Source organism: Gossypium hirsutum, chromosome A07, assembly GCF_007990345.1.
Source record: "Gossypium hirsutum isolate 1008001.06 chromosome A07, Gossypium_hirsutum_v2.1, whole genome shotgun sequence".
Classification (NCBI taxonomy): Eukaryota; Viridiplantae; Streptophyta; class Magnoliopsida; order Malvales; family Malvaceae; genus Gossypium; species Gossypium hirsutum.
The window spans coordinates 98,508,211-98,651,833 of NC_053430.1; the positions used below are offsets into that span (position 1 = coordinate 98,508,211).

General features: G+C 32.9%; 13 protein-coding genes, 2 long non-coding RNA genes, 1 other non-coding gene and 2 pseudogenes across 29 annotated transcripts in view; 8 read left to right on the forward strand and 10 right to left on the reverse strand.

The window, feature by feature from the left end:
• Positions 1–6,597: 6,597 nt before the first annotated feature.
• Positions 6,598–7,441, reverse strand: LOC107937104 (tubby-like F-box protein 8; annotated as a pseudogene).
• Positions 7,442–13,184: 5,743 nt separating this feature from the next.
• Positions 13,185–13,709, forward strand: LOC121203783 (secreted RxLR effector protein 161-like). The gene has a single exon (XM_041074236.1). It carries the CDS (start codon positions 13,185–13,187, stop codon positions 13,707–13,709), a length of 525 nt encoding a protein of 174 aa, XP_040930170.1.
• Positions 13,710–28,149: 14,440 nt separating this feature from the next.
• On the forward strand, positions 28,150–30,237 carry LOC107937115 (GEM-like protein 5). The gene is made up of 2 exons (XM_016869935.2): positions 28,150–28,796; positions 28,886–30,237. Exons 1-2 carry the CDS (start codon positions 28,397–28,399, stop codon positions 29,374–29,376), a joined length of 891 nt encoding a protein of 296 aa, XP_016725424.1. The 5' UTR covers positions 28,150–28,396; the 3' UTR covers positions 29,377–30,237.
• On the reverse strand, positions 29,546–29,617 carry TRNAD-GUC (transfer RNA aspartic acid (anticodon GUC)). Its single transcript has one exon. It is a non-coding gene; the product is annotated as a tRNA-Asp (tRNA).
• Positions 30,238–31,291: 1,054 nt separating the features above from the next.
• Positions 31,292–33,565, reverse strand: LOC107937118 (translocon-associated protein subunit beta). Its single transcript, XM_016869938.2, has 6 exons — positions 33,223–33,565; positions 32,515–32,613; positions 32,322–32,430; positions 32,141–32,212; positions 32,000–32,005; positions 31,292–31,726 (listed from the first exon to the last, which is right to left on the reverse strand). Exons 1-6 carry the CDS (start codon positions 33,402–33,404, stop codon positions 31,607–31,609), a joined length of 588 nt encoding a protein of 195 aa, XP_016725427.1. The 5' UTR covers positions 33,405–33,565; the 3' UTR covers positions 31,292–31,606.
• A 3,600-nt stretch (positions 33,566–37,165) lies between these two features.
• Positions 37,166–40,446, forward strand: LOC107937114 (BRO1 domain-containing protein BROX homolog). 3 transcript variants are annotated; one of them, XM_016869932.2, is made up of 12 exons: positions 37,166–37,780; positions 38,061–38,267; positions 38,360–38,434; positions 38,515–38,573; positions 38,671–38,806; positions 38,902–38,998; positions 39,084–39,150; positions 39,235–39,333; positions 39,419–39,508; positions 39,590–39,744; positions 39,882–39,983; positions 40,072–40,446. In XM_016869932.2, the coding sequence occupies exons 1-12, from the start codon at positions 37,645–37,647 to the stop codon at positions 40,241–40,243; spliced, it is 1,395 nt and encodes a 464-aa protein (XP_016725421.1). In that variant the 5' UTR covers positions 37,166–37,644; the 3' UTR covers positions 40,244–40,446. The 3 variants fall into 3 exon arrangements, with proteins under 3 accessions (XP_016725421.1, XP_016725422.1, XP_016725423.1); XM_016869933.2 differs by having other exon boundaries at positions 37,640–37,780; positions 38,033–38,267; XM_016869934.2 differs by having other exon boundaries at positions 37,675–37,886; positions 38,033–38,267.
• Positions 40,447–40,448: 2 nt separating this feature from the next.
• On the reverse strand, positions 40,449–41,991 carry LOC107937117 (CASP-like protein 1F3). The gene is made up of 3 exons (XM_016869937.2): positions 41,227–41,991; positions 41,035–41,158; positions 40,449–40,941 (listed from the first exon to the last, which is right to left on the reverse strand). Exons 1-3 carry the CDS (start codon positions 41,457–41,459, stop codon positions 40,684–40,686), a joined length of 615 nt encoding a protein of 204 aa, XP_016725426.1. The 5' UTR covers positions 41,460–41,991; the 3' UTR covers positions 40,449–40,683.
• Positions 41,992–43,340: 1,349 nt separating this feature from the next.
• Positions 43,341–43,930, reverse strand: LOC107937095 (zinc finger protein 1-like). Its single transcript, XM_016869913.2, has one exon. The coding sequence runs from the start codon at positions 43,842–43,844 to the stop codon at positions 43,407–43,409; it is 438 nt and encodes a 145-aa protein (XP_016725402.1). The 5' UTR covers positions 43,845–43,930; the 3' UTR covers positions 43,341–43,406.
• A 600-nt stretch (positions 43,931–44,530) lies between these two features.
• LOC107937094 (uncharacterized) lies at positions 44,531–49,736 on the reverse strand. 4 transcript variants are annotated; one of them, XM_041116890.1, is made up of 6 exons: positions 49,644–49,736; positions 46,542–48,209; positions 46,184–46,435; positions 45,682–45,762; positions 44,924–45,337; positions 44,531–44,811 (listed from the first exon to the last, which is right to left on the reverse strand). In XM_041116890.1, the coding sequence occupies exons 2-6, from the start codon at positions 47,823–47,825 to the stop codon at positions 44,755–44,757; spliced, it is 2,088 nt and encodes a 695-aa protein (XP_040972824.1). In that variant the 5' UTR covers positions 47,826–48,209; positions 49,644–49,736; the 3' UTR covers positions 44,531–44,754. The 4 variants fall into 4 exon arrangements, with proteins under 4 accessions (XP_040972824.1, XP_040972823.1, XP_016725401.1 ...); XM_041116889.1 differs by having other exon boundaries at positions 46,542–48,212; XM_016869912.2 differs by lacking the exon at positions 49,644–49,736 and adding an exon at positions 48,843–49,179.
• A 3,099-nt stretch (positions 49,737–52,835) lies between these two features.
• Positions 52,836–60,879, forward strand: LOC107935823 (uncharacterized). 2 transcript variants are annotated; one of them, XR_005929983.1, is made up of 4 exons: positions 52,837–53,074; positions 53,204–53,308; positions 55,907–56,109; positions 60,619–60,879. It is a non-coding gene; the product is annotated as an uncharacterized lncRNA (long non-coding RNA). The 2 variants fall into 2 exon arrangements; XR_005929982.1 differs by lacking the exon at positions 60,619–60,879 and having other exon boundaries at positions 52,836–53,074; positions 55,907–57,455.
• Positions 60,880–61,219: 340 nt separating this feature from the next.
• LOC107935822 (NAC domain-containing protein 83) lies at positions 61,220–62,631 on the reverse strand. The gene is made up of 3 exons (XM_016868441.2): positions 62,148–62,631; positions 61,795–62,054; positions 61,220–61,715 (listed from the first exon to the last, which is right to left on the reverse strand). Exons 1-3 carry the CDS (start codon positions 62,326–62,328, stop codon positions 61,419–61,421), a joined length of 738 nt encoding a protein of 245 aa, XP_016723930.2. The 5' UTR covers positions 62,329–62,631; the 3' UTR covers positions 61,220–61,418.
• A 6,260-nt stretch (positions 62,632–68,891) lies between these two features.
• LOC107935840 (glycerophosphodiester phosphodiesterase GDPD2) lies at positions 68,892–71,123 on the reverse strand. Its single transcript, XM_041116891.1, has 6 exons — positions 70,687–71,123; positions 70,396–70,580; positions 70,086–70,145; positions 69,616–69,993; positions 69,335–69,531; positions 68,892–69,248 (listed from the first exon to the last, which is right to left on the reverse strand). Exons 1-6 carry the CDS (start codon positions 70,769–70,771, stop codon positions 69,026–69,028), a joined length of 1,128 nt encoding a protein of 375 aa, XP_040972825.1. The 5' UTR covers positions 70,772–71,123; the 3' UTR covers positions 68,892–69,025.
• A 4,291-nt stretch (positions 71,124–75,414) lies between these two features.
• Positions 75,415–78,497, reverse strand: LOC107893245 (uncharacterized). Its single transcript, XM_041116892.1, has 7 exons — positions 77,897–78,497; positions 77,292–77,454; positions 76,884–77,084; positions 76,555–76,800; positions 76,301–76,448; positions 75,954–76,185; positions 75,415–75,841 (listed from the first exon to the last, which is right to left on the reverse strand). The coding sequence occupies exons 1-7, from the start codon at positions 78,234–78,236 to the stop codon at positions 75,507–75,509; spliced, it is 1,665 nt and encodes a 554-aa protein (XP_040972826.1). The 5' UTR covers positions 78,237–78,497; the 3' UTR covers positions 75,415–75,506.
• Positions 78,498–105,922: 27,425 nt separating this feature from the next.
• Positions 105,923–107,839, reverse strand: LOC121231873 (uncharacterized). 4 transcript variants are annotated; one of them, XM_041116894.1, is made up of 2 exons: positions 106,459–107,839; positions 105,923–106,270 (listed from the first exon to the last, which is right to left on the reverse strand). In XM_041116894.1, exons 1-2 carry the CDS (start codon positions 107,669–107,671, stop codon positions 106,236–106,238), a joined length of 1,248 nt encoding a protein of 415 aa, XP_040972828.1. In that variant the 5' UTR covers positions 107,672–107,839; the 3' UTR covers positions 105,923–106,235. The 4 variants fall into 4 exon arrangements, with proteins under 4 accessions (XP_040972828.1, XP_040972827.1, XP_040972830.1 ...); XM_041116893.1 differs by having other exon boundaries at positions 105,923–106,279; positions 106,459–107,838; XM_041116896.1 differs by having other exon boundaries at positions 106,486–107,837.
• Positions 107,840–117,435: 9,596 nt separating this feature from the next.
• On the forward strand, positions 117,436–118,213 carry LOC107934893 (glutaredoxin-C1). The gene has a single exon (XM_016867410.2). It carries the CDS (start codon positions 117,512–117,514, stop codon positions 117,890–117,892), a length of 381 nt encoding a protein of 126 aa, XP_016722899.1. The 5' UTR covers positions 117,436–117,511; the 3' UTR covers positions 117,893–118,213.
• An 11,121-nt stretch (positions 118,214–129,334) lies between these two features.
• On the forward strand, positions 129,335–132,458 carry LOC107934899 (uncharacterized). 4 transcript variants are annotated; one of them, XR_001694097.2, is made up of 5 exons: positions 129,335–129,575; positions 129,749–129,808; positions 131,632–131,774; positions 131,894–131,985; positions 132,111–132,458. It is a non-coding gene; the product is annotated as an uncharacterized lncRNA (long non-coding RNA). The 4 variants fall into 4 exon arrangements; XR_005929986.1 differs by lacking the exon at positions 129,335–129,575 and adding an exon at positions 129,611–129,660; XR_005929984.1 differs by having other exon boundaries at positions 129,749–131,774.
• A 7,957-nt stretch (positions 132,459–140,415) lies between these two features.
• Positions 140,416–140,854, forward strand: LOC107934874 (40S ribosomal protein S15a-1-like; annotated as a pseudogene).
• Positions 140,855–141,796: 942 nt separating this feature from the next.
• LOC121202883 (membrane-anchored ubiquitin-fold protein 4) overlaps positions 141,797–143,623 on the forward strand; it is a 3,023-nt gene continuing 1,196 nt past the window's right edge. The window contains exon 1 of one of the 2 annotated variants that reach the window (XM_041116898.1): positions 141,797–142,410. In XM_041116898.1, the coding sequence (XP_040972832.1) occupies positions 142,281–142,410 (130 nt within the window). In that variant the 5' untranslated portion in view covers positions 141,797–142,280. The remainder of the gene's footprint in view (positions 142,411–143,623) is intronic. The other variant, XM_041116899.1, reaches the window with a different exon arrangement.

Below are 143,623 nucleotides of genomic sequence, written 5' to 3' on the forward strand. Positions count from 1 at the left end.
GTCCAAGCCATTCCATACAAAGGACAAAAAGGTCGGGTGACAAAAGGCATCCTTGTCTAATTCCCCTGGTCAAATTAAACTTTTGAGACGTAATTCTATTCCATAAAACCTACATAGACATACTCGTAATAGCCGATATAATAACATTTCTAAAGGTTTCAGGAATACCAAATGCCTGGAGCGAAGTTTCGATAAAGTCCCAGTGCACCCTATCACATGCCTTCTCCAAATCGATCTTCATAGCCATCCACCTCTTGTTCTTGTGCTTGCTTCTCATGGAGTGTATCACTTACTGATCTAGAATAATGTTATTTGTGATATTCCTTCCAACTATGAACTTACCTGTTCATGTCTAATAATTTTAGGAAATACCACTTTAAAACAATTAGCAATTATTTTCATAACCAATTTATATAAAATCAAACACAACCTAATAGAAAGAAATTTCGTAAAACTTTGTGTGTTGGTATCTTATGGATAAGAAAAATCAAAGTATTATTGAGCTCCTGGTCTATAGGTTGACCAACAAAGACTCCCTGAACCCATTCACATATAGTTCCACTAATCTGGTCTTATTGGCTCTAAAAAAAGAAGGCATGGAAACTGTCACTCCCTAGTGCTTTCAAAGGGACCATGTCGAAAAGAGTGGCCTTTATTTCTTCCTCTGATACCTCTCTATCCAACAACATGATATCACTTTGATCAAGACTAGGAAAGGACCCAGGAGGTAAATCCATCAAATTGGTTGGATGTTTACCATACAAATTCTGGAAAAAGTTAGTTGCCTCATTTTTAAATTCCTCTTCATCATAAATTCATTCACTTTTCTCATGCTTCAAAGAAGAAATCCGGTTATGTTTCCTTTTTTGAATTGTACAAGAATGGAAGAATTTAGTATTGCGGTCTCCAAAATTTAACCAATCACAACGAGTTTTTTATTTCCATAGTAGCTCTTCATGATGAAGTACCCTTGCCAAATCTTCTCTAACTTCTAATTTTAATTGGCTTAAAGTGTTAGATACTAATCTATCCATATCCTTTTAGACCTCAGCTAGTTTCCGCATCAGATACCTTTTACAGGTACCAATATGCCCATAAACAGATTTATTCGACACTTTAATACTCGAGGTAAACTTGTGAATAGATTTAGCCATATTTCTATTGAAGGCCCAATTAACTTTGACAAGTTTCGAGAAGTTCGGATGTTTCACCCAACTGACCAAAAATCTAAAAGGGTGTCACTGAAGCAAGTTAACCACTGGTTTGAGAGAGAAAGATAGTGGCCTATAATTAGATTTGAGCCTAGGAAGATAGGTGATTGAGCAACTGAGGAAAATTCTAAACCAATAATTATTACCAATTTCTTTATTAAGTTTCTAAAAAATTATTCCCCGATGCCACGTGAAAGTCAGTCCCTTGAACCTTAAAACTTGCAAATTGTTCAAATCAAGAAACTCTTCAAATAAAGAACATCCTATTCTAGCTCGTTTCCTCTCTTTTGACTAGAAAAAAGTATCGCATTAAAATCATCGATAGTTGCCTAGGGAAGATCTTGAGATAGGATAATCGAGCTTAAACCCTCCCAAAGTTTCCTCTTTTTTTGTTTATCCAGGCTTTCGTAAACAAAGACAATGATAGTTTCCTTTGATTGAACCACCATAAGAATTCTAACGACAATGAATTGAGGGTGATCACGAATAACCTTAATAGAAATAGAATCATTCCAGCCAACCCAGATACCACCTGAATAACCAACCACATCTATTCTATGTGAATTATGGAATCCCAAATTGGTAATGACCTTTTACCTTTAAAACCACTTACTCTCGTTTCTATCAAACTAACGATGTCGGGTTTATATTCCTTATTGTACTTGTGAATAATATAGGGGAAACTTATTGTTTTCACACCCCTGACAATTCCAAAAAAAATAGACAAATCCATAAAAAATAAAAAGGAAAAATTAGACCGTTGTTACTGCTTGGGAAACCCTACTTCCTCCAATTGCTTTCCATTAGAGGTTGAGGAATCTTTGTCAACTTCATTGCTAAATTGGGTAGAATTAATTCGATCATGAAATTCATAGAGTTTGACAAGGAGACTCAAGTGGATCCGACTTGTTTAAATTGATCTCCACGACCTCTGATGGTTCGATTAAGCTTGCAATTGATATGAACTAGAGCATCTTTATCTCCACGGCCTTTAATGCCTGTTTACATTTTGCTCCTATTTGTAATAACATTTTCGTCCAATGATGTGTTTTTATTGGGGTCAAAATTTTCCTTAAAAGTGATCGCCGAATGTTTTTCGGGATTCAGAACCGTACTATTCAAAGTGACATCTGTAACACCCAAGTCCTAAAAAGTGAGGGTAAAATGATTGACGGTTACAGAGGATGTGTTTGGAAATATTGTAAAATTAAAATAAATAGTCAAAATTTGGGGGATGGTGGAGGTGATGGAAATGTAAAAGAAGTTTTTTGCCTAAAGCGCGAGGTTCAGGTGATAAAGGCGGGTCAAGCCGAAGCGTAAGAAAACTCAATAGGACCATTAGGAACCATAGAGTCGTGGGGAGAACTTTAAATTAGTTGGCACTGCTCTTATTCCTTTGTCTGAGTCCATGAATTCTTTGGTTGAGTTAATTAGTGTTCAACTTGTCACCGAGAAAAGTAAAGGAGAATGGACTTTGAAAGGTTTGCAGGATCCAAAGTAGGGGCTCTAAACAGTGAGAATGATTTCTATCTGTGTTTTATTGTTCTTATGAATTTAACAGTTTTCTCTTAGAATTGTCAGGGATGTGCGAGTCCGAAATTTCCTCGTACCTTTCGAGAGGACAATAGATATCACAAACCTAATATTGTTGGCTTGCTGGAATCAGTAGTAAGTGGTTTTAAAGTTGATAAGATTATGGCTAACTTGGGTTTTAAGTTTTCTTATAAGGTGGAGGCTATTGAGTTTTTTGGAGGCATTTGGGTGGATTGGAAGGAACATAAATATATAAATATTTTCTATTTATTTGAACGATAAATAAATAAATAAAGTTAATTTATGTCTTTTATATTTTTCAATTATAGCAAAATTGTGACAAGCAAATATTAGCTCATTAATTGTCTAAAGTTCAAACTGAAGATCAGTGGCATTGTAAAGAATGTTTACATTGCAAGAAAGATAACTTACTTCAATAGATAATCTAAATGAGTTCGTAATCCCGTAAAAGAATTAAAGTAAGCATTTGATTCAAATACTGAGAATGATTATTATGTCGTCTACAGTTCCAATTGGGGAGATGGTTAGTCTTGGCTATCAAAGCTCTTGACTCAACGAGTCGAGATATAAGTGTATTCATTGGTAGAATGTTACAATGGAATAGACCTAAAAGGAATTAATTCTGAATCCGTTTGTGAATTAATTCACTTGTGACGTTCATGGTGTGATTTACCTAAATTCGGAGTTAGTCACTGACCATGCATATGCAACTCATGTGTTTTTATATAAGTGGAGGCTTATGCTTTAAAAATGATCGAGCCCATAGCAGATATGCTGGGTACATGACTTGTGTATGGCATGGCTTTACAAGCAATAGTGGAATTCATAACTCAATTAAAGAGTTAATGATATCCTATCATTGGCATTGTGTGGATTGATAAATATGGAACGTGGTCATGGCTTTCTTGTTCTCAAACAAGCAATTTATCACAGTCATTTGTTGATAGTGATCATGTTAATCATTAAGAAGACACAATGCTGACAATGAGATAAAATAGGATTGTATTGACTGAAAGTATTTAATTCAAAGGAATCAAGGATATTATATGAGCGTAACACACACACGACGAGGTCATTAGGCGAAATAGTTGGATGAATTGATTTCGTAAAGAGTATACAATAAGGAGTTTTCAATCATGGTACTTCTTGTGGATTGACTCAATGATTAAGAAATTTCGAATTATCAGAAGGATGCTTCTGGATATAATTGCAATCATTAGAGCCTAATTGTAAGCTCGATCGGACTGCATTTGAATTAGAAGAAAATTTTATGACTTTAGGCATAGCTCATAAAAGGGGAGATATCAGGCACCAAATAACCTATCTTAATTGGCTCTCTTCATATTATCATAACATCCATAATAATGAGATATGATATATCTTATTCATAGGAGACAATAAAGGAATATAGAAAGAATAAACCGAAATTATCCATTATAGAAAATCCCAGAAAAACCCAAAACATAAAAAATTCAGCTTTCTGTCAACTGCATACAAAGATGCGCAGATATACCTCAGACATAAATATAATGTATTAGAGAAACTCAAGACCAAATGGGTAGAAAGATATGAGAATCCTCAACTAGGAATGTAAACTTTGACTGAAAAGGCAACACTCTAAGATCAAATTATAAAACACAAAGAACAACAACTCTTCTTGTAAAAACAACTCCAGACCGAGCGAATAAGGAATATAGAACTAATAAAACGAATGGAAGATCTCTAAAAGAAGGCCAAGCATAAAGAAGACATGATCTCATACGCCGGGGCCACCATCAGACAACCTTTAGTGAAGGAAGACAAAATAATAAAAAGACTTTTAGAAATCCAATAAGACTTATCCACCGTCATAAGTGGACTAAACCAATTTTATGAAAGGTCTTTTGAAGGGTGGGATCAATGGTGGCTTGATATGGCATGTCGGGCTAACATAATAGAAAAGATTCCAAAAAGCCCAAAAAATTTAGAAGCCCAAGACGAAGAATATCTAGACGGAGCACTAGAACAATACGTGGCATAAAAATGTAAAGAAACTCACGAGATAAAAGTTATAGATACTCAGCTAAATACATCTTATCTGTATTTATTTTAATTTATTTTCGGGAAAAGAACCTTTAGGAAGCATGCACCTACCTATCTTTATCTGTTGTTGTGAAAGAAGACTCAGGTGACTTATATCCAGGCTGTCGGTGGGGACCAATGAAGCACTCAAGCCTCTATATAAGAAACTCAAATGTATCCTATTAGGTAGCAGTTAGGAAGAGAGAGAGAAACTTATTTCTTTGTAACTTCATCCAAAGTTATAAAAACTCAACCTCTTTTCCTCAAATCTATTCCTTTGTTCTTCAAATACTTTCTAGGTTTGAGATATAGAGAAAGAAGCATAAGGCCTCTATCTAGTAACTATAGCCAAGAGAGGCGTACCGGTGAAGCAGACTCTCATATCTAGATGACTCGGAGAACTAAGTCATAAACTTATCAGGTATAACTCTCTGTCCCTATCCGCTAGGTAAAACTAGCTATCTTGAGGCATAATTTACAGTGTGTATGCTCTTTTCTTGTGGTAAAAATCCGATATGAAAAATCAAAAATACTGTAAGCACCGGCCATTCTCTGGACCCCATATATTCTGGTATTAGAGCCTATGGTTACTTTATTACGGGAAATTATTGGAAACTTTGAATACTTAAGTTATACACTCTTCTTAAAGAGGAAACACTTTCTACCACGATGTGTAACCCTAAGTTAAGATAAAACTTATCGATAGTTACTGGTTTACCAATGTTAAGTTAAAACATAACTAGCAACCATAGGGGAGATAAATCCTAATGAAGCTAATAGATCTCTCTATTATTTAGATATTTCTATACCTAATGTTCATAAGTACCGTACTTGTAATAGTAATAATTGAATAAATTGTAATGTTAGACAAAAAGTAGAAATACATTGTACTCACATTTGGCATAACATTAACGATACTCCAGAAAATAAACAATTAAACACCATTGTAGACTTGATAATTAATCTTTTAGAGAATTTATATAATAGTGACCGAAAAAATAATTCAAGATTTAAAGCACATAATACGACAAAAAAACATCTTCTAATAATTCATGAGAAATGAACTTATTACAAAAGATAATAAACAACCAAGGGTTATAAAGGCACAAATAGAAAAGTAAAAGGACTGAAAAAAGATTAAATAAAGTCGATAAATTCCCATCTAAGAAAAGCATACAAGAACTAGTTGAACTTCCTAAAGCAATAGAAAAACAAACCATAAAATTTTCAAGAAGAAAATAGTAAACAAATAAAAAACCTAGAGGAAAGAATAAACACTTTAACCGACATGTTTGTTAGTCATTAAATAAGTCTTAACAATAATAAGAAAAAAGTTTTATATAATAACACAAAAGACCTACTAGAAAGACAGGTAATTGAAAATGGACTTTCTGGTGTCCAAGCTAATTACTTAATTTCAAAGCACGATAAAGTTCAAGTATCTTAGGACTGTTTGATAATCTTAGGAGTAACTCAATTTACAGATTTACAAGATTAAGACTAGAAGATTTCTCCTTAACTACGAACGCCCAAATGTACATGTACATCAAGATGGTTTTTTTTTTAACCGCGCCTTCATCTAAACTAAAAGAAATGGCTTTGGGAGTCCGATACAAAAATGGGTATTTTCTGAAAGTGATAAAATGAAATGAAATGCCCTCAGATCTCTTAGCTTTATGGTATTGTCATGCTCGGGGTTGTTCTTCAAGTACCTGGCAATGTACATAACACAACTAATATAAATGTATATATGAGTCCTATATATATTGGCTTATTTTGATATTTTTTCAACTTTTACGCAGATGGAAAATGCCTGAAATGCTGACAGTGGATATCTATAATCCATGGTAAACGTGTCCTTCCTAACTTTACCAAACTAGAGAATTATCTTGTTGTGGTCTGATTGCGCTGGCTACGATGGTGTTGGCACTCCGACTGCTGGTTGGTTTGCAGCAATCAGTTGTAAATTCTTCATAGATGCAACGGTTACACGTCCCCAGAAACATTGTAACTGTTCAATGCCATCTTGGCGCTCTGTTCCTGAGTATCAATGGCTTGTACTTCCCTTCATCCTCTTCATCACGGGTTTCAACAATGTCTGAGAATTTGGAACTACTAAACTCAGATGAGTTGCCAATTGAATTTGAGAAAGAGATGCTCCTAAATGAGTCTTTAAGGGATAGAGGGATAAGTACCGGTTGTCCAGGGACAATGCCACTTGGCTCAACAGTTCAGGTAGGAATTGAGTACATACTACAATGCATCCTACATTGTCCCCCTAGCACCTAGGACGTTTAGCTCGTATGAAACCTAAGCAATGTTGTAGCTACCGGTAGGAACCCTTGGGGAGTCTTTTTCCGAATAGAACCTTTAGCTTCTACCAGGTGGTGAAAGCTGAGCATTATTGTATGGAGGTTGGGTGTCATAAATTATGAATTTTGTACGAAGAAAGTTGGACCTAAATTTTCAAAAATTAACATATAAAAATTGGGATAAGAATCTCTTTGACGGTGCATACGCTTCAAGTAGATAGCAAGATTATTTAGGAATTAGATATCCTACCTTAGTTTTCCAACGTATGTGCTGCTAGATCTGGCTATGTTATCTACATCCATAGAGATTACATACTCATTACAAGTAGTTCTATGGGTCCGTTTTGCTTACATAAGAAACTTCCCATTTCCAACAAGCAAAGCTGCAATGAGAAATATAGCAAAGATTAAGGTCCAATATATTGCCCATGGAGATAACATGTGTGGTGAAGAGAAAGAGTGCAAAAGCCAAAGATGAGTCGAAAGTGAGGATGATCCAATCAAAATTGAGTTTTCCATCATAGGGCAAAATAATGGTAGCAAGTCTAGATGAAACCAAGACAAGCTTCTAAAATCATACATAATATCATGACAGAAAGCACTATGATCTACTAAAAGAGAATATACTAAGACAACAAAATGCACAATGGTCAGAAAAAGCTATAATCGAGGTTCGAAAACCCTAAACAACCTATAAAAATAATTTAACAGGATGATATAGTTCAAATAAAGCAAAATGCCCCTATATCATAATTGGCCACATGTCAAAGCATTTGAAATTGATTAAGGAATAAAAATAAGTGAAAGATCGGATAGAACCCTCTCAAGCATAGAAAATAATAGTTGAGGTGGAACAAGAAAGAGGTTGATCTCATGACAAAAAATCCAACCAAAAGTATTTTAAGAAAACAGATTTAATAAAAAATTTTACAATAATCTTAGATGCAACAAAAACAGATATGCCAACATTGCTACAAAGGTGAGCATATGTAGGGTGATCATGCATTAATTTCAACAGATAACATTCACCTCTAGTCTAGTATTGGAGATTAGAAAGCAAGTACATGTTCTTGTTACTTTTCCTGTCTATACCCCAAAACAAACTCTTCAGCAATGAAAATAAAAATATTTCATTTCATCTTCAGATATTATATGGTGACAGAACCTGCAATACCTTAAGAGGTCAGAACTCAATAGATTTAAGAAATTCATCAATGGTGAGACTATTTAGTTTCATTGACAACCTTTCCAGATCCTCTACTGCCGTTGACATCAATAGTCAAAAGAACTAACAAATCATAATAAAAATAGTAGTAATAATAATAACAAATGCGACAAAGAAGAGAGAAAAAGAAGCCAAAACTAGAGATAACAAATAGTAGAGAGGACAGAGACCAATAACAATGACGTTGGCAACTCTAAGCCTATACAAGTATTCATCATTGGGGAGGGCAAGTTGATGAGAAAACTAACATCCAAGAGTGTTTAGGGAATGTGATCTTGAGGCCAAATATGCTCATAGAAGCAAAAAGGGATGATAATATACACATATGTACTATCAAATAAAACCATAGAAAACCCACCTCACGACTGCAAAGATTAAATATAAATATAAATACAGAACTAATCAACTAGAAATACTGTCTGCATTTCTCTGACGCATTGGGCTTAAATAGATTCATGATATAAAGTCTAAGGTATCTCTAAGATTGCTCACTAAAAATACACTCGGAGAAGGAAAAGTGAAAAACATGCCCATACATATTTATAGTTCAGCATTGTATATGGCATTTGTTAATGCCAGAAGTCAAAAAAATACAAACTCCATTCACAGTTCTATTCGAACTAAATTAGCATCTTTTAGCTGAACATATCTGACTCAAAAATGCACTAGAAGTGCAAATAAAAAGAGCTCTCAGACTTCATGGCTATGCAAACATCATGTACAGTTCCACTGTAAACATATCCTTCAATGGCTTTTCATACACCGCCTTACCACCAAAGAAATGCCTATATAAATATAGTGTTAGAAAACAAACCGACTTTCAAAGTCAGCATAAAAAAAATTACAGGCAAAAGATTGCTATCCAAATTGACTTTCAACCTCATGGAAACATGGCTTGAAATTAAATTGAAAAGTGGCCTGCACAAAGGATAAAGCATTATCACACTGGAAGTTTCATGGAAAATCAAAAACAAATTATAATGATGGTAACAGCTTGAATAGTCTTAGACAACAAGGCTTGATAAAGTTTAAGTCGGTTTACTATGCTTATACATATGAAAAAAATTAATGAGAATGTGCTGAAAATGTTAGTGAGCCATGAGAGAAAAAAAAAGAAAAGTATTGAGTGTAAAAAAAAGGAAGGACTAGCAGTAACTAGTATAGAGAGAAAAATTTTTTTGTATTTGTATTGTGTTTATTTGTGTGTAATAGAAAAGTAGTATTTGAGTTATTTTATTAGGCTTCCATCAAGTGATATTAGAGCTAGGTTCGTGTCGATGTCACAATGGAAAACATGATTCAACCGCAAATCTCAAAATTAACAAAGATAAATTATGACAACTGAAGCATCCAGATGAAGGCTTTGTTGGGACGTTGTCGAAGAAGGATATGTCAAGCCCGAAAATGCAGCTGGTAAAGTGGCTTTGAAAAACAAAGAAAAAAAAGTATTGAAAGATGCTCGTAAAAAGGATAAGAGGGCATTGTTCTTTTATTTTCAAGGTGTTGATGAATCAACCTTTGAAAAAATTTCAGATGTGAAGACATCGAAGGAAGCGTAGGGAATTTTTCAAAAATACTTTCAAGGAGCTGAAAAGGCCAAAAAGGCACGTTTACAAACCTTTAAAGTCGAATTTGAGACGTTGAAAATGAAACCTTTAGAAAGCATTGATGATTATGTCATCCAATTGAAAGCCGTGGTGAATGAAATAAAAATGAATGCAGAAACACTTGATGATGTCAGAGTAATGGAAAAAATTTTGCGGTTATTGACACGCAAATTTGATTATATGGTGGTTTCCATTGAAGAGTCAAAAGATTTGTCACAAATATCAATCGACAAACTTGTGGGTTCTCTCCAAGCCCATGAGCAAAAAATGAAGCAAAATGATGATACTGGAAATTTGCACCAAGTCTTGCAAAGCAAGTTGTCCTTTAACAAAAGTAGAGCTAGAGATAGTTTTGGACAAGGTACAAGCAATCGTAGAGGATATCGTGGAGGATATAGAGGCAGAAATAGAGGTGGACGGGGAACATGTGGACTAAGAAATCAATCATATGTTAGAGCTCAAACAAGTAGAAGAATATCGAACATTAAATTGTAGACGAGGAGTTTGAAACCAAGGCCGAGGTCGAGGCAGAGGTAGGTTTCAACAAGGAATAAATCTTAGATACAATGTTATAATTGCAATAAATATGGCCATTTTAGTTAAAAGTGTAGATAAACTCCCAAGGTGGAGGAGAAAAATCATGTAGGAGCAGCTAAAGAAGAAGAAAATGTGGAGTCTAGTGTATTCTTCACTTATAAAGAAAGTGTAAAATCAAGTAAAAATATTTGGTATCTCAATAATTGTGCCATCAATCAAATGTTTGGCTGAAAAGACTTATTTTTAGAGTTGGACGAGAATATTCATGGATAAGTAATGTTTGGAGATGAATCACACGCTACGGTCAAAGGTAAAGGCAAAGTTACCATTATACAAAATAAAGGAGAAAAGAAGTTCATATCAGATGTTTATTACGTAACCGATTTGAAAAGCAACATCATCATCCTTGGATAGCTTCTAGAAAAAGAATATGAAGTATATATGAAAGTTTGCATGGTTGCCCTAAAAAATAAGAGTGGTGAATTAATTGCCGAAGTTGATATGACGCATAACCGTCTGTTCACTATTGACAATGAATCTGGAGAGGTGAAATGTATGAATAGCACAATCAAAGATGATTCAAGGTTGTGGCATTTAAGGTTTGGGCACCTTGGATTTCCTGGTCTGAAGCTATTGTCAAAAGAAAATATGGTGAATAGATTGCCAGAAATTAATCCTCTTGATCAATTGTGTGAAGCCTGCATTAAAGGAAAACAATACAGACAGAGTTTTGAAGTTGGAAAATCTTGACGAGCCTAGAGACCATTGGAGATCGTGCACTCCGACATAGCAGGTCCTTTTGATATACCATCACTTGGTTGAAACAGGTACTATGTTACTTTTATTGATGATTCTACTAGAAAAAGTTGGACATATCTTCTTAAAACAAAATCAAAAGCATTTGGCAAGTTTATCGAGATCAAAGCCATGGTAGAAAAATAGAGTGGACATTTTATTAAGATACTCAGAACTGATAGAGATGGTGAGTATACTTCAAAGCTATTTGAAAGCTTCTGCAAGGAGCATGGAATTATTCACCAGTTGACAACTGTGTACACGCCATAACAAAATGGAGTCGTTGAAAGAAAGAACCGTACTATTCTTGATATGGCAAGAAGCATGGTTAAAGGTAAGCATTTACCAAGAACTTACTAGGCTAAAGCTGTTCAATGTGTTGCTTATTTGTTGAATCGGTGTCCAATAAAAAGTGTGAAATAAAAGACGCCAAACAAAGCTTGGAGCAATCAAAAGCCAGGAGTTGGACATATCAAGATTTTTGGATGCATTGCATATACTCATATTCTTGACCAGACGAGAAAGAAGCTCGACAATTTAGTAAAATGTATTTTCATTGGTTATGAAAAAAGAAGCAAAGCGTGTAGGCTATACAACCCTCTCACCAAGAAATTTATTATTTCAAGAGATGTTGAATTCAATGAAGCTGATTACTGGAGATGGAGCGAAGATGAGAAGAAAATTGAAGGATTATCTTTTAGTTATGACAAAGACGATGACTTCATTAATCAAGAACAAGGCCACGATCAAAACCCTCCTCCAAGTTTTGTTGCAACAAATCCTACAACATTATCACCACCAACCAGCAGCAGTACCAATAACTCAGAGGAAGCACCTGTAAGAATGTGTAGTTTACACGATATTTAAGATGTCACAAAACCCATTAAAACAACACTTGATTATTCATTATTCTATTTAATAACAGAATGTGATCCAATAACATATGAAGATGTAATTGAAGATATCAGATGGAAGAAGGCAATGGACGAAGAAATTGCAGCAATAAGAAGAAATAACACGTCGGAGTTAACAAGTCTACCAAAAGGACATAGTCCAATTGGAGTCAAATGGGTATACAAGACGAAGACTAACAAAGAAGGAAAAGTGGAGATATACAAAGCAAGATTAGTTACAAAAGATTACAAGCAAATATATGGTGTGGACTATGATGAAGTATTTGCTCCTGTCGTCAGAATTGATACTATAAGCATTCTCACGACAATTGTAACACAAAATAAATGGAAGATTTATAATATGGACGTGAAGTCATCATTCCTTAATGGCTACTTAGAGGAAGAAGTTTACACAAACAACCACCAGGATATAGCAAACAAGGACAATAAGACAAATTTTATCGCTTGAAGAAAGCTTTATATGGACTGAAGCAAGCCCTGAGAGCATAGAACACAAGAATAGATGAATACTTTCAGAAGAATAGGTTCACGAAAAGCCCATATGAGCATGCCCTATATATGAAGAAAAATAGAGTTGTGACATCATGGTTGTGTGCTTATATGTGGATGATATGATTTTCACGGGAAACAATCCAGGTATGTTCAATGACTTTAAGAGCGCTATGACTAAAGAATTTGAAATGACAGATATTGGTGAAATGTCATACTTTTTAGGAGTCGAAGTGAAACAAATGAAAGATGGAATATTTATGTCTCAAAAGAAGTATACAGAACAAATTTTAAGAAAATTCAGAATGAAATATTGCAAGCCAGTAGCCACGACAATCGAACTAGGCATGAAATTAAGTGTTGATTCATCCAGAGAGCTGATAAATCCAACATTGTTTAAAAGTATCGTTGGAAGTTTAAGGTATTTGACTATCACACGGCCAACTATCATGTACGCAGTAGGAATAGTTAGCATATACATGGAGAAGCCAAAACAGGATCACCTGATTGCAACAAAGAGAATTATGAGATACATCAAAGGTACAATGGATCATGGTTTATTTTATACACACTCACAGAGTTTAAAATTGGTTGGTTATTCAGATAGTGATTATGGTGGTGACTTGGATGATTGCAAAAGCACATCCGGATATTTATTCTATATTGGCTCCATGATATTTTCATGGTCATCGAAAAAGAAACAAACAGTAGCCCTCTCAGCATTTGAAGCAGAATACATGGCTGTTGCAACATGCACGTGTCAAGAAATTTGGTTGAATAATATTTTTGGTGAATTATCTATTATACAAGAAGATCCAATTACAATTTATGTTGACAACAAGTCCACAATAACTCTTGCAAAGATTCCGGTGTCTCATAGTCGAAGCAAGCATATCAATACAAAGTATCATTTTATTCGAGAGCAAGTGAAGAATAAAAATGTGGACTTAGTTTCTTCTGGCGGAAATTTTTATGAAGCCATTGAAAGCGGACATATTCCATAAACTCAAAGAAAACCTTGGAATGAAAAGTTCAGTTTAAGAAAACAAACCGACTTTCAAAGTCGGAATATAAAAATTATAGCCAAAGAATTTCTATCCAATTTGACTTTCAACCTCATGGAAACGTGGCTTGAAATTGAATTGCAAAGTAGCCTGCACAAAAGATAAAGCATTATCATGTTAGAAGTTTCATGAAAAATCAAGGACAAAGGATAATGATGGTAGCAACTTGAATAGCCTTAGGCGGCAAGGCTTTATAAAGTTTAAGTCGGTTTACTATGTTTATAAATATGTAAGTAGAGTCTTATGAAAAAAATTAATGAGTGTGTGCTAAAAATGTTAGTGAGGCTTGAGAAAAAAGAAAGAAAGAAAAGTGTTGTGAGTAAAAAAAAAAGGACTAGCAGCAGCTATTATAGAGAGAAAAAGAGTTTGTATTTGTATTGTGTTTATTTGTGTGTAATAAAAAAAATAGTATTTGAGTTATTTTATTATGCTTCCATCATATAGATTGATAGGTATAGTGTGTGTGTGTTGGAAAATCATTCAATACACAACCAATAGAAAGGTCATCCAAGAGAGAGAAAGTGAACGGAGGTGGAGTGCAAAAGCCAGAGTCAACTACAAAACCAAAACCATTCAATCAAAAGAGTATTCCATCATCGGGCTCTCAATGATTTACTAAAAGAGCATATACTAAGAATGCAAAACGTACAATGGTCATCAATGCTCTAATCAAGCTTCAAATGCCCTAAAAGTCTTATAACAACAATAAAGGAAGATATATTTCAAATAAAGAAATATAAATTTAGTAACATAATTCAACAATAGTGATGCTCATGACTTTCATTCTGATCAATATCTTTAGAGATCGGTGAAAAAGGTAAACAACAATAAGATTAAGTAGCAAAAGAACTAACCTATGTATCAGCTTCTTCTTACCATTGGGCACATGCCAAAACCTTTAAAATTCATTAAGAATATGTTACATAAATGGTATCAAAAGCGGTGAAATATTGACTAGAACCATACTAAATCACTAGGAAGGTAACGTACTTTCAAATACCGGTTGATATTAAACCAGAAAGGGGTTGACAATATTTTCTTAGACAATTAAATGTTTAATGGTTTGAAATTAGCAACTAAGGAAAAAATGGATACAATAATTGATGAAATACAAGCAATAAGAGTATCAAGAAGGAAATGAAGCTTCATTTAGCAACAAAAGACTAATTTCAGCCTCGTAAAATCTTCAAAAAATATTTAACAAAGAAAAAAAAACTTCAATTTAACTTACAAGGCAACCTATTTGTCAAATTGTCTATCACAACATATTTGTTAGTGTCGCTACACATTTACAATGTATTAATGTGGATGCCAATTAAAACATGCAAATATAAATGCGAATGTTCGGATTAGATTTGAAAAAAAAAACTTCAATTTAACTTACAGGGCATCTTTCTCGTCTAAGCGTTTGTAAGTTTCCCTTCCGTCATAGTGAAATAAGGAAATAATGGAAGAATTGTATACTTGAAAAAACAAAAGAACTCTTCCGCCCAAGTAGATCTTCTAGCGATACAAGGAATCCTTCAGTTCAAAAGTTAGCACTATTCTTACAAGTGATGTTAGGTGAAGCTAGCATAGCTAATGTGGGTCTCTTCGAGACAAAAGTTAAAAAAAAGGAATATGAAAATATTTATGAATCCACTATGGGGGCATTGACACAAGCTCGCGAACTATATGTGAACCTAGCTAAAGAGAATAAGAAATTGTTGGAGCAACAGAAGAGATTACAAGAGTATCTTACTCTAACTGAAAAAGATGTTAAAAAGCTGCATGGGGTGATAAAAAACGAACTGAGCTGATAAAAATGTCTTGGAGGTTACTTTAAAAATTATGGATAAACAACACAAAGCTGCCATGACTAACTTCTAAAAGAGCCACGAGGAAGCTTTGGAGAAGTATAAAGGAGAAACTATGCAAAGTCTCCAAGAGTACTTACGTGATTTAAAGGCTAATTTCCTATTACATACTCAAGTGTTTGGTGGTCCTTTTGACGTGCAGTAAGTAAATTTTGATGCTCTTAATGAGTTTACTGATGCTCTGATGGACTTCAACGTCTATTTCCCTTTTGGAGTAGCTTGGGAAGAGTTTGTGGAGAAATGGAAAAACTCTAATAGTTTTTACCTCACTGAAAATCCTGCAAAGGCAATGAGTGCTAACTCATGATTTGCTTATCTTTATTTTACTTGTAGCATCTGAATTTGAAATGAAAATTTGAGTTTGCTTCTCACCGAAAAAGTGTTGTATTTGGTTGCTAACTTATTTTAGTTCATTATATTGTCATACTGCTAATATTAATGGGTCGTGGAGATAATTAACTCTAATGAATTCATTCATAACTTTAAATGAAATAAACTTAGGTTGTTATGTTGAATCAATGAACTCAAATAGAATTGTTCATTATCGTAAAATCAAATGAACTTAGGTTGTGATATTGAATCCGGGAACCTTAACAAGCATCTATCAAGCGCAATTCCAATAATTTTATGTGAACAACAATTTTTTAAATTAAAAATTACATGTGAGATTTGATGGCTTCTCAAAAGAGCACTCCACCATAAAGTCATCTAGCATCTGACTCTTGATCATGTCTTTGGAACATACTCTATGCCAAACTTGGCTAACTCGATTCCCCATTTTTTTCAGTCTTTCTAAAGTTTCCACTTTAGATAGTATATCTTTAATAGGTTGATTCGTCATTACAATGATAGGATGAGCCTGAAAATAAGGACGCAACTTGCGAACTGCTACAATGAGGGTAAAAATGAGTTTTTCTATTTTTGAATATCTTTGCTCCCCATTCTGCAACACCTTGCTGATGAACTTATAATATCCTACACACACCAAAAGTCCCAGCAAGTTAATGAACTCAAAAAGATACACACATAATCTTATCATAAACACATAATAATAACATACCAAATATATCTTTCATTCATCACAAATGCCATTTTGCATAACATATTCCATTCAAAAAATTAAGCCATCATCTTCCATTTCAACATTCATGATCACATTACACTTCATATAATTTAACTCACATTGTAATTCATTAATACTCGTTGAACCAAATGAAACAAATGACTTTATTATGGCATAAAATATTACAAGTACAAGTATTTAAAACTCAATTCAACCTTTTATTCGCATAATACAATTCAATCCTTTAATATAATACTCGTAAGTTCTTATTCATATACCGTTTAACAACTTATACTCAGCCTGGTCGCCAAGCCCGAGAGCAAGATGCTACACCACCGTCTCACATCACATAAAACATAAGTTGACACATTATTAAGCATACATCTTTTTTGTTTCCTTTATTATTATGTTACTTACACGAAATGCAGTCATACTTACTCTAGGGTGTACAAAACGTGCTAACATACATTGTACAATAAAAAAATAAGCACTAAACAAGCATTAGTACCATTTAACAAAATTTCTCAAAATTGTTACGTAGGTATCGAAACTGGTAGAGTGGTATCTATAATTCTTTCAAGTGGTATCGATACCGCTTGTAAAATCGATACCAAATTACCTTACTATTTCTCATCTTAAAAACCCAACTTTTGGAATATATTGGAACCACTGAAAAAGTATTGATAATTTTACCCAGGGTATCGATACTCGTGGTAAAATATTGATACCAACTAGCAAAACTAACTTCCTGCACTTAAAAAATAACAAAGGTATCGTTTTTAAAACCCGAATATTGATACCTCTGTTCTAGAACTTAAAAACACAGTATATATAATCACATTGATCATTCCAAACTAGTTCAAAACATCATGCATCAAATACCACATAAGTTTAGCACCAAAATGTCTCAAATATCAGTCCCAACATCATCTTTTAAGTCCACAATTTCCAAGTATAATAAGCATGCAAACAACTAAAAATCATAGCAAAGCCAACATAGTCTCTACCACATAACACCTACTAATAGCATCTAAAGTATTTGGCTTAGATTACCCCTCGAGACCACACCGCTCATACCAGCAGTACTTATCTGCAATGGTTAAAAAGGTGTGGGTGAGCTTAATAAGCTCAGAGAATGCTCAGAATAACCACCACGTAAATAAGCCATTATGCAACAGCGAAATAAACATATATCATATCCATAACATCTCTAACTCTAATATTATATTTCACATATTTAAACATCTTTCAGGAATCCTTTCACATTAATCACACGAATTTTAAAGCGTATATCACAGCACATGTAAATCACATTTAATCACATTCAGTAACATTGTATGATAGTTTGGCTCTTGAGGTTATGAAACATAATGTGGACTCTATCACCACACATCAGATACACAGATCTTCAACACACCAAATTAACACATAAAGTCAAAAATGTCCCATAAGTGAAGCATATAGCTAACACTTTCTAACACACCACACACACATTCCCTTATCTCTTCGAAAATTGTCCCTGAGCCTCAACGCCCCAAAAATAGCATCATAAAGGTGAGTACTCACAATCCTATGGCATGCCAATTATATCCGACGATCTCATAAGATCACAAGGCCAAAATATCCACATTATTATCACATCTTTACTTACCAATTTTTCGCACATATTCACTATATATTTACATTGTTAGCACATTATAATCACTGTCACATGGTATGAAAACATACCTACATATTTACTATCACAAATCATGAATAATATACCCATATATTCTTTTTCACAATAGTCATCACAAGCTTATGGCACATGTCATAGTGTCTCATATATGTTCATATCTTCACAATTGCACAAGCACAAGTATATCACATTCAATCATAGGTGTGAGAACACTTACACTCGAAATTTAGAGTAGGGTTTTAGGTTACCTTTAAATTCTCAATTACACAATGAATTATCTACGAATAGTGATTCCAAAACACTCACCAAAAATATGATTTCGCCAAAAAGCCAAAAGCTCAGATAAGCTTTTCTTTGCCCTTGTCTCTACTCATTGAAGGTCCTATTAACTTTAACACTTTAACAAAACAAACCACACAAACACACAATCAACAATCAGTCATTAACTCACCTTAAACAATTAAACAATAGTATAATCTACGTTCTCTTTTAACCAAAACCTTCGACATAGAAAAATTTAAATTCGTATATCTCAACTTACACTTCATCTTTTCGCACGAAAAAAATTCCGCTCATCTACATATTCATCTATGACTAACTCGCAACCTTTAAACTACACAAAACTACTCAGCTCATGGTATCCACATTTTTCGATAAGTTTTGGCAATTATGATGAAAATTTATTAAAACTCGAGAAATTCTTAATAAAACATTAAAATAACTTTAGAAACCTTCTAATAATGTTAACATAAGTTGAAAAACACTTTGAAACCACGTTTTAATCCACAACCCCAAAATCTACCATTAATGACCCAATTTTCGGCTTTAATTTAAAACATGTGTTTTAATGGCTAATAATTCGATTTAAAGAACTAAATAACATTTAAAACTATTTAGAAGTTGAACCGTTACCTTCGGTGGGAGAATAAATGAGTTTTCAACGCAAATCTGAGAAACCCACAACTGAAGAAGATGATGAAATTAATGAGGTTTTGGGTGTTTTTCTTGATTTCAATGGAGGTTTATTGGTTGGGAGATTGTAGGAATCAAAGGAATATGGTTTAGGATTCAAAATTGAGTAGAAAGACATTTGGAAAAATAAGTAAAGGCAACAAAAAAAAACAAAAGAAAGACTTTTGTGAGATTGGCTGTAGGTGGAGGTTTTAAGGTTCAATTTCAAAAATTGGCTAAATTGCAACATAAATGCTTACAGTTTAGACCCTATTACAATTCAGTAATTTTTTTAAAATTATGGGTTTCCAAAAACCCTTTTCAAAAATTGATTTGATTTTCCAAAAACTATTGTTGAAACCATTATCGAGATACCATAACACAAATTTTTGAACACTTTAAGGCTAAAATTCCTAAAATACCCCTAAAACTCCTAGGCCTTATTTTGGGGTGTTACATATTAAACCTTAGAACATTGATATAATAGTCATTTCATTAATATCATTTTCAATTATTTCCTTACTCCGAAGATGTCGTGGTATCTTTCAACCAATGTCTTACACAATCCCAAAGTGATACCATAGTATCTTTCAACTATAGTCTTGATTGTTTTCCAGTATAGTGTCGTAGTATCTTTCAACTAGGGTTTTAACTATTCCGGTTTAATGCCATTGTATCTTTCTACTATGGTATTTTCCTTTTCGATTATAATGCCAAGATATCTCTCAATCATGGTCTTTCTGTAATGACCCGAACTTTAAGGTTATAGGAAAAATATATTTTCGGGTCTCTGTTTCTGAAAAATGGATTAGAAAATATTTATAAAAAATAATTACGAATTTAATTGAGTGGTTAATTAGAGTTTAATTAAGAGAATTTAGCTTAAAAAGGATAATTAGATAAAAGGATTAAATTGAATAAAGTGTGAAAGTTTAATTGTAGATTAAAAGAAAATGAAAAGGACCAAAATGGCAATTATGCCATTTGTCCTAAGTGATGCGGCAAATGCATAAAAATCTTTGATTTTTATGCATAAATATGTATAATAAATTTTTTATTATGGTTTTATAATTTATATTTATTAATATTATATTATGAAATAAATTAAATAAAGACATGTGTATGGTAATGATTTGATACAAGTGTATAAATAAAAATACATATATTTGTAATACATGTATTTAATTATTAAAAGATATTTATTATTTATAAAAGATATTTATTAATTAAATAATTATATTATGAGATTTTTATGTAATAAATATATTAAATTATGACAAATGTATGGTAAAATTTGTGACATGTGTAATAATAATATACACATGTATAAATAATAAATAAGTAATAATACAATGTTATTATATTATATATATATAAAAAACAAGTAAAGAAAAGAAACATAATAGGTAAACGTGAAACAGGGGAGAAAGAAGGAGAAAAAGAAAGGAAAGAAAGAAAAGGGAAATTTGAAGGTTTGAAGCTTTAAAGTTTAATTGCTAACAAGAAAAACGAGGCATCGGCATCTAAAAGAAAAGAAAAGATAGTTGAGGAGTTAGCTCGAGAAAATATGGTTTGTATTTTTATAATCCGAACTTAGTTATTATTTGTTATATTTATATACATATGGCAATTGTTAGTGTTAGAATTATGATGTTTTACAATTGGAATGGATTGATTTTGGTATACGATGAATTTATTGAATTTATATTGATTGAAACTATTTTGATTGAATTTATATTGATTGAATTATATAATATATATGATTTATATAAAAATTTGGATATTGAATGAATGTTATATTGAAATATGAGGAAATTGATATGAATATATGAGATTTGTGATACTTGAATATTTGATATTGAAAAGTGAACTAAATTTTATTAAATTATGAATTAATGTGAATAATTGAAATATATTTGTTGAATTGAATGAAAATGTATGAAATTGTGAAAATGTGTGAATATATATGATTATCAGAATGGTATATTGATGAAAGAATTATTAAATTGAGAAAGTGAATGAAATACCCTATTAACTAGTCGGGCTGAGTCGGATATAATTGGCATGCCATAGGATATGGAAGTGTACGGGATTTGCCGGCTTTACCGATCAGACACTTTGTGTGTCGTATTTCAGGCACCTTCTGTGTCGTATTTCAGGCACCTTCTGTGTCGTATTTCAGGCACCCGTGTGTCGTTTTAGGCACTTTATGTGCCGTATACTGATCAAGTACTATGTACCGTTTTAGGCACAATGTGCCATACTGGTGTGTTTGGGTTGGAATCCGTGTATCCGTCAAAGTCCAGGTTTGTTAATAGGGGTAAATAAGTGAAAGATAAATCGAATAAATTTGATTGATCAAGCTATTGAAATGGAACGAAAAAAATTGAATTGAGAATTAAAAATTTAGATATGAGATTGAAAATATGAACCAAAGGTTCATGAAATGATTAGAGTTCGAATTGATGATATATGATGCCACTTGATGAATTGATGATATATGATGCCACTTGATGAATTGAAATGTGATTTGAGATATATGAATCATATGTATATAGTGAAAGCTATCAGAGATAGTAAGTTGATATGATATAAATGAAATTGACTGTTATTGAAATGAATGAAAATGGAATAAAATTGATAAATGCATAGTTGAATATAGTTTATTGATATTGAATTGTGAATAATTTAAGGAAAGATATATCGAATAGTAAGAGAAGAATGGAGTAAATAATAATGGATTTATTTAAGAAATGAACAATTACGTTATTATGTTTATTATATGATTTGTATAAAATTTATATGGTAAGTAGTTGAAATTTATCTATGAAATAAATGATCGAATAATTGTAATCGTTATTATGATCTTAAGTATTTTTATTATTATTATTAAATGTTTGGATTATAAAAATACCATTGAGTATACCCATACTCAGCATACGGTTTGTTTCCGTGCGCAGGTTAAGTAAAGATAGAACGTTGAATCAGCATCTCAGGCCGATCCCGAATTCATTAAGGTAAAGTGTGTTAATTATTGGTAATGGCATGTACCTAGGGTGTCTTATGTGTGTGTCATTTTAAAATTGTAAATGTAAGAATGAAATAATTAGATTTAGGTTTGGTTATGATATATAATAGCATTTTGGTTAATTTAGCATGAAATTGATTTATTTGATGATATTTGATATTTAAATACAATTAAATATTGGATAATATGTAAATGTTTAAATTAGGAAAATTATGAGTGTATCTGGTTATGTTGGTATTTATGTGCATATTAATTGTATATGTCTGATAGGTCCGGTAATGCTCTGTAACCCTGTTTCGAGGACGGTTTGGGGTTAGGGGGTGTTACACTTTCCCTTTTCTCAAACCAATGAATCCAATCACCAATTTATAGACATATAAATAAGTATCAATTTACTTCTAGAAATAAAATTAATTACTTTAATTGAATTTCGATCTTACCTCGACTAAAACGGTTGCAAAAACCATTAGTCCGAAAACTTTAGCTTTTTATTGATTTAAATTTGGTTGTACCGTTTCTTGATCTAAATAGTAATTTTATTCAATTAATACTTTTCTAGCACTTAGTAATCAATTTAATACAATTTAGCCCTTCCATCACTATTTTAAAAAATTTAGTCCTTAAACATGAAACTTGCAATTTTACAATTTTTAAAGAAAAATCATGCTAGTCAAATTTGCTAGGGACCCTATACAACTCATATTTATCATGTTTTTACAAAAATTTCATGAAGTTTTACTATTTAAACAATTTAATCCCTAAACATTAAAATTACTAAAAATCACTTAACAAAATACTTCTATTTAACAACCAAGCTTAATAATCTATCAATTAAATTCACAAACACACTTAAATCATTCATGATAAATCTCTAAACTTTTAACAATCTTACGAATTGACCTCCAGGTTAGCTAAATTAAGCTAAAACGATCACAAAAATATAAAAAAAATCATTAAAAGTGGACCTTAAAATCTCCCACATGCATGGGAGAGAACTTAGTCGAACCTCCTTGGTGTCAACAATGGTGTTGTTTCGAAGATGAACATAAAAAAATAAAAATGATATGTTTGTTTATTTTATTTTAACTTAACTTTTCTTTTAATTTTTATTAAAATATAACATATAAATTAACAAATTTTAAACACCAACAGTGAATACCATTTGCTTATGGCATTATTGTCACACAAACCCTTGTGACATTATTAATTTAACCATTTAATATCTTTAATTAATAGAATTTAACTTTTGTAACTTCTACGATTTAGTCTTTTTTAATTAATTAACTATTCAAACATTAATTTCTTAATCAAATTTCAATAAACTTATATAATCATTTCATAAATATTTAATAAAAATATTTACAAACTCGGTTTATAAAAATGAGGTCTCAATACCTCATTTTCCAATACCACTTGACTCGGGGATTAACCACTTGAACTTAACTATACGGCCAATTAACAAAATTTATTAAATCAAAATTTCAATTATATTATACTTGACTCATAAATATTAATTAATAATATTTTCAAACTCACTCGTCGAATTTATGATCTCGAAATCACTATTTGCGACACCATTAAAAAACAGATTGTTACAATTACACAATCGTGTTGTTGGATGATCTGATTTATATTGCTAAACAACATTAGGGGACATATTAATAGGAAATCTTAAATAAATTCGCACCACCTACCTCAACATCATCAAAATGGATATATATATATCTCTACTTGTTGAGTATGACTCCTATTTCAGCCAATTTTGAGAAATAATCTTTCAGTTAAATTCTGTTTATTTGTTTCAATCAAACTCAGATTAGTCTAGATCATTTTATTATTATTTAACTTATGAATTTAGCCTATAAATAGGCTCTTTTACAACCTTAGAAAATACACCCATTAGAAATTAGAACTCATAACACGTTTAGAGAATTTTGTATTTACGCTTTAAGGGTTCTTTATTTTCAGGTTTTCGGGGTTTAGTTTTTATCTCCATCTTTTGTACTCTTCGTTCTTTTGCCATTATAGTAAAATTATTTTTACCTGTGGTTTTTATCCTTTTTGGAGGAGTTTTTCCATGTTAAATTTGTGTGTTCAATTTCTCAATTTATTCCGCTATTTTTTTCTTTTTGCTTAATTGGGTCGATTCCACAAATGTTATCAGAGCTAGTTCAATTTTCATAGATCAACCTATTCAGAGATGTCAGCAACAAGGTTTGAAATTGAAAAGTTCGATAGTGAGACAAATTTCAATCTGTGCTAAGTTCGGATGATGGCAATTTTAGTTCAAACCGGCTTGAAAAAGGTTGTTACTGGGAAAAAGCCTGAGAATCTAAATCAAATAGAATGGGAAGAGCTTGATAAAAAGGCCTTCTCTGCAATCTAGTTGTGCCTCATGAATACGGTATTGCAGGAGGTATTGATGGAGAAAACCTCATCCGCCTTCTAGAAAATGTTAGAAACTCTTTATGTGACTAAGTCTCTGGCTAATCATTTAGTGTTCAAACAATGTTTATTTACGTTTCGCATGAACAAATGTGAGCTTCTTAGAGATTATATCAGTCAATTCATTACTTTTTAAAATGATTTAAAGAACGTTGAGGTTCATATTGACGATGAAGATCAGGCTATGCTATTATTGTACTCTTTACCCCCTTCATATAAATCTTTTATGGAGACCCTAATTTATGGCTGAGACAAACTCTAGTTTAAAGATGTGAAGGGTCATTTGTTGAGTAGAGACAAACTCGACAATGAGTTTGGTTTGGATGGCAAGGTAGATAAGCAAGCTTCCATTTTGGTAGCATCAAAGAAACAAAACAAAAGGTGTCACCATTATAAAAAGTTAGGTCATGTCAAATCAGATTGTTATAAATTGCAAAATAAAAGAGTTGCTCAGAGTAACGAGGAAGATATAACTGGTGCTAATTTGGTCGATGAAAACAGTGATGATTTCTTGTTAGTGTTAACAAGTGTTAACTCCAAGCTCTTGTCCGAGTGGATCCTAGATTCGGGATGTTCTTTCTACATGTGTCCCAATAGAGAATTGTTCTTCACATACAGTTTGGTTGAAGGTGGATTTGTGTGCATGGGAAATGATTCATCTAGTAATGTAATTGGTATTGGTACTGTTAAAATTGGGAAACACGATGGGACGACTAGGACACTCTTATATGTCAGGTATGTACCTATTTTACGAAAGAATCTCATCTCCTTGAGTATTTTAGACTTGAAAAGATGCAGAATCAACATCCACTCGAGCGACATTAAAGTATCTCATAGAGCTCTCGTTTTATTAAAAGGCAAAAGAACCGACAGTCTTTATATTCTGAAAGGTTTTACAGTGACCGGTGAAATCAGACGTCCCTCGTTCGTTATTGAGTCGAAGTAAACTCGTTTGGAGCGGAGGCAACTTGGTCATAGGAAGAAAAAAGGTATGATCGTTTCGCTGAAGAGTTTTCTTTTTTGGATGTAGGTTTTGAAAAGTTAGGGCACCGTGTTTGTGAAAATTAGACCCTGGTTAATTTGATTTGGTAGTGTACAAGTCGAAGGCTAGAAGTCTTCCAGTTTCTAAGCACAGATTCGACTCAGTTAATTCCCTACATAGTTCAAGATAGGCTCATGCGAGCTTTGGCAAAATGGCGTTATGGAAATATGAGTCAAGGTGGAGATTTGTTGAGTATGACTCCTATTTCAGTCAAATTTGAGTAATAATCTTTCAGTTAAACTTTGTTTATTTGTTTCAATCAAACTCTAATTAGTATAGATTATTTTATTATTATTTGACCTATGAATTTAGCCTATAAATAGGCTCTTTTACAACCTTAAAAAATATACCATTAGAGATTAGAACTCATAACACATTTAGAGAATTTTGTGTTTATGTTTTGAGGGTTCTTTATTTTCGGGGTTTAGTTTTTATCTTCATCTTTTGTACTCTTCGTTCTTTTGTCATTATAGTAATATTATCTTTGCCCATGATTTTTTATCCTCTTTGGAGAAATTTTTCCACGTTAAACTTGTGTGTTCAATTTCTCAATTAACTTTGCTATTTTTTTTTACTTGTTGCTTAATCGGGTCGATCCCTACAGTACTACAATATTCCCAATTGAAAAATATGCATCTATCATCATTTCGACATCATCATTACCATTCAACTCAGTTGCAGTAAACTTGTTTGGATAAAATGATGTCAAAAATCTATATTTCAAACTAGATAATCTCTTTTGACTTTCACCTTAGACTTTTCTAGTAAATTTTTACACAAGTTCATCCAATTTGATGCTCTTTATAAATGCAATGCTTACAAGATGAACAAATTCAAATATGATCCCAATTTCAATGTCACAAATTTATTCCTTATGATAAATAATCATAAAAAATATGCTACTCATCTTACATGCTAAAACCTATATAACATTACATAACAACGAAGTAGATACGAGAATATTATCATATACATATATCACTAGTTATATCAAAACTAAATATCATGATATTAATTGCACATTATAGTATTACAACAAAATTTTTAAAACATTATAATATCACATTTTTGGACAAAATATTATGGAGAGAGTAACAATATTATTTTAACAAAAATTTTTACCGGTTAGATTGAGAATCGATAAGAATCAAATGAACTGACTAAAACATTAATTGAACCAACAGTTAAATCTCTTCTTTTTTGAAATTTTAATAATTTGTAATCGAACCGATGGCTTGACTAGTTCAATCATCGCTTTGATTTAAAAAACATTGGGCAAAAGCCTTGACCCCTTAGCCAAGGGATATAGTATTTTGACAATTTTTTAATTTTAACCCTTGAGTTTCTAAAATTTTATTTTAACCCCATAATGAATTAAGGGGTGAAATATTATAATTACAATAGTAATTTTTATAAATAAATAGATTTTAAAAAGTGAAAAAGAAACCGAATTTCTTTTGGTCAACCAATTTAAACAAATGTTTGATTTAATCAATTATTAATTCTGTAGCTGCAAACATGGAAAATCTTTGTTTTGGAACTTCCAAATCTCATTGACTATTAATTAGATTTAATGGACGTTTTGGAGACTGAAACGAGAGGCCAAACCCAAACATCAAGGCCGAAAGGACCAGAAATGCAAAAACCAATGAGCAATTAAGCCGACTCACATGTTAACGTGGATCTCTATAAACTTATTTATTTGTAGGAATTAGACTGAATTTCATAATATTTTAAGCTCTCAATCAATTAGCTTTTCTAATTCCATAGACAACTTAGGTTTTACATATCCCAAAATTTAATATTATTACTTATTTTATTGAGAGTGAAATCACAAAATTTTTTGAGTGGACTAGATATATATCCTAAATTTCTTTATAAGATAAAAAGTATAATATTATTATACTAATTTATACTTTTTATAAAAAATTTACCAACACAAGCCTGCTCTCCATTTATCAAATATGCATGTGTTTTTTTTTATTTTTAAAAAGATACATATGTTTAATATTAAATTCAGATGTGTTAGATATGTTGTACCTGAAGTAACATCTCACATATAAAATATGAACAAATCACGAGGTCTTATTTTTTAATTATTTAATTGAGTATTTGATCTCTTTTAATGAAAATGAGACATATTTTATAATTCAGTGTTCAAAGATTATAAACAATAAAAAAATAGTCATTATTTAATAATGAATATATATAAACCGAAAAAGAGAACCATTGAAGCAATAAATAAAAAAAAAATAGAGAAGTAAAAATAAAACGCGTAGGTAAGGCAGTAGAGACGCGGCTAAGGAAGATCCAAGATAGATTGGGTTGTGAAAGTCAAATGTATTGGGTTTTGAACAGCCCCATTAAATACATCCATTTTCTTCTACTTCTAGAAATCTAGGACGGGATTAAGTAACCTTTACACGCTTCTTTGCCTAATCTTTCTTCATATTTAACCCAATCAACGCTGCAATACTTTTCACACCTCAAATTTTATTTGAAGCAAAAACAAATCCCAAATAACACAAGCTTTGTTTTTGTTTTGATTTCTCTGTTAATTAGCAATGAATACCAGCAGCAAAGAATCGCAGCCTAATTACCCCACTATCTCACCTGATGAATATACCAACCCTTTCCATCAACAGCCGCACATGGAACCTGCAGCGGCCACCGCGGCGGCACCCGCATCAACATCTTCGTCGCCTCCTCCTCCACCTCCTCCGGAACAGTCTGAGAAATGGGGGACTCATATCATGGGAACACCAGCTGTTCCCACATGTCATCCAGACAACAAGAAAGCAGCCTTGTGGGGTGCTGGTGACCAAGCTCAATACTACCATCATCCATACCTCCAATATTCCCCCGTCGAGAGATCAAGCAATAACCCCATGGATTCCATGCTTCAAGTCTTCAACACCTGGAGTCACAAAGCTGAGACCATGGCCAATAATATCTGGCACAATCGTATGACCAATAACCTAGCTAGTCTTATATTAACTTCCCTTCCAAGAATCCCAGCTGATTAACATATTTGTTGTTCAATTGTTAAACAGTTAAAACAGGACCATCTGTATCGGGAGCTGCATGGGGGAAGATGAACGTGACAGCCAAAGCAATATCAGGAGGTGGATTCGAATCGCTTTATAAGCAAACATTCGCAACGTATTCAAACGAGAAGCTGAAGAAATCATTCGCATGCTATTTATCGACTTCGACAGGACCAGTTGCGGGAACACTTTACCTATCCAATATCCATGTAGCTTTCTGTAGTGATCGCCCTTTGTCATTCACAGCACCATCAGGGCAGGAAACATGGAGCTATTACAAGATAATGATACCACTGAGCAAAGTAGGGATAATAAACCCAGTGATAATGAGGGAGAATCCATCAGAGAAATATATACAGATTGTGACAGTGGATGGACATGATTTCTGGTACATGGGATTTGTGAATTATGAGAAAGCGTCAAAGCATCTGTCTGAGAGTGTTTCCAGTTCTGTAGCAACTGGGATTGCTGTTCAACCTTCACCTGTTGCATCGTAAACACAGGATTTTATTATATTTTTCTTTTCATATTTACAGGCCTTTGCTTTTGTTTGGAGATTTGGGTTCGGCTTGTCTTAGATTTATTCCATCGATTGTACCATTTTTGTAAAATAATTTATTATTTCGTACACCTTTTGTTCAATAAAAAACTTCCAAAAAAAATTAACGCCGCTGCCGGGGATCGAACCCGGGTCGCCCGCGTGACAGGCGGGAATACTCACCACTATACTACAACGACACATTAGTATAAGCTTGATTTTTGTATCGAATTTCAGAGATGCAATCTTCTGCATATAAATTTTGAAAAAAGTCGAAAATTTAAGCTTTTCACTTTTGTGAGAGTATTTTAAATGGTTAATTTTTAACCCAAAAAAAAAAACTATTTGAAACCTCATACACTATTTGGATTTGAGTTTTCAGGCAGTAAATGTTAATCCTTTTATTTGATTAGCTTCTTTTCAATATAGTATATCCCTGAGTGTAATGTGGGTACGTTTCTATCATGTGTGTGAGTATTAACTCTCTAATTATATAATAAAAAAATTATTTAAGTAGATTTGTAAAATTTTTGAAGTAAAAAAGCGAATTTTTATTTTGTGATTTCATTGATAAGTAATTTTACAAAGGAAATTAAAATCTTAGGACACTAAAACATGCACATAGAAAACACATAAAGGAAGTGGTATGATTGTTTTAACATATTGGGGAGACATTTGATTCCAAGAAGTAAATTCCGGACAAAAGCGAAAATCACAAGTACGTCACAATATCGACCGTCAACCACCAAACTGAATCCAGAGAATTGGCATGTTGAATCCATTGATGACATACAAGTCCATTCTGGGAAACCTGCGAACACTGAAACAAACATTACATCCATCAAATCAAATCAAATCAAAACAAATTCGTTTGGACATTGGAAAACTGAATCACCATAAACTTACAGAAAATTGGATCACCAAATACTTGAGAAAACCTCCCTCAAGGGAGGACTAAGGCCAAATCATTCGACTTAAAATTATTTTTCTGAAAAGAGTGATCTCCTTCAGTTAGAAAAAGGTAAGTGGCTGGCTAGGAGACTATAAATGGAGGGGGGAGGTAGCTAGGTTGAAAGAGACCAGCGGTGGTGAAGCAAAAGGGTGTTTATGGCAACAAGGGAAGGAGAGAAGGAAGTAGCCGGCATGGTGAGCCAAGGGTAGGCTGGTGGGAGGTCGCCAGAGGTGGACTTCCCGTATGAGCGATTGTGGGGGAGGAAAAATCAAAAAAAGGAGAAAATGAGCAGAGATGAAGTTAGAAGGCCGAAATAGAACTTTAAACTTTTGAAAGGGGGGGGGGCAAAGCTAAATTTTTTTAAAAAAAAAGACAGATTATATAATTAAAATTTAAAAGGGACCAAATTATAAAAATTTCATTTATTCGAATGAGTAAAGAACTTCAAATGAATGTTTTCCCATTTGATCAAGCATCTCGCTTACGTCCTCCTTAGCAGGCGTGTGTGAGAGAGAGAAGACAAGAGAAAAGCCCACAGCCCGCCTAGAGGCCGGTGCTGCTGCGGACAAGATAAAACTTTGGGATGGAAAGGGTGAGCGGCTAGTTTTCAAAGGAGGGCCGTGGTTTTCTTTGAAGAATGACTCCATTCACCCCATCCTTCCCTAATCTTCTCCATCTCCATCATTTCATGACACTTGAGTCTAATGCAATATAAATATCATTAGATTTGAAAACACAAATATTTTTAATAAAGTATAACAATATTTATTAAAATAAAATTACATTTTATAAATTGAGTTTTTTATTTTACAGCATTACATGACAGAAGATTTAAAAAAAAAATCATTCCTGAAGTTGTTTGTATGCGTGTGTACATACATGTATAATTCACAGGCTACAACATTAATTAAAATGGAAAAGATTTGAGAAAAATAGAATACATATATAAGTATTAAATCTCAAAATTGTCAAATCCATCAGATATCACAAACCAGTTCTCCCACTACCAGGATTACCTGCTTGAATCAAGTCTAGGATTTGGGACTTGGATTCACTTGTTTCACCTTCCACAAACCTCATTTAACACCCATCTAATTGCAAAAATCCAAACTTAAAAAAAAAATAAAATAAAATAAAATAAAATCTATTTTAATGGCAATATAAAGTAAGGTTCCTGCATTGCGTTGAGTGGTGACAGGTTATTGATTTTGCTTTTTCTCAGCTCAGCAAACCATACCTAGCGCTTCTTCTTGCTTGCTTTTGCCGCACTGGCTTTCGATGGGGTAGCGACTAGGTAGATAAACAATAACACTATTGAGACCACTGATATTTGAGATCCATATTTAGCCAGCAACCTCTGCAACTCAAGTTATGACATGAGAAAAAAAAAAGTTCAGAGCTAGAAGAGACAGCAAAGGTCCATTTATTTTTAATTGTTATATAAGATTAAAAAAAAAAACTTAACCCCTAAAAACTTATCAAAAGAGCAAGTCATTCCCAAAAATGGGATGCATAAAAATAATGTATTCCTCAACCACAATCTGGCTATCTCTGTATGCATGCCAATTCTTATCCATCAAGATTTTAGAAGCTTGATTATTTAACAAATATAGAAAGAATCATTCATTACCTTAGCCTTCAATATTTAGTCACGACCAGAGCGAGTTCCACGAAAAACAAAAAGAATAAGCCTTTAGTAACATTGAAAACAGGAAAATATATATTGAAGAGCATTAATTCATTGTTTATTCTTATTCTAAATAGAACTAACCCAATCAAGCTTGTTTTCGGTAGGTCTTTCAGCTAAGATGTCCAAAGGCAAGATTGGAGTTGAATATGCTTCCTAAAAACACACAACAAAATACGGCATCAAAGCTTGTTTTTCACCTTTGTTTTCACTTCACTTTTCCCTTAAATTTCAAGGAAAACAGACTCTGTTATAGATTTCAAACCTGTAGAGACACCTTTGTGGGAACACGGTAAGTAATAACTGCTGGTGCACCATGGAACATTCCTTGTCTTTTGGCATCTAATTCAAATGAATGAGATAAAATGCCACCGCTGAAGATCATAAAGTTTCACAATTTAATTATTCATTGTAGGAAGAACTGATTAAATAGAATTACAGAAAGGCAATATACTCACGCATCAAGTCTCTCCCATGACTTTGAAGTGTTACCGCTGATGATATCAAATAAATCTTTGGGCCAGCTATCATCGACAAGACTCACATCATACACCGTCCTTTTTTTTTTTTTTTTTCAGAAAGATTGTTCCTCAAGTTAGTTAATATCCCCACACCACGATAATGCATTTGAAATCTAAAAAAACATGAAACTTCACAGGTGCATCAGCAGGAACATGGCCAAAGACAATGTGCCCTGTTTTCATATTAACAAAGCACAAGTTTCTGAAATTGTCATAAATTTTATTCAAGCATCAATTTGATCATTTAGTAACATCACTCTTCTACATGAATTGACAGTAAGAAATTTAAAAACTCAATAAATAGGCAAAATTTTAGAGGGGGAAGAACTTAAAAGAAAAGGCAATGATATTGTTCATAATTATAGTTCGATAAAAATGATCAGATTTGCAATTTCATCTAGCTTCTCTCAGATCCAAATAACTAAAAACTAATTCAAATTCTATTTACGTTCACTTCCTAAAACGAAATGGTAAACTACTCAAAAGAAAAAAAAAAAACATAGCTTCAACTCGTAATCGAAATTTAAGATAGATTCAAAATTTAAAAACTTCCATTTTGACGGAGAAATCAGAGGTAGATCTGCATTAAAGGGATTTTATATAAATATATACAAAATTGACGAAAAAGGGAGAGAGGAAACGCACGAGAAGCCTTGATTGTAGATGTCGATAGAGACGGAGACGCGTTCAGCGCAGGAATTAAGTCTGGTGAGCGAAGCCTTCTTGTGGGAAATAATGAACGGAGCGTCGCCAGCGGCGGTAGTTGCAGATACCAAGAAAAGAATAATCAATGCCTTGATGAATGGATTTCCGATAACTGTCTCCATGGGTCTGCCGGAAATGAAGAAGATTTAATATATTATTATTGTTTGAATTCTGTTTAATAAGAAATTCAAAATGGGTGAAGAGCTGAATAAACGGACAAGAACAGGGTTCATAATATCCAGCTGACCAGACAATAGGCAAGGACTGCAAATCCAGTCAGCGTAGTTTAAAACAACGACGTCGTTTCTGTTTTTTTTATTATATTTTTTATAGTAATTAAATTATAAAATCCTATTTCAATAATTGTTTTTTTATAAAATTTTAATTATGTATAAGTGATATATTTATAAAAAAAGAAAAAGAAAAAAGAAAGAAAGTTTAGGGTTTGCAAGAAATCTGCAGCACGAAGCATTAAAAGTTAAAAGCATGCATGTCTAGAAAATGCAAAAAATGTCATTTTCCAAATTAATTCTCCCATGTGTAAAAATATTATTTCATTTTATCGCTTGCACCGCTTCAATATTTGTTTATATTCAATAAATATATATCGGGCACTGGATACTGACATCAGCCATATCCTCAAGGAGTGGCTCATTATCAGCTCATCACTTCTGAGTTTCTGCAATTTTTTTAAACAAAAAAAAAAGAAAAGAAAAGAAATCATCATCCACGAATGCTTTTTTCTCATTCACATATAAATATGATATAGAATTATACAACATTTGTTGAGAGAAAAAGATAGAAATGAATGAAGGTTTCAGCTGCATGATGCTCCACGAGTAGCTTGTTGAAAGGAAGAAGAGAAAGGGTCTAGCATGATAGAGAAGAGGCTGTCAGCTTAGCCAAGGATGATTGCCTGTCACCCAAACATGGGTTCCCATGAGCTGCAGGCAAGTCATTCTTGGCTACCAAACAAGACTCTTTATCTTCATGGAAGACCTACTCTTCCCCGTAAGTCTTAAGTCTTATGCATGCATGTTTCTCCATCATTACTTGGCTTTAACTTGATGTATATCCAATGGGGCGGAAGATGAGGCCTAGCATGAATGAAAACAGCCTGTCTAGTTAGCCAAGGTGACTGCCTGGGACCCAACCAGGGTTTTTGATGTATTAAAACCTCGTGGACATTAGGTGCAGGCAAGTCATCCTTGGCTACCAAACAAGACTCTTTATCTTCATGTTAGACCTTTTCTTCCTCTCTATACTATGCATTCCATGCCATGCCAACACAACACTTTGAAACACTGTATTTATAGCAAATGAAATCAAGAATAGAGATCAGATTCGGGTTGCCACTTAATAATAATTTTGATCCTATCTCATCTCCCATAGGTGTTCTTTTAATGTGCTACATCCTGCTCTGCACTTCTCGCTGCCCATAAAAGGAATATATTCCCTTCAATATGTAGCGACCTCATGTTTAGGTGAGGTGATCTGATCTCCACAAGGATTAAAGAAAACTCTCGAAGTTTCTGGCGATTCTACTGTTCGCCCAGCCGCACTTGAGCCTGCCAACTTGCAGCAAAGCTTATCCCCTGAAAAGATATATGAGATAGGGCGGTGGTTGTAGCTTAATCTAGATATGTATGCCGATGCCCCCTTCTTATCAATCTAGCTAGGTTTCATTTATATATGTGCACTCTTTGGGCTTTGGTATGGCTTTGGTATGGCTGGCTAAAGCTCAAGCTGTTTATTATTATTATTATTATTATTATTATTATTATTATTATTATTTATGTTGTTATTGTTTGGTACATGTTTATGGTTTATAGTTATTTTTCTCGACAATGTGATCTTTAAAGTTTTAACGTATATTCTCTTCTTGAAGATGTAACCTATCTTACCGTTGCACTCCGTTGGAATATTTTCAAATATTTATAGTGTTTCAATAACTATAAATGAAAATATATAATTAATTAAAAGTTATATCTTTTAGTTATTGACAAAGAATTATAACTATTCAAACAATATTATTTGAATAGTTATGTTTAATTAAAAGATATTAGATGAATAATTGTCTATTTTAGATATGTGATTATTCAGAAAAACACATATTGAAAGATATTTTCATGAAAGGAGGTGAAAATTCTTATAAATATGAGTGAGATTTCATTTAAAAAACATACTAAAAATTCTCAAAAGTTATTGTATACTTGAGATTTATTTTCTTAAAACTCATTTGCACACCAAGTATAGGCGGAGCCAAATAAAACCTTAAAAGATAGTGACTTGATATATGCCTTGGAGTCTTGTCTTATTTCTTCGTTTTCTATTCAAGTCATTGTTGTTCGTATTGTATTTGTATGCTCGAGATTTTCTAGCCGAAGTTTTGTACTCACACACCCAGTATTTGTAAAACTCTCTTTGTGATGCAATGTTTTTGCTACAGTTTAAGCTCAGGGGTTAGCTTCTGTTTGAGTTTAGAAGGTGAAAATTTTATGAACTCAAACCATTTTGACCACTCCATAATATAGGTAGTGCATTTCCCCGTTTATAGATGATTTTGACTTCCGCTCAACAGAAAGAAAGCACAAAATCTAGTAAAGGCCCACTGGTCAACACATTTGCTGATTTTAGAAACCTAAAACACAGATCAATTATTTGGTGCAGGGGACGCATGATTCCCATTGACACCAAATTTAGATGCTCCAGCTGACCTGACTTAACCAAAAACAAGTCAAAGCCGCTGCCACTAAGCAAAGGCTTTTGTTCTATTTGACTACCCATGCATGTAGTATTTATTCTTTCTTCTTTAAGCATCTCTGACTGTCCATATCATTTATGGACATATACTTCGCTCCTTTCAGTCATTTCCCTTGTCTGCCAAAGCCACTCAAATCTTCTATTTGTAAACCATTCAACTGAAGCCTTTTGTATTACCAAATTTGGGCCTCAACAAGACTACAAGGATTTTGGATTTAAGCCTTAACAGCATCCATTTCAGCCATCAAAAAGGCCTATAAAGCGGTTTGTGATAAACATCATTACCCAAGTTGTTTGTATAGACATGTGTTGCTTCTTTTGAATGAATAAATAATAATAAAGAGAATTACTTGCATTGCATGTTTCCACAATCATGTAGATATTTGTGACTTTTACCCATTACTTGAACCGCTGATTTAGGTAGCAATGAATCTGAATCAGCTTGTCCTTGGAAATCGATTTAAGCAAAAACCAAGGTTAGTGGTTGACTAAAATAAAAGGAAGAAAACCTTCACTAGTTCATGCTGTTGGTACAATTGTCTTGTTTTGCCAAGTTGGATAAAACTGGATTTCTCATCTATGAACCAGCCTGTATCCTGTCCAGGGTAACATGGTGCATCGGTGAAGTGAAGGGGGTAATTTTGTTACTTTTAGCAACGCACTGACACTGCAATGCATCCATGATGGTGGCAGAACCATGTTCAACCCTGGTTGTGTTGACACCTGATCTATAGACAACTACTGACCTTCCATTTTCTTTTTGTATACACACACATATATATTGTTGACTTCCATGTACATATCATTTTCTATTGGTTCCGCAAGTAAACGCAAATCATACAAATTTTCTCAGAGATCTATAGTTTATTTTCTCAGGTATTAACTTGTTGAATCAACAAAAGAAAATCCTAGATTAGAGGTTAATCTATCTTAACTAATTCTAAAGTTACTTTCACTTGTATCCAAGTTAATTTTCTGATTTTAATTGCTTGCAGCAGCCCACATCCCTATGTCATATGAATGTAGTCTATTTAAAACACTGTTTGGATTATTATATATAGATATATGAATATCAATGTGAAGAGTAGATTTGAAGAATTAAATCTAAAAAAGTGAATTGGCAAATCCAAGGGTTGAAACTTCGTACAAAAAATGGTGAACCAAACATGTAACACCAGTTGTCATTTGGTCCATACATGAAGGATAACCCCCCACGTGCACACTTTCAGAAAACCATAATAAAAACATATCTACACCAACTACCTAGTTGCTTGAAGATAAGTCCAGATTTCAGCTTTAATGCATCCAATCTAAAATTCTAGCTAAAAACTAGCTCATACATGGTCGCAACATAGCCTATATATAAGTATAATACCATTCCAAAATTAAGTACAGTTGGGATACTATTGCAACATAAAATTGAACGATATATTACAGATGTATGAGTGATATTGTGTATATGATACGTGTTTCTTAGAATTTTCTGTATCGGAATAAGCAGTTGCGTCAAAGAAATGAATAAATAATTTGATATGGGAAGTTTCATTTTGCTCCTTTAACAATGCCAACGAAGACTTCTATGTCTCAGCCATGTGAGATATGCCTCGGTCACTGGGCTTCCTATTCCCAGATTCTTTTCCCTCTTTCTCTCTCTCTCCATCTCTTGATATGAAGATATCAGCATTCCATTTCATCCTGGGAATTTCATTTCTCTCTGTCTCTCTCTTTGTATACAGTGAGTTACTTCATCATCTCTGCTACACATGATACATAACATCAGTATTGGTTTTTTCTTTTAATTGATTTGATTCATTTCTTGCATGACTCTGGATGCTGTTTTTGTAAGTTCAAATACACTTGTTTTAGTTATGTGTGCTCAAGCTTTTCTCCTTTTTTATTAGTTATTCAAGTGGCCATGTATGTTCCTGAATTGCCACAAGTACAATTTGTGGAAATCAAGTATAGATAATTTGAATGATTTTTGTAGGATGTTAATTTGTGAAAAGAATCCCCAGGGAAAAAGATGGGGTGCACTTATTCTGTGTATGGAGTTGGGAGGAAAAAGAAGCTGAGTATCCCAGAAGTGGTTGTATTTGCTCCTTGTATGAGAATTCCAGCACAATGTGATCTTCAAAGAGCCCTCAAGGGTCTAATACCTCGTGATGTTATCGACAAATTATCTTGTCTAAGGAATCGGATTGCACTCGTTGCAGACGACACCGGTACTCTCTTTATATCTATTTTCACTTTTCTTTCGGTAGTTAATGTATTATGATGAGTCTTGGTATCTAAAGTGGAACCGTGGATGTTGCAGGTGGATCCGCGATTACTGAACTGCGGCAGGCACTGGAGGAGTACTTGTCAATTCTAATTGGACTTACTAAGAAAGGTTTCATAATCTGCAACTCTCTGGCTCTCCCTTTGTGTCCCATGTTTGTCCTATGATGTTATAAACTGTGCATATTGCAGAACATGGCCTTGAGAACTTGGTGGAATTCAAGTGGAAAAATTTAGTAGATGGAAGACAAGTATGTTGTTCATCAAAAAATACATACACGGTTTCTTCTATAATTTTGTTCTTGCTTGGCATGTAAATAATTTTGTAACCAAGTCCGAAATGTGCAGGAGACTAGCGTAGCAAATGCCTGGTTTGAATTGCTATCTGTTGTTCACATGATGGCTATGCTCACATTATGTGAGGCTGACACAATTATGATCCCCAAGGATTATTCTGGTTCTGGCTTTAGGGTCGTTTCTACAGGTTTATACCATTCTTCAAGGATCCAATTTGGCAATTTCAAATTTCAACTACGATTACTTTAATCACTAACAATCATCTGTAATAATCACCACCAGATTGTAAGAGAGATGCTGTTGATTTATTGCTCAAGGCAGCAGGGTACCTCGAATTTTGTGTCCGGAATGTACTCTGTTGTATACCACCAGAAATCAAGTGTGTACATAAATTTACAGCCCTTGAAAACATTGTTTTACATACTAGCATATTATTAACATGAACATCTCATCAATATTCCCAGGAAAAGTATGTCAAAAGATTTGCAGGATGGTGTACTAGAAGCTATTTCCATCCAAGCATTAGGCCAGGTATCCATATCGTTGAAAAAAGTCAATGGAAATGGATCTTTGATTTCTTGATATAAATTAAATGGAAATGGACGTTTGATACAGGGAACTGAAATACAGCTTGGATTAGCTATTGAAAGTCAAAAGGCTACTTTATCAGTGAAAAGGAGGTTGGCCTGTGAGCTGCTGATATATTACAGTCAGGTTTGTAGTTATAATTCTAGGTTTTGGTTGTATGAATTCAGGTTTCAGCCATTACAGTCAGTTTTCTTACCTATTGTATAACCAGGCTTATCAATGCATTTCTGGATGTGACTTAAGCCCTGGATATGGAAAGAAACATATGTGGTTCATCAAATGGAAATTCCTTGAAGCAAAGGTTTTAACCACAGTCCTCTAATACCAAAAACTTTTAGTATAGGAATCTAACTTTTTCTTTTTTATTTAATTGTATATTCAGGCTGCTGCTTATTACTACCATGGTCTGGTTCTGGACAAGGGTAGTGAACCTACATGCCATATCAGTGCTGTATGCTGTTTTCTAGCTGCACAAGAACTACTTGTAGAGAGCAAGAAAGCCTGCATAAGCTTTTGCCTTGCAACTCCAGTAACCAGGTTGGTTTCAATCTTAGGATAGGAACATCCATAGTTGTTATGCTATCGTCTATGTTGCTCCTACATGGGGTTAAACTATCGGATACGAATATATATCTTACTTTCTTTTTCTTTTGTTGCTCTTTTTGGTGGAAAAGGGCACCTCCACTTTGGGGAGCTATGAAGCATTTACATCAGAAAATACCAGAGGTGGCATCAAGGAAATCTCAGATGTATGGCTACCTCTTAGAACAAGAAAAGTAAGCAGTTTCTGATTAGTGGAGTTTAATTTATTTTTGTGAATAAATGGTTTAGGGATTTACTTTCAATATATTGGTGGTAAAACAGGGCTCTCCAATCCTTACCTGAACTGCCAGATTTCCAACTATCACTGAGACCTGATGACTATGAATTACCTGCAATTGATCCAGCCTGGGATTCTGGAAACTGGGAAAAACAGGGCCAGCAGCCCCTTAAAGACCATCTCAATGACTCCGAGGATGAGATTGAAACTGAATGAAACCACCTTATTTACACTCATTGTATCTCTATTCTTATACAACTAGTTTACCTTATAATTTATATAGTAAGACAGATAGTCACATGCAATGAATGATTGTTAAATTGTTACTTTCATATTGATCATTAGCATTGATTTGGTGGTGTTCATGACTTTTTATGTTTGACAAGGAGGAAGTGTGGTGGTCCAAGATTTGAACATGAGATTAGGTGTCAACCAACGACTCGATAATTAATGCAACTACCTTTAAGAGGTGGTTCGAAACATAGTGTGTATTTTCTGAACATGATAAATAATACAAAAAGTACTAATTTTCTACTATAAAACATATTGTAGTTCCTACTAGCTAGAAGTGTAATTTCTAAAGCAACAGCATCAGAGATGAAAATTTTCAAGACCTGGGTTGAAAAACCTGCTTCCCTTTGATGGTTACATAATGTTCAAGGGCATGCTTGCCTTTCATTGCGTTGGTACTCACCATTGGCCTCATACATCACTTTGTTGCTGGACATAACAGCAAGAGCCAAGTAGGACAAGAAAGCCACGTAAGACAACACCATGGATATCGTCATGTGATTGCAAAAGCTCTTCACACGGTTACAAATAGCCATCCAACCCATTTTTTCTTCTCCATACCTACTGATATAGCCCACCGCAGTCCCCGCCGCGCATCCGGATATGGCCAACACCGTAATCACCTGCAAATGCAATGCCCCGTTTTCAATATTTCATCAAATTAGGATACTTTATTAACTTCCACCGTTTTAACAATAAACCAGCAATCTGCTTACCATGTCATGCAAAAACAGATAGAAACAGGTCTTGAGATTTGATCCTGAGTGGCTCAAATGGTAAACAAAGATCAATGAGAGTAGAGAAGATGCACATACAATGGCATCTGTCACAAATAAAAACCTGTAAGAAAAAGAGAAAATGGTTAGCCATCGCAATAAACATGTGAAAAATGTTGGACCACTGATTACCTCATAGCAGATGAGTAGCTATAATGAGCTCTAATGGTGAATCCAAATAGAACAGTGGTTTGGGAACTTGTTGCCATAACACAGATTGCAGCCAACGTGAAAACAGCAGCAAAAACCCTGAGCACGGTTTGAGCCATAAAGAGACTTGTTGTAGTGTTAAGTGACACCGCAAGGCTCAGTGATTTGGCTTGGGCCATAAATGAAGCTTTATCGCTGGCAACCTCAGGTACCATTTGGAGACCTCTTGCCAAGAAAGAAGGAAAACCAGGCTAAAGCAATTAACTGAGAGGAAGTGTGGAGGATGGTGATGATGATTTTTGACACTTGCTAAACACCCCCAAAACTAATAAATAAGCTTGAACAAAATCTAACAGAAGATTGTCCCGACTTATAGGAGCAAGAGAATCAACAATTATGCGCTTCAACAACTTTGGATTTCAACTCTCAAGCATATAAAAAGTCAAAAAGAAGGGGGATATCGTGGAGGAATTAAAACTTGGTGAAGCTGGAATGGCATGTTCTCACTTGTAGAAGGAAATTTTGTGTTATTTCTTGCACTCAATAGTTATTATTGAAAAAGGACAAGGACCAACAACCTGCATAAATGTAATAAAATAGGGGGAGATGTTGGCAGGGGAAACAAATTAATTACAGTCTGATAACAAGGAAATCGAGTTGGAAATTTCAGAAGGTGATTTGTCTTGTTTGCCTCAGGAAAGTAGGAAACTATCTTAATTGCTGGGTTTTGCAAGGAAACTAAAATGTGTTTATGTCTTTGTAAATTTTGGGCATTTTTATTTTAATTATTGAAGTAGATGCCATGTCTCACTCTTCTGATTATAAAAGGTTACCTAATATCTAAAAAAACACAAAACACAGATAAGACCTAAGATGTAGCATTGATGGTAATTTGTGTATGAAATTGTGTTTAGTGGGGTTTTTTTCCCTAGTTTTTTGTTATACAGAGAGACAACAAGTGCTTGTCATAACTATTACTTTTCTATTTAGAGAAAATATCACATATTTAGGTTAAAATATGCTATTAGTCCCTGTACTTCTATAGCATTTGAGGTTTAGTCCCTATACTCTTAAAGTTATAAATTCAATCCTCATACTTTTTCAGTTTAAAAATCCTAGCCTAACCATTATCATTGTTTGATGGCAAATTGACAAATGTTGATAGAAAGTACTTACGTTTCTAATCATTGGACTAGATTTTCTAAATCAACACAGTCGGAGGACTTGATTTCTAACTTTTTAAGTGCATAGACTAAATCTCAAATTTTATTAAAACACAAGGTCTAACAGCAAAATTTCACCTTTTTGGTATTAGATGTCAATCACCAGTGGAAAGGAACTTTTTCTTTCACTATAATTTAAAAAGATTCAAAAATTAAAATTATTTTAATTTTGATGGCCCTTTTTATAAAAGTTTTGATCCCACCCTTAAGCACTTAGGACACTCTTACAAATCTTTTGATTCTACTAAATCATATCTAAATAAATTTTCATATATTTATGATAAATCATTATAAATTTTGTTTTGTTTTTAATTAGATTCATATTTTATTTGAAAAAAATAAACTAAACTAATTAAAATTTTAAAAAAAACAAAGGGTAATTTTTTTCCAAAATTTAAGATCACACTCAAAATATAACTTAAGAAATGGATAGTAATATACCTTATATTACAACATTTTAATACTATTTAGGGCAGTAAATGAACTGAGCTTGAACGAAAAAACATCTGTTCATGTTCATTTGCTTATTTTTAAGCTTGTTCGTACTCAGTTTGTGCTCATTAAGAGTTTCAAATTTTTGTCATGTTTGTTTATTTAAAATTATGTGTTTTCATGTTTGTTTGGTTAATATTAGAATTTGTTGATATATTTCCAAATAAAATCCCATTCCTATTTATAGGAATTTTCATGTCTCTTTATAGAGACATCTTTCAATATGTGTCTTTATGAATAAATAAATAATAATAATTATTCATTTAATTTGTAACTATTCAAATAATATTTTTTGAATAGTTATAATTCTTTCTTAAAAAATCAAATGATATAACTTTTGACCAATGACCAAAAGTTTTATCTTTTGATTAATTACACCCATTCATTTATAGTTATTGGGATACTATAAATATTTGAAAATATTCCAACAGAAACACTCGTGAAACCTTAAGGAATGAAGCCGGTAGAAGGAAAGTAGTGGGGCTGGAGGCACTGGTCAAGATATGGTGCACCAGGGTAGTCCATAGGTGGCTCAATTTTAAAGCTGGGGAAAGGGTTAAGCTGTTGCTGCAGGTTGTATTGTTGGGCACCCCGAATCTGATCATGGTCACCACCAGGGAACTTCCTTCGAGAAGCGGCTCGTTCACGCCTGTGAGCATTTTGGTGGCCACCTAGAGCTTGAGAAGTGTAGAACTTCCTTGGACAGTAAAGACATGGGAAAAGCCTGGGAGGAGCAGATGGTGAAGCTGTTTGAGGGTGTTTCTTGATGGGTTTTGAAGCTGAAGAAGGCTCAGGCTGGTTGAAGAAGTTGTACATTGAAGGGTCTGCCATTGAAGTTGCAGAGACTAGAGTAGAGAGTGAAAACAGAATAGGTTGGTTCGTCATGAAAGAGAAAGGGGTTTATATAGGGGGTTTAAGGTTTTTGTTTGTATTCACATCCACAAAAGGCTGACACGAATGCGATGATTGGTAGTGAGTTGAAGCACGAATTTACCCTTCTGATTTCGGAATATATATATATGTGATGCATGCAAATTACACATTCATTAGGTTGAAACATTTTAGTACAAAAGTGTAATGTGGTTGCGAGAGACGTGTTTTTAAGTAATAGTTGGTTTTGAGTCCTATATATAAAAAAGATGGGCAAAATGGAAATGAAGGAAAGTGGGATTATAATAAGAGAATAAAAGGACAGTAGGAGGCATCACGTATGCCTCACCTCTCCTCATCAGTATGTTTGTTATGTCAGTGACAGTGACTGACTGCACTAATCCAAATCTTCCATTACTCCCTCTTGTTAGGTTCTGTAAACAGCTCAGCGTGGCCCTGGCCCTGGACTCCTCCCTTTAGGCAAAGACAGACCTAGGGGACACTTACATGAACTCAAGGTTATAATTGGTGCACACTAATCGGAGAGAGACATTCCCTCCATGTACAATACAACACAAAACAATGCATCAACATGAAATGGGAGATATTATCAAGGGTCATTTACTAATTGGCACCATCAATTTTTCCACTTTGGCTCTTTTGTTTCATGAATAGTAACTTTGCAGATAAAGGAAAATTGTAAAATTGTATATACATTCCACGTTTCCAACAACGCTACAAGGAGGCCAGGCTTGGCCAATTTAATAATGCTTATAACCCATAAAATTATTTGAGACTAAAGATATATACAAGGTTGATCAAAGTTAGTGCCATTTGCAGATGAGATGGCTGAAATGGAACATACGATAACTATGTACAAAGTCGGCAAAAACAAAGCATGCTCTTGTTGTGTAAATTAGATGTTTCAGTTGCTAATATCAAAGTATCTTGGATCCTCTGGATAATGGTATTCCACGTTCAACTGCCATTACACAAGAACCACCTTATTAGAACACACAAGAAAGAAGCTGTAGAATGTAAAGAACCTTGGGAAACAGCTGTGTTTATATGGAAAATGCAATAAATTGTATTACCTTTCCCTCATCTGCATCTGAATGCCGTTGAGGGAAGACAACTCGAAAGTCATTGTACAAGTAGAATCTCCGATCCCCATTCCTGTCAGAGCCAGTCTTTTGTGGAATCGGTTCTAGATCAGATTTACCTCTCTGAAAAGACTTTGGGCTTTTTTTAGGTGGAGTGCATAGAAATCGGAGATGAAGAGCATATCGCAGGGAACCAGTACCATTAGTATTTTCATTGATCTTAATGCCACTATGGGAAAGCTTCTGGTTAGTTCTCTGATATGCATCACTGTGCTCCTTGCAACGAACATTGTTGCAACTAGTTATTTGTATTGAATCGAAGCCTTCATTGCCTTTAACTTCAGAACTGTTCAGCACAAAATTTGGAACAGAAGATGCTAGGGTAATCTTCTGGCGCACGAATGTCTATGAACAAAAGAAGAGCTTAAAATTCGAAACTTCATCATAGTAAAATGTATACGCAAATGTATAATTATAAGAATTGACACTATTATTACAGTGCCTCAAACCATTTTGGTATTTCGATTTGGATTACACCCAATTATGGGAAGCACAAACATTTAGAGAAATAAGTATCCATGAAGGTAACTTAACACCGAAATAAACCAAATTTCAATCCCTATTTATAGAATAGAGGTGATTTTTGAAGTGCAAAGAATTAGTAAGAAAGGTATTCCTTTTGTAACATTCACTTGAAAGTCCCGAATGGCTTAATGAAGAAAGACAAGGCAGATTATAATTCATATTACCTTGGTGCCAGCTGGCATGTCACTCAGATCATAGTTGCAAAAGAACGTGTGAAGAGGTGTTTTCTCTGGATTGCTAAGAACCTGCATAGGAACCCACCAAGAAGAAATGAAACCCATTTCTGACATAATACTCTAGACAAGATAACGAAATCATAAAAATGTTTGTAGTTTGATGCAATTTAAGAAGTCCAAAAGCAAATATGATAAAAAAAAAAAAAAGAACCAACAACTAGGATTAGCCAAATCTTTGTAGGCTGTCAACCAGGGTCCCACATGCAAATCCATCTAGAGTGAAAGAAAAGCATGATGTAGAAGGCTACAAAATGTGCTATGAAAGCTGAAACATGAACTAGCAATTAGTGGTGGCCCTTTTTGTCAATTAGAATGGTCATATTTGAGTTGCAATAGATGATAAAAAGTTATAGAACTAGACTAAAGCTTAATTGATGACATCATGACAATGAGAAGCAGTCAATCAAATTCTGGTGAGGAGTATATATACCAATTGTATGCGCCCTTTCATAGGAATATGCAACCGGCTTCTAACAGCTTGCTGTTCATCATTACCAAGGCCTCTTTTCAGCTTCTGATATCGACATTTACTCGATGATGAATTCCTTGAAAGGTCTATGGATGCGTAATAAAGGAGAGAACAATCTCCATCAACACTGGTTACGGGAAATGTAAGTTTTTGTGATTGTGGTGAGAAGGTCCCTCCAGTTATGCTTAGAACAGCTAAGAAACCATCAATCCTCTAAATGCAAAACATAAGTGGTAAACATATGAGTAATGCAATCATCAGTGAATGAAAACTTTCCCACTAAGACTCAGAATAACAAGAACCTAAATTTACGACTAACCTGACTTAGCTTTCCAGAAAAGAATCTTCCAGACAATAATGACTCCTCAAATGAACCAACCAAAGATCTCCTAACAGGAAGTCCACTCAAGCCTTTTATGGATCTCCTACAAGAAGATGCGGGGGCTGGTTCTTGAGGCAAGGGCCAGCTTAATCCAGCAGCACTTTCCAGAGAAGAAGGCCGAAATTCTTCATGCAAATAACCAATATCGTCAAATGATCTGCTTGAAATCTCAAACTCCTCTTTGTCAGGGACAAATATAACACCAGTGTCGAACCTGTCAACTGACTGTTCTATATTCTTTAAGGATGAATGAGAATCACCGATATCCTTTGCAAGATTCCTGCAGCCTCCAGCAATTGCTATCCTTTCGCTGAACTTCGGACCAAGCGGAGATAAAGAAACAGGTGAAGTTGCAATTTGGGGGGATATAGATATTGCTCCACTTCCAAACCTTAACTTACTTGATTCTTGGAATTGATCAAGCCCAAATGAATATGAAAATTTATGAGAAAGGTGTGAGTCCTTGTCTTCCAGTAAAGGACCATCTGTAAAAAATAAAGATGAAATTCTTCCTTCGTTAAATGGATTGACTCCATGTCCCAAGCAGCTTGACAAGGACCAGGATGATGTTGTGATATTCATTTTTCTGCCAATATTTGCTTTCTTATTGTCTTGTGAGACAGAAACCTTATGCTTATCATTTAAGGAAGAGGAGACTACTTGAGTGCTGCTGTAGATATTGTCCAAAGGGTCACAATTGAATTGATCTGAGAAAAGCACGCTATTTAAAGGAGACAATAGTCGCTTCCTGACTAATGACGGACTAGACTCTGTGTCATTAGCTCTGAAACCAATAGGAGAAGAGTGAACATCACTAGTAACTCCCTCAGGTCCCTTGCTTGTTCCATGTGATTCAAAACCCACAATCCTAGAAACAGGGTTTTGGACTTTTTGTTCACTTTTAGGAGTGGTAAACGATCCAACATCATTGGCACAGCCAATCTTCAGCCCATGAACACCGGATGGAGCATTCATTTTCCCTCCAAGTTTGAAAGAATCCTGTGAAACTTCCGAAAGCTCCAAAGAAGTTTTCCTTTGAAAATCTCCTAGTGAAGAGCACAAAGAACCCCCACTAGTCTGGTTAAAACTTCCTCCTCGCATACAATCCAAGCCACAGGTGCTGACACCTGAAAACTGTGGTAGGCTTTGCAAAAATGCATCTACGGATGCTTCTTGACCTTCCTCAGAACTATCATCTGGGGGAACTTGCGGCAACCCCATTGCTAAAATTGTCGAGAATGGTAAACTAAATTTGCCTCTATTACTTCTCTATAATGCAGTATTTTCTAATCCATTCTAATTAATCAAATTCATCTAGAACATAACATGAAAGGAAATTAAAGTCTCCTAATTCTACCAATGTCATTGAAGAGTAATCAAAAGATTCCTACAAAACTAGTTCAGAAATAGCCCACTATGGTACTAAGTATTAAGCAATGGCATCCACATTTGAGCTGCAGTTCTCTTAGGAGCTTCCATTGAGAAAGCCAAACACAAACTAGCTATCCAACGATAATTGGTAGCACAGATCTTCTGGCCTCCATACCAGGAAGCGACAAAGCACATAGAATTCATGTTGCTAACAATAAGAATCACCGTGAGCGCCTGCTGAAAATTGCGGGTAACAATATTAGCTGAATGCGGAAAAAGATCAAAACAATCAATACTCAACTCAGCTCAAATGTATTCATGCACGGTATTGCCAATTTCTACTCCATAAAATTCACAATATAATCCACCACAACCTTAATTTCTTCTATTGAGCATCAGAATTACATCAAAAAATAAAAAAGCCATTGAATGCAATGAGATAATACAAATTCAATGCTGTGTAAAGAGCTCCTTCAATCAATATAAAGGAACACAAAACTATATTTTAAAACCATAATCGGAACAAGATAAGCTACTCAACTACCTCAAAATCAATACACTCCAATCAACCATGGATACAAAGGAAGGACAAACATGAAAAAAGAGACCCCATAGTTTGTTTCCAACCAAAACAATAACTAGCAAAGGAAAAGCAAAAAGGCGCCTAAATTGATTCTTGAGACAATAAAAAAAAACACCAGTACAAAGGCCAAAACCACTGAAAGGGATTGCTTTACCGCACCCATTTACATTAGCTTATATAAATAAATAAATTCAACCAGCCAAAAAAAAAAACCCAAGCTTGATCAGAAAAAATTAAAATAATAAAAAAAAGATGATCAAATTAAAGTAAATTTATTTACGCACCAATAGAGAAGGTTGTGATCAAGTACTTTTGGCAGATGAATCACTGAATGATGTGCCCATAAATATAAATTTTGATTTCTCTACCGAATTAAAACAGAAGGCTAAATGGGAAGATTGAATTCTATTTTGAAAGGTAGATTTAAATTAAAGATGTTAAGTTTGTTTCGTTTATGGAGAAAGGAAGGTGGAGAAAATGTTGAGAATGTGAAGATTCTCTCTTTATACTCCCAAAGTATGAATTTCTTGATTTGTTTTTGAAAGATTTTCAAGTAAATTCAGATTTACCCTCTTCTTTAATAATCAATCCGCTATTTTTGCTGTTTTTTCTTTTGTTTTTCGTAATGTTTTTTTTTCCTTATAAAAATAGAGCAGTTTCATTTTTATAATTATTTTACTTTGAAAGCTTGCCCTCTAAAGAAAGGTAGAGTCAAAATTTTCGTATAACATTATTATTTTTAAGAAGTATTTTTAAAATAAAAAGACATTTTTTAGAGAAAAATATTTCTAAAGAAGTTAAATTTTTAAAGAAAAAGTGCTTTTTTTCAAATTAAAAATTGATAAAAAATATTTTTTATTCACAAGCTTGAGATCAAAAATATTTTTTTTTCAAAAACACCCCTGATAAACATTCCTAAACCAGGCTAAAATGAGTAGTAAAATTAAGTAAATAACTTTTATGCAATGAAAATTTGACCAAAGGTTATTAACAAATAATTTTTGGAATAAATATCATAAAAAATTGAATTGAAAAACCAAAAATCCGAAATTACAATATATATATATATATATAGAAAATCTCACCGTCTGGAATGTAGTAACTACAATCTACAAATCAGCTGCATTGAAGAATTCATCTAAAGGAGCAAAATTTATTTGTTCTCCCTTCTCTGCGCCACACTCCAAAACTTTTCTTAAGCGTTGGAACCAAACCTCACATTTTTATATATGCTCATGGCGGACGTGGAAAGGGCCAAAAGCCATGGGCCCATCACCAATTTTTTATTCATGGAAAATAATCTTATTTCCATTTATTATATTACTATGTGTGTGAAAATTGAATTTGATATTTACTGAATCAGTAATTTTAAGATTTATTTTAAATAAAATATTTAAACATGAGATTTGATTTGATTTTGATTAACATCAGTCACGGAGTTAAAATATTTTTTTTGGACGGATTTAAATTATATATTTTTATAATAGTAAAAATATAATTTTATTATTTTAATAGTTTATATTTTTTATTTTTAAATAATTAAATTAATTTTTTATTATTTTTAGAGGGTCAAAATATAATTTTACTATTACTATTTTAAAATTTTATAAATTATAAATGACCTAAATAAAAAAAATTATTTTAAAGAGAGTAGGACCTGCCAGCTCTCAATACCATTAAATCCAAATTCGAAGATCTCACAATAATATTTTTCAGATTATTAATTTAGGGAAAGCATAAGTCTTTCGGTTAAAATAAAAATATTCAAATTTGAATTTTGACAATGGAAGGATTTTAAATTTTATAAATGAAATTGATATATTTTTTTAAAAAATGTCAGATATATAATTTTTTTTAATCTTGTTTAACAAGCCTTTCAGTCAAATGGTTTGAAGCAAGTGGATTATTTTTACACCCACAGCTTCTAAATGGAGGTGTTGGTAGGGTGATTGAGTTGGGTTGGATTTCAACTTGTATGTAATATTAATATATTTTATATTTATTTAAGTTTAATTCGATTTCAAACATGAATTTTAGATTTTGTTTAAATTTGTTCATAATCATAAATAGTTAATTTAAACTAATTAAAGCTCTTTTCATATTATTCTTTAATTTTTAAATTTAATAAATTTATATTTTTTATTAAAATTTTAAATATAAACAACTTAACATGCTTTCAATAGTTATATTATAGTATTGTAAAATATTATGGATTTGATTTTTAAGTATTACAAATTATATAATGTATAAAAATAAAATCACATAATATATTTTACAAATTTAAAAAAATAAGTTGGTACAAGTCAGGCTTGAACCTTGAATGTTTAAGTTTAAATTCGATCATATTTTAAATGAATCTATTTTGTTTACTCAAACTTATTTTTTTAATTTAATATTTTTATTTAAATTTTCATAAATTTCAAATAAATATGTGATTTTAAACGAATAACTCAACCATTAAATAGATAAAAGTTAGAGTGAGAAATGAGAGATAGAGGGTGAAGTACAAAGGAATGGTGAGAGTTAAGAGGCGTTGGAACTTATACTTCAGGAGATGCTTAAGTGAGTATTTTGATAGAGAAAGACAAGCTTGAAGATGTTATGTTAATGTACAGAATTAGTATTTTTTCTAACATGGACGTAGGTATAATAAATAGACAAAGTTAACCATTTAATGAAAGCATAGGAAGTTTACATAAAATTGAAGCCCAAAATTTTAGTTTGGGCGATGAACACAATTAAATTAAAACGTATGGCCCACAAAGATTTGGTCTGACACCTATTTGATATTACCCAAAACTGCTTGGTTGGTTGGTTGGTTGGAATGTCAGAATAATAGAATATATACTGTTGCACGGAATCATAAATGGTTAAAATATGTCATAATCCCTGTACCCTTTATAAATTTAAATTTTAGTCCTTGTACTTTTATTTCTAGCAATCTAGTCCCTCTACTTTTTAGATTTCAAAATTGATGTCCAATTCTTATTACTGTTAAAATTATTTTGTTAATTTTTTTGGTGTGATATTTTGTTAATATTTTTTTAAATGAACTTGAATTTAACAAAATAGTTTTAACAATTGTATCTGAATTTTAAAATCTGAAAAGTAAAGGGATTAAATTCTTAAAAATAAAAGTATAGAAATCAAATTTTAAATTTACAAAGAACACGGAAACTTATGTCATATTTTAACCAGAATAGATACACCCTTATCAACTTATCATTTTGTAATTTCTTTTTTAGTGTTGGAAGAGAGATTTTAAGTAAAATTCATATCAACATTTTAACTCGATTAATTAATGACCTTAACTACTTAAACTAACCAATGATATTATAAAAATATAAAAATTGAATTATTCAAAATTAAAGTATAAAGAGAGAGATGTTAGCCATGGATGGAACCCTATTTATGGTCCACACTCTCTTGAGTTTCAAAACTCGTTATATGCTTGTATTAGTTTTTTTTTGCCAATTATATATATTAATTATAAAATATTAAATTTATTTGAAAAAATTATTTAAAAGACTGGTACATTTTCACAAGAAAAAAAATAAAATATTGTATATTGTAAGGTATTTAAATATTATATTTAGTACTGTAAAAATACTTATACTGTCACTATAAAAATTTTAAAATTGTATAAATATTGTTTAATTTTTAATTATTTAAAAAAATATTATAAATAATTTTTATATGAATTATAAGCTTAAAAACATTTCAATGAAAAATAAAGGTTTGTATATTTAAAAAAATATTATAAGTAAATTTTTATACTTATTATAATCTTTGAAATTGGATAAATTTACTATTAGCTTTACAATAGTAAATTTATCCTTGCATTTAATTGAAAATTTTAAAACAAAGTAGAGTTAAATATATGCCTGACAAAATTTGAGGGGCCTGACCTGAAGATACCCCAAAAATAAAAAACTTTCAAAACCCATTCCGCCATCCGTATGTGAGTGGTTGATTTGTAGCACTTTTTAATTTCCAATAAATGTATGGATTAATGTTAAATAAATATTGATTTTAAAGAGGGATTTGATTTAGACATTTAATTATGAAATTTGATATAAATATTTATGTAACATGTAATATGAATTATTACAATAATAGAATATATATATATAATTTTTTTAAATAGTATTACCATATAATGATATTTATTATTATTGAATATTCTTTAAATTTTTGTTTTAGTAATTTTGTATATTACATTTTATGATTTTTAAATTAAAAATAATATGTTTATATTTACTTCCATATAATGAACTAAAGGTGCGTTTGTTTGCAAGGATTTGATTTTCCAGAAAATATTTTCCTGATTTTATGGTGTTTGGTTGCTTGAAAATAAATTACATGGGTAAAAGATTTTCCAAAACAAGGTAAATTATGTGAGTTTTTTTAGGGAAAATGTATTACAGATTTTTAATCGGTAAGACATTTTCTGAAAAATCTTCCTCCACTCTCACCATCCGTTCTTCATCCTTTCTGTAAGATTTTCTAAAAAACGGTAAGACTTTCTCCTTCTTTCGTTCTTCATCCAATTTCCTTCTTCATCCATTTTGTAAAAGTTTTTCTATTTAAGAATCTTCTTCTTCCTTCTTTTTTCTACTTTTTTAAGTTGTAATTATGATTGCAGGTTGGCTCATCCAGGAGGACCTGTTTAAGTACTATTTTATTCTCCCTTCTTCATTTGTTCTGTAAGATTGGCTGTCAATAATGCTTAAAGCTACCTTCTTTCAAAGTACTCTTTTATTCATTTCTTTTTCTTCTCTACTTTTGATCTGTTTAAGTTTTCATTAATATGATTTTTTTTGGAATTTTTGCTTAATTTTGCATCACAGATCTAATCTAGTTCATAGAAAAATTATTTGTGTGCTAAAATTTGACCCTTTTTTTTAGCTAGTTTGTCAAATGAACTCTAATACTCTGTTTGTTTCTGGGTTTTGCATTATTAAGCTTTTTTTATGCTTTATTAAAATGTATGTGCTGTTTAGAATAAAAAAAATGTTAAGTTAATTATTGATAACAGTTGTTAAGAATGCTCAATTTTAAGTATGAAATTGCTGAACTGAATATACTTAAATTTGTCGAGGAGATGGACTGCTACTGGTTGAAATAATGGGGAATTATGGGAGGTTAAATGCCAAACTTTGGTCTCTGTCCAAATGCTGGACTTTCAGCATTTAATTTCCCTATTTAAAGATGTTTTAAACTTGCTAAAAATACAACAATTGCATATGTTATTTACTTAATTAAATAAATGGTAGCGAGTTCTTTACATTTTCTTCCTTGGTTGTTTTGTTGGATCTTTATGCTGGTATTTGTGATGGAATTTTGATGAAATTTCTAGCTATCGAGGGATCTACTGATTTAATATACTGCCTTATGGTTGTTTATTGTTGTTCAAAGCATGATGAAATAAAAGTGTTGGTGTTGCTTAATATCTTAGAAAAGATAAGGGTTTCATTGATATTGTGTTTCAATGGTCTCTTGAAGACATATTCAACGATAATCTTTATATCATCATCATCACCCTTGAATCTTTGGTTTTCTTTTTTTATTAAACCTTATTTACGGGTTTTCTTTGCAGCTTTTGGAATATCCACTTTTATGGAAGTAGAAAATGATTGCTCTTATACTTAAAAATAGCTGTAGCAGTGAACTGGAATAAACTTTCTTTGTGTGTGTGTGTTGCCCTAGCCCATTTCTGCATTCTATATTGTGAACGTCTTGCTTTTAGTCGGTCATTGGCAACTAGATAAAAGTGGCATATAGTTACATAAGTAGTGAATCGTGTATAAGACTTGTGAAATTTTTGCTAACAAGGGAATTAGGAACTAATAGCAGCTAAAACACAATAACTTGTTATTTTCTTGCTATAAAACTCTTTTGAAATATCGTCAATCATTTTACTCTTTCAGCAGCCTATTATTGCCAAAGCCAATATCTGCTCATAAAAATAAAGTAGCACTTGATTAGCTCCCTTTTCTGTTGCCTGCATCGTGTTCCCCATTTATATATACCAAATTTTGACTGCAATTCATGAGGCCTCCATTTCTAGTTCTTCTTCGAGGGGTTTATATTGATACAAGAAAATGACAATAAGAAAAAAAAATGAAGTCCATTGATACAATAGCTTCTCTTGTCGTAGTTAATTTGAACTATATATATATGTATGTAATTTGTGTAATATATTGTTCCATTTTTGACTCATTTTTCATTGTAGGGTGGTAATGGTTGAACCAGTTTTGTTTTTTGATATGTTTTAAACAATTTAACATTTTACTCTCCAATCATTGTGTTACTCTCCAAACTTTGTTTGATTTCATTTTATGACGATTAATATTCTAGCTTAATAATTGAGTATTATTATATATTTAATTTGATTTATTTATTTATAAATAGATCATTGTAATATATGTAAAAACAATTCAAAATATAAATTTATTAATTAATATATGTAAAAACAGTTTTTTCAGAAAATATTTTTAGGAAATTTGCCAAATAACAGAAAATATTTTATACAGATTCATCCAAACACCAGAAAAGTAAACCATTTTCAAAAAAGTAAATCATTTTCCGGAAAATATTTTACTGACAAACAAACGGAGTCTTTGCAATATGTTAATTTTTATTTTATTTAATTTCTTGTCTAAGTTAATGCTAATATTGTTTAAGATAGAAAATAATTTATTTTTATTAAAATATTTATTATTTCAAAATAAATATTAATTTAAATAATTTAAAATTATATTAATTGAGTAATTGTTAATTAACTTTAATGTATTTAGTTAGTTATAACAATGTAAAAAGTTAGAGGACTCGAATAGCAATTTTAAAAAGCAGAAGTACATAAATAATTTGTTAAAAAGATGGGAAGTCGCAATTGTAATTATATCATTTTTAAAATATGTAAATAATAATTGTACAAAAATATAAAGGACTGAATTGGTTATTTAAAATTGTGGGAGCCCATTTAGAAAACGTAAAAAATAGGAGGCCCTTACTTCTTATTAAACCATTTTTATTATACCATTTAAACCTAAATACTTTCATTTCAGCAGTTCTCTCTTTTTTTTTTCTATAAAAAAAAACATTTTTAATCTTTCATTTCAGGATTTTCCTTTTCATGCTATATTTTTTCATATTTTATTTCATACCTTTGTGATATTGATCAATCTCGAAAGTGTCCCCACCATTGTTTTGGTAGTTTTGAATTTGGCAAAGGTGTTTTTTTTTTAAATAAAATTTTTATTTAATTAAGTTCTAAGGCTTTTTTCTTTTAAACATTATGTTGACGGTTGTTGGGTGTGCCTCATATTTATTAGATGTTTTGCAGGCACTTATCGGAGACAAACATGCGACATCACAACGAGGAGATATGTGACATTGCGATAACGTAACGAGCAAGGGACGACGTCACAACAAGGGTCGTCGGGACTAGGTGACAATCTCTTGAGGCAAGACCAGGGGCGACGTGACGAAGAGAGTCGTGACATCACGACGATATCTCCCCTAATGTAGCCGTGTTTTAGACTCCAAGTAAGACTTTTTCCCCCAGTTGGACTCTAATTACTTCAAGGTTATTTTAGTATGATTAGACCTCTAATCTTAGCCTATTTATAGGGCCATTGCAACCCTAATTCAGACATGCCAATCAATAAAGGCTTTTCTTGATGGCAACATGTAACACCTTATACCCGACCCGATCGCTGAGTTCGGGTACCAAATGTCACAATTAACTTGAGTTACTTAACAACATTTTTAATTAAATTTATTTACAAACTTAATCAATGCCAAATTTAATTCGTATTTACCAGATAACATTATTCTAATTTCTTATATATCAACATGTTTCGAAATCTAACTTCAAATAAACTTTCTATAATCACTAATACTCTTACAATCATTTTGCCTTACTACGCATGAACAATTATTTACATGGACTTGAAACATAAGACTTTATTATAAAATATGCTTAATCAACCCCCGATGCGTAGTCTCTAAGAGTACCCCTCTATAGACATGAAGCAACTATTACGCCCTTCTTGTGAACTTGGCAGTGTTTGGCTTGGTCCCGTCCCATAATAACCTTGTCAGCCTTTGATCTTGCATCAAAGGAAACCACTCATAAGTTCAAATGAACTTAGTAAGATGTCTTACATTAATTATTTATGAATAACTCAATGTTATCACGAGTATAAAGATTTGATGCGCGTAAGTAAACTCCCTGAATTTCTTGTAAACCTTTATAGTTCACTAGCACAAACGACGTCCATATGTTAATACTCTTTCTAAAGCCCTTTTTTGGGGACGTGGCGTTGTCAGACTTCATCTCAGATTTTTATGTTACCTAGCTGAATTGGTGCATCGAGAAACAACCACACCAGCAGATATACGAATTGTCGACACCCTTTGGCGGACTTACAAATACCTCACCACCATAGCAGATTCCTACCTTGTTCCCTTCATTCCGTTTTGAACTCATTATCGACTTACTGTATTATCCCAACATTTACTTTCTTATAACTTGTGAATATACTCTTTCAAATGAAAACCCGTTCTCTTACCTTCTCGTATGAGGCCTTCGAATATAAGATGAAGAAGCGAATCAATCAGAATGGAGACAGGGGGGAGAGGCGAAAGAAAGATTGTCGAGCCTGCAAGCAGCAAGCAACAACGGCTGAAAAGCCGTTGCGCGCTAGCTTATAGTTTAGGGGTATAGTAGGGGTGCCCCTTTCTAAAACTTATATTTAATATAAGGTAAGCTTTTTTTGGAACTTTCGTTTTGGAGTTTTCCCCAACCTATACCTTACTAATATTACTAAAAAATAGGGGCTTACGTTTTTCAGCCGCATCGCACTTCCGCATAAACAATGGATCCGCTGGGCTGGATGAGCAACCTTCTCTGGAAAATAATAGTGACTTCTATCTCGTGTATGTACACTTGTAAGATGGTCCTACTAGTCCTTTCCTCATCAAGATAGCCTGAATAAATATTTCCTTAACTAGCTAGTCATGCTGGACTTCCCAACCATTGTTAGTTCCCAATGGACTACCACTTCGCTAGATCAGATTAGGCAAACTTCCCTTTTATAAGTTAGTCTTTAGTGGACTTCTTAACGTTAGATAGTCCCAGTAGACATCCTCTTCCCTTGATATTCCCTAACAGACATTCCACCTAAGATAGTTCTTGGTGAAGTTTCCACCTTTCTAACGACCTATTTGCCAATAAACACTTTGGAAATAAGATTTGAAAGCCATCCTGCTTTCTTATAACTCATGTTGGTGTGTGCATCTCCTCTGGCAGACTCTTAATGGCGAATACATATTTGCATATACTTTGAGAGAAAACCGTATTCATCTACATTTACATGCATACAAGGGGTTTCCACCTTTTCCTCTTACCTCGTATCTTGGTGAGACATCTTATCATCACGCTTATCTGTGTTCCCATACACACTAAAACCGTTATGTAAGACTTTTCGCCACGTGAATCATACAGTGATTTCCACTTATATGACCCAACGGGCTTCCCTGTTTACTACCTTGACAAATTCCATTCTACCATGAGGCGTATTTTTCCTCCACTAGATTGTACCATGGCTCGCCATGGACTTTGTTGGAAACTGGCCAAGTGTGTTGAAACTCCAACAGACTTTCAACTTCGAAGAGTCAGTAAACCACTTTTGAGGTGTCACTTCGAAGAGCCTGTAGATAACCATCTCCAACCAATCCTCCTTAAGTCTTCTTTCAATTCACCCATTCCTCCATTACGCCAAGGTTTTCCTATCTTCAACTACCTGACCAATTACTTCCCTCTGTACCCTACACTTTAAAGACAAACATAACACACATATCATCACATTCACTATCATAGCAGGGAGTATGCCACATAATAGTTTATAGATAGACAACTATGTTATACATTTAAAGAACAAACTTGCAAGCATTCATATATTTACGCAGCTTTATGCAAACATAACTTTCTCGTTCACCAAAATCATATACAACCATAGAATTCAAACTGAACTTAGAGCAGACATACAAGCAAAAACATTCAAGCAGCACAACATCTATTCAACACTCAAAAGTAGAGTACAAAAACTGAATCCAGTCTCATGCAGAAGTTTCCAAAGATTTCATACACGTTTAACTTCTCTTTTTCTCAAATTCACTAATACAGTAAGATTAAAAAGCTTACCAGTTCACCGTATTCACTACATTCCAGACTTAAACCTCATGGTCATTATCCCATACAGAGTTTTCCTCAACTTTCTCTTTTTCGGAGCAACCAAAGAGGACAATGCATAAGAGAAGAAAATAAAACAGAATGGAGAAGAATTCTGCCTGTAGAATGATCCTTCTCGTACATATATATCCTCTTACACATGGTTATCAAAGCCCCCAATAACTAAGGAACTAGCCGATTCCAACTTAGCTAACTAGAATTGAAATCCAACTATTTACCATTCAACCACTAAATTTTCCATATTCTTCAATAGAGCCTACCAAATCTACAAATTCTTTCAATTAACTCTTGATCCTTCTTAATTCCGGACTTTAATAGGAATCGGGTGTGACATGACAAGATGTAGTTGCATATAAATTTTGGTGAGAGTTTTAATGAGAATTTCGTGGTAACTTTAGAGAGAATTTTGTTCCTGAGTTTGATTTTTGTTTTCAAGGTTTGGGTGATGTACGCCTAGTACATTTAAGTTTAGTTTTTCCATATTATACTCTTATCTATTTACTCATTTAGTGAAAAGTCAAAGCCTCCATTGCTCGTGATTTTTCCCTTTTTTGAGGGTTTTTCACGTAAAATATTTATGTTCGTGCTTCTCCACTTTAACTATCTTGTTGTTTATAAGAGTCGATCCCAACAACGGTGATAAATCTTAATAAAACATGTTTTTCTTTTTATAAATTGTTTGTGTAATTAATTCTTATTCTTGAATATTGAAAAATTATTAGATATGATATTTTTTTAAAGATTTTTTTATATTTGTTATTTTTTCTTATAAAAAGAGCAAGATTTCTCGTATATTTTATTCTTTCACTAAACATCAAGTTTTAAAACAACGGTTGATTAACCCAAGTATCAACCACTGTACTGCATGGACAATAGGCAATTTCTTTTATAAGGCCATTTAGTCACAATAGGGAGAAGTTAGAAATTTTTTAGAGGGGTAAAAATTAAATTATAATTTTTATAATAGTAAAAATATATTTTTATCATTTTAATAGTTCATATATTTCTAATTTTTAAAAGATTAAATCAAATTATATCATTTTTAAGGGGATCAAAGTATAATTTTATTTTTACTATTTTAAAATTTTTAAATTTTTAAAAAGTATAAATGAAATTTTTTTTATAGCTAGCACCTATAGCTACACCCCTCTTCTATATCTGCATGTTTCTAATGTATATAAATATATGGCATAAATGCATAATGAAATTGTGGTAATTAAAGTTGAACTTTCCTTGTTTAAAGATTGGAACAAAATTGGTGGGTTTTAATAGATGGGTTAATATGATTGGTTTAGGGCCTACCAATCCAGGCCTAGAGTGAAGAAACGGAAGCCGTAAAGTCAGCAATCTACGCCGCAAACCAACTGTAATGGCGTCTTTTACGGGATAACACCCACACCATGATTCATAAAACCCACTCCCACAAGAAACATTGGTCGGCAGTTCCGTAACACCCCAACCTCTCCCCCATTTCACTAAATAATATACAACCGACATACATCTACAAGTTGAAATTGAGTTGAATCTAGCTACTTGCATTTGTTGGTGGGAGGTTGTCTTTTGTACATTCACATGTTGTTAGTACATAACACATGTGAATTTGGGTCCTACTCCCAAACCAAAGAAAAATATAAATGATGCTCTTTTAGGAATCAAGAAATTGCAGGATGATTCTTAACCTGTTTTGTGATTGCTGCACTCACTTACATGACTTTTTACTTTTTATGGATAGTTGCGATTATAAAAATAAAACGTTAACAAAACCCGTAATCTTCACTGCTAAGTGCTATGCTATGCAGGTGGCTAAACCAGAAGCGGAAGAGTTGAGATTAGGCAAAAATCCAGCTTCCTTTTTCTTCTTCTTTGGGTGACAACAAGAATCCTATTCTGATCATCATGCCATACATATGAGAAGAAGTTGGCCTGGGAATATATAATATATATATTAGGAGTATATACTTATTGTCTGTCTTTTGTTCCCTTTCCCAACACAACCAAAACCATTCTTTTTATCACAACACCACATTAATTATATACATACAATAATCATTTTGAATGGAGAGACATTGAGAAAGAATCTCTTTACTTTTGAATGTGGTTTGGAACTGAAACCCCTTTAAATAATAATCTCAATCACCTCTCATAGATTCCATAAATGGAAGCCTTCATATGTATAATATACAAGGAAAATGAGTCCCCATGTGCCACCATCTTATGATTTACAATTTAGATAATAGTAATGCCATAACCCGCTTTTTCTTTTTTACTTGTTTCCTTTGATGCCTCTATTTTTCTTTCAAGTTTGTTTATCTACTTTTGGTCATCCCTTAAAAATCATTTGCCTTTTTTATAAAACAAAAGCTTAGATACTCAGCAATAATTTGTGCCACCACTTTCCCCTCTCACAATAATTCAACTTTCATATATGGTAAAAGGGTTTGGGATTTGCTTCAACAACACAATTTCTTATAGTCCTTCAAATCCAACTGTTAATTTTTTTTGCCCTCTCTGTTCCCTTTTTGCTCATTTCTTGCACAACACAGTTAAAGAAAACATCTCATACAAAGTCTAGTGAAAAAGTGTGAAACCTTTTTTTTTTTTACTGTTTTCTCATACAATAATGTAAAAAAGTAGTAATGACAGCAGCACTGCTTTCCTCCTGATCTAACAATCCATTGGGAGAAACCTCAGTGAATTCACTTGAACTTGGTGAAGTAGGTTGAGGAGGACCAAACACAGAGCTGTCTTCCCCTGTAAAATCAATACAACTAGGCATGTAGGCTGCTGCTCTAGTAGTCTGACTATTGCTACATATGACTCCATGTTTTTTTGCGTTTCTCTTCCTCTGAATCACTTTGAAAACTACCCAATCCCCATGCCATTCCCTCTTGGTCATCTGCATAGATGGAGAATCCGTAATTAATATGACGAGTGCTGCCAATGAGCTATGCTACAAAGTTATATTATGTTCATACCAGTGTTTCATCTGCAGAGCCAACAAGACGAAACTGATGCAAGAGCCATCGGGGTTTAGTATCAGTCCAAGGCTTCCTTTCACAGAAAATCAAAGCTTGTCTCATCCCAACCACTTGATTAGTACCAGAAGCTAAAATTGTTTTCTCTTTACCAATTGGCTTCCAGTAACCAGAACCAGCTACTACTCTCTTACGTTTCTTGTTGTTACTCTCATTACCATATCTGTTGCTAAAGAAATACCTTTTTTCTTTCACATCACCTGAAAGTGAAACCCACAAATATTAACATCATGATATAGACATAGGTTTCATTAAACTTTAACAAGGCTTTGCATTGAACTTCATTGCCTAACCTGGTAGACTCCAAGGATCAGTCTGAAAAACATCAAACTCAGGAATGACAGAAGCAGGTAAAGGAAGGTTCAAAGCCTTTCTCTTCAAGTAATGAACCACAAGCTCTTCATCTGTAGGACGGAACCTGTAACCAATGGGCATTTTGATCCCTCCATTTACAACAAACCTTTGACCTTCCATGCTTAAAACTTAAAAACTCTCGACAAAGAAAAAAAAAGACCCTCCTCAACCAGCTAGCTCAAGTTTGTATATATGTTTTAACTTATATGAAATCTCTCAAAGTCCCCAAACTCGAAGCTAGCTTAGCTTATTGAAATCAAGCAAAGTAACCCATGTGGGATTGAAATGTCCAAATAAACCCAAAGCAAAGAAAAGGCAAAAGAACAAAAGGAAGACTTGTAGGGAGAAGAAAGACAGATAGGTTCCTTTTATATATAGAGAGAGGAAAACAACTGCTCTTATTCTGACTCGGAGCTTGGAACTCTTTCCTTGACTGTAATTAAAAAAAAAAAAACATTGCTTTATGTTGACGGGTCTTTTCTTACAGAAACGTGTAAGAAAACTTCTACCGTTTTTGGTCAAAGCACCCTCTCTCCCTCTCTGCATTTTCTGCAATGAGCCCACTTTGGTGCTAGTTTTCTTTTTATGTGGAGCCCTTCCCCTCCAAACACATCCAAGGGCACATATCTTTTCTGTAATACTTACTACATCCATTCATTGCATCTCCGTCGTCCATTTCAAATACTATCAACTTTACAACATTATGATTATTAGTTCACCCAATTAACTTTTGAAAATTTCTTCCTTAATTCCCTCAACCTTGATCTAATTTAAAAAAGGAAAGATAAGTGTGGATATCATCAATTAGAAGTGTCAATGAAAATAAGGTTAATTGGAAAACAGATTTTTATAAGTGTATGATGAAAGGGAAAACCTTACAGTTCACCCAAAGTGAAAAAGTGGGATCCTTTTATGTTTCCTAAATTCTAATCCTTCAAGTGGATAATGAGATAAAGATTTTGTTGTTAGATTTTTTGTTTTGGTTACCCTCCAACTTAATCATGCACATGGACATGGTTGTTACCTCTTACTGTGTTCTGTAATTCTATGTTTTTGGCTTAAAATCAAAGTTTTTGCCCACATCAACATTTGCAAAGCTTAAAAGTTTTAGTTTTTATTCCCCCAAGTACTAGATTTGGTTCATAATTTTGTTGGTTATGGAATATTAATTATCATTTATCTTTTGACTTTTCCATCTTTTTACAGCTTCTATTCCCACTATTTCTCACTATCATGAGAGTAAAGGGTGAAAAGTTTTAAGACAAGTATATGGTCTTGTCAACAAGACTTAGACAAAATGGGTGAAACTTGATTTTTTTTTTTTTACAATTTATAAATTATATCTAGATTTATTCTCAATAAAATCTTTTACTTATAAAAAGTTCAAATATTTGGTGTTATTATGAGAGAAAGGAAAAAGTGAAATATTACATCAAGATTACTACCTTACTACTAATTTACCTTTGTTTACTGCTCCAACTTTTAGGGGAAATAACCTCGCTATTTGTCTGGAGTTCGATTTAATATTTGAGAAGATTTAGATAAAATAATTAGACTTAAAAAATGAGATTAGATACAAGAATTAGTTCTGTTTAAAATATGGGTTGGGCTTAGGCTTAAACATTCAATGCTTAAGCCTAGCCTGGCCATCCTATTTTTAAATTTATAATTTTTTATATTATGTTATTTTTATGTGTTATGTAATTTATAGTATATTAAAAAATAAATCTATACTAAATATATAATATTATTCTAATGTAAATATTAAAATAATATAATATAAATACTTTTTAAAATAAAAAATAAAAATATGAGTGAGATTAAAATGAGTTTAGATTAGTTTTTTTGTAAATATGAATGAATTTAGACAAAATTTTAAGCTCATATTTTGAACTGGACTGAACTTGAACTAATTTATATGCTGATATCATACTTAAGCTCGGCCAGATCCGGCCATATGCTTCTTTAGGGCTAAACTACTTTTTCTTTATGCAAAGTAGGTAATAAATGATTGGAAACCAACTTGAAAGTTGAAACTTAATATAATTAACTATCATTTAAATTATAAAAAAAAAAAAACATTTGCACTATAGAATATCAAATCTAAGAAAATGGTTTTTTTACATATAGTGTTTAGAGTGTTATTTTCTTTGTATAACTCAAGTATTCAAAACATGTGATAAATATGAATGGTAAGACAAAAACTTTAATAATATTTTGACCCTGAATAATGAAATATAATCACTCAGTTATTCACCCATACTTGTTTCTTGGAAATGTGCATCTTAAAGAAGAGTTCCAATAAAAAATGACCACCCGTTTCAAAAATAGTCATCCTCATGAAGAAGCAACAATGGCCTCCTCAATACAATATTTAGAAGAAAAGTCTATCCCAATTTCTTCAAAACCCTAAGTCAACAATGATGATGGATACTTACCCATTCTAAGAAATCCCATGGTTTTTTTCTTTATTTAATACAAACCTGTCTTTTTCCTAAATTTTCTTTTTTATAATTACATGTTTGTTTTTATGTATATTGTTATTTTTCCTAATAATGTCATTTCAAGGATTTGAATCTAAGCTGATTCGTATAATATCTTTTAAGAGTATAAAGCCTATTGTGAAATTATTGTGATTTTGTAAAATATTGAAAAAAAAAGTAGAGAAAATAGGCAGAAGAGATAATGGGTGGCATTATTAAGTATGTCTGTATTTTGTTTGCATTATCATTAATACATTTAAATTAATTCTGTAATTAAAAATTGAAAGTTGAAACATTTTGGTTTCTTAGTTTGGTCCTACACAGCTGTTTCACCTTATATTTCTGAACCATGTCTTTGCCCACATTCTTTCATTTCTATATATTAACATATACCAATAATTGAAATTAGGTATATAGTAGAAGCAAGTTATGCTTGTAGCTAACCTCAGTTTCTTGTCTCTAACCTATACTGGATTATTTATTAAGCAGAATCTGTAGAGTCAACATAATGACCTGTTTGCATCTTTAATTACAGACTTAATCAAACCACCGTACAAAATAATCATCTCCAAACAAAACCTTTGTTTTTCCATCAATAGAATCAAAGCCTTCCCCTTCAATCTACCTCGATTGTAGTTTATTATTTATTGTATTTTCCTTTTATTAAAAATTTTAAACAACTACAACTTAAACATAGTTCCGATGAGATTAGAAACAACGATGACAATCCAACTTTTTTTTTTGTGTATAAATAATACTAACCAACAATGCTAAATAATTACAATCGAAAATTCAACTAATTTATCGATCTCAAATTCATAAAAAAAAAAAACTCTTCAAAGACTTAAACAAACTCTTGTACCTCTGTACTAATTTTTAATTTTTATTTAATAGATTCGTACTAATTTACAAATTAATCAACTTTTCCCTTTCTCCAGAAAAATGTATCTACTGGTTCTCTAACGGTCTGTCTGTGTCAACAAACTTGAGATCCAAAAGGAACCTCTATCTTGGAGTTCCCTTTTTCCTTAAAAAGCTCTAGAACTCACCTTTTGCTTGCAAATTAAGGGACCCAATATCTCAGCTTACTTTTAGGAAGGCATAATAATTTTTTTGCCCTCTAATTTTACAAAAAAATTATTTTAGTCATTCATTTAATTTTTTATCTTTTTAATTCTGAAATTTGTATTTTTTTATCAAAGCACTCTCAAAATAGATGAAAAAGTTAATGTTTGTTAACTTTATTGATATGATATACACGTGGATTACCACGTGAATGAAAAATTAACACTTAATTAAAATTTTAAAGTTTTATACTTTTTAAATAATTTTAATGATTTTTAATTTTTAAAAATAAATTTTTTGAATTTTTAAAATTTTTAAAAATTAATTAAATACTAAAATGTAATCTACATGATAACTCACTTAAACAACGTTAAAAAATATTATGCCTTATAAAAATTACTTGTGTATTTGTTTGCACGAGGAATTGAATGGTTTCTCATGCTCAAGTTTGATCAAGTTTCTATCAAGCACATATATCATGAAGGAAATCAATGTGTAGATATGATATAATGGCTCGAATCGGGAGCAATTTTTAACAGTAGCAAAATACTGTGGACTTTTGTTTTAATGATATTTTGTGCATCTATATGGAACCTTCAAGTTGTATGAAGAAAGTGTTGAAAGTAGATGTTTATGGCATCCTTTTGCACCCAACTCTGAACATACATTTAGCATTATTATACAGTTGTCCCGAAACTGGATGGAAAAGAAGGCAAGGCAAAGGCAAATTTTGAGAGTTGAAAAGGGCAGGTGACCAATCACTCCTTTGGTTAAGATGGGATTAAGCCCAAATCCATATATGCATAGTTTGTGCTCATGTCCATGAAATGATAACACAAGCACAAGTCGTCCGCCATATTTGGGCAAATTGGGCTGTTATTTGTCTACTCCTATTCCTATACATTCTCCAATCATTTGAATGCTACTGTTTTAGGAAACTTTCTCTCTCTCATTCATCATTCTAACTATAAAACTTGTCTGTCTTTTAAATTATATGAATAGCCTTTTTCCCCTTTTTCTTTTATATATATCTATTAATTAAATTAATGTTATAAAAGTTGAAATGTTAAAGAGAAATATATTAATCAACAAGGTTTATATACAAAGATTTTTCTATGCTAAAGAATAAAAAATAACATAAAAATAATTTAATGATTTTTGAGCTTCATACCTTAAGGGTATTATTATTGCAAGTAAATATGTTATAAGTTTCAAGTTGATAGTTTAAATCTCCCCATGGTCAAATAGTTTAATAATTATTCGCATGTCATATATTGACATACATCCGTGGTTTTTGTAGGTGCACTGATAGAGGTGCTCCCAAATCTATGAATTATATTCATCAAGCAACCGTCATGGTACATTGGCTCACAGCAGAATACGAGAGACAATACTTCAAAAACTCCTTCCAAAAAAATTAGCTCCCTCAACACTATTATAGATAGTTTGTTTTCGTCACCTTTGTTAGTGCTTGTTTTAATGTCATGTACAACTTGAAAAAAAGCTAACAAAGTTAAAACTTATCATATTTAAATTGACTTATTGTTTATGAAATTTATTTGGAGTTTATGTTGGTGAATTGAACTCGTTATTGAAATCAACTGAGCTAAAATCAAGACAAATAAAAATTGGATTGAAGACTTTTAATATAATCTAAGTTTCCTTAAAAAAGAAGATACCAAGAAGATTTCCGCTATTATGTAAACTATTGAAGATTTGTTTTTGTGGTTATTTTAGTGAAATTTAAGTAATTGTAATTGATTGTAACTTGTTCATATTAGCTCTTATATATATATATATATGCTGTATGCACTAACTACTTAGGTTAAAGAGACAAATGGGAGTACACTCTTGTCTTATAAAAACTGTTTTATTGAGTGCAAATATTTTAAGTAATCTGAATTTAGTTAATCAATTTAGATTTAAGCTCTCGGTGAAATATTTTTAGAAAAAAAAGCTATTTAAATTGAGCATAAGAATGAAGTTACTATTTGTTGAGTGAGTATAGGAGTAAAGTTATAATTTAGTGAATGGGTTGAATTTATATTATAGCTTAAACTTGCTGAGCAGAGCAAATTAATTCTCTGAGAAAGGTCCCATAGATATAAATGGTTTCTAAACTACATGAACAAACCTCTGGTGTCCATCTTTGTTTCCTATTACTAGTGGCTTAGTCAAACTACAACTTAACAAATATTTAGACTAATATTTGATGGGTAAAAATTAACTTACTTTCAACTTTCACTATTTTGTGTTATCAAAATTTTTCCCTCTTCAACTTTAAAAAAATATCCTTTACGATTAATTTATCTATTTTATTATAAAAATTTCAACTGAGCATGAACGAACCAAATATCAACTTAAGGGATGTTTTGATAAATTGAAAAATTAAGTATTAAAAAATTAAGTACTAAATTCAAGTTATACATCTGTTTTCTTAAAATTAAGTACAGAATAATTAAATTGTTTTATAAATATAATTTTAAAAAATTAAAGATAAAATATTTAAAGGATAATGTTAAAAAGAATAGAGTAAAATAAAATAAAAAGAATTGAAAAAGAATTTTACCATTTTCCACACTTGTTCATTGAATTTTTTTTTAGCTGATTTTAGTTTTTTCTTATCAAAAGCTTTAATTAAAAAAAGATTTAAAAATTATTTTTTTAAATGTAAAATAATACTATAAAGGTGATTTTATATTTCAATATATATAAAATATTAAAAGAACCAAATCAAATCACAGTTTAAAATAACCTAATAATGAAAGTTAAGGAACGAGTGATCAACGTTTTAATAACTTAATATAGTTAGTAATTATTTTATAACTTTTAAAAGTTGGTTGATGAAATTATAATTTTAATTAAAAGAGAATTCTAATTAAGCTTAAGAAAGGGGTTATGTAATCTTTCTCTTCACTCTTTTCTTTCCTTCATACCATTAGAAGAAAGTAGGGAGGATAGAAACTTTATTAATCTAAGGGTTCTTAAACTTCATAATTTTACTTGAATTTGGTTTTTATTGTGACATATTATCACATGACTTAAAATTGACAAAAAGTTATCAAAATCAAGGATTAATATGAATAAAAAAAAATTCGAGAATCAAAGGGAGTAAAACATGCTTGCAGCTAAAAAGACTAGAAAGTGAAAATGATATTAGGAATGATTTTCAGAAAACACCAATTTTATCTACAAACATTTGTATGACTGGTTTACAGCCCTTGAAGAGGGAAAAAGAATGGGCAAAATTATGTTGTTAAGGGCAAGACTTAGAATTGTATCAACTCCGGGATTAGCTTTAATAGAAAGGAGAGCTCTTTCTGTGAGAATTGAAGCTTTGAATTTGCCTCACTCTCCCCTTTCCCTTCTGTAGTCATCTCTTTGGCAGGCTTTATCATGTCATCCACTGTCTGTGAGATCTCTTCAACAAAATCAACTATCACCCCATCAATTCCCATTAAGTATTGCATGTGCACTGCCTCAGGCACATTGCTGCAGTAACAATAACAATTTTCATTGTTAGATATAATTAAGAACCTTCCATGCATCAGCATTGTATTGGAAATTTAGTAACTTACTTGAGTTTGCCATATGTGAGGAGAGAGAGGTTGGAGTCTTTGATCTTAGGCACTGCTCCTGGATCTTTAAATACCCCTTTTATCTCTGAAACAATCCCTTGTAAACCACCTTCCAAGCACACCTTCATCGCTTCCCCCAATGAGTTCCTTCTAACATCATAGTAAATTGATGCCCCACCTTCTGTCAAGAAGTAAACCTGTTGATTTTTTTTCCAACATAAAAAACATTAGTAAAACAACATCCTAAAAAACCAACTCAATCAAGCGGCTACGGTCCTTACAGGATAATTGTTCTGCAACTTCCTAACAAGTTGAGCTGCATCAGGCTGAAAGGTGGAGAAGATTATAGGCCTATCTCTGGCAAACTCAAACACCACCTGTAAGATAACTTGGAGAATATGGAGGAGATGGTCTTGCTGATAAACAGCAAAGTCATCAAATTTCAACTCAATATTGAAACCTAAAGAAGGTTCCACTTTCTGGAAAGCATCTTGTAATGTACAAAGTGAATCATCAGTTTCAACCTTCCATTTAACGAATTTCCCATCCTTTGTTTTCCTATATAAACATTTCCCTTCTTTCCCTGTCTCTTTCTGGGGTCCATAACAAAGAAATTCAGCTAAACACAATTCTGTGACTTTTTTCTCGAATATAGTACCCTGCAATACCACACAGTAAATAAAAATTGAACCTTTGAAGAAACATATGGTGCATAAAGTATAGAAACCAAAGATGAGAAAAGTGAACATACATTCTCTTCAGTCAGGATAAAGTCGTCATGAAAAATGACAGGGCAGTCATCCTTTGTTACCTACAAAAAACCACAATGGCTTGCTTTATTTATTTTTTTCCTGTGATAAAATCTTTTTTATTTCATTTGAAGGAAACGCACACACACACACACGCACCATCAGTAATCTTTTACTTGAAAAAGCAAAAATTTATAAGAAAAAAGAAGCGGGCCTTGTACGGTGCCTACCGACACAACAACGTGGGTTCATTCATGTGTAAGATCCAAAGAAGAAGAAACCCAGAAAGAAGAGGAATGAATGAATGGTTACCTGAACATCAAATTCAATGAAGTCAAGGGGAAATTTAGCAGCAGAGTTGAAGGAGAGAATTGAGTTCTCTTTAATGGCTTTCATTCTAGAATCAGAGCTCTGTAAAATGTTCATGCCATGTCCTCTATGCCCTATCACCATAAACTTTGGTATGCTAAACGATGATGCTCTGTTCAAATCCAACCCTATAACACACAAGCAAAAGAAAAGGTCTCAATCATATCATTCAATCAACATAGAGAACAATGAACAATCCAAGATTTCTGGGAAAGAACAAGAAACAAAAATTACCTTTGGAAAAACAGGTGGAGTAGATTTCTGGGACATGGTCGAGGTTTGGCAGGTCGGACAAATGAAGGATTGTTTTAAGAGCCATTGTTGTTGTTATAATAAAAACTAAAAGGCTACTACAAGAAATTAAAGGAACAAGGAGGGTGGGAGGGAGGGAGGGATTGTTTGAATTGTTGCCAAAGAACAAGTGTGGTATTTAAGGAGGGGACAAGATATGTGTATAGGGAATATTCAGTCTTATATATAACATATTCCCTCCAACTTTGTGTGCCTTCGACGTATTCTCCGTTATATCACAGCTCATTGCGTTGTAACACAGTTATTTATCTGCTACTCCCGGGTGCATGACAATTGTCGGTGGAAATTTTTGGACTTCTACTCCTCAACGCTCTCTAATTAGGACAATCATTGGTTAATTTTAGATCATACCTTAAAAGAGTTAACTCCTCAACGTTTAAGTTATATAACAGCTACGAGAGACGTGGAAGGCCATAATTGGATAAATAATGTTGATAAAAGGTACACGATAGCTAAGCTTAACTAGGAATATAATATCATAAAAACTATATATAGTTGGATATATGGATAGGATAAAGGGAATGCATGGGTGGATGATGGGGAGTTTTGCCAATTTGGCATGACGTGTTTCCAGGGTAGACTGAAAAGGCCTGCTAATTAGTTTCATTTGACCCTAAGTAACTATAAATTAATGGTTAGGGACTTATTTAGTTATAAGGTTAAAAGGTTTAGGTTTCATTAAAATACAAACAAAAATATTAAGGGTTAATTTAATTTACTATTTTACTTAAGTATATATGGTAAGGTTGAGCACTTAATAATTTATAAAATTATTAAATTTTGAATTAGTAACGATCAAATTGTTTTTGATTTTTAAAAATAATAAAAATTTAATTTAATTTTTTAAAAATTATAAATATATAAACTATTAAAATAATAAAATTCATAAATATATATAATTTAATTTTATTATTTTTTTTCCATATTAATTAATTATATGGTTTGTGCATTAGGCAAGCATGTGTTTTGCAGTTTTGATTTGTATTGCCTGTCAGTAGGTAGATATATTACATAATATCGTAAATGTTGGATCTGAAGACGTGTCAGGGACGTGGAATTATTTGGTTTAAGTAATTTCTTGGAATGAAGTAGCTAAGATTACGTCACCTGCTTTTGTTTTGAATAATTAATATTCAATAATATTTTATTACGTTAGGATTAAGATTGTTGAGCAATGTTTATGGAGTGAAATGATAAATTATAGATTTGGTCAATCATGTTACCATTTTTTATATGGACTTTTGTTTAAAACTTCATTCTAAATAATATCATTTCGAAGAGATTAGATTTATAAAAGAAGTTGAATTCAACTTGAATTAAAGAGAGAATTTTTAAATATTTTGTTATACGCTACGGTTTAGTGATATAATATTTAATGAAGTTTTAAAAATTGGATTAGTGCTCGAATTAATTAGATTGTTGATTTTTAGTTTAATTGGTCGATTTATTTATCCGGTTTATTAATAAATTATTTAAAATTTATAAAAATAAAAGAGAAAATTGGTCAAAATTTTTGCCTAGTTCAATTAATCCTAATTGGTTCACGTGTCAACCAGTTAGGGTAAAGTCAAAAATAATTTTTCTTTTCGGGGAGTAGAATTGAGTTATGAATTTTATTGAGAGTTAAAATATAATTTTATCATTGTATTAATTTATATGTTTATAATTTTTAAAGGATTAGATTAAAAATTTATCATTTTGGGTGCAAAGTGTAATTTTGATCATTTACTAATTTATAATTTTATAAAATACAAAGGGCCCAAAGTGATAATTTTCAAATTTATTGCATTGCAATACTAGCAAGCCAGCGAAGCGAAACCTACCCATTTGTCTTTAGTTTTGTTTCACATTCAGATATGAATATGGTTTGGTAGGTTTCAACTATCATGTAGTGTTGGATCCCTCTTCTAATTCAGTTGCTACTTTCTTTATTGTTGGAATCCAATCCAGAGCTTTTGCATGCTTCATATCAACTTCATTTCTCCAATTTCAATTAATCTAAAACTGGTTGTGGATGTCAAAACTTACCTAGTTGAAGCAGTGGGCAAAAGGGCAGTATATAGCATTAAATTCTTTTTATGTGGTAGAAAGACTGAAATAGGTTTTATGTGTGGTTGTCATTCAACAGTTGATAAGAGGAGAACACAATCTGATTCAGCAACCAATGTGTTGTCCTGGGATGCATACCATCTGTCCAACCACTGCCTATGGGATGGTGTAGCTAGCTAGCTAATTAAGATCCTCCAAAAAGGAGACCCACACCAACTATTTCAACTTTATAATTTGATTCATCGCCCACAAATACTTCAAAATGATTTGAAACCTAAAATAATCTAATTCAAAATAATAATAATAATAATTTAATAAATTTGAATTAACCAAACTTAAGCATATATGAAAATGTAATTCCACGTCATTTCTATCTCTTTCTAATAAGAAAATGACTTTTTTTTCTCTTGAAAACATTCAAATTTAACTAAAAATCAAAAGAAAAAATATGATTTATTGTTCTCATATTAAAAAAGAATAGGGTTAACGTGGAAATGAGTTAATTGAAATACCAATTTCAATTTGTTGTTCTCATAATCAAGATCCTTATTCGCATTACATATTAAAACTTAGGTTGATAGCGTAATGTAGCAGTGATACAACTACCAATTTCACTGCTAATTGGGGCAATCAAACTGATATTGTGGCCCATCTATAGGGAGTCATTAGGGCTAAAATAGACATTATTTGGAATAAAGTATGTCTTATTTGTATTTAGAACAAAAATAATAAAACTTTTGACTAAAGTTAGTTTTGTTAATTGATTTAAACCGAATAAGGATATCAAATAGCCATCATTTTTTTTAAAGTATAGTGATTAGTTATATTTAAATAATAAAAATATATATTTTTTTTATTTTCAGATTATAAGACCATTTTTCACATCCAAAAAATTAAATAAAAGTCTTAATTATGGTAACTGTTTATATTATTTCTACAATTAAAGATTTTGCATTTGAATTTTTAGGATCTTGATTATTATGGACTGATACTGTAATTATCACTCATTTAAATATTATTAAAACCATGTCATAGTTTTTAACTTTTTATTTTCATGTCTTTTGACATTACATGATGTTAAGCTCTACCATATGTTATGTTTTTTATTATTATTTCATTTTTATACATATTACATTTTTCTATTAAATCTTAAATTTGGTTTTTCTTTTTGATTTCTCAATTTTTTTTAATTTTTAAAAAAATAAAAGACTCGAAAAGGAAAAAGAAATGAGATAGATAAAAAAAAAATACATCTCAAATGTAGGCTATGTATAGATCATTTTGGTTCATGTAAAAGATGAAGGTGTCATCAGGATGGCATTGAGACAGCTGCCTTTGTGGGATTGTTGACCCACTGATAGCCCATCTGCCATTGCCAACCTTGCCAATCAGCAACACCCCGTCAATGTACATAATCTCACAAAGAGAGAGAAAAAGGAGAACTGAACACTATAAGACACTAAAATGAATCCACAAGGTCAAATACACAATTAGGAACAAGTAATTCCACAAATATAAAATCAAACCTCACTCTTATACCACACCACACCAGCTCTGTTCTTCCTCAGAGTACAAGGCTCAAAACATTTCTCCGCATAAAGCACAACATTAAGGGAGCATGTTAAGCCACTTGATATTTCATCATTGGTTATTTCTAAGGCTTCTAAGTTGCCAAGCTCCTGCTGCTACTCCCAACTGCTCGATTTGAGTCCCCCACTCTAGCTGCCAAAGAAACAACTTCCAACGACATTTCCCAGCTACCACTTTTTCTACCTCAGTTAGACCGTCTGGGATGTATACCAGCATGGTCACCCATCTCATCTGCTGTACTAGTTTTTGGAGTCAATTCTCCTAATTCATCCTCCTTAACATTTACACGTTTGCCTGTTAGTTGCAAAATAAAAAAATAGTAAATATGATGTTTTGCAAAATAAAAAAGTTGTGTCTTTTTAGTTAGTAACTATAATTGAATTAGTGTATAAATAGAAAGGAAAGATGGAAATGAACAATTTTGAAGTCCAAAGAAGTAATAAGACTCAAAACCTCTAGAAAAAGGGATTAAATAGTAAAAAAAGGAGAATCTTATATTGTTGCCTTTCCAAGTTTGGTAAACCCATAAATCACCCGACCCACCGCCGGATCCGATCCATGGGGTGGTAGCACCACATACATTTTTCTGTGGTTTACTTTCAGAACAGGAAGGTAAAAATTGTAGGTTTAAGGGGAAAAAAGAGGTTCTTAGTTGAGAAGAGAAAGGCATGATAGGAGTGAGTCAGAGCGGGGAGTGATGAGGTTTTTGGGCACATTATGTGTTTTTTCAGGAATGGGTGGTTGGACCAACACATTTCTGGTTTCTTCCTTGGGTGTTAAGATGAGTTTCCTAAATTATTTGTATTTTTATCAATAAAACTTTTCAAATGTTTAGCCATAAGTAATCATCTGAAACAACAGTCTATACTTTTTCTCCAAATAATAGAATGGGAAATCTTTTTCAGCAAAAAGATAATATTAAACGATTAATAAAATACATTTTAATTTATGTCGCATCCATATTAACACTAAATATATGAAATTAGCAAAATTCTTAGGGTATGTGTGAAATTAGCAAAGATTTCCAGGTGTCTGCCTAGAATATGAGATGAATTAACTCAAAAACAATGTATAGAACGACGCAAAGAATTGCAATTACATCTTTATACGTATGTAACAGTTTTCACAGTATTTTTCCTAGCACTACAATATGAACGAAGTTGATTTTCATCTATTCTTCCATTCTCCGAGAGTTGGACACCGTATTGTTCCAACCTGCTAATATCACGTGGTATGGGCGATTGCCAAACCCCCTCCCACCATGCCGGAGGTAGAAGTGGCGTGAAAGCACACTGATTCGACTGCCCCCGACAACTCAACGGCCCTGCGAATCGGTTCCATGCATGCCCCCATCCCACTTGAAGATTCAATCCTTCTGCCAATAAATTACTCTGGAAGCTGCTTAGGAAAGAAAAACTTGAAGATGTCGAATTTTCCCCTGAACATTACAATCAAGAAGTTATAAGATACCGTTTCATCGATGAGTACGATCCACCTAAATAAGCTGTTAGAAGCATGAGCCATTAATGCAGGGAGCAACATGTCCTTACCTATACTGTTTGCTGCAGCTAGTGCAGCTAATAACTGAGAGTATGTAGTCCCAACACGTTTGTGTGCCCCAGAAATAACCACATGTTTTGCGCGAGATGCAAGAAAAAAGTCCACGAAAGCAACCCATCTGGGTGCCGGACCCCAATCTTTCACTCTAAAGTCCAAATTTTTCGATGCATCAGTATTATATGATATATTGCCTCCGAAAAGTTCATAATCAAAAAAAAGAACCTGAAGAAAAAGTGCAACTAGATCAGTATCTGTTGTTATCCATTTTAAGAAGGTTTCTATTAATTTAGATCTTGTTTCATTTAGGGGCTGGGGGTGGGGATTCCAAGTTTATTACCTCAGCAAATCCACTTATATTTGGTACAATGCTTTTAACAAAAGATGGGGTATCAGATACCACAACCACCCTGGGTCTTGACCCCAGCTGTAAGTTGCTTGTTGCTCGTTTGAGGCAGTATAATGCAGCCTGTGCGGCTCTTATAGACCTGACAAGAACCATTATCATTAAATACCCTCCAGATGCTTAATTATAATCTTCGAGATTGTCAAGTGTGATTTTAAAGAACAAGCAATTTAATATCACCAGCATACCTATTCATAAGCATCCGCATGTGCAATGTAATATCAGGTTCCCTACCACCACCAAGAACCCAGTTGACTGCTTCCTCAACATCTCTTGAAGGAGAAATCAAAATGCTCATCAGTTCACCAAATACATTAGGTCGCCATTGAAGTGATTCTGGTCTTCCAAATAACTCAATTGCAGCATCCCTCATATCAGGATGTATGTTCTTCAAGAAGAATTGAGCTCCTACTGCATCTGTGGTACCTTGATACCTAAAGTATTATTATAGCAGTTAATTATAGACAACACCAAAAAAATTCAAGGGCAATTCATATCAATACAGTTCACACCCTACCATATAATAGGTTGGGGCCATGTCCTCCAATTGCCACACAGAGCATTTGTTTTTGCCGGCTTCTCAAAATCATCAATCCTCATTACCAGATGCCTTCCATAATTTTCTACACAGCCATGTTGTCTCCATAGATGCTTCACTTCTCTCAAGGTAAAGGTGAGATTGGAATACGATATGTAATCCCCAAAAGGATATTTACCCCTAAAGAAAGAAAGGTAAAAATGTAAGTCAACGCAAGAAAAGCATGAAGAAAGCCACAATGGCATATGAGATGCAAACAAATTGGAGTTAGTTTCCAGACAATTAATATAGTAGGAGCATTACAAAATCATATCCCCTAAAACAATAGGTATACAAATAAGAACATTTAAACACAAAACAGAAAGGATTAAGAAAGGACCAATATGCCTGGTTTGCCCAATGATCAGCGACCGATTCAACATTATACTCAATGCTGCAGCAGTTAATATCTTATACATTTCATTCCCAAAACCAGCTTCGGACGCTTTCCCTATCACAAACCCGTGTTTACAGAACTGCTCTGGAGGAAGCTCACGAATTCTTGGAGCGCCTGAAATTGGAAATTTTACATGTAATTTTCCTCCTATGTATTTATGTATGTTGTATATAACTGGTCTTCGCCTTCTTTCAAAAGGAATTGATCTTATATATAATTAAAAAAAGAATTTCCACATCAAAATTTCAAGAAAATGGAACCTAGAGTTCTTCTTGAACAGTTCCTATAGGGCGGGTGAACAATATTAAAAATCAATAGATGTAATTTGATTAATGTTAATTTCAACCTTAAATTATTCTCTCCTAATTTGAAATTCCAAAGGAAATATTAATTCTCCAGAAAGAAAAATAAATGGAAAGGGAACGTGTTTCTTTTTTAAATTAACAGTGGGAATCCAGGTAAAGATCATAAAGAAAAGGAAAAGGGAACATGTTTCTTTTTTAAATTAACAGTGGGAATCCAGGTAAAGATCATAAAGAAAAGGAAAAGTAATTACCATTTATAGAAAAGTGACGTTGAATAATGATTTGAACCCTACCAGTCTCCTTCAAAATCTTGCCTTCAAAAACCTTACCCATTTCCTCCACCGTCGCACAGTTCTTGGCGGGAGATTTCGTGGGCGGCTGGGCAGAAGAAGAAAAAAAGGCGTCCCTAAGCTCCCTGAGCGCTAGTTGGGCAGGCAAATCCAGCATTGCTTCATCGGCGGCCGTCGTCAAATGCGGTGCATCGACGGATCTTAGATTGAGGAGAAGCCAGCTGATGAAAGTAAAGGCTGCGCAGAGAATCAGAAACCACCGCACAGAAGATCGCTTCCTTCTCGAAATGCCATATCTCATCTTCTCCTTTATTCTCCTCGATGATAATTTTTGGAGTTTCAAGTGTATAGTGGAGGTTGGTTTGGATTTATTTTATTTTATTTTTATAATCAGTCAAGATTTATAGTAACATGATTTACAAGATTTGCCAGCGACACCACCGTAGTTTTTCTAAAAATGTTCCTTTTTATCAATGGCAAAATATTGTTATTTTTCTTTTCTTTGATTTTAATCCGGCATAACTAATATTTAGTCCTTCAATTTTATAATTTTTTCACTTTGCTCTGTGAATTTGTTTTGTCCCTATTAGTCTTAAAATTCAGTAGCTTTTACTGATTTATGAGATTGTGTCACGCCATCACTTGAATTTTTTTTAAAATAAAATAATTTAATTATAATTTCTGATATTTGATTTTTTTAAATTTTCAAATGATGATATGACACAATCTAATAATGTCATGTCACAATACTTTAACGAAATCCAAATTTAAGAACTAAACAGGGAATTTTGACACTAATATGAACCAAAAAAAAGATTAATGATCAAAATAAAAAAAATTATCAAGTTCAATGATTAAATGTTGATTTATCCCTTTTAATTATGTATGGTAATAATAATGTATGATGGATATCCAGAAAATGTTGGGTTGCGGTGATAAGGCATGTTACACACCCAAAAGAGATTTTAGATTCAAATCCTAGAGGCAACATTTTTAGAAGGAAATCATTATGAATTAAAGTGAAATATAGACAATATAATAATATGAACAATAAATAAGCATTAAGTTTTGAGTTTTGAGTTAAAAATAGCTCTCACATAAGAGATTAGTTATATATTTTTTATTAACTAGTGGTTACAGTTTCATATTAACATGGGTTAAATCTTGTTGATGTATTTTTTTCCTCAATAAGATATAAATGTTATCAGTGGCGAAACTAGGGTGTTGGTGTTATGGGGCTAGATCTTTCGTCTTGCGATCCATGCTGCCCTAGGCGATCCTTTCGTCCAAACTTGCCTAAGTCAGCCTTAACTCAAGTGAGGATTCCTTAAGAACTCCTCCAAGGTACCAATTTGTATAGTGGAAGCGATTTATGCCAAAAGAAGCAACAAAGGAACAACATAAAGAACACACATAAAGTGTTTGAGTAAATGCTCTCAATATCTCTTATTCACAAAGAATAATGAAATAATGAATGGAGTGAGTACAAATGAAGGGGAGGCTCTCTATTTATAGTTGAGCTCCCTCAAAACCGACGGTTAAGATTACAATACGTCGACGGACAAGATTCATCCTATCCCTTAAATCATGAGATTTACAAGATATGACATATCAAATCTAATCTAATCTTTACAAGATATGATTCTATCAATCTTCTAAGATTAGTTACCAAAATAGCCTAAGTTGCCATATCTTCATTATCGGGCCAACCAGACTTCAATCTGATAGGCTTATCCAACAGGCTACCGAATCGGGCAAGTTCTTGTGGGCCAAATGATCCCCATCTACGCAATAAACCTCTATCAAATACATTTGGTGCAATGGTCACGGGCTTTGAACTACAACCCGTGACACTAACAAGGGCCTTGGCCCCCCCTAAAATGAAAAATTTTTCATAGGGCCTCTTTAAAATTTTTAAAATTTTAAATTAATAAAGGTAAAATTGTACTTTGTAAAATTTTAAATTAATAAAGGTAAAATTGTACTTTGGCCTACCCTAAAAATATAAAAATTTGATTTAATCCTTTAAAAGTTATAAAGATATAGTTTATTAAAATGGTAGAATTGCATTTTTTCTATTGTAAAAATTATAATTTAATTTCGATCTACCAAAAATATTTTCTAGTTTCGCCCCTGAATGTTATATATATTCTTAAAAAATTTAAATATATTATAAGGACGCTTATAGAAAAGAATTTATCTCAAAGAGAGTGAACAAAATAACTGCCCATTTTTATATTATAGTATTTTTAGTTTGACTAATAATGAGAGAATTAAATTAATAGCATGAATTTCATCTTTTCTCTCATCCTTCTTTTTTGTTTCCATAAAGAGAGAGTTTTGTTGCGTGATTGATTGTTTGGTCACCTAGTTGACACCACTCAACCCTCCCCCACTTCAGTTGGCATCTTTTTCTCCTTCGCGTCTATGATGCTTTCTCTCACCATTGTTTGTCGTTTATTTTCTTTTTCAGTGAGCTTCTTAGGGTAGTTGACTCATGTTTCCTTCGTCATGGATGGGTTCTCTATTGGTTAGGAAGGGGGATGATGAGGTACCCTACAACCTTTAATTTGGATGGAGCCCAATTCTTCTATAGATCTCTCATCTGACCATCAATGGTTCATGGGTCCTAATTGTGCTAAAATAACCAAGATGGGGTTGAATTAGAATTTTAGAAATCTGAAAAGAAAGGTAAAGAAATTAAAAATAAATCGACACGATGATTTATAATAGTTTGTTGTTGACTTTTATTACCTTAACCTCACTTGTTAAGGATCTTTCTAAATCTTGTAGTGTTCTTGAGGTATATTATATCACAGGATGAGTTTATAGTTGTTTGGAGCAATTGAGGATGAAATATAACCATTTAAAAATGAAAATTCTAGTTAAATTTCAAGCCCGGACAATTAGGTATTAAAATCATAAAGGTAGGTATAAGTACTTATAGGTTAGACATTAGTACCTCAAGAATAGATATTGATACTTCTGGATCAGGTATCAATGCCTCAAAAATATGTATCAATATCTTGCCCCTCCAGAAGGTATATGTAACACCTTACATCTAATTCGAACAACGATTAGATATAGAGCACCACATTCGTTGTCGAAGCAACTCAAACAATCACTCATAAAATCAATTTACAAATAGAACTAAGTTCTATACACAATATACAATATATCATAAGATTATAGATCAGTATTGGTAAATAGTGAGCTCAAATAGGCCCTAACACAATGGTTCAGGGCAAACTTGGTAAAACAAGGAGTTAGGTCACAATACATAGGCCAAAATATCAAGACAAGGTATGTTTTCCTAAGATAAAATGTCCATGTCTCGAGACTTGAAACCTTTGGAACCAAATTTTAGCTACGGACTTACATGTCTTGAGACTTAGCCTATCATGTCCTAATACATGTATGCTATGTCTTGAGACATGCACCTAAGCATGCATGTTTCACACAATTTTGTTCATTCTGTCTCAAGACATAAGCCTAGAAATACAGAAAAATGAGATGTTAAGTCATGCAATCATGATCCTAAATGTTTCCTAACATGTTAGACACTAAACCAAAGGTACTCCAATAAATTTAGCATACTAAAACAAGTTCAAGACATGTAAATTCATACTAAAAACATAGTAATTTGACTAAATAAGTAATTAAAAAGTTGTAACACCCCTTACTCGTATCCGACGCCGGAATAGGGTACGAGGTATTACCGGATTTAAACAAAAGCAAACACACATTTCTGAGCCACAAATTCTCGTCCAAATTAAAACTTTTTGCAAATACTCATAAAGTCTCTAACACGAGCCTACGAGGCCCAAACATGCTTTTGGAGCGGTTCAGGACTAAACCGAGAACTTTGGAAAATTTCACCACTTAAAAAATTTTTCATGTTTTAAAAGTCATACGCCAGTATGGCTTGGGACACGCTCGTGTGGGCAGGTCGTGTGGTCACACACGCCCGTGTCCCTAACCCTTGTAACTCTCTGTTTGTCATCCAAGAACAAATTGAAGTCACACGGCCAAGTCACACGCCCGTGTCCCAAGGCCGTGTCCTTCACACGACCGTGTCTCATGCCCGTGTGCTCAATACTGAACATTTTGTTTTGCAACAATTTAGATGCAGAGGACACACGGCTGAATCATAAGTCTATGGGGCTGACCGTGTGTCACACACAGCCTAGAGACATGCCCGTGTGTCTACCTGTGTGGAAAAAAACAAGGCTATTTTCCAAGCCATTTTGCCACCCTCACTTACACATATTTACTCAACATCACATGGCACAAACTCAAGCATGAAGAGCAACCAAATAATCACAACCAAGACAATAACATGTCATTCTCATACCATTTTCAAACATGCTTAAAACATCAACCTTTCCCCATCAAATTATGCAAGCTTCCACAATCACAAACGACATTAATACAAATATACTCATAACCAACATTAGCCAACTTCTAAGACCATATACAAAATGAACCATGAACCATTCACATTTATGACCATCACATATCAGTACTATATCAACATCTATCATACACACAACATTTATAATGCCAAATCATTCATGTCAATTTCACCTTCATTAGTTTTCATTTAAATACTTTTAGTTACCTTATTGTACACACAAATTTATCATCTCATCAATAGACTACATTACCAAACATTTCACAATCATGCCATAAATCACATTTCCAAATATTTCACATTCACCAAGCATACCATGATCATATAACCATAGACATTGACACATACATGAATGTTGATGCGAGCGCGCCCAATGGTTCAGCTAGTTCGAGTAAAGATCATCTGACGCTACCACAAGGCCCTATCACCCGAGCTCGAGCTAAGGCTTTCAAAGATTCTATTTCAGCTCTTGTAGCTCGAATTTGGGATGAAACTCAGCCCAGCCGCAGCGAGGAAGCTTATATTAACTCTTCTAGTTCACCTCGCAACTTGCTACTAGTTCAGATTCAGCTCATGTCCAGCTCCCCAGCTCGAGTCCAGCTTACGAGTCCAAACCTAGCTCGGATTTAGCTCATGAGCTTACCCCCAGCTCATCACTAGCTCTTGCACCTATATCTCGTTTCAGCTCAATTGAGCTCCTTTTTATTTTTCCAGCTTTGCATTTTTAATTAATTAAATAAATTACACGTTACTTTTAGCTCAACAAATATTAAAGTATTTAATTTTTCCAAAATCAGAACATGAAATTAATGTGTTATGCTACAGCAATTTAAAATGTCTAAATTAGGACGAATTTATTTCTTGTTATTTAGTGCAGCTGAATTTAATGTGTCTTAGTTCCAGTATGTTTTTAATTTGTCCTAGCTTATTACATGATTTAAATGTGTCTTTGAGCTATTGGAATCAATGTGTCTAAGTTGAATTAATGAGCTGAATTAATTTAGGTGTAGGTACATTTTAGGGATGACATGAAAGCTAGATAGCTGCTGTTTTCTCTTCTCCAAGAGGCATGATGGTTCGGTTATTACAACAGCCACCTCAACCTGCTATTTGTTCTTTTCAAAGTGTTCGGTCCGCTCTCCAAAGAAATTTGAATGTTTTCACATTTGCTGAACATTCCTTTCACACCTATAGGCTGTTCGGTTTAGTGTGTTCATACAAGGGAGGCTGCTTACATTCGGTTTCACACTTAAAGGTCTATTGAGGTGCTCCAAGTTGCCTTTAATTAGCTCAACACTTTTCAGCTAACTAAGGCTGTCCAATTAATGAAGTACACCCCCTTGGCCGAATTCAAGCTTGCCCATTCAGCTCATTTCAGCTCCTCCATAACTGTTCAGCTACTAGAAGCTTCAAGAGGCTATCCATTTGACGTTTTCCATGGCTGAGAAGTTTCAAGGAATTTTCCTAAATATATTCTGGAATTTTCTAACTTAATTAGGCTGAAAACAAAGGCTGTTTAGCTAGCTTAAGTTGGCGATTCGGCTAGCCTTCTAAATGCTATAAATAGCTAGTTCATTTCTTTGTTTAAAAACTTTTGACTCTTTGTTAATGTAATGCTGCCAAAATTGTAAGGCAACTTTTTCTCCATTTCGTTCAAAGATTCAATTGGCTTTCCTAGCGATCTAGCTGCGTCAACCGTTTCCTTTGTCGAACCCGAACTTATCACTACTCGTAGTGTGGCATTCGAACAATATCGAGGTTCCTATCTTGTTAGATAGTGGGTCAAGGTTTCCTTTACCAAACCTAAACCGAACTCAAAGGGCCTATAAACAACGGGTTGATACCATATCAGTATTGGTTCTTGTTTGCACTTTTTGTCCAATCTATATTTCTTTTAAACCCATTTCTTCTTTACCAAATCGAACCTAAACTGACCAATTCGTTCATTTCCCTTCGTTCATACCATTTCATTCCCACCATTTCGTTCGTACGCCTCTTTCTTCTTCGGCTATTCCTTCAACTTAACTAAACCTAACATAACTTTTTATCGACGACCGGGCAATCACTAATACAACTCGACTCACCCGAGGCGGATCGTATCAATTGTACTTAGGCTCACAACCATATTAGCCAAATAAGCTCACAACCATATTAGCCAAATAAGACAATTTACACGGCCAAATATAAAAATAAGCCTTTGACCCTTACAAGCCAACACATTGGCTAAAGTCATAATAACACATATGACCAAAAGACCAAGTCCTTATACATGCCATAAACTCGAAATACTTGAATTCATAAATACCCAAAATTAACAGCTTGATAGCATGATAGGATCTCTGGTGATCTCCAACTCGAGCTAGCTTCACGGCACTATAAAACATGGGAAAGGAAGAGGGTAAGGTATATAGCTTCGTAAGTCCGCATGAAAATAATAAGCAACTCTTATTAAGCATTTATCAAGTTCAATAATTTAAACACAAAATAATACCAATTACTATAAATCTTATAGTTATAATTTTATTCAATCACGATGTTTACTCTATTAACTTTCAAGCATAATTTAAAATGTCTTGACATTGGCCTAACAACCACAATCTCTCTATTACAACAGATTACCACAATCAACCACTCATTTCAAGCCTCATTATAAGCATTTACATTAATTACAAGTATTCACATTAATAAGCATTTCGAGTTGTGGTGTGTTCGCAACATATGCAAGACCACAACCAATTCAGGAACTCAGTATCCATCAAATTTCATTTATTCAATTGGGACTTAATACTTTTTGAGCATTATCAGATATGTGATCGATTTTCATACATGTCAATTATACAACACAACATTCAATTTAAACCATATAAATATACAATTTAATTACATGAACTTACCTTGATAAGTGTTCGTGAATTGTAGTCTACTAATCCAATACTTTTTCTTTTCCTCATCCAATTCCGTATTTGGTCTATCTGGATCTATATGAGTAAATTTAGCTCAATTTAATACGATTCATATTCAATTCAATCCAATTCACATTTTAGGAAAAATTATTATTTTGCCCCTATAATTTTATTTAATTACAATTTCGTCCTTAGGCTCGGAAAATGAAATTCATGCAATTTAGTCCTTATTCCAAGCCTAGCCAAATTTTACATGTCACAATATCAGATCATGTATTTCATAAAATTCAGAATTTTCCCATGAATTTTACAACTTTTCAATTTAGTCCCTAAATCATAATTTCATCAAAATTCCCTTTACAAAAGTTGTTTATCTATCAACAACCTTTCATTTTATACCATAAAAATTCATAATTCAACTATATTCATCCATGGGAAAACCCTATTACTTTCATAACTTTGCAAATTAGTCCCTGAGATAGTGAAAGTAAGCTATTACAATCTCGGAAACATAAAAATTACTAAAAACGGGACTTGAATACTCACCTAATTGAGCCAAATAAGCTTGCTCTCTTCAAGCTCTTCTAACTAGGGTTTCCATGTAAAATTATTTGGGAAAAATGATATTTTCTTTATTTAATCATTTATCATCATTTATTATTTTTACTTTCCAATTTAGTCATTTTCTTTATTTAATTTTCCATGGATGGTTCATCATACTTTTCTACTATATCCTATTAATGGTCTATTTTCCATATAAGGACCTCAAATTTTAAATTCCATAGCTATTTGATACTTATAGCTACTAGAACTCAACTTTTGCATTTCATGCAATTTGGTCCTTTTATCAATTAAATATGTAATTGGTAAAATTTCTTTACGAACTTTTCATACGATATTCCTACCATAATGCAAATCATGAAATAATATTAAATAATTTTCCTTCCAAACTCGAATTTGTGGTCTCGAAACGATTGTTCTAATGTCACTGAAAACGGTCCGTTACAATCATTGAAAACAACATTAGACAGGGTTTTCGTTAATCAAATACATTTTTTAAAGATTAATGATAATTTGAAAAATGAAGATAAAGATGATTTTGCAAACAAAAAAGAAAAATTTTTGGAACATCGTATACGACTCTTTGTCGTTGGAGACCGGAGATGCTTGGTTCTCTGGCGGCAGAGTTGGCTGACATGTTCGTTTCTCCAACAGTGGAGCCAACCAATATAAAAACAGAGAAGCAGAGAGAATATAAAAAAATAAAAATAAAAAGGTTTCTCTGAAAATGTTTTAAGAGGAAATGTGAATAGAATAAAATTTCGGCTTTTATAAAGGTAAGGATAGGAAAATTGCAAAAGAGTCCCTCTGTGTTTTTAGTTTTATTACGCTTTCTGCCTTTTTAAATTACTCAGGAGGTTTCCTCGTGTTTTGTCTTTATTTTTTTGGAACGTCTGCCTTTCATAATTGTAGTTTTTGTCCTTGAAATTTTTAATTTAATTCAAAAATTAAAATTTTGGCTAGAAAATTGCCAATAAAATCCGTCTACTTTTATATTTTATAAAATTTAAAAATAAAACCTTATATTTTTAAAATAAATCAATGAGCAACATTTGCATTTATTTTACTTTGCATGCAAAAATCATATGAGGACAATATACAAAGTATTAATGTAATTCATGAATAATTTTATTAACTAATCTGTTCAAAAAAAATTCAAGTGTACTTAGACAAAAATATTACACTTAGGGCACTAGATCCAATATTTTCAGCATGTTCAACAAGACTCCTTCCTATTCTGTTGATAATCCTGTTGCAATAATTACAGGTAATGTGTTCTGCTCTCCTAGATATTCATATTTCAGATGATCAAGTAGCGGTTTAAATTCCAAAATAGGTGGTTTAATAATAAAAGGAACCATTTTAGTTGTAGTTGGACTTACATGTTCTGGTTGTTCCTTACTTTTACGCCACCGGTCGAGCTAAAAGATCAATTCATCATTTTCTTGTTCCGAATTATCAATCGCCTCTTCCTCTGTCTTGTGCTTATTTCTCTTGGTTGCTTCCAACACTTCCCTTTCTAGATTGTCAGTTACTCCTTGTGAAGTGAACTCTACTTTCCGCAGTTTCTTATACCCCATGTATGCTCATTGCCACTTACCGTTTCTAACAAGTTGACTATTTCGCGACCCGTTTTTGACCAAATACTCCCTCCAACTATGATGTCGAATTGTCGTTTGTTTTGCCCATCCAACCCATCGTAGAAATGTTGCAATTGTAATGCAAGGTTAATGCCTCACCCGAATATCTTCCAAATAATCACTTTAAATCTCTCCTTTACCTGTCCCGATGTTTCAGTAACTCTTTGCTTGAATTCAAATAACTCCTCATATGTGCTAATTACTTTAGTAATTGGTACAACTCAACATGGAAATAATTTTACAAATTTGGTCTAGGTGGTGATAGTGTCTGAAGGTAGCACATCCAACCAAACTTTTGCTTGTCCTTCTAGAGCGAATGGAATAAGTAATAATTTAATAACTGTTGAAAAATCAAGTTTAGAAAATGCAGCAGAAAGGGAAAAACCAAATTTTATTTTTTTCAAAAATAAGAACTCGATTGTGATATCTAAAGTAATAAATACTTAATAAAATTGTACATTTTCAATTCGTCTAGGATGAACACTGTGATCTAGTAGTATTCTCCACTATTTTCAAGCTCACGTTTGTCAAGTGTGAGCTTACTTTGAATAAAAAAATTAATAAAAATTACCAGTAGGGTAATTTCATAATTTCTCTAAACTTTTGGGCTAAATTATAAATAAGAAAATATCTCTAAAAATTTTCGAAATAAATTTTCGAAATAATTTCTTCAGAAAATTTTCTATGTACAACTTTTTTTTAGATTCAAGTATGTAAATAATAACTTAAGGCTCTCTTTATATAGGGAGAGTTAGAGAGTTCAACTATAATTAAACTTAATCATTTTGATATTAAACTAATATAATATTTATTAAGATAAATATTATATTAGTTTAATATTAAATCTTATTAAATTAATAGAATATTTATCTACAAGATAAACATTAAATTAAATTAAATATTAAAACAATCACTTTAATATCAAATTAATAAAATATTATTAAGATAAGTATTAAATTTAAATTAATACTAAATATAATAAAATAATATTATTTTTGGAATAATTAATTTGAAATTAAATTTCTGGTAGAGTCCTAGTAGGAGTGTAATTCTTCCACTGCTCAACCACCAAAGACTCACTGTAACCAACCATTTTTCGACGACCAGAATGCCACCATCAACACCTCGAACTGGTTCAGTTTCTATCGGTTCGATTCAGGTCAATCACAACTTGGCCTGTCTGGTTTAGCCACCAGTTGGACCGCCGGCCCGATTTCACATACCAGGCCCGGTTTGACCAGTTTTTGGATCTTGGTCTTGGTTTTGGGCTCATAACCCAATTTACGATCCCAGGTCCGATTTTCAAGTTCAATTACCCATTGGGCCAATTGTCTGACTTGAAAATTAATTTCCAAACATATCATATTAATTTTAATTAATTTGATTAATTTAATTTTACTTAATCAAAATTAATTTTCCTTGATCAAAATTAATTTTCCTAAAAACCTTCAAGAACATCAATGAAAAATTTTAAAAACTTTGTCAATATCACAAATTAGTCCTTGAGCTAAGTAGATTAAGCTACCACAATCTCAAAAACATGAAATTTACAAGAAACAAGTGGAAAAATAGCTTACATGCAAGGGACTTAGCTTGACTGAAGCTTCCAAGGTATAAAAATGGTGGTTCAGTTGTGAAAAATGAAAGAATGAAGAAGATGAAATATGTTTTTACTTTTGTTTTATTAATATTATTACTTTAATAATTAAATTAAAACATATAATATATTAACTTTATTATGGTCTATTTGCAGCATAAAACCTCCCGCTTTTCCTTTCTAAGCCATTTAATTAATAAAATTCAATAACGATTAATTTTTACATCTTTTATGATTTAATCATTTTTCCTTCATTAACTATTCAATCACTCAAATTTTTGGACCAAATTTCAATTCATTAATATAATATCTCTTTACATATTTAATAAAATATTCACAGGCTCGGTTTTTAAAAATGAGATCCTAATACCTTATTTTCCAAAATTACTTGACTTTCGGTACGCACAATTTGTACCTTGACTAACTAACCGATTAATAAAATCTATTAAATCACGATTCACTATTATACCATATTTAAATTAAATATATTTATAAACTCTTTCGTCGGAATGGTGGTCCTAAAACTACTACTTTTGATACCACTGAAAAATGGGTTATTACATTTTTAGCGTTTTCTAGTGAAGAAATAGTTGCTTCAAATATTTCAAGAACTATTACAAGAAGTTTTTGAATGAATCTAAAATCAGGAAAATTAGAACCAAGTAATCTTACTATGTTGGCAATGCAGAGTAATCTGTTAGAATACTTTTTAGCTGTCTAGAGTCTTTCATCTTCTAAAGTTCAAATTTTCTAATCAAGTTGAGAATGTGCATTCTCTTATGTTTTATCTCTTTCATATTCTTCCTTCTTCAGGAAATTCTAGACTTCAAATGCTGATTTCTTTATCATAATTCTAACAAAGATTTTTGGTGAGACTACAGTAAATAACATAGTTCTAGTCTTTGGACTTTCTTGTTTTCTTCTCCTTGCGATTTTATAGCTACACTATGGTTGGATTCGCAGGCAAGGGAGGAACTTCGTAGTCCTTCTCTGTAACACCTTTTATCCGTTCCGGTCGTCAGAATCGAGCTATAGAATATTACGAATCAATACAAATAATTTTCTATTTAATATTTAATTTTAACTACTATTAAAACACAAATAATAAGTTTATACATAATTCACCAATTTATATATCTTTCAAACATAGTAATTTGAAAACAATAAGAATATACTTGTAATATCCCGAATTAGGGCCTAATCAGAATAGTGGTTTCGTGACCACAAATCCGAGATAAAAATAATTATTTTATAATTATTTTTAGGTTTATGATATGAATGCATAATTGTGTGAAGATTTCGTGAAGAAATTTTGGGCATAACGAGTTTAATTTAAAGTTAGGGACTAAATTGAATAAGTTGCAAAATTTGCATTCTAGAAGTTTTTAGTATAAAATTACTTTGAAATATTAATTAGGAGGTCTTAAATAGCAATTTTACCAATTTTAAGTTCATGGAAAAAATTAGGATGTGGAAGGAATTTTTGGAAAGTTTAGTAGTAAGGGTATTTTGGTCATTTAGTTATTAAAATGAATTAAAAACAAAATTAAAAGCCAATTTTTGTCCATCTTCTTCATTAGGCCGAAATTTCAAGGGTTCTCCATAGCTAGGGTTTGTTTCAAGCTTCCAAGCTCCATAGTAAGTGATTCCAAGCCCCGTTTTTAATGATTTTTATGTTTTTGAGATCCCGGTAACTCGATAAAGCTTATGTTAGCAATAATTTAACCTAGGGTTTATATTTGGAAAAATACCCATAGGTGAAATTTGTGTATTTTGATGTTTTATTATAGAATATGAAGTTTTAAATTATGTTAGACAACTTGTACTACTCGATTTTAAGCAAAAACGAGTAAAATGGCTTAATCGGTAAAAATACCTAATAGTCACAAGTACATGTTAGAGTGAGAATTTGATGTTTCCATAGAAGAGAAAAGTGATCAGCATGTTGTAAAACATAAGAATAAGGAATAAAGTTTAATCCCGAGCCTAGGGGCAAAAATGTAAATATGCAAAAGTTTAGGGGTAAAATTGTAATTTTTCCAAAATTTGAGTTAAGGATCAATTTGATAATGTGAGTATTAAATAAGCTAAATGTGTTATTTTAGATCAAGAAAGACGTGGAATCGACCTCAATCGAGGAAAAGAAAAGATTGTGGACTAGATTGCAAAATCCTTGTATTTTGGTACCAAGGTAAGTTCATGTGTAAATAATGTAGCATAATGGTTATTTTTAAGTTATTGATGTTAATTATATGTTATGCTGAATTTTATTATGAAATGTATGCTTTGTGGTTAATTTCAAATAATATGTAAATTATGTGAACTACTTGTTAAATATAATTGTTACCGAGTATTGATTTCGGCATTCTACGGAAGACGGCAAGGATAAGTGTTCGAGGAAAAAGCCCGTTTGAACCTTAGGAATAGATTAGGATACAAGTGACATGTCACTAGGATGGTTGAGCATCCGAACTCGTTGAGTTGAGTCCGAGTTCACTTATGGATGCGAATGTCCGAACTTGTTGAGTTGAGTCCGAGTTCGTGAGATGTAACTAGGCATCCGAGCTCGTTGAGTTGAGTCCGAGTTCACTTATGGATGCGAACGCCCGAGCTCGTTGAGTTGAGTCTGAGTTCGCTTATGGGCGGGTTACATGATTGCTTGATTGCATATATGGCACTTATGTGCAAGTTATCCATGTATCCGAATTATATTCCGATGTGTTCAACGGGTAAAGCTCTACTCAAATGGAGGAATATTTGAGATGTAAAGAGACGTATTGGTAAGTGATGTGAAATGGATATTTTGAACAGGTATGTATTTAACCCTCGGGTTGAGTATTGATACAACCACGATAAGGTAATAAGATGATGAAAAATGATTAGAAATGTGACATGTGTTTTAGTGATGCATGCTAATGTTGATTGGTATGACTGTTTGTTATGTTACTTATTATTTGCATATGAACTTACTAAGCATTTATGCTTACTCCCTCCTTCTTACTCATTGTAGTTTTGGCCAAGCCAGCTCAGGAGTCGGGATAGGTCGAAGGCTCAGTCACACTATCCGGAAGACTTTTGGTAAAGGCTTATAAATTTAAGTATGGCATGTATAGCAATATATCTATTTTGTGTAAATGATCTTATGGTATGGTAATGGAATGGTTGAGGAAATGTTTGATAATGATAAATTATGAAAATGGTTAGTTTAGATTATGTTTGATGATAAGGAAAATTAATAAGATACTTAGTGTATAAAAACTCATCAAAAGGGATGAAATTTGCCATAAACAGGATACTGCAGCAACACTGACGCAAGTTTGAAACTTTACTAAAAATCATAGAAATTGAATTTGGTGATGGAATACATATCAAATTGAATCTTATTATGTCTAGTTTCACATGAAATAAATGAAACAAGAAAAGGAATTATATGTTATAAGATATTAGAATTTTAGTGAAACAGGGTTATAGCAGTTTCTGAATCCCCTGTTCCAACTTTAGAAATTCACCATAAATTGTAAAGATATAATTAGGTAGTGTATTTTATATTCTCAGAATAATTATTGAGTCTAGTTTCAGGAGAAATAAACCTCATATTCATATGAATTTTTTACAGAGAGAAATGTGGTTCGTAGTAAACAGAGGTCAGACCAATCAAGTCCTGAAACAGGGGTAAATTTAACTAATAAACTGTACTAAATGGCCCAACAAAAAAATTCTAGAAAAAAATTAGTAGATAGGTATATGAGTCTATATTCAGGGAAAATTTACGGATCTTGATTTCGAGTTTTGTAACTCGAGATATGATTTTTCTTGTGACTGTGATGCAAGAAGCTTAAAAGCTGCGAATGTAGAAATAAATAATCCAAAGTTCTAAATATGTTAAATTAAGCTTAGTAACACCTCATACTCGACTCCGACGACGGTCTCGGACGTGGGGGCGTTACAATACTAGTAATAAATTTGGCATGAAAAGGGTTTAAAGAGTAAATTTTCAAAGTTTAAAAGTTGGCATCAATATTTCATAATTGGTATCGATACTATATCGGTACCTTACGAAAAATCGATAGCAATTTATGATTCTGTTTACTATCTCAAAACTTAGGTATCAATGTTATATGAAAAAGTATCAATATTCAAATAAAAATCAGTACCAATTTAGCATTTTCTTTGTTTTAAAATTGTTCATATGGTAAGGTATCGATACCAAATGCCAAAATATCGATACCTTATTTCAAAAGTGGTAAAATCTCATCCTTAACAAGTTCATTTCATGCCAAGTTCATCCATAAAGCAAAAGACTATAAATTCACATATGCACACATCCAAATATCTAACCAATGTGTCTCAAATGGCACCTAAATTCAAACATGTTATAAGGTTTATATCAAGTGATCAACTAGCACAACAAGACTACAACACATCAAGGTCTAAAAAGAGATCACATAGAAACACACAATTAAGACATCAACCATTTCATTCACATTCATACCAAATTTTAGAATATTGAACTAACATCTAGCTACTTAGGATATAAACATACCAAAACATACCAAAACCTTAAAGTAGGCTTACCAAAACATAATCTCAACTTCAACTATATAATGCATATAAACATCAATTATTTGATAACCAAAATATCATCACATTTACAACAACATTAACCAAAAAGACCTCCTATGTACATGCCATTACAAAATAGAACATCACCGCATTTGAGCTTGTGATTGTTGTTGGATGCTAAGTCAACAAGAAATTGAAGGTACCAAACCTGCGCACGGAAAACAAAATCGTACGCTGAATATAATTCAGTGGTATTTCCGTAATCCGAACAATTTAAATTTTTATATAAATATGTAAAATGTAATTACAATAAAGAAATTCCATGAAGTATATTGAATTCATTATGCTAACTTTATTCACCAATGTTCATATTCAAAATATTGCAATTTCCAAAACATGGCAATAGCCTTTAAGAAGGCATTTGATAAAATAACTCGCATAATGACATTTTGCATTCCTTTTTTCACTTCATGAACGCATTGTTTATAATTTATCAATATTCACAACAAAATCTGCTATTTCATATTTCAATTATCATTTCATTTCACTTCACCTTTCACATACTTTGCCATTCAATATCAAATGTCTCAATTTTTATCATTTAATTTTTCCTATTAACATGACTCGGACTCGGACGGATACACGGATCCAACCAACACACTAGTTTGGCACCCAGTGCCTCATCGGATAAATCTGAAGTAATAACTGCGCCTAGCGCTATATAAGTTAGCACCTAGTGTCTCATTGGTTAAACCGAAGTAAATTGGCACCCAGTGTAACGGCTCAAATTTTAGTGATATCGAAATAGTGATTTTAGATCATTACATCCAACATGTGAGTTTAGATATTAGTAAGTAAAAGTTAAGTTTGGTTTTAGAAATAATTTCGAATTAGTGAAATTATGAATTAAAAGAAATTTATAGATTAAATAAGATAAAAAAACAAGGTATCGAGACCACAAATTCATAAATCGAGCCATAAATATTTTTATAAATATTTATGGAGTGTTAGTAAGTTCGTATTAAAGTTTCGTTAAGAAATTTGAAGGTTTCGGTAGTCAATTGGGTAAAAAGGACTAAATTGAATTTAGTGCAAAATTGTGAAATGTGATTAACTAGCTCTAGTAATAATTAAAGGAGGACTAAATAGACAATTAAACACATATTATTGGGCTGGACGGCATGAGTGTGCAGGAAAAATAAAAATCAAGTGTGAACAAGGGGCAAAATTGGAACTAAGGTAAAAATTAAATTGTAAAATATGATATATTACGTAAAATCTAGAGTTTTCTTCATTTTTCTTCACCCTCTCCAGAAAAAACACCATTGAAGGGTTCTTTTAAGCTGGTATCTCATATTTTTACTACATGTAAGCTCAATTCTTGATTATTTCTTGTAAATTTTGTGTTTTTTAGACTTTTACAACTAGGTCAACTTGTTTAATTCATTAGTTTTTGATTTCATGGGTAATTTTGAAAGTTTCCATGAATAAGTGATGAAAGTTTATGATGATTTATCATGGAATTAAGGTTTTAATTTCATTATATGATGATTTTATGAAGAGATTTGCATAGAAAATTATTTTAGGACCTAATTGTGAAAGTTGTTGGAATTAGGGTTTTGTGTTGAAGCTTGGAATGTCAAAGGCTGTGAAGTATTTTTTAGTGTTTAGATAAAATGATATTTGAAAGGAATTAGTTTAATTGATAAATTGTAAAAACTGAAAAGTTTAGGGTAATAGTGTAATTTCAAAAATTTAAGAGCATAAGTTGTGAAATAGAATAGAATCAAAATAGATGCTAATGAAGGAATGATTTTATAATTATAGATCAAGAAAACGAAGTGAATCGTGGAAAGGAGAAAATTCAAGAATAGTCCCTAACTTTCTACGACTTTTGCAAATTAGCCCAGGTAAGTTCATAAGGCAAATTTAATGTTTTGTTATGAAAATATAATGGTTTTTAAGTATATTATTGTAGATGAATATTATTAAATTGTAAAAAGTATGAAATAGTATTTAAGTAAAAATACATATTATTTGGAACAATGGATTTGAGTGCTTCCATTCTGTGACCATAATGAATTGACGGGAAATATGTGATATGTGCTTCCGTATAAGACCATAACTGGGCTATGGCATCGGTACAATGTTATTTGAGTTCCCATATAAGACCATAGCTGGGCTATGACATCGGTGTAATGTGATAATGTGATTTCGTGTAAGACCATATCTGGGATATGACATCGGTATGTTATTTGATCCGTGTAAGACAATGGCAGAGCTATGGCTTCGATGTGTGATGTGTGACAATGTGAAAGTCCATAGTTTACTATGGCAATGTGATAATGAAGCACTCAATTCATTTATTGTTCTTTAATTTGACAATGGAAGTAAATGAGAAATGGGCCCAAGGGAGTGAAATTTGTGAATAGCAACCTGGAAATTATCCAAATGAGTTTATTAATGAAATTTTGATTTGCACGATGAATTAGATAAGCTAATAGATATATGATTGTGTACAATATTTGGTAAGATTTATGTAATTATGCCTATGAGCTTACTAAGCTTTTATAAGCTTACTTGTGTATGCTATTTGTTTTGTAGATTAACTTATATACATACGGAGGATCGGATCTACATCAAGGGTCATACTATCCAGAATTACTCTGGTAGATTTTGTTAAACAACTTTTTGATTTATATGGCATGTATAGGAGTTGATTTGATAATGTAATTGTGTGAATGATTAAATGTGTAAAGTATGTTAAATGTGATGTTTTGTGTTTGAAAATGAAATATACATATTTTGGATTGAAATAATTGATTGGTTGGGTTCTATTAGTGTATAATTGTGTTTTGGTACAAGAAATGGATAAAAGAATGTTATTTGATCAAGATTTATAAGTCAATGTTTTGGTCATAAATTAAGTGTGTTTGATATGTGAAAATAGCTTAAAAATAGTGAAAATAAGGTTTTCACACGGTCAAGTCATATGGGCATGTGCCCAGGCCGTGTAGTAAAGTCAGAATCGCCCACGGGCAAGCCACACGGGCATGTCCCAGGCTACACTGGCGTGTGCCCCTATTTTCAAGGAAAATTTTCCAAAGTTCCCGGTTTAGTCCCAAATCACTTCCTAAGCATATTTTGGGCCTCGTAGGTCCATATTAAGGACTTAAAGATGAAATTTGAGAAATTTTTAAATTGAAATATAGATTTAGGGCTCGGTTTTATACGTTTATTATTGTTTAATTCAGGTAGCACCTCGAACCTTGTTCCGGCGTTGGATATGGGCGATTGGTGTTACACCCAGTGCCTCATCAACTCGAGGTCGAAGAAATCCCTGAACTCTTTCTATTTTATGGCATGCCATCTATATCTGACTTAGCCCGAAATAGTTAATAAGGTTCCATTTCACTTTTCAATACATCCAATGTCCAGATCTCATATATGTACATTATCACACATAGATATATATTCAATTCAATATTCAAATAAGCAACACATTTGATGATATACAAAATTTGTCCACTTAAATCAATTATGGAATCAACTCAGCCCAAAGTACAAAATTTTTCACCTCAATACTTACCATACACAACAATTCAATATGCAACAATTTATAACTTAGTTCGGATTATAGAAACACAAACCGTATATTTTGAGCTACTCGACGTGGACCTTGTATTTCCCCTTCTTACTCGAGGATTCCGGAAGGACATTTGCTACGGTATAAAATAATTAAGATAAATTAATAATACATAACTCAATTTTCATTTAATTTCAAATGTTACACTATATTTTGCTTAATCCTCAATTTAGTCCCTAAACTGAGACTAATTTTAATATCCATATTTAACCTTAAATTTTTATACTTATTTCACTCTAAGCTAAATTTAGCTCCCTATTTTCCAATTCTACCCCTTAATTTTGAATTTTTCACAATTTGGTTCCTATTACTCAAAATCAAAAATTAATTCCATAATTTAGTCCTTTTCCACTTCTAACTTAAAAATCTATCTATTTAACCCTTAATACTTACACTATTCAACAACAGTAACACCTAAAATCTCAAACAATACTAAAATTTATGACATGAGTAAAAATTATAAGAAAGTAGACTAATTTGACTAACCAATTAAAGTTGAAAGGTTAAAAATACCTAAGTTTGCCGTAAGCTTGTTCTTCTTTTCTTTGTTTTTTATCTTTTTTGCATGTATTCATCTTTTTCCACTTTCTTATTATTTCATTTATTATATTTCATTTTATTTCTTCTTTTTCTTATTATTATTATAATATACATACATTAAAGCTAACTTTAATCATAATATATATAATAACATAATATTAATTGTTTTTAACCCATGTCCATTCACTTTCAAAGAACAAAGATATAATTGCTACTTTAATCCTTTTAGTTTATTTTAATCTATAGTTTAACTTTTAACTTTAATACGATTTAGGCCATGTACTTATCCAAAACTTTATTCACTAGCTAAACTAACCTTGTAAATATTTTTATTTGTTTTACGGGATTAGAATTTCTAACTGCACTTTTTGACACCCTTGACTATCGGGTCATTACATTCTCAATAGCTTCCTAAAGATCATATACTTCCAAATAAGTCTCCATGCTTGTTGCCCAGACATGATAGCCTTCTCCATTGAAAATAGGTGGTGCAAGTGCAGTTAGAGGGGTTTCTGTTAAGATATTCAGAATGAAGAAAGCATGACTTCTTTGTATTCAATCAAGAGAATAAGTTGCATATTTAATACAATAGGGTAACCACCTTTATAATTACTAACTGTTAACAACAGACTAACTAAACCTTAACTAACACTACTTGACTTTTTCATTACTAACATATATCATGACATGCCCCTATCGACCTCTTCCTTCTGGTGCACTATCTTCTCCTTTGGGAATACCAAATAAGCTAACTGATAGAGGCTTAGCTAGTATATCTACAATTTGATCTTTGCTAGATATATGACCAACTTGAAAGGAACCATTCGTAACCCTTTCTCTGACAAAAAACAAATTCAACTCAACATGTTTAAACTTGGAATGCATCACAGGGTTGTTGGCTATAGCAACTGCAGCTGAGCTATCACATCAGAGCAGTGCTTTGTGAAGAACCGGAATACCAAGTTCATACAATAATAATTTAACCCACACCATTTCAGCAGTAACCTGAGCCAGGCTCCTGTATTCTGCTTCTACTGTGGAACGGGACACGACTGACTGTTTCCTACTACTCCAAGAAATCAGATTCCCTCCCAGGAAGACACAGAATTCTGAAGTCGATTTGCAATCATCAGTATCTGATGCCCAACTTGCATCAGAATATCCTTTAAGAAGTAATTTTGAGGTTCGGCTGAAATGTAAACCAAAGTCCAGCGTTCCTCGCAGATATCTCAAAATCTTTTTCACAGCTTTGTAATGGGTGTCCAAATGCCTATGCATAAATTGACAAGCCTTGTTAACTGAAAAAGCAATATGAGGTCTTGTTATGACCACATATTGCAAGGCCCCTACAATGCTTCTAAACAGATGCTTGTCTTCAATAGGAGTTCCTGCATGAGTAGACAATTTGCATGAAGTCATCATTGGAGTGGGAGAGGAGTTTGACTTTTCCATGGAGGCACGCTGAAGTATGTCGAGAATATACTTCTTTTGACTTAAGAAGACACCATTCGGAGTGTGAGTAACTTCAATACCAAGGAAATAGCTCAGTTGTCCCAATTCTTTCAACGAAAAATTATCATCGAGAGCTTTGACAAAATCATCAATTCCACACGAGTCAGTACCAGTACTATTATATCATCAACATACACGAGCACATAGAGGAGCTGAGCGTCTGTCCGTCGAATGAAAAGTGAGCTATCAGCTTTAGAAGCTACAAACCGAGTAGCTAATGAAAACACCCTCAACTTGTGAAACCAAGCTCGAGGGGTTTGTTTAAGGCTATAAAGCGCCTTACGTAATTTGCAAACAAGTTGTTGCCTATCACCACTGTGCTGCTCAAACCCAGGTGGCTACGTCATGTGTATTTCCTCATGCAAATCTTTATTCAGAAAGGCATTGTTGATGTTCACTTTTCGAAGGGACCATCCCCGAGAAACAGTAAGAGCCAAAACCACTCTAAACATTGTCGGCTTGACAATAGGACTGAAAATTTTATAAAAATCGACTTCAGCCTCCTGGAGATAACCTTTGTATTGAAGCAATGGTTAGCATGTAGCAATCACATGTTTTATTATTATTATTATTATTATTATTATTATTTGGATGTAATGATGTAACTTAGTTGTATTCCAACTAAGTTTGTTAGTGTAGTAGGTGGTGATTTATTTTAAGTGGATGTAATGATGTAACTTAGTTGTATTCCAACTAAGTTTGTTAGTGTAGTAGGTGGTGATTTATTTTAAGTGGATGTAATGATGAAACTTAGTTGTATTCCAACTAAGTTGTCAAGTTGTAAGCTTGTATAAATAGGCTTTATGCAATTTTTAAAAAATATGAATGAATTCAATCAAGATTTCATCCATATACTCTCTATTTTAGCTTTGCTTAAAATTTATTTCATTTTTCTTCTTTGTTTCTGCCGCAAGTCTCGATTCTTGCTCGGCAAGCTTTTTGTTGAACCTTGCTATTTGTTGCACTTAGCTCCAACAATTGGTATCAAGAGCCTATTTCTTAAGGGATCTGTTATACAAATTCATGGCTTCATCAAGCTTTTCACCAGCTGCACCTCAAGTCTTCAATGGAGAAGGCTACCACATATGGGTGGTTAAAATGAAGACCTACCTACAAGCTTTCGATCTGTGGGAGGTAGTCAACTCAGATGTTGAACCAGAGCCACTTAGAGGCAATCCAACAGTAGCTCAAATCAGGCAGCATGCTGATGAGAGGACCAAGAGGCACAAAGCCATGTCTTGCATCCAGAACTCAGTGTCAGATGTGATTTTCACAAGGATTATGGCCTGTGAATCACCAAAACAAGCCTGGGACAAGTTGCAAGAGGAGTTTCAAGGGACAGAGAGGACAAGGCAGCAACAGTTGCTGAACTTAAGGAGAGATTTCGAGAATTTAAAGATGAAGGAAGAAGAAACTATCAAGCAGTACTCTGACAGGATTATGGCTGTGGTTAACAGCATTAGGCTCCTTGGAGAGCAGCTCAAGGAAGCTAGGATAGTGGAGAAGGTTATTGCAACTCAGCCCGAGAGGTATGAGGCAAAAATCTCATCTCTCGAGGACTCAAGGGACCTGTACACCATCTCCCTGACAGAGTTGATCAATGCTTTATATGCTCAAGAGCAAAGAAGAGCAAGCAGACTGGAGGAGCATCAAGAAGGTGCCTTTCAGGCAAGAACAAACACTGCCTACAAAGGCAAGAAGGCCTGGAGAGACAAGCCAAGGACTGATGTTGCAAGAAAAGAGGGTCAGACTTGCAAGCACTGCAGAAGGGCTGGTCATCCAAAAGAAAAATGCTGGTTCAATCCAGATGCTGTATGTCAGCATTGTAAAAAGAAGGGTCATGTTGAGAGAGTCTGCAAGAGCAAGGCCAAATCAAGGCAGAGTCAGTTTCAACAGATGAAAGCTGAGGCTCGAGTAGCTAAGGAGGACAGTGACCAAGAGGAGCAAGTCTTTGCTGTGTTATGCTCAGCTGCTCAAGAAAAGTTCTCATCTGGTTGGCTTCTAGACAGTGGATGCACCAACCACATGACACCTGATGCTGCAATCTTCAAGTCTTTAGACAGAAGCTGCAGAACTAAAGTCAAGATAGGAAATGGACATTTTATTCAAGCTGAAGGCAAGGGTGATGTGCTGATATGCACCCCCACAGGTGCCAAAGTGATTTCAAATGTGCTTTTGGTGCCTGAAATTGACAGAAACCTGCTCAGCATAGCTCAGTTGCTGGAGAAAGGTTATTCTGTTGTGTTCAAAGACAACCAATGTCAAATTAATGATCCAAGTGGATCCAAGCTGATGGCAGTTCCTATGGCTAATAAGAGCTTTGTAGTTGACTGGACCAGGGAGTCAAACATTGCCTACACAGTCACATCAGATGAATCCAAGCTTTGGCATCAAAGACTGGGACATGCCAACTTCAGATCGATGGCTCGAATGGTCAGAGAGGACTTGGCTGAAAACTTCATCAACTCAGTGGATCATGATGATGTGTGTGAAGTGTGTCAGCTAAGAAAGCAGGCCAGACTCCCATTTCCCTCGAATCAAGCTTGGAGAGCCTCTGAAAAACTCCAACTGGTGCACACTGATGTGTGTGGCCCTATGAGGACTGAGTCATTAAGTGGAAACAGGTACTTCATACTGTTCATTGATGATTTTTCAAGATATTGCTGGCTTTACTTCCTAAAACAGAAATCAGAGGCGGCCTCAGTGTTTTGGAAGTTCAAGACTGCTGCTGAGACTGAAACAGGTTGCAAGCTGAAGTCTATAAGGTCTGATAATGGGACTGAGTACACCTCAGCTCAGTTCCAAGCCTTCTGTGATAAGGCAGGCATCAAACATCAACTTACCAACACATATACACCTCAGCAAAATGGTGTAAGTGAAAGGAAGAATAGGAGTTTGATGGATATGGCCAGGTGCTTGATGATTCAGAAGAATCTGCCTAAAGCACTATGGGCAGAGGCAGTTAACACTGCAAACTACATTCAAAATAGGCTTCCAACTAAGGCCTTGGATCAGAAGACTCCATTCGAAGCCTGGTTTGGATTCAAGCCATCACTGGCTCATCTGAAGGTCTTTGGATGCATCTGTTATGCTCATGTACCTGCTGTCAAAAGGGACAAATTGTCTGAAAGGGCTCGACGTGGTATTTTGGTGGGCTACAGCACTGTTAAGAAGGGCTATAGGATCTTGGATCCTTCAACAAAGAAAGTGTCAGTCAGTAGGGATGTGGTATTTGATGAAAAGTCATGTTGGAACTGGGAAAAACATGAACCTGAGGAAGTTTCAGAAGGACTTGCAGCAGATCAAGCTGAGCCAGATCAAAATGTTCCTGAAATGGACATTGATGATGAACCAGTTAGAGGAACAAGACCATTGACTGAGATTTATGAAAGAGCTCATGTAGCCATAGCTGAACCAAGCAATTTTGAAGAGGCTGAAGCTCAGCAAGAGTGGAAGCAGGCAATGGCTGAGGAGATTAGCATGATTGAGAAGAACCAGACCTGGGAATTAGTTGAAAGGCCAGTCAAAAGGAAGATAATTGGGGTGAAATGGGTGTACAAAGCCAAGCAAAATGCTGATGGTACCTTGAACAAACTGAAAGCAAGGCTAGTTGTCAAGGGGTTCAATCAGAGGTATGGCCTGGACTATCTGGAGACCTTTGCACCAGTGGCCAGGCTAGACACCATCAGATTACTGATTGCCTTAGCAGCACAGCTCGAGTGGAAGATCCATCAACTCGATGTGAAATCAGCCTTTCTGAATGGTTTCTTAGATGAAGAGATCTATGTTGAACAACCACAAGGGTTTGAGATAGCTGGCAGAGAGCATATGGTCTACAAACTGAAGAAGGCCCTATATGGCTTAAAACAGGCTCCAAGGGCCTGGTACAGCAGAATCGATGGCTACTTGACTAATTTGGGATTCGATCGAAGCAAGAGTGAGCCAACACTGTATGTCAAGAAGCAAGGGACACAAACACAGCTCATTGTATCCCTATATGTTGATGACCTGCTGGTGACAGGAGGAGATCGAGCAGTGCTGGTCGATTTCAAGACCAAGATGCAAGAAGTATTTGAAATGTCTGATCTAGGGGAAATGTCTTATTTCCTTAGAATGGAGGTGACTCAAGCACAAAATGGGATATTTCTAAGTCAGAGAAACTTTGCCACAAAGATTCTGACCAAGTTCTCCATGCAAAACAGTAAAGCAACTAAAACACCTGTTGCTGTTGGAGAAAAACTATCGAGCCAAGGTGATTTTGAGAAGGTTTGTGAAACAACCTACAGAAGTCTAGTTGGTTGTCTGTTATATTTAACTGCCACTAGACCAGACATAATGTATGCTGTAGGATTGCTCTCAAGGTTCTTGCATTGTTGCAATAAAAAGCATTTACAAGCTGCTAAGAGAGTGCTTAGATATGTCAAAGGCACTTTGAGCTATGGTTTAAAGTACAGCAAGGAAGGAAATCTGAAGCTGGTTGGCTACACTGATAGTGACTGGGCTGGCTCGATAGATGACATGAAAAGCACCTCAGGGTATGCTTTCAACCTTGGTTCAACCATGTTTTGCTGGAGCTCGAAGAAGCAAAGTCTGGTGGCTCAATCTACTGCTGAAGCAGAATATGTGGCAGCTGCAAGTGCTGTCAACCAAGCCATTTGGCTAAGGAAAATCTTAGCTGATTTGAAAGTGCATCAAAAGGAAGCTACTGAGATCTTCTGTGACAACCAATCTTCAGTTGCAATTGCTAAAAATCCAGTGTTCCATGGAAGAACAAAGCATTTCAACATCAAGTTGCATGTTGTTCGAGAAATGGAGCAAGCTCAGGAAGTGAAGCTGATCCATTGTAATTCTGAGGATCAACTTGCAGACATTTTGACTAAAGCCCTTAATGTCACAAGGTTCGAATGTCTAAGAAGGAAGCTAGGTGTTTGCTCCATGCAAACCAAGGAGGAGTATTGAAGCAATGGTTAGCATGTAGCAATCACATGTTTTATTATTATTATTATTATTATTATTTGGATGTAATGATGTAACTTAGTTGTATTCCAACTAAGTTTGTTAGTGTAGTAGGTGGTGATTTATTTTAAGTGGATGTAATGATGTAACTTAGTTGTATTCCAACTAAGTTTGTTAGTGTAGTAGGTGGTGATTTATTTTAAGTGGATGTAATGATGAAACTTAGTTGTATTCCAACTAAGTTGTCAAGTTGTAAGCTTGTATAAATAGGCTTTATGCAATTTTTAAAAAATATGAATGAATTCAATCAAGATTTCATCCATATACTCTCTATTTTAGCTTTGCTTAAAATTTATTTCATTTTTCTTCTTTGTTTCTGCCGCAAGTCTCGATTCTTGCTCGGCAAGCTTTTTGTTGAACCTTGCTATTTGTTGCACTTAGCTCCAACACTTTGACAACTAACCGACCTTTGTATCTAGTGATCGAGCCATCGCTTGATCTTAAAAATCCACTTACAGCCAACAGCCCAGCACCAGCAGGTAGAGGCACTAGATCCCACGTGTGATTTGCTAATAAAGCACCATATTCGACCTTTGCAGCAGTAGTTCAAGCAGAACTTTGAAAAGTCTCAGCTATAGTGGAAGGCTCCTTCTCGTCTAAGATAGAAGAGAACACTCTTGGTTTGAAAATACCATTCTTCAATCGTGTTTGCATTGGGTGACAGTTTATAGGAGAAGGTGGTCGCATGCTGATAGCATCTGGTATAGCAGAAGAATATGATGGCATGCTAGGTGAATGCACATCAACATCTGCAAGAATATCTTTAGGAGAGGAGATTAAACTGGAAGACCTCAAGACAGGAGAAGTAGGAGATGAAACTGAACTATGAACATTTGTACTGGAACATGATAAACCAGAACCAGAATTAGGCAATGTAACTATAGGCACATGAGAATGTTGATGACTGAACTTGACAGAACCAAAGCCTTGTGGGGAAGAAAAACCAGTTTGAAAAGGAAACTCCAGCTCATCAAATATGACATGGCTAGAAATGAACACACGGCCATCAGCAGCAAGACACTTATACCCCTTCTGATGAGACCCAAAACCAAGAAAGACACACTTGCTGGAGTGAAATGAAGCTTATGCTGTTGAAAAGGTCTGAGATAAGGAAAACAGGCACTGCCAAATACCTTCAACTGAGAATAGTCAAGCTGAGCCTTGTATAGTTTCTTGTAAGGAAAAAAATGTTGCAAAATAGGAGTGGAAAGCCTGTTGATTAGGTGAACCGTATGGGAAAAAGCATTAGACCAGTATTCTAAAGGCATAGAAGCCTTAGCTAACAGGGCAACCCCATTTCAACTATATGACGATGTCATCACTCAACAACCTCATTTTGTCTTGAGGTGTGGAGACACGTTACTCGGTGTTGAATACTAAGCCGAGCAAGCTCAGCCGAGAGAGAACGAAACTCTCCCCCCAATAGTCAGTGGCATTTTGATTGATTGGCCAAATTGAACTTGAACCATCCTATAGAAATGAGAAAAGCACTGAGGAACCTCTGACTTGGTCTTTAGAAAATACAACCATGTAAATCTACTGTATAAATCAACAAAAGAGACATAATATGAGTACCCACTGGACAACACATGAGCTGGACCCCAAAAATCCGATGTTACTAATTGAAAATGAGTCGAGTACACTGTTTTTGAAGCAGTAAAAAGTAACTTATGAGATTTGCCTAGTTCACAAGGTGTACACTTAATAGGCAAACCACTATTCTTGAAGAAAATATTACAAGAACGTAAGACATGAGTAAGAATGTTGGTGCAGGGGTGCCCAAGTCTATTATGCCAAAGATCAAGGGAGGAACGAGCTTGAACATTATATAGTAGTGGAGAACCTAAACTGTGACCAGAACCAAGCTTACACGAACCAGCTCAAGAAAAATCAAACTGATACAAGCCATCATGCATGTGGCCCACCAGAAGAGTCTTCCCTGTCTGAATGTCCTTCACAAAACACAAAACAAGATGAAACTCGAAATAAACATTATTATCCTTTACAAATTGCCCTACAGAGATCAAATTTTTACAAACTGTAGGCACATGCAACACGTCCCTTGGACGTAACAACCGAGAACCAGCCAAAATATTAGAAGAGCCTATATTATCAGTGGAAATAGACTCACCATTACCCATAGATACTTGGCTTGTACCTGTATATGGAGAGACATCGGTAAGAGTGGCCATTGTTGGGGTGACATGATTAGTTGCACTAGAATCGGGATACCAGTGCTGAGTTGACAAGGAAGATTGTGGAACTCGAACAGTTGGTGGAGAAGCCGTAGAAGACTGTGAAAAATTACCACAACACTGAGATGACGAGCAGTGAGATGAAGAATTCTCATTTAGATGATGATAATTGACTGATGGTGAAGGAGTCGAGCCAAGACCAGAGAAATTCTCATCAAACCTATGATAACAAGTTTGCACCATATGTCCTATTTTACCATACAATTGACACTGCGGTTTAGATCGTGACCACCCTCGACCAGAACCACGAGTACAACCACGGGACCATCCACGAATAAAATTCCTGTGGCCTTGATGAGAACCAAGATTAGTGTCAGAACCTGATTTCATTGTGTCCTGATTACCTTGCTGAGAAACGAAGTTAACTTGCAAAGGTACCTCAGTCAACATAGCCATTTGGCGTGCTTCACAATCCAGAAGCATCTCAGTAACTAAGTCAAGATTCATGGGAGTAGCAGAGGCAAGAATGTGAATAGATTCAAACTCAATGGGAAGACCGGCCAAGATTATACTCACCTGTTCTTGTTCAGTGACAAGACTTCCAGCAGCAGTCAGGCTATCACTGAGACTTTTAACCTTAGAGAGATAATCTTTGATAGAAAGACTGGATTTCTTGATCGAGTATAAAGTATGACGCATGCTCGAGATTTTAATACTAGACTTAGCACCAAATCGTCTGTCAATAGTCGTCCAAATATCAAGACTAGTTTTAGTTGCTGTCAAATGGACTAAAATATCATCCATGACTGTGGACAGAAGCCAGGAAGCCAAGAACTTATCTTGCTTCTTATGAACCAAAAACGCTGGATTTTTCACAAGTTGACCATCATCACCGGGTATGAAAGAAGGAGGAGGAAGAACCGTACCTAACACAAACCCTTCAAGACCATAACCTTCAAGGATTAACAACAACTGTTGTTTCCATAAGAGGAAATTATGTTCGTTAAGCTTGATAGTATTATGCTTGGAAAAATAATGAACGCTCGATGAAACAATTTTGCTAGAACCAGGAGAATGAACTGCTTCACCAACAGTAGTAGACTGACGAGGTGTGTCAACAGTAGGAACACCATCTGTTGCCATGAACATGAAAGAAGAGAGAAAAGAAGAAAAAAATTTTATGCAAAGAAAGTCTGTGCTCTTGATACCATGTTAAGATACTCAGAATGAAGAAAGTATGACTTATATGTATTCAATCAAGAGAATAAGTTGCATATTTAATACAGTAGGGTAACCACCTTTATAACTACTAATTGTTAACAACAGACTAACTAAACCTTAACTAACACTGCTTGGCTTCTTCATTACTAACATATATCATAACAGTTTCTAAATCCATAGAAAAAAAAAATTCTCTCAATGATAAGTTCCTTAATAAGATAGCTTTAATACCAACTTGTTAGAGTTTTCGAAAAAACTTACTGTAAAAAACACAAAAAAGACAAAAATAAGATAGAAATAATTTTTGTTGAAAAATATATGTTTTATTTAACTGAAAAACCAATGCTTATGTAAAAAAAAAAATCAACACTTAATGACTAAAAATAAGCAAATAAATCTCTAAAAATTAGCAACAAACTAAAAATAGTTAAATTAATTTGACCGACAAATCTTCAACAAGATTATATGCAGTAAGAGCGGAAGGGTGTTGGGTTGTGACACTAGTAAATTACCTTCCAATCCATGAAGCTTAAAATCTAAACCTGTATCTAAAGTAGGAAAATAAATTTTCAGTCATTTTGATACAAGGATTATTCTTATATACCATGTTTGCTATCTTCATTTTTTCATGCACGTGATCAACAAAATCACTAGTATTAAGAGAGGCTTTCATTGAGGGGACATGAAGAATGAAAGAAATGAACAGCCTTGGCCATATCCTTTATTTCTACTGCAACACAAAATATACGCTGTGACAACGGTGGTTAAAAGGAAAACGTTGGGGATGGCATGACATCACATGTGATGGGACAGGAAGCAAAATGAGAGACAAAAGCCGAGAAAAACCGTCAATGTTGTCAAAGCAAAAAACACTGTCAGTCATATAATAAAGAAAAGGTTTGTTTGCGTCAGGCTTTACTTTGGTTTTGACAAAATAAATAACATCTAAATTCTAAATTATTTAGGGAGAGATAAATTAATGGACAGGCCCCTAACAAAAAACATAAAAAAGGGCTCCACGGTGGGAGACCAAGGGACAGCCTGCTTTCCTAATCTCTTTCTTTCATAATAAATAGTTCGTTTCCTCTTTTGCTTTGTAATGATTTTTCGATTTCAATTATAATTCAGCTCATCAAATGAATTTACTGCATATATATTTATATATAACTGCATGCCCCATGCATATATATTTATTATACACCTTTGCCTACCAATATTTTTCAACAAATTTCTTATGAGCTAAATTTTGAGTATCCGGTTCAAATTTCATTATGCAACAATAATTTAAATGATAATATTATTCTATGTAATAAACTTAGTTTATGAGCCATGCGATGCATTGACAACAATAAGAGGATAAGGTACGTTTGAGCGCACTCAAATTTACATCTTATTGCATCAACAATAATATTAATACCAATTAAACTAAGACTCAATCGATTATTTTTATAACTACTTTAATTTATGAGAAAGATATAAAAAGATTATAATCTTTTTGTATAAACTATCATATTAAATTTTAGGATAAAAAGATTCTACCTTCTTGAAGTTTAGTGTAAAAAATATTTACCCCTATAGCTAGGAAAATGCCCACTTATCCCTTCTCTTTGAAGAAAATTTAAAAAAAAATGCCTTCAGATATATTTTTAACATAAAATTTTAAGTAAAAAAGACAATTTCAACCTTGTTATAATTTATCATGTATTATGTATTTATTTTAAACTTATATTATTTTTGAAAAGTCTTAAAAATTTTAATTGTTTATTAATTTTGAGATGAATTATTAAATTAACTCCATTGAAAATTAATTTATTACCATTTTAAAAGGAAAAATTATTAAAATATGAAATTAAAGAAAAAAGAATTCATATTAAAGGTAATATATATTTGAGTTAAAATTTAGTTTAAAATATTTAATATGTATATCTTTAAGATTTATTAAGAAAAAAATAAAAAAGTAAAAGAGAGAAAAAAATATAGGTATATTCATTGTTATGAATATCTTATTAAGTGGATGTTCATCATGATCAAGATAAAATTTTAATGTACTTTAAATTCTAATAGTTATTAAAATTAGATCTCTACTTCTTTTATACTTCTTATGCCTATAAATAGAGACTCTGATGAAGCATTGTAATCACCCCTTTGATTAATAAAGTACATTATTTGTTGCTTTCATATTTTCTTTATTCTTTATTCTTCCTATCTCTCTTTATTTTATAACGCATTATCAGCACGATCTTGCTCAAAGTGGCAGTTCCTTTTATCGACGATCAAATTTATCCTCCATGATTTTCAATTTATTTGAAGGCAAGATGCAAAGTTTTTACAGGAAGTTTCTTTTATTTAATGTTTCATATCTGATTATTTTTTTTCATTCTTCTTTCATTATATGTTATCATTTTTTTTATTAACTTATTTTACTTCTTGTTCTTAAGGATAGCGAAAGATTTGATATCGTTATCCATATGAAATTAAGAATATTTTCGAACTATCTCATACCTTCTAGTGATGACGGTGATGTTAAAGATCTTTAGGTATATTTTACTATGTTTTATTTATTATTTATTATAATTAGAGACCAATCATGACAACATACATAGATAGATTTTGATTTTAAATCTCACGCATGTTTGCGATGGTAATTATGAAATAAAGAATCTATTGGGATGTTTATAAGTCCGTCCTACTAGATTTGTTGCATTCCCCGAAGTGAATGTAAACATAAAGAAAATAAAAGATATACTCATGGACCATTAAAAGTGGGAACATAGTAATGAATAAGAGAACAATGAGAGTTCTCAAGATAACTCTTCAAATGATACAAAAGATTATTGGCCACATATGTGGCATATGCCTAAATATTTTGTTTCTGTTAATATTCTTTGAGGAAGGATATGAAAATGTAGTAATGAATTCTATCATTACAGATAGAAAATATTTATTTTATTTGGTACTGAAACAAACAAATATTATTCCAATATTTGATAATACAAAATTAGTTGAAAGATCCAAAAGAGCTAATATATCACTATCTAAAAAGCACAAAATTTGTGATGGTTAATGCATTACTTTTAAAAGTTATTTGTAATAGATCTCATATTGAGATTGCGAATGAGGAAAATATTATATTTCATATCAATAAAAAAAGGGGACTGGGTTATTAATTTATAATCTTTATGATATTCTTTTGTCATCATCCCTATTAAAGGGTTGGAAGCAAAATACTTGATTGTGAAAGATATACTCATGAGCAATAAAAATGATAATTCTATCTAAAGCTCATTATGTGAAGTTGCAAAATTTTTTTAGATATTTGAAGATTTTTGCATATTTCCTGAAGCGAATATTGCATATAATTTTTTTAGAAATTATATTTATTTTGTTGACTTAGTGACATTATAATATTCACATTGATTTAGACATTTCCAGTAGTAAATGTCACAATAGCACTTATATGTGGATACAAAGAAAAATGAATGATAATAAAATTATCAACCTGTTACAATTTAGTACAATTGAAATAGATGTTAAAGTAAACCAGATGTTTACTAATACAAATGTGTTTACTACTTGGCGTGACCAGTTAGACCATCCTGGATTGTATATGATGCGAAAATTAATTAAGAATTCATATGGATATCCGTTCAAGAACCAGAAGATTCTTTAATTTAAAGAAATCTCATTTGTTGCTTGTTCTCAATTAAAATTGGTTCTTAGAAACTCACTAGCTAAAGTTAAGATTTAATGTCTTGCATTTATTAAATGAATATGGGCCCATTCATCCACCATGTGGATGGTTTTGATTTTATATGATTTTGGTAAATGCATCTACAAAATAATCACATGCGTCATCAACTCGCAACCTGCCGTTTGCGAGACTGCTTGTTTTAATGATTAGTTTCAGATTATGCAATTAAAACAATTCATCTTGCTAATGTTGGTGAGTTTACATCTCAAGTTTTCAATGATTATTGCATGTCAATTGGAATAAAAATTGAACATCCTGTAGCACATGTTCACACACAAAATGATTTAGCTGAATTGTTTATCAAATGCCTCCAACTAATAGCTAAATCATTACTTATGAGAACTAAACTTTCTATTTCAACATAAGATTATGTTGATTTACATGTTGTATGCATCAAGCCAATAAGTTATAAATACTCCCCATTACAATTGCTTTTTAATCAATACCTAAATATTTCTCATCTTTGAATTTTTGTATGTGTGTTTATGTTCCAATTGCTCTACCACAATGCACAAAGGTAAGTGAATCCTGAAAGAAAGTTGAAAATATATATTAATTACAAGTTTATTTGTGATTACAATTTTGATTCGATAGTTTTCCCGATATTAGGGGGAGAGAAATAATAACTTGCAATGAGTTAGGGGGAGAATAATTTGAACCAGAAGTTCAATAAGAATAACTCATTTGAAGTTAACTGTTAGATGTATTTACAAACTTAATGAGAATAACCAAGTGTTACATACCATCTAATATTTTAATTTGATTTAAAGTCCAGTAGGACAATCAATTAGAATAAATAATAGATTGATCGGTTCCAAATATGAAAATTATTCTAGATGGTCATATAGTGGAGGCGGGTGCTCCAAAAGAGACCCAAGACATAACTAATAAGTAAAACTTCAGAAGAGATTCAGGCACCTGAAACTGAATTTTAAAATAATGAAAATAAGAGATCTCGATAAGTTATGTCAATTCGAGAAAATGTGGAATTGAAAAATAAAAGTGGTCGACAATGATTTTGCATGCAGTATTATTATAATGAAATAAAAGGAAGATCCTGAATAAATCTATTGAGAAATATAGATATAGAATAAACTGATCAAAATAGAAAGACGCAACTCAAGTACAATTAAATTCGAGGAGTTTTTGGACCAGTAGTCCAAATATCTAAAGGTATAAAGCCAATGAGGGTGCAAATGAAGTAGTTTTGCAAAAGCAGAATGAAAATATAAAGTTTTCGCTAAGTACTGGTATTGATTATGAAAAGATATAATATTCTTTTGTGGTGGATACAATAACCTTTAGATATATTATTAAATTGACAATTCATAAAAGATTTAACTTACGGCTAATGGTTATTGTTACAACCTTTATAAATCAATATATAATAATGTTTATATTAAAATCCTTGAAGGATTTAGAATGCTAGAAGCATATTGAAATTCTCGGGAAATTATTCATTTATATGAATTGAAATAATTTGAACATATGTGGTAAATTTGAGTAGTTGAGAAGGATTATAAATTGATCAAAAATACCTATTTGTGTTTTTATATAAGAATCATGATTAAAGTTTGTTATGATTATTGTTGAATCTCCTGAAGAGATCAAAATATATTTCCCAAAATTTTCCCTCACTCATGATTTTTAAAAGAATGGTAATATAAATGCTTATCAAATACATTCAAATAGTCATTTGAAAAACTTGTATTCAAGATTGAATACGTAGAATATGAGAAAATATGTGATGTTTTCATGAGGGGGAGTAAATACGCATTGTACTCTTTTTCCCTTAATCGAGATTTTGTCCCATTGGGTTTTCCTGGTAAGGTTTTTAATGAGGCAACATATTATGCATATTATAGATTGTGTACTCTTTTTTCTTCATTAGGTTTTTATCCCATAGGGTTTTTCCTAACAAGGTTTTAATGAGGCACATTATCTAGTAATGGACATCTAAGGGGGAGTGTTATTAATATCTTATTAAGTGAATGTCCATCATGATCAAGATAAAGTTTTAATATAATTTAAATTCTAATAGTTATTAGAATTAGATCTCTACTTCTTTTATACTTCTTATACCTTTAAATAGAGACTCTGATAAAACATTGTAATAACCCCTTTAATTAATAAAGCACATTCTCTGTTGCTTTCATATTTTCTTTATTCTTTATTCTTCTTATCTCTTTTTATTTTATAACATTCATGGCTTTTTTTTAAAAATAAGCTGAAAATTAGATTATGTTTAAGATATATAATGTGATTTATAATTTAATTTAATATAATTAAAATAATTTTATAAGTAATTATATTTTGATTTTAATTAAAAATTATTGAATAAAAATAATGAAATAAAAAAGAATAAATAAAATAATAAGTAACTAATAAAGGATAAAATTATTTTTAATTTAAATTCAATTAATAAATAAACCTTAGGGCATTAGTGTATTTTTTATCAAACCCTAATTAAACTTGATCAAGAGTCGAACTATCCATCCAAATCTGAAAGCTCATTCAAATGAATTTGAGAATATTTAGATAAAAATATTAAATTTAAAAAATAAATTTAGATAAAATAATTAGAATAAAATGGACTGAAGTTATAAAATTTAAAGTTCATAGTCTGGACTTACCACTTTTTAAGTGGAGAAGCAGAAGGCGATTATTATAATTAGTGGAAATGATACCGAGGTAATGTTTTCCTCCACCAACAATTTGTCTGCCGTTAATAACGAGCAAAAGTAACTAATTCCTCGACACTTCCCTTTCCAAGAAACCACAAAAACATTGGGAATGAACTAAAGAGAGACTCTTGTTTCAGTATAGCATAAATGTCATGCCATGGCACCCTGCAATTTCTAATTCAAAGATTAAACAAATAATATATCGGCCGGCCAAGGCTATATCCACTTCATAAGCATTGGGTCGGGGGTTTCACCGGCTTTTGACCACTGCATGTTTTTACCTTGTCCGACACCATTATCACTCCCTCACTTCAATTTTGTTAATGTTCTTACCATTCCTATTTTTAATATTAAAAGCTTTGACTGACCATTTGAAACCAATCCTAAATTACGATTACGTCAAATCCATTCTTAAACTCTTGTCTTTTAGCTTTGTTTCACTATAAAAGGTAAAGCCAATAAAAAAAAATTTAAAGTAGAGGGATAAACGTTGAATTGAACACAAACAAACCATGAAAAAAGCTGGCGATTCCATCACGCCACACCCAGCAAAGCTTCTGCTATGCTGCAGCACCTCGCCAGCTCTTTGTTCCAATTCTTGAATATTATTTAAATAATCTCAAAACCCCCACCATTTGATCAAATTCTGCCAATATATCCGACGACTATAATTATCTCATCAACATGATCGTCTTCTCCAACCTCTGATTACTTTTCACCATTTTCATCTCATGCTAGGGTTTAAATGAACACTCCCTTTTAAGTAGCAGCGCAACCAGAGGCATTATAAGCTACTCAATATTATGACATTTTGTTCATCAACAGCCCTAAAGGCTCGTGAATATGTTAACAACTCGGATATTATATATCTCCAATTGTGATTTTGTCTTTCTATTCTGTAGAGAACTATCATATAAGTTCAGTGTGGGAGCCAGGGATTTAAATAGCGGTCCGTTACCGAAATAGCGGCCGTTATATAGCGGTAGCGGCACCGTTCGAAACCGCTATTGCCGAAACCCGCTATACCCGCAATACACAATAAGTAATGTAAAATTCACGACCGCGATACCTGCAATGACCGCAATAGCATCCGTTATGTCCGCAACCGCGATAAACGCAATGCGACCGAAAACGCGACCGCAATTTAAATCCCTGGGAGCATCTAAACAAACAGAAGCTATGGTCGCAAGCTTAAGGCAAGGATCAAGCTCTAAATCTTTACCATATAGATCTTGTGGGAGCTATGCTATGACTAGAGTTAGTGATAAAGCTTTCATCCCGATCGAAAAAAATAGACTCGTTGATTTAACCCCGGCCGATGAATGAGAGAGCCAAGTCACATAAACACTTTTTTCAACGTTTTTAAGCCTCTCAAGTATTATAGGACATGCAAATGCAAAGCTGTATAGCATTAATTACTACCCAATGTGTGTATGCCCCCAACTTCAACCCACTTTCATTCCTCAAACTTCAACTCTTCTCTTCTCTCTTTTTTGACGTCCCACAACCCTAAAAGTTGAATAATCAAATCATCTCTGCTATACCTACGCATTAGTAGTTTCTGAATCCCCATTCACCACTTCCACTTTATTTTACTTTCCTTTTGACACCTTTCTACCAATGGAGCAGGCTAGATTAAAATGTGCTTCAAGTATTCACTTTTTTTTTTTATTTCATTAAAAGTTTTTAATCACTATATTAATGTGGTGTCACATTATGGTTAGCTTATAAATTATACATTATCAATGCACTCTCAATCCCTCAATAACTTGAAATAAACCCCCATAATATATATTTTAAAGTGCATAGGAAACGAAGCCGACAAGCACAATCGAATAAGATCGTATTCATCTTTCATTCCATGACGTTAACATATAAACCCCATGACTTGATCCCCTCTCCCGTTCTCATCCTTGCAAAACCAAGATCCAATGCCCCACCCCCCTGCATTTTACCCAAAACAGTAACCCCTTTTTTCTTTTTTTGGTTTCTCAAATCATGTACGGACACCCCATCTTTAACTTTAACCTTAAAAAAAAAAAGACGTGCCTTTTGTTTTAACCTTTTTACTATTTTAACCATTTCCCCATTCTTAGTTGAACTTGATGATCATGAGCAGTAACTAAAACAAGGCAGGCATTGTTGCATAAATATTGGACAAGACTGCATGTATACACTAAGACATGCCTGCTGTGACCCATGGAAGCAACATTCCATGTGCTCACTCCTCAGGGAAAAAAAAACACAAAACAATTTCATCTAAAGGATATGGTATTAACTAAATCAAATTTCATATTATATATTTTATACGAAAAAGGAATTCTATTGGTACATTTACATAATTTGAAAAGGTCAAGTCTCGTGTCTGAATTACTGGTCTATCTTAATTAAAATGTTAACCACAAGGTCAAAGTTGTAAAAGTTTTAAGATTTTATGTTTAGGTTTATTTCTAAAATAAAATTAAAACTTGTATAGGGAGAAATTAAAAGAGGTAATAACTATGAAGATATAGATATAATTTGGAGTATGTAAAGATGAAATTCTTACATAGTTGAAGCTATCTAAGATGCTAAACAGATAATATTGTTTAGGAGACCCACATGTAACAAATGATTGCAACCTAACTTAAGCTAATTTATACACGTCGACCATATATTATATATTCATATTCTTTGTTGATTTTCAAGATTTCCTGTAGAAAGAAAAGGAAAACGAAAGAAACCGTCCAAATCTAAGATAAACTACAATCACACCCCTTGGGAATATTCACATTCGACCTCATCACCTCCTCCTCATATTTTAATCCAAAGTAAAATGTTTTAATATTTTCATTGAATATGTATGATTCCTTAAAGGTTTTCGTTTAAATGTTGATTATTTTATTTCTCTTTAAATTAAAACTGTGCAAGTATTTATTATAATCTTCCAAAAAAGAAAAAAAAGAAGTCCCAGATAGACTAATTTACTTGAAAATCAACTATAATTAAAATTTAAACAAACAAAAGACTGGGTTTCCCAATACTTTCACCAAATTAAAACTAAAAAATATATTTTAATTAATAGGAGAAGGTATATTTACATAAAATACTAATGTTATGATTTGGGAATTAAGTGTAAATTAATCATACATGACACGGATTTGATGATTCTGAATTGTTAAATATTAAATCCTAAAAAAGTTGGCCATGTTTTGGATTCTCTTATTCCCTAAATCTCCACTTTCTCACTTCCTCTCTATAAATACCAAAACCATCATGTATTCCTCACTTCCAAGCCAAAATCCCAAATCTGAAACTTCCATTCAACTCTATTATTTCTCGCTATTTTTGAAAATGCATTGCCAGACGACAGGTTCATGGGGATCTTACATGCCAACCTCCAGGACTAATGTTGGAGATCCATTGGAGAGGATAGAGAGGTTAGCTTCGGAGAATGCGGTGGTTATCTTTAGCATTAGCAGTTGCTGCATGTGCCATGCCATTAAGAGGCTTTTCTGTGGCATGGGGGTTAACCCTACTGTGTATGAACTTGATGAAGATCCAAGGGGGAAAGATATGGAGAAGGCTTTGATAAGGCTACTTGGTACCTCTCCTCCTGTTCCTGTTGTTTTCATTGGTGGGAAGCTTGTGGGTGCAATGGATAGAGTCATGGCGTCTCATATCAATGGCACTCTTGTTCCTCTTCTCAAACAAGCTGGAGCTCTCTGGCTCTGATTATCTTTACCTTCCATCATTACAGTTTTAAGAAAATGACTGGTATAGCAAACTATGACAGAGGAAGAGGAGTAGTGGTTGTGGAGTCTCCTCCATTTTGGATACAGCAGCAATGAGTCAATGACTGATATGTCTTAGTTCCTAGGTTTCTTTTTCCTTTTGTCTTTATGTTCTTGTTGATGTTCTACAAGTGGGTCTTTATTGGTCTGCTTTGTGTTTTTCACTAATCTTGTTCTCTAGAGCGAAACATAATGGCTCCCTCCTCTGTACGAATCAAAAGAAACTATATATATATAGTGGTTTCCAGAGTTTTCTCACTTTAGTTTTTGTTTCTGTTGCTCCTCTATACCGTATTGAATGTTAAGAGTTTAAAATGATTGATGGCTGACTATCTGACTAGTAAATGTGTTCCTTTTGAACTCATCCATGAAAAATCTAGTTATTAGTATATGGTCATAGCCATAGGGTTCTCACACCCTTGAAAACAGTAAAAGACAAGACACTGGTCCAAAACCCAACCTAAAGTGCTAAACACTACCAAGACTATTGTTGGGAAGGCAGGAACCCTTCATTTGGTGGGGGCCCATGCAATCCCACTTCTCCATCATCCATGGGAGCATGGCTCACCTGTCATAGAGGTTCAATGACCGCACAAACTTTTGTTTGCGGTGAGATTATGCTGGGTTCGAGCGCCTATATGGTGTTGGAAGTTGACCAAATTGTGAGAAGCATCAAGAATTTATGAGGAGGTGGATGACACAGCCACCTTCCGATGGAGGCCATGCCATGGGATACCAGGGATTCTTCTTCCGGGTTTTATCTTTGGCTTGATAAGACTCGTTGATTCTTTTGCCATAAACTAAGACTAGTAGTTAAATTCATTTTGTCTCATTGATGCTAAGAGCATCCATCCCAATCCATAATCATTGATGCTAAACCTAAACCCATATATAGTTAATACAGTGCTAACATATTGGATCTTCAAATAGTAAGTTGAGGTCCAATGATAATCTTGGCAAGCCATACTTGAAAACTGTGGATTATAGCACAAAGGAATGTGAGTTTTGAGTGGATGAGTGATTGCTTCCCACGTACACATTCCCCTCCCCTATTAATATTATTCCCAATGAATATGTATGCGTGATGTAGGATAAGCTAAGGAACAGTCACTTTGATATGGGGTTTGTTAAGTGACTGATCACTTTAGATCAAGTGGTCCCAAATTTAGACTATAGCCTCGTCTTTGGAACTTCCAAAAGACAGGGTCAGAGACAGTGAACTTGTATTGACGTCTTATAATAAATAAAAGGAATGAAAGATATATAGAATGGCATCTTTGACAATCTGGAAATTGATGTATGGATGTTATTGATATATCTATATATACATACCATAAGTTAATCAGATATCAATTTAATTTGATAAAGATTAAATTTTTTTATTTTACAATATAACAAATATTAATACTATAGTCTTTTTATCTTTTCATATTTTTTAATAAAATAATTCTATGATATAATTTGAACTTGTGACACATAATTTTTAAAGTTTTAAACTTTAACTTAATCACTTCAATCAAAGTGTTATTTAATATTAATATAATTTTTTTTATAAATATATATTATGTCATAACATAAATGTATCAAAATTTAATATAGATATGTAGCTCATCAATCTATTATTTACATTTTTTTTTGAAATTACCCTAAACTTGCCTTCAAACCTAACAAATGGGCCAATATGGGGAGGAATAACTTTAATTCCATCTATCCATAAAATAGATTAAAATAAAGGTCTAATTTTGCCCCAATAGTTTTTGAATTTTTAAAATTTAGTGTATTTACTTTTAATTTTTAAAAACTAGTCCTAGTTATTTGATTTAAAAAATAAAATCCAATTGATGATACTATTAATCGACATCCATTAAATTTGAATATGTGTTATAAACTGGACATTAATTTTGATGACGATTTTGAAGATAACAAGGTTGGAGAAAGTTTGAAAGTGAAAGGGAAGGAGAAAGTAGTGGAAGCTTAGTTAATTTTGGTTTGTGCATTCTAAACATTCAATATACTCTATATATGATCTGTAGTAATTTGATACATTAAATTAGGCTCTCCAATATGTTCAAGGAGCTTATTTTCAAGCAATTTAGATATCTTTTATATGTTTATGTTGATTTTTAGCTTAAATCATTAATAAAAGTTTTTACTCAATTTTGCCTCTTTTTGAGACCTAAATTGACCAAATGATGCCATGAGGAACCTAACGATGTGATTGAATTGGTGTTGAGAGACGATTGATCGCGTGATTTCGTGATAGGTTTTAAATATTTATAATTAATCGTTCTTGAAACTAACTATTAGCGCGATGTAGGCAAGTGTACCTATCGAACAGTAGTATAGTTTTAACAAGACCAGATTGTCGAACCCAAAGGAACTAAAAGTACTAGTAATGACTGTCTTTTTATTATCTAGCCTAAAAATAGGGGGGTTTGTTTTAACTAACTAATTATCTAAACTAAGAATTCACAGAAAGTAGAATTGGGAGATTACTTTTGGAAAACGATTGAATTAAGACAATACCTAAGGAAAATCTACCTAGACTTTACTTGTTATTCTGGCTCCGAATTGGACGATTTATTCATTTAACTTGTTCTGTAGAGATCCCTAAGTTATGTTATTATCTTATTCAAGACTAATAACGTCTAATCCCTAGATTGAATAATTGAGACTTTTCTCTAATTAACATCCTAGGGTTGCATTAACTCGATCTATGGATCCCCTTATTAGGTTTCACCCCAATCCGGCAAAATCTTGTCACTTTATGTCTAGACGCGCAAACAACTCCGCTTAATTATGACAAATGTACTCTTAGACAGGGTCTATTCCTCCTTTGAATAAGAGCTTATCTTGAATCAATATCCTGGGATATCAAAACAAGAATTAAGAACACATAATTAAGAAAAAGTTAAATATTTATCATACAATTTAGAAAATAATAACAAGATTCGTCTTAGGTTTCATTCCCCTTAGGTATTTAGGGGATTTAGTTCATAACTAAAAAGGAAAACATCTCAGAAGAATAACGAATACAAAACATAAAGAAAACCAAGAACTCCTGAAGGGAAATTGAGGGGAGATCTTTAGTCTTGATGGTGACTCCGGCTTTTGAGATGGATCAATCAGCTTCCTTCAAGTAATTCCTTCATTCCTCTCCATGTGTCCCCCTTAGTTTCCTCCTCTAGGGTGTATTTATAGGCTTTAGAATGCCTAGAAACCCTCAAAATTGGCCTTTTCCGAATTGGACTCAACTTGGGCTCGACAGGGACACGCCCGTGTGAGTCGTGCTTCGAATCTGCCTAATTGACACGTCCGTGTGGTCTGCCCATGTGAGGAGGTCCAGGCCATGTTGAATTTGTACTTTGGCCCATTTTTCTCTGTTTTTGGCCCGTTTCTCGTTCCTTTCACTCTCTTATGCTCTTCTAAGTATAAAACATGAAATTAAAGTATTAGGAGCATCGAATTCACCAATTCTAATGGGAAATCATCCATAAAATGCGTTAAACATGGGTAAAAATATGTATAAATTACAGTTTATCAATGATAGTGGTCCAACCTCGAGGAAAACATCATTCAGAGAGGGTTTCGCAACACTAATGTCATAGAAGTCATAACACCCAGAGCTTTCACCTTGAGGATGCAAAACTTCAACGAAAAATCAACATAGAGCCAGCTCCAATGATGTTGCAACATCGACCAGTGGGTGTCGCAACACCAAGATTCACAAGTTCATTACTATTTTGGGTTTGCAACACCGAAGCCTAGGTTTCGTGACAACGTTGCCCAACAAGGAGAAATTAGTTGCAAGGGTAATCTTTTGCCCAACACATTACCCAATCAAAACACAGCTTCTAGGGGCATTCTAGTCAACTTTTTTAGATTTTAATATGATGTTTTAAAGTTACTTTTGGCTGAGAACAAAAAGGAGCCATCTTTTTCTCTCTTTTTTTTCTTTTTTCTTTTACTTTTCTATCATCTTTTAAGCTTTCTAGTTAGTCTTCTTCATCTTTTCTAGGGTTTAGTTTCTAGCTTTTCTGGTTTAGTGATTTTTAGTGGTAGTTTAGTTAGTTTTTATTGTAGCTTTGTCTTCATGGCACTTTAGTACTCAAAACTCTTTTTGTATTTTCATTTTAATCCATAGCTTTTAATATAACTCGGCTTCATTTTCTTTTCATAGTTAAAAATCTAAAATTTGTTTGTATTTTTCACCTCCATTATTGTTGTCATCATATTCTTCAAGCAACCAATAAGAAATACCTAAGTTTTCTTTAACCTTATTTTTGTGCTTATTTGAATGTGTGTTGGATTGTTTCGGTTGTCTTGAGTTAGACTGGTGAGGTCAAGAGATGAACTAGACTAAATCGTATAATATGGTAAAATTGAGCCAATTAGAAGTTTAAGCCTTTTAGATCCCTAATCCAAAGACTAATCAGCAACATGGAAGTCAACCAACCGCTTTTCTTTGTTGAATTGTTAATTGCTTAATTTTGATTGTTCTATAATTTGGTCTTTTTTAGTGTTACGTAGCCAATTAGTGTAATTAACCCTTGATTATGAATTTTTGTAATATAATACTTAGCGAGTAGTTAGCTAGCCTTCCTATTTGCATACTTGTTGCTTATGAATCACTTTGTCCTCAAACTCTCTTTGGTTCGATCCTTGAATACTTAAGTGTTTTGTTGTAACACTACAAATATTACAACTCGACTTGTCATGTAACACCCTTAAAATTTTTATATTTTAAAAGCAGTTATAAATTGAGATAGTGTATCAAAGAAAGTTAATGTTAGCTTGATTAATCAACTCAAAATTGTCAAGGGGTGAATTGGCCTTTTTAAAAATTTGTGGTTGCTAAGAAAATAGATAGAGACAATGAACATGACGATATATAGTGGTTCAGGTCAAATTGTCTACTCTATTACCTTAGCTTTCTACAACTAAGAATTTTACCAAATTAATTTGACAACCTTTGAAGACAAGGTTTAGCCTTACAAACTCGATCCCTTAAGCTTTCTACCCAAACCTTAAGACAAAACCCTTTCAAAGAGAATAACAAATAAACAAACTAAGAAAAAACCCTTACAAGATCAGGATGTTTGCAAATTAAGCACAAATACAAGAATAAACACTCGAGCTGAAATGAATACAATAAAAGCTCACAAGTGTGTATAAAGGAAATTGTTGAGAATTGAAAGCACAATGCTGTTTTTGATTGATCTTTAAGCTTGTTGTTGTAGGGTCTTTGAAAGATGATACTTATACCCCTTAATTGATTTCCAACCGTTATGGTTGTTGGAGAAATGAATGGAGCTGCAACCATGAGTATCGATACTTGCTAACAAAGCGTCAATATTTTTAGCATTTAATGCAAAATTCAGTGATCGTTGGAGTCAGAAATATCAATATCAGTAAACTTTTATCGATACCATATGAAAAATATCGATACTTAGCTGAAATGTTTTAGAAACAGAATGCCAATTTGGTACCGATTTTTTAGGGGTATTGATATTTTAGAAATTATCTATACTGACCAAAAAGTACCAACACTTTTTGGCCTAGAACTATATCGAATTGTTTTAAAACAATTTTAACTTTGAACTTTGAAAACAGTTTTAGGCAGTAGTAGTAGTTCAACTTTGAAAAGTCACCAAAAATTGTAGAGATCTATTTAGATGTTTAATTAAATATAAAAATAAAATCCTATTGAGTCTAGTTAGTATAAAAGAAACATTGTAAGTAAAAGAATATTATATTATGAGATATATGAATTTTTTAGAGAGAAGGTTAGAATGATTTAAAAAATGTTTAGGAGATAAAATTTATATTCTTAAAATATTGATGAGCCTACTTTTAAGGGAAACAAATAGAAATACTATACAAGTCCCATAATGAAAGATAATTAATATTTAGTGAAAAAGGGTCAAAGCTGGCTACCATCAGAATAAAGAAAAGCTAAAACAATTTACTGTATTAATTGGCATAAGATAAAATTCTGAAATTTTTATGGTAAAAAGTTCATTGAGTCTATATTAAAAAATAACAAGAGGATCTTAATTTGGAACAATTTAGACCAAGATATAAACAATTTATTGTATCAACTCTTTCACATATTTCACTTCAAGTACACACTTACTTATAATTATCACACTTCCATCAACTTTTTCATCTTGTACGATTTAGTCTTCTTCTTTCTTTTTTCTTTTTTTTTTTACATTTTTCAATCTTTTTCTTATCTTTCTTTCTTTTTCTCTTTAACATATATTTAGTAAACGTAATCAATTCATCATTCCCATATACCTAATCGTTATCAAGTCTTATTCTTCATTCATGGAACATGTAAACTTATCACCATATTAAAGTATTTATTCATCTAATTAAACCTAAATATTAACAACATATTTTAAATAAAGAATAATCCAGTTGTACTTACTGTTCAAAGCTTGGAATTAAGCTTTCTTCTCCATTTCGCTTCTCCTTGCTCTATTTCTCCTCTTGTTTCTCATGTTCTTTTATTTTCTCTTCATTTTTCATATCAAACATACAATATTTACATATTAAAATCATACTCATATATCATAATTTATGTTATTTAAGTAAAACTAGCATGTATTTCATACAAAGTTAACATTTCTTACCTTAAACACTTGTATTTAACACTAACTCTTATTTTCTCTCTTCTCCAAGACAACTATGATTGAGCTTCTCATAAATTTTAGGTAGTATCTACACTTCTCTATTGATTTCACTCACTAATCATAAAAGAAATTGGAAAGTTTAAGCTTAATTGGCTTGTTAATGGTGGAAAAGGACTTATTTGTGAGAAAGTGAAAAGTTGAGATGATGGATAAAGGGGGTGGGAGTGACGTGAATGGATTTTAAAGAGATGGATGGATTTTTCCAGACTTTTTTACCTTCATCTACATTTATCTTTGTAACACCGCTATACCCGATATGACTTTATGGACTTGGTATAAGACTATTACATTTAGTGCCAAAGTGGTTTTGGCTAGACATTGTATAATTCGATTCTTCATACATAATGCATTGTATAATTCGATCCTTCATACATAGTGTATTAACTTATTTAACCGAAAAATTGTTAATCTAAACATCTGGGTTATTAATAGATGTTCGTTTATGTTTGGAAATGATTTAAAAAATGTTTTTACTCAAAACAGGGGCAAAGTATCAATACTTAAACAAAAGGTATTGATATTTTGTGAAAGATATCTATACCACTGCATAAAATCGATACCAAAATAGCATTTTGGAACTCCAAAAATTCAAGTTTTGATGAAGGTATCAATACCTTAGGCCTAGGTATCGATACCTAGGCTTTAATATCGATACTCACCTCAAAAACGATATCAAAATTGCTCTCTGTTTCTCAAAAATTTGATTTTTGGGTCAAGGTTTCATTACCTTACCCTTAGGTATTGATACCTTGGGTTATAATGACACAAAAAACAGTTGGAAAATTGCTAAAAAGCCCCATTGCACTAATTCAAAACATTCAAATACTTCCAAACCATTTCAATTACCCTCAAACTTATTAAAATTCACCACAAAATCCATATAATAACATCATATATGCATGCATATGTCAAGCTATTATAAATTCCTTTCAAAAGCTAACAAAATATGCCATTAGATCACCAAAATAACAAGGTTTCCAAAGTTTGCATTTTAGTCCATCTAACATTCACCTATACTAAGAACCTATGTACATGCCACACTAAACCCAAAATTCATACATACAACCTTGCCTCTTGGAATGGTGATGAGATGGGGTGCATTCGACCTCGATATTAGCCCAACGGGATCTACTGCACTTACGTGTTAGAGAATTAACACGGTAAGTCTATGAAGACTTAGTAAGTACTTCAATATTTTTAAAATCTACTATATATAATAATATAAAATAAAATTACATTCATTTTATAGACATATAATTCATATCAAATTATTCCTTAAATTTTAACATATTTTTCTTAAAAATCACACTTACCATTACTTACCATAACTCATTAATTTATAATAGTCCAATTACGACACTATAGCCCAATGTTGACTAGCTGAACACTTAGGATATACGAAAATAAATCAATAATGTATTAGTAATGCATATCATTTATCACTAAGCACAAAGTGCAAATAACGATAAGCATTGAAGTGCAAAATAATAACGATAAGAACCAAAGTGCAATTTTTTACAACGATAAGCACCGAAGTGCGAAATAATACGATAAGCGTGCTAATTTTCCTTAATGGCACGCCATCAATGTCCCAATAGTTCGGGACTCATCTACATGAACTTTTATTATTATTAAATCTTTTCACTCACTCACTAGATAGAAAATAATATAACTTTGTACTTTTCACGATTTAGTCCTTATACAATAACAACACTAAAACTAGTAAATTCTCTTCATTTTTACCACATAAAACACTATAATTTTTACATCGCTTCATTTAAACTCACTTTCCACATATTCATAATATTATAACACATTTTAATTTCTTTCAATTTAGTCCTTTTTTATTATCACTAGAATACGTCATATAATGGTACACCAAAGTCAAAATTCATAACATTTACATTATTTACCCATACCAAATACTTATTATGATATCACTAATTTAGTAATTAAACTACTTAATTAACATAATTATCTAGTTAACATAACTTAAACAAAATTACTACTTGGAGTACTTACTTCCAAAATTTGGATGATGAGTTTTTCTTCTCTTCTACTCCTTAGCCACTTCTTTTCCTTTCCCTTCACTTTTGTCCTCAAACTTCTTCTATTTTTCTCAATTTCATAACAACATATAACATTTATAAGTTAAAACTAAAATCAAATAACTTTTCAATGCTAGATTATGAAAATAAACATGTATGTTATGAGAGTTTCCATCATTCTTACCTTAACTCTTTGAAAACCCAAAACCCTAACTCATGTATTTCTCTCTTTTAACCCATCTATGGAAGTTTCCTCAAGAAATAAAGTTGCTCACTAGTCTTCTTTCTAGTTTTTACTAAATAAATTTTAAAAAAAATAGGAAGGTTTGAAGCTTGGATGATTCAACAATGGAGGAAGGACATAGAAGGAAATAAAAGAAAAGTTAGATGGATTTTGGGGGGGTGACGATTTGGTGTGGTGGGAAAAGATGATATCTTTCATCTTCTCCCGCATTTCTACACATGTCCACTAAAAATATCTCACCTTTTTATTAAATGGTCAATTTACTAATAAGTCCTCAAGCCATCCATCTTTACACTTTTACCCATCATCATTTTATCCCAACTCATCTTTTACAATTCCTAGGATGACTCATACTTCACTTGGTTAAATTTCTTCTTAATCATTCCTTCCTTTCTACTACCATTATGTATCTCTTAACTTTCTAAATTCCTACTTCCACTACAATAATTTTTATACTCTTTCAATTTAGCCTAAGCTTCTATTTAAAATTTTTCTATCTCGGAAATATTTTCTAATCTCTTATCGGGTCTAAATACTTTCTAAATACTAAAAATCATTAATTAGTAAATTTTAAATTTTCTCCGCTATTTTCTGACCCGATCCATCATTATACTTAGCTTCAAGTCAAAACGTGGTCGTCATATTCTTCATAAAAAATCTATCCAAATATCTATTATTTTAATTATTACACTTTTGACCCTCCAATCATAAATCAACACAACTTAACCTATAATCATGACACTCCCCATAATTATCTTTTTAAAATAATTACCATTTTGCCCTTTATCTTTTCCTATAATTCCATGTATGATTCATACTTCTTTTTTGTTTATTTGCACCTCTAGTCCCTTATCCTCTTTCCATAATTCAATTTAATCATCATATCTTTCACTTTTCTCATTTTGACCCCTATATTTTTTCACTCTCTTGCAATTTAGTCGATATTCTAGATTTTTTTCTCAAAACAAAAAATTTTCTTATTGCCTTAAGTATTTGTCTTTATTGTCTTATAGCATTGATAATATTTGATTTCTGAATTTCTCAAATTATAACTGAGATATCACTTGATTGTCGTTGTTCCGAGCTTTGAAAAATTCGAGGATGTTACATAAAAGGTATCGATGGTTTGCTACATGATAAACATGGTGATGTGTTGTTTTATTTTTCTAAATATATTGACACAAATAACCTAATTTTGAAGACTTATGGCTATCAAATAAGTTCATTCTATTTTTCCAGCATCTAATAGAGTGTGTAACACCCTTTAACCCTTATCTGTCGCCGGAACAAAGTTACGGGGCATTACTGAACTTTTCAGATCAAATACGAACATTACATAATTATTCACACATAAACATCATAATTATATCATTTTTTTCCCTTTATTGAGCCCTCGAGGCCCAAAACACGAGTTAGAAACAAATTGAGACGAATTCGGGTACTCTAAAAATTTTTCGTGAAATTTTAAAATTTTTCATAAATGCGGGGTCACATGCCCGTGTGGACAAGGGACACACCCGTGTGGCCATGCGACATGCCTATGCCTTAGGCCGTGTTTGACCCCGTGTAACTCTCTGACTTAGATTACACGGCCAGTCACAATCCCGTATGCTATGCCATGTGCTTCACATAGCTGAGACACACGCCCGTGTCTCTGCTCGTGTGAAATTAACTGAGCACTTTGTTTTAAAATTCTAAGGTTGTAGAGGACACATGGCCAAACCACACGCCCATGTGTTAGCCATGTGTCTCACATGGTCCAGTCACACGCCCATGTGTCTGGCCATGTGTGTAACATCCCGAATTAGGGCCTAGTCGGAATAGTAGTTTCGGGACCACAAATATGACATTAAAATATTATTTTTTGATCATTGTGAGGTCTAGGATATGAGAACAAGCATGTGTTAAAGTTTCATGAAGAAATTCTATGTGCAAGGTGTCCAATTGGAAATTGCTTGAAGAATTTCATGAAGAAATTCTATGTGCAAGGTTTAGAAGCAATTTGTATGAAATTGCTTTGGAATATTAATTAAAGATCCTTAAATATTAATTTACCTAATTTCTAAGTTTTTGGACAAAAATGGGAATGCATGGAAAATTTTTGAAGTTTAGTAAGGAAGGCCATTTTGGTCATTTGGCAATAAACTAAATAAAAAGGGAAAAATCAAGCTAAAATCAGCTCATTTTCTTCTTCATGCTACCGAAATTCTAGGGGTCTCCATAGCTAGGGTTGTCCAACATTTCAAGCTGGATAGTACGTTAATCCTAGCCCTGTTTTTAATGTTCTTTGTATTTTTGAGATCCTCGTAACATGCTCATTCTATTTCTACCCATATCACATGCTAGGGTTCATGTTTAGAAAATTACCCACGCATGAGATGTTTGTGTTTTGATGATTTATGAAGGACTATGAAAGTTTAAAGGATGGTAAACAACTTTTACTAAGGGTCCATTTGGAAGCCAAGAAAACATTTTCCAGAAAATGTTTTCCTGGTTTTACCGTGTTTGGATGCTTGAAAACATTTTCCAAAGGAAAAATTTTTTACTGGACATAGGTAAAATGCCTTTCAATTTGGGAAAAGCGTCTTATTGATTTCAATTGTGTAAGACATTTTCCATCTCCTCTTCATCCAGGTAAGCCTTGTTTTTCATCCGTTCTTCAACTTTAAGCCTTCTTTTTCTTCCATTCTTCAATTTTTCCATCTCCTTCTTCATCCAGGTAAGTATTCTTCTTCTTCCATTCTTCAAATCCCTTCCCTTTTTCCTTAATCCGTTGCATATCTTCTTTTCTCTGGCAAATTTTACAGACGCTGCTGTATCGTTTTCTATCTTCCCCTCTTTCATAGGATCTCATTCCTCTTCGCAAGGTATGGCATCTTCTTTAATTCTGCTTTTTCATTTTATTTTGGTGATGGGTTTTGTGATGTGGGGTTGTGGTTTTGGTGCATCTTCTTTAATTCTCCTTTTCATTTGCATGTATTATGGATTATAATAAAATCAATTAAAACAATGCCTTAAAAAGAAACCAAAAAGGAACTTATTTTCTGATTCCCTTGGATTGAGATTGACGTGTGGTTGTTGTCCCTCTTTTAGACCCGTTCGATTCTCTTCATTCTTGCTGTTTCGACTTTTTTTCCATACTTAACCGTGGTCATTCTTCTGGTAGTCGGCAGTGACTTTGTCTAATACTTTTAGCTGTTGGTGGGATCATCATTTTTCATTTGATGGGTTTTAACTGGTGTTCTCATGTGTTGTTTTGGGTTAGTTGTGTCATATACTTTGTGAGCCTATAGAACCAGAAGCTTCACTACTAGTTCTACCACAAATACTCTTAATAAACAAATTTTATTTAAATCACCCTCTAAAACTATAATGAGACTTGGAACATCTTAATCTTGCCAACACAAGAAGTATATGAATTTGGCTCCACCAACTAGAAATGTTAAAAGCAAATCTGGATTCTTCTAATAAAACAGATTTGAAAGTCTGTTGTACAAATACCATTTTATTTCAGCTGCTGTGGGCCACTGCATCTTTATCATCCAACATTTTATGTTTAAAGTATGTTTCGTTTAATAAACATAGATAATTTCCCTCCATCTAGTGATACATTTTTCTATTTTGATTCTTAATTTTTATGTTTAAACTCAAATTCTTTTGAGACAGCACGCAGTATTGTAGTTTACTAGAAAATGAATGGAATTGATCCTGTTGTTTTACTTTGATGATTGTATTCCATTTTCTCCAAAATCTAAATAACTCTACCTATTTATTGAATTTTTGAGTGTTTGCCTTAGTTGTTGCTTATGGATGTATGAAGATTCTTGATACACTCACCTCAAGAGAAATTGTGATTGTGAAAGTTGATGTGGAAAGTTGAAGAAAAAATTGGATAGGCTTCGAGGGATGTGATCAGTTATATGGTTGAATTTATTTTAAAAGAAAAATCGAAGCCCTTCGTTTTCAACTTTTTCTTAACCGATCAGTATGAGCTGCAGTTTTTTGTTATGATGTGGATATTGAGTGTTGGGTTTAAATGATTGCTTGATCTTAGCTTGGACTTTCACTAACTTAGACTCAACTGTTAGTATTTAAGGTGAATTTTTTCTTTAATTTTTCTTTCATTTGTTTTCTTGATCGTAGTTAACCCTTGAAGAAATTATTACTGAATAAACAAGATTGGTTTAATTCTAAAGCAAAAAAATAAAAACAATCCTTTTCTTAACCTTTATTTAATTTTGTTAGGATTGAGCTCTGATTAGATATTTTGTTTTGGGTGTAATTGTTGATTCATCTTTTTTCTATTATTTCTTCTTCGCCTTTATTTACTTTATTAGGATTGAACTCTGATTAGAGATTTTGTTTTGGGTTTAATTGTTTATTCATCTTTTTTCTATTATTTCCTGGCAGCTCCTTTGTTAGTGAATCTTGTTTCTATATTAGTTTATTGTACGTTTTAGAAAGATCAGAAATCAGGGAGCTTGGGTTGTGTTATTTAATCAAGAATTGAGAAGAAAGGCTAGAAAATAATAGAAGAAAATAAGGGAATATGAGTGTGTTCATGTACAGTATCTGATAATAACTCCTTAGCTAACAACTGAAAGTAATGGCCAATAGGAAATTAAGACTTGGCCAATATAGGATCTGTGTGGTTACAAAAGGGAATTTAAGCTAACTTTCATCTCAACAGGTTGCTATGCCTAATTTTCTCTCCCTTTAGCTCCTTTTGTCAATTTCCTTCTTGTTCTAGGCTGCATTGCCTATAACCTTGGAACCAGCAGTGGTAAATCTGTGCTTGAAATGGTTGCTACTTTTGAGAAAGCTTCTGGAAAGGTTAATGCTATTTGTCAATTCCCATTCAACATCTATTTGTCAATTCCCATTCAACATTCTCTCTCGGCCTCGCTCTCATTTATGCTAATATAAAACTATTGTTGCTGAAAATATTGCAGAAAATCCCCATTAAACTATGCCCCAGAAGGCCAGGAGATGCTACAGCTGTTTATGCTTCCACTGAAAAAGCTCAAAAAGAACTTGGTCGAAAGTATGTTTACAATCCCATCTTTTTCCTAATAGATTATTCAGTTAACATGGATAATCTTTCAAAAAGAATTTCCAATTACAGTACAAGATAGGTCCTTTTAATCTTAAGAGTTTGCTATATTGTAGAGAAAAATATGGTATAACAGAGATGTGCAGAGATCAGTGGAAGTGGGCAAGGAACAATCTATGGGGATACCAGTCAAAGCCTTAGACTTCAATTAAATACTAATTTTCTTCCCCGGTTTTTTAAAAATGTCTCATAGGGAGAATTAAGTGTACAAATATTTGTTTAATTTAAACAAAACTGATCTTTGATGATCAAAAGTTAAAATTTATCAAATGTTCAAAGATCTTATAAAATCCCTCTGTGTTACATTTATAAGTCTTTGTAAGTGTGATGTTTTTATCATTTCTGGAGTTTAAAAAACAAATGGTTTTAAATTTACCGTAATGAGTTGACCTAAACAAGATCTATTTCAGCTTTGATCTTCAATCTTATCTATTGGTTGTCTCAATCTTATCTTTGGTCAACTTTTTTTTAAGGATCTCCATATTCACAAAAGTCCAACTTAAAGAAACAAGTCGAATTTCAGTTTAATTGAAACAAGCAAAGACTTGAGAGGAAGAAGTTCGAACTAAAGAGTGGAGTATGTAAATGAACCAGTGAAAGATGAAAGAGAACAACATGTCTAAAAATTATAAAAATTTAAGCTAATTTATTTATAAATAAATTATTGCAATATATGTAAAAATAATTTAAAATATAAATTTATTAATATATATATATAAATTTATTAATATATGTAAAAATAGCTTTTCCGGAAAATATTTTCAGGAATTCTGCCAAACAGCAGAAAATATTTTACATAGTTTTATCCAAATACCAGAAAAGTAAATCATTTCCAGAAAAGTAAATCATTTTCCAGAAATCATTTTCTGGAAAACATTTTACTGGCAAACAAACGGAGCCTAAGTGTTTTTTCATGGAAATGGCTTGAAGGACTAAATTGTAAAAGTTGTGAGTAGGTAGAAAAATATAGAATGAAGGAAAAACATGGCCTGCTATAAGTGTGAATAACATTCAGCTAGGCTTGGGTAGCCAAGGAATTATATGCATTTCATTATACGAGCCTTAGAACTAAATTGTAAATATTGTGAAAGGTTAGGGGAAAAATAGCCATTTTGCTTGGGGTGAGTTTTAATCCTAAAATGAAAAATGTGATGTATTAATAGTCTAATTTTCTTGATATAGACCCCGAGGAACCAATTCCGGAGGTCGCCCGTGGAAAACAAAAGGTTTCGGAATAACTGAGACACGAAATCTAGAACGACTACTAGGTAAGTTCGTATAACCCAAAGTAAACTCTTAATATACTTAAAAATGCATGTTCTTGAATGTATGATAATTAGATATTCATTGTACAATAATCCATAGGACGTGCTAGTGTAAATGAAAAGATGATAAATGTCCCGGTTGAAATAAAAAGGGAAATCTGATGGTTAAATTATGACTCACATGACTTGAGATCCTGCATGTGTTGCAGAGAAGGATTTAGCCTAGACAAGTAATTCGCTGATCTCAATATAGAAAGGATCCAGCCGGGACGGGTGTTGCTTGAGTGATCGAGCCTCCCGAAGAATATGGGTGCAATAAGGATTTAACACGGACGGGTAATCCGATTGAGGACTGAATTTAGCCTGGACTGGCAATCCAGATCCAAGTTTATGAGAGCAATTGCCGTTGAAAGAGATTTAGCCTGGACTGGTAATCCCGACAATGCTCTATGAGTTGATATTACGGGGGATTTAACCTGGAGTGGTAATCCTCCGTAAGATGTAAGGTTGGCGGGAGTACGTACTTGAGATGATCACTTATTTTGATGGTAATTGGGCTATCCATCGAGATTTTTGAGAAATTCAACGGGATTAACATGAGAAATAGATAATGAAAATATTGAATTGATGAGCTTATCTAAGACTAATGACATAATGTATTGATATGAGACTAACTTGATGATTGAGTTCGTGTGATAGGGAAACTATTTCATACTTGTTGGAATTATTGCCTAATATGGTTGTATGCTAATTTACTGGTAAGTTTACTTTCTAGTTATCAGACTTACTAAACATGTAAATGCTTACCCCTCTTTCTCTTCCCTTTTTTTTCAGAGCTCGAGGACTCGTGAAGTTTGAAAGACTGTCGGAGCTTTGCCAACACTATCAACTTGTCTTATTTTGGTATATAGAAATTTTTATTTTGTTATAATGGCATGTATAGGATTTTTGGTTATTTTGTTAAATGTGTCATTTGGCTGGCCAATGTAAGGGCTTGAATGATATGCTTACTTCATTCTGTATATGACCATGAGGTATAGCTCATTTTGATGTAAGTTATAAACCTACTAAATGTGCATGGTTATGTGTGAATGCTTCATGTGAATGCCAAATGTGTTATACTATGAATGAACATGAGAATGATGGCCAAACCAATTGAGAATAGTTTAGGTCATAAAGGACATGAGTTATAAAATATGATTATTGAAAGAGTAACCCTAAAACAAAGAGGGTATTATGGTCATAGTTTAAAATGAGACATGTAGTAACGTGTATGAACTTGGCCAAGAAAGTTTAAGGGTACAACTATACCTTAATAAATGCCCAAAGACCATAATGGTATGTATGGTTGGTTGAGGGTGACCAAAGGCTTAGAAAATAGCCTCTAAAATGGTCCCTAGGGGTAGACACACGGGTATGTGTCTAGGCCGTGTGTGACACATGGCCAGCCCCATGGGCGTATGGTATGGTCGTGTGTCCCCTACACCTAGAATTATAGGCCAGTTTGCATGGTAGTAAACACACGGGTAGAGACACGATCGTGTGTCTCAACCGTGTAGAGGACACGGCCTAGCACATGGGCATGTGCCTTGACCGTGTGTCCGCAAATGAGTGATAACATCAGAAACAGAATGTTCGAGTTTTTGAACACGGGCGTGTTTAGGTCATGTGAGGGACACGGGCTAAGGACATGGGCGTGTGCTTGGCCGTGTGAAAACCCCTGTAGGTTCGAAATGGAAAATAAATCAAATAATTCAACACGGGTGAGGGGCACGGGCGTGTCTCCAAACACACGGTGTAACGTCCCCCTACCCGAGACCGTCGCTGGAGTCCAGCAGGAGACATTACAAAACTTATCTTAGCACTTAAACAGTTTTCGTAGTAAAATATCCATCTGCGTCACAGTCGCTAAAAAAATCATACCTCGAGTTACGAAACTCGAAATCTAATTCCGTAAATTTTTCCTGAAACTAGACTCATATATCTACTTACTAATTTTATTCATTATCTAATTCACTTTATACTATTTTTGGTATATTTTCAAAGTTGGATTACCGCTACTGTCCAAATCTGTTTTAGTATAAAATGTTGATAACTAAGTTTATAACATCTTCATTTCTTCTATCTACAATATTTACCAACACTTCCTCTTATTACTCTTCACTAACATATCAAAACATACCATACTTAAGGTTTTGGTAACATTTACAAAACATACCAAAATATCACTTAACAACTTAGATACTTTCAAAATGACCAAAAGACATCTTAGGTACAATGCCATTTTCCAAAAAGATAGAAACTTCACCAATTTGAGTTTGGGGATCGGCTTGTATGCTGAGTCCTTATACTTTCGTACCTAGCTTGCGCACGGAAACAAACCGTACGCTGAGAATACTCTCAGTGGTATTTCTATAAACAATAGCTTAATCAACTTTAAAACATGGTAATTCAAACACATTATTGCTATTATTCAATATCAATCAGTACTTTAATAACCTTTACTTTATTTACCCTTATTAACATAACTCGGACACTGACAGATACACGGATCTAACCCACACTCCGGGATAAGCACATAGTGCTTCATCGGAATAAATCCGGAACTTTAACATTATAGTACACAAAGTACTTCATCGGAACAAATCCGAAACTTTAATAGTAGTCGACACATAGTGTCTCATCGACTCAATGTCGGAATATCCCAATACTTCCAATTCCTATGACATGTCAACTATATCCGACTAGTCCGACACTGTTAATAGGGTATTCCAAATCACATTCATTTCAATATGGTAAAAATACTTACCTCATTCACATTTTCATACAATATAAATATCAAATAGAGCAATAACGATTAAGCTCAGTTTATAGAAATACAAACCATTATTTATCGAATTTAATCGATATCTTCGTTCACTTTCTCTTTTCCCTTCTTTGATGACGTATCCGGTGCTATGTTTGCTACTAACAATCATATAATTAAAAATCATCAATATATTAATTCATAAAACACATTTTCACTTTCTACCAAACTTTTACAAAAATTTCAATTTCGTCCTTTTTTCCATTACTAATCTTTTTTTTTAACTTAAGCTTCATATTCTCTTTTAATCAACTCATTAACAATTTCTAACTCATAAAATTCATTTTAAAACATAAATTTTGAGCTCTATTCAACTTAGTCCCTATTTAAACCTAACTTAGAAATTCCTTTAACTAATCACTTCTAACTTCAATTTCTATCAATTTAACCCATAAAACCTCAATTTATTCAACTAAATCAATATCTAAAAATTCTCTATTTTTCTTCATTTTAACCTCATACATGTAGAACTTTGAATTAGGCATCCATAAACATAAAAATCATAGGAAAATGAGCTAAAACAACTTACCAATCAAACTTTAGGGCCTTAATCCTCAAATTTCCCTTTTTTATTTCTTTCTTTCTTTCCTTCTTTCTTTCTCACGTTTGCTCTCTGTTAGTCTTTCTATCTTTCTTTCTTTCTTTCTTTCTTTCTTTCTCACGTTTGCTCTCTGTAACTTTTCTATTCTTTACTCATTATTCTTTATTCATTATACTATATTATATTATTATTAACCTATAATAAATATAAAATTAACATGTGTAATAGCTATAACATAAAATATCTTATAGCTATTACACATATATACCAACTATTACACATGTTATATCATACATTCATACACATGGCACTTAAGGTCTAATTGCTAGATTAGTCCCTTTTACTTCTTTAATCTATAATTAAACTTTTATTCCTTATGCAATTTAATCCTTTAAACTAAATTCAAGCTACTTCACTTAATTAAACACTAAATAACCATTCAACTATAATTCATAAATATTTCTAATAAATATTCATGAATAAATTTCACGGAAATAGTACTCAAGACTCAATTTTCGATACCGTAACTTTCGGTTCATTACACACGGGCGTGTGCTTTGCCTCCACACGGGCGTGTGAGGCATAGCCCTAGGCATTTTACTAAAATTTTCTATAGTTCCTGGTTTAGTCCCTAACAGCTAATAATACACGGTTTGGGTCCCTAGGCCCATAATAGGGACAATATGATTTTGTTCAATTGGTTTGAATTTGGAAATGAAATTTTATAACTCGTCTTTCCGAAATGTCCGAGTATGTGTCCGGTAATGCCTCGCACTTTGTCCCGGTCTTGGGTACGGGTAAGGGGTGTTATAGTGTAGACTCAAAATGAACTTTATACATCAAGTTTACCAACCCTGCAATATTAAACAACAAGCAATCCAAAAACCAATTGTTCAACCAATCCAAAACATATTTAAATATGTCTAAAACATGTCAAAACAACTAATCTAATGACCTACACAATTTATTCTCCTAAGTACTTCACTTAAATTATCCAAAACCGCCTAAGGTAGCACAGTTTGTGAGACTAAAGTTTTAGCCACTTGATTATTAGTATCCGAGCTAATGTTCGAATGTGCTAATTGAGATGACAAAAGGAGTAGAAGATTATATTGAGACCTATGAGAGGGCTAAGAAAGCTAACATTTAAGGGATATATTTTCAGTTCTGGAAAGTTGAATGGTCAATCTCGAAGAATCCATAAAATATATGAGGGAGACACTCGAGGTAGTTGAGGCTTTGATCAATGATAATAAATTCTACTAAAGCGAAGAATGAGTGTAATTAGAAATAGTTGATGTTTGTGGACATCAACATTGCACGTCGAATTAGGAGTGCTCTTGTTGACACGAGGGCATTTGATTTGTTCATTTCAGAGAATGCTGTGACTAAGCTTGGTCTCTTAGTTTGTAAATCGACTAAGAGGATCAAGACGATTAATTTCAAAGAGGTCCTAATCGTTGGAGTAACACTAGGAGCTGAGCTATAATTGACAAATGGAAAGTCAAGGAAGACTGTGAGGTAATTCATTTAGATGATTATGACTTCGTGGTTGGCTTAAATTTCCTTATCTAGGTTAAAGCCCTTTTGATTCATTTTTTTATTGCATTTGTATCTTGGATACTCATCAATGACAATACGTGGCCTCGAAAATTTGTAATGAGAAAGGTGAGACCAATGTATTGTCGGCAATCCAACTAGTCGAGGATGCTCATTGTGGGAAGAACATTGACTTGGAAGATAACAGTGTTAATGGGACCTCCTTGGAAATGCTAAAGGTGTGACAAACCGATGTGAAGCCTGTTGAGCTATCAATAGGCCTACCACCTATGAAAGAGGTGGCTTGTAAATCATAATTTGTGGGAAAAGTAGTGATGCAAACTAGGTAGTTGGATTGAGTAAATGCTATGAGCGAGGTACATCCCAAACACTAGTGTTTTTTTATTTTGACTTACCATTGGTTTGGCAAGAACATAATGACCCTTTCAGAGTTCTAAAGCAGGTAAGCTGAGGGGATTACAAACCAGATTTGGCAGTAGCACTTAAGGTTAATCTAATGTTTAATCTGAGCATGCCTAAGCCTATTTGTACGGATCAATGATATTCTGGTCAAAATAATTCACAATGGGGGCAAGTTAGAGTGGTGGGATTTTTCGAACAATATGTATAACAAAGAGAAACGGTTCAAGTTATACGACGACGGAGACATAAGTCAAGGCAAATGTTCTAATGGGCAAAACTACCCGATAGTGAAACTAGTTTGGAATTGGTCGAAACATTGAGACAGTATCGAAACGAGTCAAACCAGTGTCATTCCAAGGATACAACAAAGGCGTTGTGAGAATGGGTGAGGGAGAATGTCACAGGTCGCGAATCTAAGCTCGTGATGAATGGGCACAGAGTGTCCCATAGAGGTTAATTGATTATATGAGACTCATTTGACCCACATGTACTGGTTCGATTTGTGGAACATGTGCAGTATCCCATCGACTTGAAGCCTTGGTGGCCTAGTGAAGTACTTAAAGAAGACTAGGGTTGCCATGGTAAGTATGAAAACTAATTTTAGATGCTTTGATTTGTAATCTTAAAGGGTCATGTAAGTCTCTTAAAATTATCAAATTGTAGATTGGCTTCGATCTCAACTATCGGTGTAAATTAAACTATACCGTTAGATTTGAGGGAGCTCAACTATAAATAGATGTCTTCCTTCTCATTTATAATCATCTGATTGTACCTCATTCATAGTAATTGAATACTATTGAGAGAGTTTACTCAAACAGTTGGTGTGCTATTACTTTTTTGTGACTTTTATGTTCGATTCGTTCTTCTTTGTCTTTGATTTACTTCTACTTTACTTTCGATGTATTAGAGAATTTTCGTTGAGAATTCTCATTTTCAAAAGTTTGGCTGATTTAAACAAATTTGAAGTAAAGAAATCAACTAAAACCACATAATTTACAAAACTAAAGCTTTAGCCCGTAACACTAATTTTGTGTTTGGTTGGCATGAATAACCAACTGATTCAACCTTAATTTCAAGGGGTACAATAATTCAAATGGTTGGTTCATAAGTTTGCTATTCCTTGGAATATCCTATTACAGGCAGATTGGGAATAAGGCCTGAATGGCCATTCTGGGCTCCCCTTTCAAAATTGTTATTCTATGTTATAACAAATAGCCTCCCCAAAAAAATCTCTAGAATACTCATTCTACCAATAGTCACCAAATTCAATCAAAACAAATAAACCTATAAAAAATAATAAATCTACAAATCATTAGTATGAATCAAAAGAAGAGAGAAAGGTTTTATGGGTATGTATGCTAAAGGGGTTTGGATGCTTGGAAAATTACAAATGAGAAAGAGGTGAGGAGGAAGATGAACACATCAATAACCAAAGCAATCAGAACGATTTCCAGCAACAAAAAGAAAAGGGGTTTTGTTGACTTCTTTTTGTAGATTTGTGTTTTTATAGTGATTTTTAAAGAAAACTAATTAGAAAAGTTGAAAGAGGAGATTGAGATAAAGTAAAAGCCAAAATTTTAGCACTTTCTAGGTGAGGCCACGATAGTCAAAGGTGGCAGCAATCAAAAGCTCGTTGAAAACTAAAAATATAGATGTTCTTGGGTTATTTTTTGGGATTTAGTAGAGAGAAAATTATTTAAAAGAGAGGGGGGAGAGAATTTGAAAGAATGGTGAGGGTGAGCGTTTTGAATTATGCACTCAAGAGCATGTACAATAGAAAGAAAAAGGGGCAAATGACAAGTCATGATCCGGCTTTCCTCGAAGCTGATCATTAAGTTCCTTTTGGTCATGCAAAAACATGGTTATATTAGGGAGTTTGAGTATGTTGATGATCATAGATTTGGTAAATTTGTGGTTGAATTGAATGGGAGGCTGAACAAGTGTGGGGTGGTTAATTCTTGCTTCGATGTCGGAGTTAAGGAGATCGAGGGTCGGATTGCTCGGTTGCTTCCTTCAAGACAGTTTGGTTACATTGTGCTCACAACATTAATGGGAATTATGGACCATAAAGAGGTTAGAAGAAAGAATATTGGTTTCCTTTTCATTTTGAATCGAATTGGTATTATTAAGATGGCATCTTTTTGTAGTTCAACAATTATGCTTTAATGTTTTGTTTAAGGTATTTGCGATTATGAATTGTTAGGTTGGAAAAATAATTATAAAACTATTTATTATTTAGAATATTTTAAATTTTAGTTTAGAATATACTTAAATTATTTGTTTCGCTAATAATAGTTTAGCACATTAAATATACATTGAAGTTTAAAAATAATAATGTAGGTTGTATATTAATTTTTTAATATTATTATTATAATTTTTATAAATCATATTTTAATAGTAATTATATTAAGAATGTTATTAAATTATATATTATTTTATTAAATTTTATTTAATAATAATTATGTTAAAATATGATTAAAATATTTATTATTTTTTATTAAATTATATTTAATAATAATTTTATTAAAATTTAATAATAATAACAATAACCATTTGCTTAAAATTTTCTTTTTTATTAGGAATATTTTAATCATTTAAGTCTTTTTTCTTATGCTATTATAATATCTATTCTATTCAACTAAATATAAAAATAATATTGTAGTTTTATTCCATTCTATTAAATTAAACAATTAAACTACTAGTTACAACTATATTTTCATTCACCTAACTAAACGTGGTGTAAAGTTTGCCCCCTCAAGTTCTAAGTTTTAAGTAGGATATATTTCTGGGCCCGACTTAGCAATTATATTATGTTTCAAGGAGATGTTTTGAATATTTCTGTCAGAAAAAAAAGGTATTATAGGCGAGTGCGGTCTGTCATTTACTGTTCTTTTTCTTGCTACTACTACTTTATCGGCGTGTTTGATTTCTACTAAAAGGTCAAAATGACTTAAAAAGCATCTGATCCCCTGCTACCATCTTCTCCTTTGCTTTCTCAAGAGCCAACAAATGTCCGCCACGTAATAATTGCTGAACTATTAGGAGTATAAAAAGATTGACAATGTCTTCACTCTTAAACTGAATTACTATTTACCGACAAATTTCACTCGAATCTCACTTTTTTCTTCCTCTCGCCAAATAAAACCAAAATATTTTTTATAAATTAAAAAGAGAGAAAAAAGAATCTAAAATATAGAAACAAAATTACTGTAAAAAATGGAAACCGTGAGGATTTAACCGAATCTTGGTGTCCGTAAATTTTTGCTCATATTAATAAAACCCTCAACAGAAAAATACAGCTCCACACGATTCAAATCTTCTATTTTTCTTTTCGGAATTTTCAATCCCATCAAGTTGAGGTGTTGGAGTGGATTTTAGAATAATGTTGGTTCATTTTCCTAGTAACCCAAACAGGGTGCTATGTCTATCTAACTTTATGTTCAATTTTCTTGCTTATTCTTGGCAACCACAACAACGGGTTTTTATTTGTTTATAATTGTTTGGATTTTGGTGTGTGTGTGTGGGGGGGGGGTGTTCTTCGAAAGTAAAGAAATTCATTTGTTTGAATTGCTGGAAAAGTTTGATAATTGAAATGGCGGAGGAGGAATTAGTAAAACTTAAGTTCCGATTGTATGATGGATCGGATATGGGTCCATTTCAATACTTGCCTACTTCTAACATTGCTATGCTCTGGGAAAGAATCGTTGCTGAGTGGCCCAAAGGTGAGTGCTTCCGCTTTCTCTATAAAAAGTATTGAATTTACTTTTATTTGCTAATTGCAATTTAAGCTTGTTCAAAGATGCACAATTCTAATAAGCTAAAGGTGCTTCGCTTTAATGTTGTCCCTGGGAATATGCATAACTGGGTTTTGTTTCCTTAACATTTGTTCTTTTATAATTACGGCTTGAATGAATGATTCTCTCAATGTCTTTAAGATAATGTAGTGGGAAATCTTGTGTTTTACTGTTAAGTTATTTTCAACATGCAGCATTTGAGTTAGATTGTTTAGAATTGCTTAAGTGACATTTATTAGCTGGTCGTATCACCTAAATAATGTTCACTTTTCGGGAAATAACAGGTGGTCCTGTCTCTATAACTTAATCCTACAGTTTTTTTCCCTGTAGTGATTGATGGCATCACTGGTCAGTGGGAGGCTTAAATGGTAATTGGTTTGTTCGTATCTGCAAGATTTCTGGCTTTGACATAGGTGGGCAATTGATATGGTATTGTCGTAGGACACTTGTTAAATTGTTTCTACAAGTTTGCTTGTTCCCCATTCTTTCATACCATGGTAAGTATTCGTAAATCTCCAGCAGCTTCACCTTTTGTTTTTAGATCCTGTAAGTGGATTCTTATTCTCTGATATGATTAATTTTAGTTTGGATGTAGCTGATATTGTTTGTCCATGCATTAATTAAGATATTCAGAGTTTTCTCTGCCATCCTATTTTCCTTTGGTTTTTGATCCCTTGGTTTAGACTACTACTTCCCTTCCATCCTTTTGTTGCATGGTGTTAATGACCGGACGCCCAATCTCTATTCATTTACATATGTTGGTGATACCTTTGAGATCAATCAAGTGGTTTGACATATGTATCTTTTTTCCAAATTTTAGTCTTGGATTTTTCCGGAGTGTCTTCTTTCTTGTGCCTTTACATATGTTGGCGATATATATACCATCAAGGATAGCAGTGGCTATCTTGGCATTACTGTATGAGTTTACTTTTAGCCACCCAACTTTAAGGCTCTACTTGGAATGAAAGATGGAAACGAGTGACAATGGAAAATTTGTTAATCTATGGTTGTGCTACAAAAACGAAACATGGTTATGAATCTTAACCATTCGATTAACAAATTTTTCATCCTCGTGCTTCTTTCAACCAAGCAATACCTAAAGGTTTCACCTTATATTTTTACCCAAATCTTTTTGGCTGGT

Excerpts from the sequence above, each read along its gene's own strand:
- LOC121203783 (XM_041074236.1), top strand. The coding sequence starts at position 13,185 with ATGGAGAAGCCAAAACAGGATCACCTGATTGCAACAAAGAGAATTATG.
- LOC107937115 (XM_016869935.2), top strand. The coding sequence starts at position 28,397 with ATGAATACCAGCAGCAAAGAATCGCAGCCTAATTACCCCACTATCTCA. Across the intron at positions 28,797-28,885 it reads CAATAATATCTGGCACAATC|TTAAAACAGGACCATCTGTA; the intron begins GTATGACCAATA and ends ATTGTTAAACAG.
- LOC107937118 (XM_016869938.2), bottom strand. The coding sequence starts at position 33,404 with ATGGAGACAGTTATCGGAAATCCATTCATCAAGGCATTGATTATTCTT. Across the intron at positions 32,614-33,222 it reads ATCTACAATCAAGGCTTCTC|GACGGTGTATGATGTGAGTC; the intron begins GTGCGTTTCCTC and ends AAAAAAAAAAAG. Across the intron at positions 32,213-32,321 it reads CCACAAAGGTGTCTCTACAG|GAAGCATATTCAACTCCAAT; the intron begins GTTTGAAATCTA and ends GTGTGTTTTTAG.
- LOC107937114 (XM_016869932.2), top strand. The coding sequence starts at position 37,645 with ATGCCTCGGTCACTGGGCTTCCTATTCCCAGATTCTTTTCCCTCTTTC. Across the intron at positions 37,781-38,060 it reads TGTCTCTCTCTTTGTATACA|GGAAAAAGATGGGGTGCACT; the intron begins GTGAGTTACTTC and ends AAGAATCCCCAG. Across the intron at positions 38,807-38,901 it reads CTTTAGGGTCGTTTCTACAG|ATTGTAAGAGAGATGCTGTT; the intron begins GTTTATACCATT and ends AATCACCACCAG.
- LOC107937117 (XM_016869937.2), bottom strand. The coding sequence starts at position 41,459 with ATGGTACCTGAGGTTGCCAGCGATAAAGCTTCATTTATGGCCCAAGCC. Across the intron at positions 41,159-41,226 it reads AGCTACTCATCTGCTATGAG|GTTTTTATTTGTGACAGATG; the intron begins GTAATCAGTGGT and ends TTTTTCTTACAG. Across the intron at positions 40,942-41,034 it reads ATCTGTTTTTGCATGACATG|GTGATTACGGTGTTGGCCAT; the intron begins GTAAGCAGATTG and ends TTGCATTTGCAG.
- LOC107937095 (XM_016869913.2), bottom strand. The coding sequence starts at position 43,844 with ATGACGAACCAACCTATTCTGTTTTCACTCTCTACTCTAGTCTCTGCA.
- LOC107937094 (XM_041116890.1), bottom strand. The coding sequence starts at position 47,825 with ATGGGGTTGCCGCAAGTTCCCCCAGATGATAGTTCTGAGGAAGGTCAA. Across the intron at positions 45,763-46,183 it reads TGAAAGGGCGCATACAATTG|GTTCTTAGCAATCCAGAGAA; the intron begins GTATATATACTC and ends GTTCCTATGCAG. Across the intron at positions 44,812-44,923 it reads CAGATGCAGATGAGGGAAAG|TTGAACGTGGAATACCATTA; the intron begins GTAATACAATTT and ends GTGTAATGGCAG.
- LOC107935822 (XM_016868441.2), bottom strand. The coding sequence starts at position 62,328 with ATGGAAGGTCAAAGGTTTGTTGTAAATGGAGGGATCAAAATGCCCATT. Across the intron at positions 62,055-62,147 it reads TGATCCTTGGAGTCTACCAG|GTGATGTGAAAGAAAAAAGG; the intron begins GTTAGGCAATGA and ends TTTCACTTTCAG. Across the intron at positions 61,716-61,794 it reads GCTCTGCAGATGAAACACTG|ATGACCAAGAGGGAATGGCA; the intron begins GTATGAACATAA and ends CCATCTATGCAG.
- LOC107935840 (XM_041116891.1), bottom strand. The coding sequence starts at position 70,771 with ATGGCTCTTAAAACAATCCTTCATTTGTCCGACCTGCCAAACCTCGAC. Across the intron at positions 69,994-70,085 it reads TTATCCTGACTGAAGAGAAT|GGTACTATATTCGAGAAAAA; the intron begins GTATGTTCACTT and ends GTGGTATTGCAG. Across the intron at positions 69,249-69,334 it reads CTCACATATGGCAAACTCAA|CAATGTGCCTGAGGCAGTGC; the intron begins GTAAGTTACTAA and ends TTGTTACTGCAG.
- LOC107893245 (XM_041116892.1), bottom strand. The coding sequence starts at position 78,236 with ATGAGATATGGCATTTCGAGAAGGAAGCGATCTTCTGTGCGGTGGTTT. Across the intron at positions 77,455-77,896 it reads ACGTCACTTTTCTATAAATG|GCGCTCCAAGAATTCGTGAG; the intron begins GTAATTACTTTT and ends TTCCAATTTCAG. Across the intron at positions 76,801-76,883 it reads TGGCCCCAACCTATTATATG|GTATCAAGGTACCACAGATG; the intron begins GTAGGGTGTGAA and ends ATAATACTTTAG.
- LOC121231873 (XM_041116893.1), bottom strand. The coding sequence starts at position 107,671 with ATGTTCATGGCAACAGATGGTGTTCCTACTGTTGACACACCTCGTCAG. Across the intron at positions 106,280-106,458 it reads CCAAGTATCTATGGGTAATG|GACATTCAGACAGGGAAGAC; the intron begins GTGAGTCTATTT and ends TGTTTTGTGAAG.
- LOC107934893 (XM_016867410.2), top strand. The coding sequence starts at position 117,512 with ATGCATTGCCAGACGACAGGTTCATGGGGATCTTACATGCCAACCTCC.